This window comes from Lutra lutra, chromosome 3 (genome assembly GCF_902655055.1).
Source record: "Lutra lutra chromosome 3, mLutLut1.2, whole genome shotgun sequence".
Classification (NCBI taxonomy): Eukaryota; Metazoa; Chordata; class Mammalia; order Carnivora; family Mustelidae; genus Lutra; species Lutra lutra.
The window spans coordinates 13,779,937-13,924,115 of NC_062280.1; the positions used below are offsets into that span (position 1 = coordinate 13,779,937).

The 144,179-nt window shown below is 42.8% G+C and overlaps 1 protein-coding gene across 1 annotated transcript; it reads left to right on the plus strand.

The window, feature by feature from the left end:
* Window positions 1–17,718: 17,718 nt before the first annotated feature.
* On the plus strand, window positions 17,719–99,922 carry CDK15 (cyclin dependent kinase 15). The gene is made up of 14 exons (XM_047723283.1): window positions 17,719–17,898; window positions 18,622–18,771; window positions 18,983–19,080; window positions 26,266–26,345; window positions 36,773–36,867; window positions 37,619–37,681; window positions 43,252–43,375; window positions 45,590–45,710; window positions 59,168–59,261; window positions 63,731–63,794; window positions 78,001–78,049; window positions 84,935–85,074; window positions 95,102–95,245; window positions 98,275–99,922. The coding sequence occupies exons 1-13, from the start codon at window positions 17,770–17,772 to the stop codon at window positions 95,209–95,211; spliced, it is 1,317 nt and encodes a 438-aa protein (XP_047579239.1). The 5' UTR covers window positions 17,719–17,769; the 3' UTR covers window positions 95,212–95,245; window positions 98,275–99,922.
* Window positions 99,923–144,179: the final 44,257 nt, after the last annotated feature.

Genomic DNA, 144,179 nt, shown 5'->3' on the forward strand with positions numbered 1-144,179 from the left:
GGGGAGTTTGCTTCTCCCACTGATTTTTCTCCTCTCATGCTCTCGCTCTCTCTCTCTCTCTCAAATAAATAAATAAAATCATTTTAAAAAAAAGAACACCCTAGTCAAGTCCTGTCTGAACTCCTGACCCAATTTCCCAAGAAATGATAAATTGTTGTTTTTAACCACTAAGTTTTGGGATGGTTGGTTATGCAGCAATGCCTGAAACAAGTGGGAAGAGTGAGAGCTACTAAACTAACATGGTGATCACTGGGCTATACAGAGGCAAAAAAGGGAAACAGTCAACAAAACTAAAAGGCAACCTACAGAATGGGAGAGGATATTTGCAAATGTCTTATCATATAAAGGGCTAATATCCAAAAACCTATAAATAACTTATCAGAGGCACCTGAATGGCTCATTGGGTTAAGCCTCTGTCTTTGGCTTGGGTTGTGATCTTAGGGTCCTTGGATTGAGCCCCACATTGGTCTCCTTGCTCATCAGGGAGCTTGCATCTCCTTCTCTCTCTGCCTGCCTTTCTGCCTACTTGTGATCTCTCTCTCTCTCTCTTTCTCTCTGTCAAATAAATAAAAAATAAATCTTTGAAGAAAAAAAAAGAACTTATCAAACTCAACAACCAAAAAACAAAAAAATCCAGTCAAGAAATGGACAGAAGACATGAAAAGACATTTCTTCAAAGACATGCAAATGGCCAACAGACACATGAAAAAAGAAAAAATGCTCAACATCACTCATCATCAAGGAAATACAAGTCAAAACCACAATGAAATACCACCTCACTGCCAGTCAGAATGGCTAAAATTAATGGAAACAACAGATGTTGGCAAGGATGCAGAGAACAGGGAACCCTCTCACGCTATTGGTGGGAATGCAAGCTGGTGTGGCCACTCTGGAAAACAGGATGGAGGTTCTTCAAAACGTTAAAAATAGAGCTATCCTACAACCCAGCAATTGCACTACTAGGTAATTATCCAAAGGACACAAACATAGTGATTCAAAGGTGCACATGCACCCCAATGTTCATAGCACCAATGTCTACAACAACCAAATAATGAGAAGAGCCCAGATGTCCATCAACAGATGAATGGGTAAAGATATATGTATATATACATACATATAGCCCACATCTATATTCATTATATTATATATGATATATATTTATATATATTGGAATTACATATATCCATTACACTATAATATAATACATAATGGAATATTACTCAGCCATCAAAAAGAATGAAATCTTGCCATTTGCAACAATGTGGATGGAACCAGAGGGTACTGTGCTAAGTGAAATAAGTCAGTCAGAGAAAGACAAATATATGATTTCTCTCATATGTGGAATTTAAGAAACAACAGATGAACATGGGGAAGGGAAGGAAAATAGAATAAGATGAAAATGGAGAGGGAGGCAAACTCCAAGAGACACTGAACTCTAGGAAACAAGCATGGTTTCTAGAGGGGAGGGGGGTGCGGGGAAGGGATAATAGGGTGATAGGTATTAAGGAGGGCACTTAATCTAATGAGCGCTGGGTGGTATATGCTACTGATGAGTCTCTAAACTCTACCAGTGGAACTAATAATACAGTCTATGTTAACTAAATTGAACTTAAATAATTTTTTTAAAGATTTTATTTATTTATTTAACAGAGAGAGATCACAAGTAGACGGAGAGGCAGGCAGAGAGAGAGAGAGAGGGAAGCAGGCTTCTCGCTGAGCAGAGAGCCCGATGTGGGACTCGATCCCAGGACCCTGAGATCATGACCCGAGCCGAAGGCAGCGGCTTAACCCACTGAGCCACCCAGGCGCCCCAAATAAAGAATTTTTTAAAAAGAGGCAAAATAATGTAGTAACTAAAAGCACAAGCTTCTAGCCAGATAGTCTGGGTTCAAATCTAAGCCCCAGAACTTACTTTGTGACCTTGGCACAAGTTATTTAACCTGCATACCTCTGTTTCTTCATCTATAAGACAGGGATAGTAAAGTTATCTACTTTATAGGGTGATGTGAGGTTTAAAGGCAAATTGCTTACAATGGTAGCTGGCACATGAGTGCATATTAATGTTGTGGTTGTTGCTGGTTTTTGGTTTTTTTTTTTTTTTAAGATAAGGTAAGCAGAAAAAATCTCTCTTCTAACGGGACAAATTTGGACAGATTATAAGAAGTGAGGACTCGGGGATATTTGGCACTCCAGGCAAAAGGAAACAAGTCACTTGTGATGCTGCAAGCGCTGGATCTGAATGAGAAGAGTCTGAAAAAAAGCTGAATGAGGCTGGAACTGAATGAAAAAAGGTTGAAAGGTAATAAATAAGGTAAGATCAGGTAAATGATTTTTGGTGTGGGAGGCAGGCGGGATCCTTGAATCCTTTCGGCCCTGGAAGGGACTTTGGGCTTACCTGAGTGATATGCACAACTGCAGGGGCACCATCCAGGATTGTTGTAATCTGGCTTCAGTTTTTGTTTTTAAAGATTGATTTATTTATTTGACAGAGAGCGCAAGCCAGTGCACAAACTGGGAGGGCAGCAGGCAGCAGGGAGCAGGAGAAGCAGGCTCCCTGCTATCAGGGAGCCCCTTGTGCGGCTGGACTGGAGTAGAGCCTCAGGCAGATGCTTTAACCAAATGAGCCACCCACACGCCCCTAACTTCTGCTGTTCTGCTCTGTGCAGAGTGATCAGTGTGTAAGAGTTTGAGTCAAAACAGAGAGATCAGAAAGAGACTGTTGCAACAGCTGAGGCCAACAGAATTAAGACTTGACCTGGAGTGGCAATGAAGAAGTAGGCAAAAAAGGAGTTAGATTCCTATTGTGAAAGTGGAACCTAAATATTTACACATGGATTAGGCATGAGCATTGAGAGAAAGAGCAATTCAAGCCTGAGATAATGGTAGAAACGTGCTATCATTTACTGAGATGGGCAAGACTGGGAAAAAGAGGCACGGGGAAATGCAGAGGAGGTACCAATTATTCAAATAGGGAGTATTTCATTAAGTCAGAGGAGAGAGGATGATGCCTTGGACTAGGGTGATTGTAGTACAAATTGAGAATTAGATTTGAGATACCCTCTGGAAGCAGAATTGGCATAATTGAATGATGGATTAAACATGATATTCAATTCAACTGCTGTCCGGGTTTCTTCTTGAACAACTGATTCATGGGAATTCCATTTTCTGAACTAGACGAGACTAAGAGGAAGCAACTCCGCATGGTTCGGGGTCTTTGGGATAAGACTTTGGGATACCTTTTTGGTATCCAAAAGGAAATATCAAATTGCCAGTTGGTGTCTAAGGAGAAACCAGGGCTGGCGATAGAGATTTGAGGACCATTTGCACAAAGGTGCCATTCAAAGCCAAAGGGATTAGATGAAATAATCTGGGAGGAAAGCTGAGATAAAAAAGTGGAGATAAGGACTGAGCCTGGGGTTGCCCAGACTTGGAAGTTCAGTGGAGGGTGAAGTAGGAAAGACAATTGAAGAGGAGTCCCCATAGAAGCAGGGAAAAAACCTAGAAAAGTGCCCACTTCACAGAAACCAAAGAGGCTTTCAAGAAGAGTGACATGTTAAATGGTGTTGAATGTTGCTAAACAGTAGAGATTAGGTCTAATAAGCCTCTGGATTTGATAAGATGGAATCTCTGGCGATTTGGCCGAGCCCGATCGGAGGAGCAGTAGACACAAGAGGCTTTATCCGGGGTGAGTTAGAGAAAGAAGGAAGGAAGCAGAGACATCCACTTCAAGAAGTTTTCCTGTGAAGTGAAATAAAAACTTGGGGCAGTAGCTGAAGGGAGTGTGGAGTCAAGGTATAGAATAGATACCCAAAACCCAAGCATTAAAAAACCCCAATAGTTGATACGAAGGCAAACCTAGATTTCCTACTGCAGAAAATGTGACCTTGCAAAGAAAAGAAGGTATTTAGAAATGTCTTTCTATAGATCGTCATAGACTCAATACTGTCAGCACCCAATCTGAGTAGAATCTATTTATAAGCTCTTTTAGCACGGCATATATTCTACTAATTTGCGAAACTGTACGCCTCTCTTGTTAGATTCAAAGCTCCCAGTCAGTGTTTTCCTCATTTTTTAAATTCCCTAGAGAATAGCACAGCACCTTATACTTTAGTCATTGTTTGATAAAATTATTTATTGAAATCTAGCAGTTTAACAATTTGTTGAGGCACCTGGGTGTCTCAGTAGGTTAGAGAGTCTAACTCTTGATTTCGGCTCCGGTCATGATGATCTCAGGGTCATGAGATTGGGCTCCACGCTGGTCATGGAGCCTGCTTAAGGAAGGCAAGGATGTTCCTGGGCTCAAAGGGAAAAGGATTGAAGGCAATAGTTTACCTGCCCTGGGCAATCAGTGGGTGCCTGTATTAATGTGTATGTGTGTGTGTGTGGAGGGGTGATGTAGCCTCTGGAAAGTAATATTTGGGCTAATTTTAATAATATTGCAATACAATATATTTTATAATATACTATTTGGAAAATGCTTCATGGGTATTTTATCCTCAAAACAACCCCATGATTGGTGTATTTCCTAAAATACAGATGAAGAAACCGGGGCCCACTGACTTTTCCAAGTTAATCCAACTACTCTAAATGGAAGAAGGCCTCAAACCCAGATCTCCAAATCTAGATCTTCAAACTCCAAATCCTGTCTTCCCCCCTACTTCAACTCTGACTGGATTAAGGTGTAGAAGAGGGAGTTTAGGGCCAAGATAAAAAGTGGAGTTAAAAAAAGAGATAATAGAGATGGACAGAAAAGTAACGGGATTAGTACAAGCCAGTACTAGAAACTGAGAATAAGACTCATGGGAGGGCCGTATACAGAGACATGCCTCAGAGTGGGGTCAGAGTGAACAAGGAAACAATGGTTCTAGGCTCCCACCCTGTACACGTGTGTATATGTGTGTGGGGGGAGGCTGTACCCACACATGTACGTAAATGCTATTATTTAATTAACAGCCAATCTGGATGGAGTATAAGATCTAGTTCATGCCCTCAGAGTATGTAGTTACCAACTTGTTAGGAAAACAGTCAAAATAATGATTAGAACACACACTTCAGACAGTGATCCAAAAGTTCAGCCTTGAGAGAGATGAGGGGGGTGGGAGGGTGGAGAAGGATGAAGGAAGCAACCAAAGGTTCAGAGCTGAGCTGTACCAGTCAGGCAGGACTTGAAGGAGGAACAGGTCCAGGGGTGGGAGGAACATGTCAGATGAGAAACACTGGAAAGTTCAGTCACAATAGCAAGGAAGGTTTGTAGGACAGTGAGGTTACTGGTGTGAACACAACAAAGAGGAGGTAGATGACTGGGGGACCGGAGGTAGGTGGGGCAGGTTAGAGTCTGGCCGTTAGAAGCCAGGCTGGGGAATTTAGCCTTGATTCCATAGGTATGCAGGGGGCCATTGTGGATCAGAAGTGACCAAAGAGGAATTTAAAAAATATAACAGAAAGTTTTGGTAGGTGTATCTTATTCTACTTGACCATTAAAATAGAGGCTATGTGTATGTTACACTTTTTATTCTTTTTTTTTACACTTTTTATTCTTTTTTTAAATTTTTTTTAAGATTTTATTTATTCATTTGACAGACAGAGATCACAAGTAGGCAGAGAGGCAGGCAGAGAGAAAGGAGGAAGCAGGCCCCCTAGTGAGCAGAGAGCCCAATGTGGGGCTGGATCCCAGGACCCTGAGATCATGACCTGAGCCGAAGGCAAAGGCTTTAACCCACTGAGCCACCCAGGCGCCCCTACACTTTTTATTCTTAATGAGATTATGTTTCTCTCCAGATAAAAAGGTTAGTTTATAATAATTTAGACTTTGTTTCAAAAATGGATGCTGAGATTGTAAATGGCTGAATTTTAGATAAGGGGCACCCAACTCTCAATGACATCTGGGAACACTTTACTATGTGGCTGAACTTCATGAAAGAAGAGAATGACCCAAATGAGAAGCAAAGACCTGCTGATGACATATTGTAATTTAGGGAAATGATTTAAATAGAAATACTTCTACTCTTCTCATACCAAGAATAATTAGTGGATTGAATGACTAATCACCAGATGTAGGTAAGCAGATGCTAATGTGCTATTTTTAGAATGGAAGCCCATGGCTATATGAGTGTTGCTGAGACACATATTCATAAATTCTATATTATGACATGTAAATAACCATTAAAGCATAATTTGATAAAATGTAAATATCTATAGTTAAATACTCTTCTGTATCTGAGTTACTTTTGTATAATACGTGCCTAACAATGTTACACTTCTGCCTCTTATAGTTTCCTTGTCTCTCTTTTGTTGACAAAAACTGTTCTACTGACATATCTTAGCATTCTGATCTCAAGCTGGGCATTGTCACTTTTTTTCTCCCTCCCAAAAAATCAAGAGCAGTAGTTTGGGCCCAAAGCCCTCTTTTATGTATGTATTGCAATGTATACATAAAAATTGTTAAAAACACTTAAAGAAAACATGCAGGTCCCAACCTACAAAAAAATGCTGTCTGAAAATATTTAATCGCAAGTGAGCTGTTTGAAACTTAGAACATGTTTTCCCGCAGAAACGGCGAGGTAAGTCATAGTTTAGTCCCTGACTAATCCGTAGATGTTCATTTGATTTATGATATTGTTCAAATAATGTGCATTTGCAACGAAAAAATACAGCTGAAAGCAAGAACTGTGCAATACTTCATCATTTTAAACACAAGAAGGAAAACCCCTTTGTATGGAGCGGGTTATTTTTCCTGAACGCGGGTACTTAAAAGCAGGTTTTAAGGGCCGAGGATGGAGAGTCGGTTGGAAGCTGCGGAGCTCCGGAGCGCAGAGGGGAACGGATGGGTGAGCGGGAAGCAGCGTCCGCCCAGCCATACTGGAGCTGGCGCGACGGCGAGAACGTGCCTCCTTCTGCCAACACGGATCAAAATATCCTCCCCTATTTGGAATCAGTCCGGATAAGTTAATAAAAGCCCTACGACTTGGAAAAACATCTATATATAAAACCCTGCTTTGTCAATGCGTTCGCAGGCCCCGGTGAGCCTTCACACCGCGCCCTGCCCGGGCAGGGGGACCAACAGCCACGGGCGGGCGTCGCGGGCTGATTGGAAACCACTGTTCTTGCGCACAGCGATGCGGGATTGGAAAACACATAGGCAGCTTGTCTTTATTAAAAGGTTGATACTGTGCTTTGTTAGGACCGTGGGCTTTTTAAAAAATTTTTTTAAATTAAATTTTATTTAATTTATTCAATAAATTTAATTTATTTAATTTTAAATTTTAATTAATTTTATTTAATTTTTAAAAATACAGCATTAAGGTTATTTGTTATTTTGATTTGTCTTGATTACTGGGTTTTGGGGGGGCGGTCTGATGCTCCCTGATCCCTCCTCTTAATCCAGGTACTTACTGGTGGGGACCAATAAGGAAGGAAGGCCCACAGGCAGCACCGACACGATAGGCTTTTCTACCATCCTTTCTCCCTCTCGCCCTCTTTCCTCCCTCCCTTCCTTTTCTTTTTTATTTTTAAAATCTGCTTTTCTTACTTTGGGTCTCCAGCTTCAGCAACTTCTGGCTGTTACTGAAGGCTTTGACATGGCTAGGAGCCAACTGGCTGTTGGACCCTGGGAGCGGGGGAGGACACAGTATTTCTGAGAGGAAGAGGCCTAATCTATTTCGACAGACTTTAAAATACCTCTTTTTTTTTTAAATGTGGTGAAACCCTCTAAATTTCGGAGCCTTGGGGCCAAGTCTAGTTTACCCATACCTAGTAACTATTAGTCTTAGGTATATGCTAAATGCAGTGGAAGGGGAAAACAAATGAACACACACACAACAACAACAAAACCTTAGGAAGTAATTGGACAAGAAGAAAAAAGGTATTTTAAAAAGGATTGTGTAAATGTGAGGAAGAGATTGCCTGGGGTGGAACCACGTTGGCTGTGAGTGGCAAAATCCAAAGAAAGTTGGGGTGAGTGTGTGGTGGGAGAGATTTGGGGTTTGGGAGTGTCATTCTTTTGAGGAAAAAGAAGTTGAGAGGGAAGAAAAATCGATTTGGTCAGTTCTGCGTCCTGGCCACCGAGTGGTGCTGTGGGTACAAGACCGGCTGCCTTCAGAACTGAGGGACCAAGGAAGTCAGGCTTCTTGGGAAAGAGATAGGGAGACGTTTCAGAGGGTTGGCCACGGAGTTCTTGGGGATCAGAAATTTACACATCAGATTTTTGTAAGCTGTGCTTATTTGTATTTAAGTACCCACAATATATGCATTTTTTAAAAGTCATAGTAACTTGCAGGAGACATCTAAACCCTGCTGCTTTCAGTAGTGCAGAGTGTACAAGAGTTCAGCATGAAAAAGGATGGGTTTCCGGGCAAGACCCCTTTACTCTGACAGAGCAAGAAAGTTTAGGGCAATGTTAACGAAGGTTATGGGAGCATTTTAATGCATTCCACAGAAATTAACCCTGTCAAGTTGTACAAGGTACCATTATTCTTTTTTTTTCTTATTTAATTCTGTCTCTATTTATAAAATCGTACTTTGTTTTTAGTTTCACCTACAACGCCCACGGGTTCCCTTCTTTAGTCACTAGCTTGAGCACTTCTGTAAAGGACTGATTGTTCTGACTATACACGGACTGTGAGGGGCGGCTGGAAAGAAATGCATGGAGCTGAAGACCGCAGATGGAGGACGTTCATCTCCCACTACTTTCAGAAATGTATGCTTCCTATCAGAGAAGAAATTCTTTCATGTGGCTTAGGATATCATCATGTCTATCAAAAAGCAAAATTTCTTTCTGCATGCAGGGGAATAGTGTGCTAAGTTGATGGATCCACTGTGTGTCAGGGGAAAGAGCGTTCATGGTGCTTAGGTGCTCATCGGGTGCGGACATGGTTAAGACCACTGACCCTAGGGTCCATATCGGTGGGTTCAACTTCTGATTCCAACATTTATACTCTGAGAAACTGTGGACCATCCCCAGTTTTCTCAACTAAAGTTTGGAAAAATAATTATCTACACCACAGAAGTCAATGAGATAATATATCATAAGTGCTTGGTGAGAAAGGCTTAAAAAAAAATGGTGCTAGGGAAAGAAAGGAAGACCAGCAGAGGCATGGAGATTTTTTGGTAAGACTGATTATCTCCCTATTTTTAAATTGTGTCAAGAAGGAAATGGTCAAGTAGGTTAAAAGTATGGATTTGGAGCTGCTCTGCCTTGGTTCAAATCTGGTTCTGCCATGTCTTTTACTTATGTGGCCATACGCAAATTATTTAATACTTCTGACCACAGAGTTGTTATGAGTAAATACAAATAAACCGCCCATGTGTTTGCCTTATTATTATTGTCATCTTTTTTCTACCTATAGCCAGAGGACTTGGGCTAAGCATATGACAAGTTGCCATGCTACGGGAACTGACTATGCTATATTTCAAATCTATTTTTGTAAAAAGAACATTAAATTGCTCTTTTTAAATATAATACATTTAGGGACGCCTGGGTGGCTCAGTTGGCTAAGTGACTGCCATGTGGTTCAGGTAGGTCATGATCTTGGAGTCCCAGGATTGAGTCCCACATTGGGTTCCCTGCTCAGTGGAGAATCAGTTTCTCCCTCTGACCCTCCCCCTTCTCGTGCTCTGTCTCTCTCATTCTCTCTCTCTCTCTCTCAAATAAATAAATCTTTATAAATAAATAAATAACATACATTTAATGCCCATTTCAGTGGGCACTAAATCATCAATATAAGTCATTTATGGAATTTGTTTTAACGCATTCAAACTCAAGAAATTAAAACAAATGAACAATCATACAAATGCAAAGAACAACAGAGAGAAAACATCTGATCTGTAGAAGCACCTATGGATTTCCCAAGGATTCCTATAATTTTAGACCATCGGTCCTTCTTAGGTATAGCATTCAGCGTCATTGCATAGTTTGGCAAGCTAAGTCATCCTGTCACAAGAACCCTTGAGATTAGATTTCTGTACCTTTCATGAAATGTCTTTTTTTAACCTATCATTGCTTTCCAGTAGTTTTAGAATGTGGATCTTCACACACGGAATCACTCAGCATTCTCGAGCGTTCCATCTGTAGTTATAGTTTTAATCCACAACAGGTCAACTGCTCTTTCAGAAGCAAAGGCCAGGATGTGGGGAGAGCCCGAATGAGAGGAAGGAATCTAATATCAGAGCCAATAGCACAGAACTTAAGCTAGGAAACTGGTAACTGGGACATTTGACATTTCTGAACAGAAATTCCCAGGGCTCTAGAAATTGTTTTCTAAATCAGTAAGAATCTGTGCTCCGTGGTCATTGTGCTCCGTGTACTTTCTCAGTAACTCATCAGTATTTTGTTTGTTTGTTTGTTTTAAGGTTTTATTTGTTTATTTTACAGAGAGAGATCACAAGTAGACGGAGAGGCAGGCCGTGGTGGGGAGGAGGGGGCGGCGGGGAAGCAGGCTCCCTGCTGGGCAGAGAGCCTGATGCGGGCTCAATCCTAGGACTCTGAGATCATGACCTGAGCCGAAGGCAGAGGCTTAACCCACTGAGCCACCCAGGCACCCCTAACTCATCAGTTTTGAACCTTATTCTTTCTTGAAGGCACTGGAAATAGAAGGTAACGCTAGAATGTATGCCATCACCATCATTGCGGAAACTAAGTGCACGTAAACAAATAGCACACTGATATGCGATAGTAATATGATGTGAATAAAGAGCACAGCTCCAAGTAAAGGAACAAAGGAGACCCAGATTCTGTATGCTTGCAGTTCTGTTTATTGTCAGAAGACAGCACTCTCAGCATGTAAAAGTTTCAAGTCAAGCTACTCCAGCAAGAAGGAAGACATTTGATTTAAGAAACTCACTCTATAGCTTTTTCTCTTTTTAGAAAGAGATCTGGAGAGAGCACATGCGAATCGGGGGTGGGGGTGGGGCATGGAGGGCCAAAGGGAGGGAGAGAGAGAATCCCAAGCAGGCTCCGTGCCCTGGGGGGAGCCTGACATGGGGCTCAATCTCACGACCCTGAGATCATGACCTGAGCCAAAATCAGAAGTCCAGCACTTAACTGACTGAGCCATCCAGATGCCCCTCTACTGCTTTCATTTGAAGCAAATATGATGTCTTTCTCCTCCTGCTTCATGAACTAGAGTCACTTAGCTATTACTCGTTCATCCTGAAAATAACAACTAATTTAAATTTGGGCCTAATAATTAATGAGGAATGCGATGAAACTGAGATTTTGTGCTCTTTGTGCAAATACTATTATCAGTGTGTTCTCATTCAATAAAACTTGGTAAATTTGGTAGTCTGGGGAGCTTTATAAGATTTTCTATTTGCTAGTTTAGTAACCTTGAGAAAGTTATTTAAACTCTCTAAGACTCAGTTATTGTGTGATCAAGTGGGGATAATAATGGTATCTACTCACTGTTGTGGAGTTGGAGGATCAGCATGGGGTCTGGCACAGATGTGGTCGCCATTGCTATTATTATTTACGATTATTATTTCTGTACTTTTATGTAAAGCCTCCCCTGCTTTGTTGGAAGTAGGCAGGAATATAAACATATAAATAATCCAAATGTGTAGCTTTCAAGTGAATGTGGTTTTAAAAATATTGTTCTTTTTCTACTTTCTAGAAAATTCTTAAACACACAAAAATGAACCTTCAGATAGCCATCATCCATCTTAAACAACCATCAGCATTTCACCAATTGTGGTTTTTTTTATCCCCAACACTATTTTTCTGAATATTTAGAACAAGGATATTATGTCATTCTACCCATAAATACTTCAGCAGGCAACTGTAACCGTAGGATTGTTTTAAAAACATATTCACCACACAAAACTAAAAATAAATTCTTCTTAAGATTATCTAATACCATATTTAAATTTCCATATTTGTTTCAGAAGTGTCGTTTCACAATGGTTATCAGGGGCGGGGGGCAAAGGCAATGGGGAAATGTTTATCAAAGGCTGCAAAGTTTCAGATACCCAGGATGGGTAGGTTCTGGAAATCTCGTGTATGGCAGGATGGCTACAGTTAATAAGGCTGTACTGTGTACTTGAGATTTGATAAGAGAGTAGATTGTTTTTAAATTTTTTCCCTCCAGGAGAGATCTTAATTGTTCTTGCTAAAAAAAAAAAGAAAAAAGTTAACTATGGGTGGCGAGAAAGAGATGTTAATTAACTTGATTTTGGTGAACATTTCACAATGTATATACATCTGTACAAGGTGTTGCCTGGTACACCTTCTATATATGCAATTTTTATTTGTCAATTATACCTCAATCAAGCTGGCGAAGAAAGAAATGTCATTTTCTAGCTGATTTGTTCAAGTCAGGATCCAAACAAGGTCTGCACATTGCCTGTTTGTTGTGTCTCTTAAGACTTCATAATTCACTCTTTTGTATGATTTTCTCTAACAAATATTGTTAGAGAAATCAAGGTCTTTGTCCTTTCTGATTTGGCTGTTTGCTTTGTTGTGGTTTATTTAACTTCCCTGTCCCATGTACTTCTTTTTTTTTTTTTTTTAAGATTTTATTTATTTATTTGACAGAGAGAGAGATCACAAGTAGGCAGAGAGGCAGTCAGAGAGAGGAGGAAGCAGGCTCCCTGCTGAGCAGAGAGCCCGATTCGGGCCTCGATCCCAGGACCCTGGGACCATGACCTGAGCTGAAGGCAGAGGCTTTAACCCCTGAGCCACCCAGGCGCCCGTCCCCTGTACTTCTTATAATTTGGTTTTAGATCTTAGACACTTGATGAGATTCAGGTTAAATTTTTTTCTTTAGCCAAAAACACATCACAGATGATGCTGTATGCTTCCTGGTACTAATGTCTGGGTACCCCAAGTTTAGTAAAACTAAGACTGGTCATCGACCTCGGATGGTGTCAACCTGACCTTTCATTAAAAAGTTCCTTATCAGTCTTTCACCTAATGATCTTAGCCTCCATTGGTGATTGCTGCTTAGCTCTACTATTGAATAAGACTGAACTTCCTACTTTTATCATTTCTTCTTTATTAGCTGGAATTCTTCTATAAGAAAGAATTTCCCCCTCACTAATTATCTGATAACCCTGGAAAAACAATATGTATATAAAAGACAAAATATACTTGATTTTTCCCCTTTATTTATCAATATTCAGAGTCATGAACTGGTACACTAAGAAACCTCCAAGTGGCAACTTTGTTTAGATAAATTCATGGATTTTATGTAGTTCGCATGTTTCAATCCCTTGAAGTTATTATTCTTTTTGATACTCACATTGTTCCATCTTAAACCAAATGGGAGTCCCTTCAAGTTGGCTCCTATATCCTTTTGACATGAACCCCTTTGGCATTAGATGAGCCTGGGACAGCTTTCTCTCTCTTTTTTTAAGTTTTTATTTAAGTTCCAGTTAGTTAACATACAGCGTGATATTAGTTTCAGGTGTACAATACAATGATTCAACACTTCCATACGTCACTCAGGGCTCGTCACAAGCGTGCTCCTTATTCCCCATCATGCATTTAACCCAACCCTCTGCCCACCTCTCTTTTGGTGACCATCAGTTTGAGAACATCTTTCTTGATAACTTCTTAGATTTCATGTTCTAGATATCTAGCCACCATTTCTCCATGGATGCTTGGTTCTTTTTAATGGAAACTGGTATATAGGGATCACAAAAATGATCACTACTCATTACTGTCGGGCCATCGTTGTTTCTAGGTCTTTTGGCTGACAGAGCTTTTTTTTAGGAAAAAATCAGAAGTCTGTATCGGTATTTCCAAATCAAATTGAATTTGATTTTGGGCTGCCTGCCTAGCTTGGTCAGTAGAGCATGTGACTCTGAATCTTGAGGTTGTGAGTTCAAGCTCCACATTGGATAGAGGTTACTTAAAAAGAAAAAAAGCACATGACTTCTACCTGATTTGTTTAATATGATACTTATGCCTATTTTTTTCTTATGCTGAAAATTTAGCTCTGATGACATTACCATAATTATTTATTTGTTTAATCCTAAAATACACCAATAACAGTTTCAAAGTAATAGCAGTAATATTAATAAAATTACTGACTACAATTTATTTCTCCTCATTCCTTTGTCTCAAAAACACACAAAAGCTTTCTCCACTTCACAATATATTTGATGATCACTGCCTGTCATTATGTAGAGCTCTCTCTTTTTTATAGCTGCATATTACTCCATTGTGTAGATGTTTATTTTTAATGTTTCTGACAAACATCACATTATTCGTCATGTTATTGTTTGTTGAATGCTTGTGATAATCTACATATTCTAGAACAGTTATAATTAAACCATAATTCCTAATAATCTGGCTAAATTTAGACAGAATGCAAATATTGGGAAAAGGGTAAATTCTCAACTAAATATAGTACTTCGAATTCCCAGCCAGTGAGAAAGCAAAAAGGACTCCAAAAATGTAGGGTAGAAGAATCGAGTCTGAAATTGTCTACAGCCTATAATTTTACTGCCGGTTAAAAAATGGCTACGATTTGTCTTAACACAGATTCCCCGGAAATAGAGCCTGAAGTAAAAGCTTACATGCTAACACTGAATAATTTTGAGGGTGGGGAGTCATGTGCAATCCCAGGGAATTAGAATCGAGGAGCAAGGGTAGCAAAGCAGTGAAGGAGGGAGATGCAAGTGCATGGAGCTGTTTCATCTGGTCTCACCTCCCAATAGTCATTGTTGGCATCATAATGGCGGAAGGCACTCTATGGGACTTCCTCCTTTCTTAATTGCATTACCTGACCCTGGCAGGCGGGTGGCTAGGCATGAAGGTCTCTCCTTGTCAGTCACTCTGTGAGTGAGGGCTCTTTGGTGATGGGGGAGGTAGCAGTAACAGTGGGCACACTTCAAGAGAGCGAATGGGATGCCTGTGTAGCTCAGCCGGTTAAGCATCTGCCTTCAGCTCAGGTCATGATCCCAGAGTTCTGAGATCCAGACCCATGTGCCTCTCCCTCTCTCTCTGCCTGCTCTTCCTGCTTGTGCTCTTTCTCTCTCTCTTAAAAAAAAAAAGAAAAGAAAAAGAAAAAGAAAGACAACAGTGTAATGGGCTTCTCCAGCCATGAAGCTGACCTGGCTGCTGAGATAGGTCGCCCCAGCCCAGAGGGATGCAGAAACTGGGCCTGATTCACAATTCAAAATGAAACCCACTTGTGAAGAGCTCTGCATGTTGTAAGTGATGGATCACTAAATTCTACATCAGAAGCCAATATTACACTACATGTTAACTCACTGGAATGTAAATAAAAATTTGGAGGAAAAATATGAAATCATCTAAATCTTCTGTCCTTACTCAGAAATATTTGATAACAAAATTTGTTTTGGGCAGAGAACTAGAAAACATCTCAAGAAGGCATCTAATATTTTTCCTTGACTTTAAACAAGACCATAAATTATCTTATTTTTGAAAATTCTGAAGCAGGGACACCTGGGTGGCTCAGTCCATTAAGCATCTGCCTTCAGCTCAGGTCAGGATCCCAGTGTCCTGGGATCAAGCCCCTCATCGGGCTCCCTGCTTGGTGCAGAGTCTGCTTCTCCCTCTCCTTCTGCCTCTCCCCCAGACTGTGCTCTCTCTCTCTCTCTCTCAAAGAAATAAAACAAAATTTTTTTAAAAATCTTCAAAAAAGAAAAGAAAAGAAAATTCTGTAGCATATTTCGCAACTTCCTTGAGTAGCCCATCGAGTATCTGAACATAGCATTTTAAGCCTAAACATAATATTTTAAGCCTTAAGCATTAGACTCTTCTCTTTAAGCAATTTGAGTCTTAGGTGAATAACCTCCTAGCAAATAAAAATGCTTGCCATTTAAAAAATCTGAAACCTATGATAATTAGAGAGTAATAAAGAAAAACTGTCTCAAACTTGGCCTGGGTATGATAAAATTCACAACCTCCTTTTAAGCAAAAATCGGCATTTCTCATAAAATGTATTATAATCAAATTATGATAAATTCTAATGGAATTAAGTATTCTGGGAAATTAACTTATTTCACTCTCTGTCAATTGTTGGTCAAAGATTTAAGAGCCTTTAAATAAATAGTTTCTTGGCACGCCTGGCTGGCTCAGTTGGTTGGACGACTGCCTTCGGCTCAGGTCATGATCCTGGAGTCCCAGGATCGAGTCCCGCTTCGGGCTCCCGGCTCCACGGGGAGTCTGCTTCTCTCTCTGACCTTCTCCTCGCTCATGCTCTCTCTCACTGTCTCTCTCTCAAAAAAAAAAAAAAAAAAAAAAAAAAAACTATAAAAAAATAGTTTCTTCTTGTATAATTTAACTCATCACTTTTTTAAAAAATTAAACATCTCTGGGTGCCTGGGTGGCTCAGTTGGTTAAGCGACTGCCTTGGGCTCAGGTCATGATCCCGGACTTCCACGATTGAGTCCCGCATCGGGCTCCCAGCTCCTTTCGGAGTCTGCTTCTCCCTCTGACCTTCTCCTCTCTCATGCTCTCTCTCACTCATTCTCTCTCAAATAAATAAATAAAATCTTAAAAAAAATTAAATGTCTCTAATTTGGGGTGCCTGGGTGGCTCAGTCAGTTAAGCGTCTGCCTTTGGCTCAGGTCATGATCTCAGGGTTGTGGGATCGAGCCCCCATATCAGGTGCCCTGCTCAGTGGGGAGTCTTGCTTCTCCCTCTCCCTCTGCCGCTCCCCCTGTTTGTGCTCTCTCTCTCTGTCAAATAAGTAAATAAAATCTTAAAAAGAAAAATTTATAATTTAAGTGAAACTTTAAGTTGGCTTGTTTTACCGTATCTTCTCTTGTGGCAATTTTGAAATAAATCTTCAATCATACTCATCATTAAATTCTCTGAAAGGGTTTTTTTTTTTTTTAACTATTGAGGTTCAGATATCAAACATACATAAATATTGTTGTAGTACTAGACATGATTAAACTTTTTCCCCCAATGGTCCTGATTATGTGTGTGTGTATATTCTACATTCTGTCTCATTCTAGTTAGTATATTATAGTGATAATATTAGGAGTGTATGAGGAAAAAAATTTCTGCTCAAAGACTACAAAGTAAATCAAGCTAGTTCCTTGACATGTCATGCTATTAATTCGGTAACCATTAATTACATTTATGTGGCAGGAAGGGCCAGGGGAGTAGGAAGAAGAGAGGGAGAGAAGAAGATATTTCATGCAAACTCCCCTCTCCCCACCACTGGGTAACACCATTGTCTGTATAGTAAAAACAGCACAGGTGCTCACCAGATCATTTTCGAATCAATGAATGAATGACTACCCCTGTGGGACTCTTAGATATTGTACACTATTGCTGGAAGCAAAGAGATGAAGATATCTTCCTATTCTGTGATTCTGTGGTTTCTTTGACTACTTAAAGTTGGCTAGGCTGCAAATTTATTTTAGTCTGAGAAGTAAAATGCTTTCAGTTGAAAGGCAGGGAGAAAATACTCTTCACTTTAGCTCCCAGGAAGCCTAATAAATATCATGATCATGTACATGGCTAAGCAACGTAAATTCATCAAAGCTGTGTACGGTAACAGCCCTCACTTGCGCCTGGAAGAAGGACTTGGTGCCAAAATTGATTGCAGCGGTATTAGCTGTCCTGTTTCCAGTTGCGCACAGAAGAATGCAGGCAGCCACCTTTCGGATGTAGCTTCTTGCCCTGATGGGGAAAAACTGCTGAAGTCATGAGGCTCCTCCACTCAGAGCCCTCATGTGAGTCATATGAAAGCTCCAGCCTTGCTGACCTCCAGCAAAAAGGGAGCGAAGGAGGACGGGAGAGGCAGAGGGGAGAGGTTCAAGTGCGGGTTTTCTCCTTGAACCTGGAAGATTATGGGTCAAGAGCTGTGTACAAAGACTCTCCAGCCTGGAGGCAGCTGCCATCGCTGTTGGGAGGGAGGCGATGCGCACAGCTGCCAGAGGACAGCGCCTGTGCCCGAGCCCGCGGAGGCTGCGATCGAGGTATCTGTCTCCCAGCAGCATCTTCCTCTGTTGATAAATGGAGGAGTTCAGAGACTCCCTTTCTGAAGCAGGGTCGGATTTTTCTGCGGTGGGTCTAAACCAATAAAAGGAAAATCCTATTAAAGCCATAGAGAATTTATGGCCATTGTTATCAAATTTGTGGATGTTCTTGTAAACCAACAGGGAAAAACAATCGTGTGCTTTGGGCTGCACAAAACTCAGTTGACTTGAAGTTGAGAAAGTAGTTATTCTCTTGTAATCTCTCAAGTATTAAATTACAGCGCTGAGCCTCAGAAAGCAAGCTGCAGTATTGGTAGGCTATGGATTCAAAATCTTGATGATTAACTTATGGTTATTAGCAATGACACACGAGAAAAATCGTCCCCCCCAAAAAAGATAAATTAAGAGGACTTGATGGGGAAAAAAAGGCTGAGTTAAACAGAGAAAAATTGGAAACCGTCCATCAGAGAGATTTAGGTTAACCAAAGTGTTGAAGACATATTTTTAAGTGAAGAAAGAATGTAGTTTCTGCACTTGATATCATCATGGTCTTTTTTAAGGATCTGGCTTTCAGGAAAAGACTTGCTTTTGGGGGGGTGCAGTGTAGGAGGCTTAGAAAACATCTGAAGAGTGACAATCAGACAAATGAAGAAAAAATAGGTTTTGTCAGCCACTGAGTCTTGACTGCATACATTTTATTCCTGTACTTTCCTTTTTCTCCAGCTGACAGACCTAAAAGAAGCATCATGTTCCATGACTTCATTTCACCCCAGGGGACTTCGGGCTGTCCGTGCCCGGAAGTTCAAGAGTAAAAGGCCACGGAGTAACAGTGATTCTTTTCAGGAAGAGGATCTGAGGCAGGGTTTTCAGTGGGTGAGTCAACAGCTGATGCAGATGAAGAATTAATATGTGTTTGTCTAGGGAGGTCGACCCCCCTCCCCGGGCAGTTACGGAGAGGGTCTTTCCAAGTATACTCTGGCAGTGCTGTCTAATTTCTCGGGGAGGGGGTGGGGAAAGTGAACCTTAAAAAAAAAAGTGCTCTTTCTTTCTCTCCCACCTCTCACCCCTCCCCATTCCGCCCAAGCAGAGGAAGAGCCTCCCTTTTGGGGCAGCATCATCTTACCTGAACTTGGAGAAGCTGGGTGAAGGTTCTTACGCTACAGTTTACAAGGGGATTAGCAGGTGAGTGACTCATGCTGGGATAGACTCTGCAGATGAGCTCCCGCCCCTCTCATTGGAAATTATAGAGCTGGGGGACACAGGGCGGAAGTTCGGGACCCATGTAAGATACCATAGTGAACAGGGAGAGACATGATGACTTAAGGAGACTTGTAAGAAAAATGAACTTCTCTTGCCCTTATTAAAATCAGCCCCCTGAGATGTTTATCAGCTTCTCCTCTCTTTTACTCCATTCGAAGGAGAGTCTTTCTATTATGGACCCAAGGAACAAGCACTGCTCTTCCCAAGGGCAGTCTCTCAAGGGTTTTCTTATCTCTCCGTAAGGCACCATGACAGAGGTTTGCAATGGCAGCCCTGCGTTTGCTCCTTCCTTCTTGCTTTACCTTCCTAGAGGAAACTGAAGTTGGTGTCTACGAAGTATGATATATGCAGAAAAGGATTAGTTCTGGGGTTTGTACACTTGCAAAATACACAAAATGGCTGCAGAATAAAAATGATGCTAATCCAGAAGGCTCAGGCCCATTTTGGTCAGCAAAGTTTGTTAAATATACATGAAAGATTCATGAACTTCATTGCTTTTTTTAGTCAAGGTGGGTAAGTCAGAGGTCTGATTTTTTTTTTAATTTATGTTACTCCAGTGGAGAAAAATAATGACTCAATAATATTTAAACATTCATCTTAAAAATATAATATAAATAGTGCAAGACTATTATTCATTCTAGTAATCAGGTTATTATTTTTACATGCTGAAACAGGATTTTAGGGAAATATTTAAAATATATTGTTTAATTGAATTCCATAGATTATCTTAGAAACTAAGAATATAAAATATTTCTTTCAAGAGACTCGCCTGAGTAATAGGACAAAAAATACATTAGAAATACTTGTTTAGGGGCACTTGGGTGGCTCAGTCAGTGAAGCATCTGCCTTTGGCTCAGGTCGTGATCTCAGGGTCCTGGGATCGAGCCCCAAATTGGGCTATCTGCTCAGCGGGCAGTCTGCTTCTCCCTCTCACTCTCCCTGGTGCTCTCCCTCTCTCCCTCTCTCTCAAACAAATAAATAAAATCTGAAAAAAATAGAAATACTTGTTTAAGTGATAGAGATATAGGTGCAAGTATATTCACTGCAGCAAGATTTATCATAGAAAAAGTAAAACCTGGTCACCTCATTCATGGAGGACAGGCTAAATAATCACCAAGCAGTGAGACAGTGTGCAGCCGTCTAAAGTAAGAGGTACATGTACTACTATGAAAAGTGTCCAATATTCTAAAAGACAAAAGCAAGTTACAGAATAATATATACCCTATACTCTCAATTAGAAAAAAAAAAACACTCTGATGTACTATGCATGTATAAATTTATCTGCGCTTAGAGGAGTCTGGAAAAATGCACAAGAGATTGTGAAATGTAGTTACCTCTAGTGGTTGAAACTGTGGTGGAGAAAGAGATTACTCAGATTTTTCCCTTTATTCCTTACCACAAAAGCATTACATTTATCACTTAAAAATAAGTTTTAAAATATCATAGCGATAGATGCCAAATAAATTCAACATCAGTTACTAGTTTGTTTTTTTAAAAGATTTTATTTATTTATCCGACAGAGAGAGATCACAAGTAGGCAGAGAGGCAGGCAGAGAGAGAGGAGGAAGCAGGCTCCCCACCAAGCAGAGAGCCCGATGCGGGACTCGATCCCAGGACCCTGAGATCATGACCTGAGCCGAAGGCAGAGGCTTTAACTCACTGAGCCACCCAGGTGTCCCCAGTTACTAGTTTTTAAAACTCTGAGCAAAATAGGAATAGAATGATAATTCCTCATTTTGATATAGAATATTTCAAATCATCGATCACATACCTTTTTTGTTAAATGCTAGAGACATCCCCATTAAGTTAGAGAGAGGGTGAGACTGCTCATTATCCTTTACTGTTAAAGATTATCACAAGTATTCTATCCAATGCAATGGCAGAAAAAAGAAGACTGAATATAATTTTTGTAGAATACAGAACTGTCTACCTAAAAAACCCAAGGGAATCACCCAAGAAACCAGTAGAAGCAGTAAGCAAGAACAGTAAGGTGATCAGTTACCAAATCAAAATACACTTATCAAAAGCCATCTTATTTATTAGCAATAACCATTTAATAGAAAATATAGGAAGGGAAGTGACTCTTAAAATATCAACAAAAGGGGAGCCTGGGTGGCTCAGTGGGTTAAGCCTCTGCCTTTAGCTCAGGTCATGGTCTCAGGGTCCTGGGATCGAGCCTCACATCGGGCTTTCTGCTCGGCAGGGAGCCTGCTTCCCCCTTTCTCTCTGCCTGCCTCTCTGCCTGCTTGTGATCTCTCTCTCTGTCAAACAAATAAATAAAATCTTAAAGAAATATATCAACAAAAAAAATCTTTAGTATCCAAAATGGGCAAAGATTTAGTAAGGGACATTAGACCTGAGAAAGAGCCAGATAGGCATTCATTCATTCTACATTTATTAAGCACCTACTATGTGCCAGGCACTGTTTCAGCCAACAAATGGTCATTGGAGAACAAAGGAGACCAAATACTCTTATGGAAGGTACATACTGGTCAGGGTAAGATAGGCAATAAACAAATTAACGAAAGACTGAGTCTGTCAAAGAGTGAAAAGTGCTTTGGAAAAAAATAAAACAGTGAAGGGTTAGGGGTCCCAGAGTGAGGTGGGAGATGATTATTTTAAATAGTAGTATGAGAAGGGAACACTTGAAAACAGACTCTGACAAAGATGAGGCATGAGCCATGTACATGAGCAGTGGGAGAGAGCCTCAGGCAGAGGGAATAGCAAGCAACAAATTCCAGAGGCAGGAACAGGCAGGACATTGGAGGGGAGGGTGGAAAGAGATGAGGACAAGGAACAGGTGCAGTTGTAGTCTACCAGGTGTATAAGGTCTTATGGATTATTCCAGAGACCATAGTAAGTACAGAATATCTGGGTTAGAAAATTTAATACTACAAAGGTATCAGTGATTCTTTAATTTCAAGTTTTAATATAAATATGTTGAAAAGCTACGATAACAGTGGAGTATAAGAAAAGTGTAGTATAAGAAAAGACAGATCAAAGAAATAAGTATTTCTAAAGTCCAGAACAGTCACGGACCCAGTATCAGTGAGATCTAATATATACATGATCATGGTAACTTGTCAAATCATCAGGGAAAAGAAGACAGTCCAATAATGAAGCTGGGATGGTCGTTACTAACTTGGAAAAGGTAAATACACAATATGAATTCCTAGTAAATTGAAGAGATAAATGAAAAAGAAAAGATAAGAACTAGGGGAATAGGTAAAGAAATTCTGTGTAATCTTTGGGCTGGAAAGATCTGTCTACACATCATACTGAAGTCGGAGCCCTTAAGAGAAGAGCGGAAGTGTCCATGGTGCCTCAATTACCCATGTATGTCCTAGGGAGCCCTAGTTCTGAGAGCCCTTAGTAGAGGTTTCATTGAAACACTTACTATTGTCAAATCTTTGCAGGGAAACTTAAAACAAAATAAAAAATGTGATTCTTTATTACAAGTGCTCTCAGCATCTTTAAAATGTTCATGTATGCCATGACTGTCTAAGAAAGATTAAGAAAATTTTTAAAGTATAAAAGCATTTTCTAAACACGTTTGACCAAAAAATTGGTTTGGAGGGGGATGGGAAGAATGTCACAGAGGTAAGCTCTGAGTAAAACATTTTGTAAAATACTGAATTTCACAAAAGTTTTAAAGCTCAAAATTTTATTGACGTGTGAAAGCAGACAAAATAAACTGGTGAAAAATATATGCAAAAAATATCAAAAAAAATATCAATAAAAAATGGGCAAATAGGCAAATCACGAAAGAATAGAAAAGACCAATAAACTTAAGAAAACTCAGGTTCACGATTAGTTAAATAGAAATTAAAATGTGATAATCCTTTTCAGGCAAATTAAATAGACATTAAAAAATGAAGATAGATGTATGACCCTCCAAAAAACAAACCCCATATTTATGGGGATATGTCAAAGGGACACAGGAGCCAACTGAAAGAGCTCCCAAAATATAAAGCTGGAAAAATTTGAGCAACAAAATAAACTAATATTGGATTATAACCCAGGGTGTAAAATAAATATCTATGAGTCTACACTGCTATGAATAAATGACTCAGTAAATTAATAAATGGGAGAGAAGAGAAAATGTCCTGTGCAGAAGAATTTCAAATAATTTATGTAAATAACTGAAGTCAAGTGTGGGTTAGTCATAGTGACATTCTTCCAAAAGTACACTGTGGATAAAGAGTGGGGGAAGAATAACCAGTGAAGAAACCTGACAGACACTACCTCACTGATTAAGGTCACTGTCAAAAGCCATGAATTCGGGACGCCTGGGTGGTTCAGTTGGTTAAGCAGCTGCCTTTGGCTTGGGTCATGATCCCAAAAAAAAGCCATGAATTCTGATGACAGTATGTACCCTTAACCATCTTCATGATAGTTTCCTGTGTCTGTCTCAAATTCTGACATGGTAATATGATGTGATGAAAATGGCACTTTACCTTCTCAAAGTCCATAACCCCAATCTAATCATAAGAAAAACATCAGAAATATCCCAGTAGAGAGGTAGCCTCCAAAATTCTTTACCAGTACTCCTCAAGAACGGTCAAGGTCATCAAAAACAAGGAAAGTCTGGGAATACGTCACAACCAAGAGGCGCCTAAAGAGACATGACAACTATATGTAATGTGGCATCTTAGATGGGATCCTGAAACAGAGAAAGGACATTAGGTAAAAACTAAAGAAATCCTGATGGTCATGCTGCAATATACAAATGTATCAAAACAACACATTGTACACCGTAGACCTCCAAATGCTGTCTGTTGATTATATCTCAACTTCCAAAAAGACTAAGATAAATTAATTGATTTCATAAATGTATACATATTTATTGTGACATCTATTTTAAGAGATAAAAAGAAAACATTTTGAAATCAAGTTGGAAAACCATAGGAAACTTATAACTGCTGTAGAAAAGAAAAAAAGGAATATGTATCAGCAAATTCATTTTAAAAAAAAATTTTTTTAAGATTTCATTTTTGTTTATATGACAGAAAGAGAGATCGCAAGTAGGCATAGAGACAGGCAGAGAGAGAAGGGGAAGCAGGCTCCTCGCTGAGCAGAAAGCCCGATGTGGGGCTCGATCCCAGGACCCTGAGATCATGACCTGAGCCGAAGGCAGAGGCCCAACCCACTGAGCCACCCAGGCGCCCCACAAATTCATTTTTAAAACTTAAAAATCCTCCATAATCCATCACTCTAGTACGGCAATTGCATAGGCACACAAATTATTTAAAGTCATAAACATGGTATGCTTGCTATTTTGTATTCTATTGTTCATTTTATCATGAATATTTTCTCTTTCTACCTGTCTCTCGACTTAAGTTATTGTCATGAATTCAAAGTATTCCATCATGTTGATGTACCACACATTTTTATGTTGTTCTAATGTTGGAAATTTCAGCTACTTCTACTTTGTTCTATTATAACACAGTTGAGAATATCTTACATGCATTTGGAAATTTAAAAATCATTATTAAATAAGTTTATTGGGAAAAATCCTTGAGTCTGGTACTTTTATGACTTTTCCTGTGTTATATCATGTTGCACTACCTCCAAATTTTACCAACGTCCAACGCAACCCACAATAAGAAATACATTTTTACTGCAAAAAACTAAAGAATTCTTAATAAACTATAAGCTTTAGTTAATAATACTGTATCCATATTGGCTCATTAATTATAACAAATGTATCATACTAATATATTAACAGTAGGGTAAACTGGATGAGGGATTTATGAGAGCTCTCTGTGTGATCATCTCAATTTTTCTGTAAATCTAAAACTGCTCTAAAAAATGAAAAGACACAGGAAAATAAAATGCCTGCCCAGTGTTGGCAAGAAAGTGCTGGAATGGCCACTCACATGACCAGTCAGCATTGTAATCATTCTGTGGCATAGTTTGGGAACATGTGTTCAAAACAATAAAAACGTACACGCAGCATACTCTGACTTAGCAATTCCAACTCTACCCTAAGGAAAGAATAGGGGCTGTGTGAAAAGATTGAGCTACAAACATCACTGTGACTGTATATTTTATAATGGCCCAAAGAAACAATTTAAAAGCATTTGGAAGCACCTAAGCATAAACATATTGTAGTAGTATATTTATATGATGAAATATTATCTCATTACATACCACACTTGACAAGAATGAATAAAAGAAAAATTAGATGGAGGAAAAGCAGGTTACTAATAATATGATGTGAATCCCACTGTATTAAAAATCATATATTTAGGGGCGCCTGGGTGGCTCAGTCGGTTGGGCATCTGCCTTCACCTCAGGTCATGATCCCAGGGTCTTGGATTCCAGCCCCACGTTGGGCTGGGAGTCTGCTTCTCCCTCTCCTTCTGTGCTCTCTCTCAAAAAAATAAATAAAATCTTTAAGAAAAACAACATATTTATCCTCGTAGGAAAATCTTGGTTCTCCAAGACTTCACTTACATCAGGGAACAAAATGATGAATAAGAGGAGAAAGAAAGAGAATGAAAGAGAGAACTACTGGTGGGGCTGAGCAGATCAGGTGCACCTAGGAGATGGTTGTAAGAATTTGGCTTTCCTTCAGAGTGAAAAGTGAAGATAACTGTGGGTTTTAAGCAGACAAGTGGTTTGTTCTGACTTTTCCTTAAAAAGGATGCCCTGGGCTCCTCTATTGAGAGTACACAGTAGAGATAGAGACAGACATACAAGTAGGGAAACTGTTAGGAAGTCACTAGAACAATTTAGGTGGAAAATAAGGGTGGCTTAAAGTGCACAAAGAGAAATGAAATGAACAAGATACATGGAAATACTAAGAGGAAGGATTTGGTGGGGGAGAGGGGGCCAGGGTTCTGTGCTTTTCGGTATTTGCCGAAGTTTCTATAATGAGCCTCTACCACTTTGGTAAAAAGAAAAAAAATATTTTGATATACTTACATATGGCTTTTTAAAACTGTTTATTTTGAGAACATTGTGGATGCACATGCTGGAATGTATTTGGAAGGAAAGGTACTTTTGTTACGCTGTCCTTGGTACAAACTGTTGCTACGAACTGCTATGAACCATCTCAATAAATGTGTGCCCTTCCCCCCTCACCCCACCCCACTCTTCTAGGATAAATGGACAACTAGTGGCTCTAAAAGTCATCAGTATGAATGCGGAGGAAGGAGTCCCGTTTACAGCTATTCGGGAAGGTAAGAACCAAGAGATCTGTTTTACAAGTCCTCAATTTGGTTAAAAAAAAAAAAAAAGTCCATTGAGCCTATCCATTCAGCATCTGGCTTTTGATATTTCTAGAAGTAATATTATAATTGCAATTGTATTCTTCCTAATTGTTTTTGGAATATATTTATACTCTCATTTTATTATTTACTCTCGAAGAAATTAAGATTCAAAATGATTATATTAGTTGCCCAAGACTATGAACTCAATGTGTATTCACTAAATACCCTCTACATGTTGGGTCCCATGCTAAAGCACCAAGGCTACGTCTATGTAACCCTGACAAGTCCATGTAGAAGAGAAAAAATAATACAAGCACACAAATTCTCAATAAATAATTAACCTGGAAATCATAAGTTGTTTAGATAGCATTTGAGAAACTCTTCGGGAAGGCGTGAATTTTTATTGTTGTCTCTATATGTTCTCTGTACCCTGGGCAGTACAGCAAGTAGGTGAGGCATCTGGTGTCAGATTGACTTGGGTTTGAATCCTAAATCCACCAGTTACTATGGTGTGAATGTGGGTAGATTGATTAGTTGACCTGTTTTAGACCCCATTTATTGCAGAAAGAGGATAATAGTACCTCTTTTATTGAGTTGTAAGAACATGCATCTGAAAGCCCTTATCACGTTTACAGAGTTCCACAAATAGTGGCTATTACTATTCCATTCTTGTTCCTTTCCTTTAGGGATGTCTTGTTCACTATCAGGATAACTAATAATTTATAATATAAAAATCAAGAAGTGGGCACCTGGGTGGCTCAGTCAGTTAAGCATCTGACTCTTGTTTTCGGCTCGGGTCTTAATCTCAGGGTTGTTTGTTCAAGCCCCATGTTTAAAAAAAAAAAAATCAAGAAGACAATATAGTGAAAATAAATAATTAAAATACAATTTATTAACCTTTTACATGAGCCATTGAAAATAAAATGATGAGGGGTGCCTGGGTGGCTCAGTGGGTTGAAGCCTCTGCCTTCGGCTCAGGTCATGATCCCAGAGTCCTGGGATCGAGCCCCACGTCTGGCTCTCTGCTCAGCGGGGAGCCTACTTACCGACGCCCCCCCCCCGCCCCATCTCTCTCTGCCTGCCTCTCTGCTTATTTGTGATCTCTCTCTGTCAAATAAATAAATGAAATCTTAAAAATTAATTAATTAATTAAATGATGATAGGCTTGCTATCCATTTTAGCAAAAAAAAAAAAAAAGTCAAACAAACAAACCATCAAAGCCAGAAATGGCTCTTCCCTTTCATTTTCTCCTCTTTTAACTACTTTATCTTCCCCTCTTTTTGGATCACACACTATTTGCACAACATATTGCTGGGCCTTGTGAAGGATGAGAAGAAAAAGCCCTGATCTTTGTGTCATTTTCAGTTTTAACAGAACAGATGATTCAAGTTACAAGTGTTGTAATGGAGGTTAAAAAAAGACATAAATGAAGACGAGAACCAGCGAGTCTCGGTGTGGCTAATGGAGTCAGATTCTGAACTGAACGAGGAAGGATGGGTTATGCAAACAGGCATGGAAGAAGCAATTTAGAAAATGAGTTTATAACTGAATTTGATGCCATTTTCAAAAGCCTTTTAGAGCCCCTGGGAAATACATCATCTTGAATTCGAGTAGAGGGACCAAATGACTGTCAGGTTAGACAGAAATTCATCCTGGTAGGATCAGGGGCATTCTGGAGGAAAGCAAGATTTTAAGTGTTTAATGTAATAGAAGCTGCATTTACTAATGTACTTATTAGTGGTCCCCATGAAAGTAGGATCAGATTTAGAAAGAGATGTGTGGCTAGGTTGAATGGTATTTCTGAACATAATAGAAATCCCCAGGTCACCAATATAATAGGAGAGCCTCTGGCCCAGCTTCCCTGCATTTTCATGGTGTTGCCTTTGTGCGTTCAGGTTTGCCTATTACCTCGGGCCTGCCTCACTCAGATTGTACCCACGGCCAAGTTTTTCAGGTTGACATTTGACTCAGCAATGAAAATTTTTTTGCCAGTTTTGCTAACAGATGGCTCTCAGCGTGGTTCAGAAAAGCTGGATCTGTATTGTTCTGCATGGTAGATGTTTCTTTTATCACATATTTACGGAGGAATTGCCTCTCCCTCCCAGGTGTTTGCAATTACATTTAGTATTCAACTGTGGACTTCCTGTGTTTGTTTTACGGACTTACCTTACTGAATGCTTTGCTTGTATAATACGAAAAACCGCAAGAGGATTTTTGACACTTTGGAGGCTGTTAGGCACCCATTTCCCAACAATGAGTGTTTCTTTTTCCGTCACCAAAAAAGCTGGGAGCCCTTATTGGAGAAGCCCTCTCCCCTCCAGAAGAGAGGAGGCCTCATTTGAAAACTTTGGCACCGTCCCATTTTTCCTGTAAGAACTTTAAGGATGTGAGACCAGGGAGACTGGAGGTTAAATGAGAAGGGATGGAAGGCAAAGTAAGAACAGCTGGAGTTCATTAGTTAAAATCCAGGGTCACTAGCTAAAAAGGCAACCGAAAGCCACATGCAGAAAAACTGAACAAGTAATGCAGATTTTTTTTTTTAATTTTTTTTAAGAAAAGCCTTGAAGCAGGAATTACTTTTCCTGAACAGTTTGGCTGCTCTGATGGGATATCAGCCAAAGATTTACTGAGTAGGATTTTAATACATGGATGGTCTCTCTCTAAGTAGGATACATACGGTGGTTCATTAATCTGGTCATTTGGAGAACTATTTGATCTTAACATGCAATATGATGAAATTAGCAAAAGTATGAGCAACACTAAGGAGGATATATCTTAATGCACGTGCAGATTCTTTTCATGTGTTACCTCTTTCACTTTTAATAACCTCTGGACATAGATGCTACTATTATTCCAACGGATTGCCACAATTCAAACCAAACCTCTCCGATTCAAAAATCTATACACTCTCTATGAATAGTCTACAGATAATCTGTGGATATTTATTGAGCACCTACTATGGCTAGGCACTCGATGTCTGCTAGATACACTAAGACATGTTCCCTGCCCTCATTCTTTTGCTAATTAAAAAGATTAACTGCCTTCATAACAACCTGAAAAAAATCTTCCGAAACTGGCTCTAGGACTATATTTTAACTGTTTATTTATTTATTTTTTTTTAAATGACATTTTGCACTTTATTAATTTTTTTTTCAGCATAACAGTATTCATTATTTTTGCACCACACCCAGTGCTCCATGCAATCCGTGCCCTCTACAATACCCACCACCTGGTGCCCCCAACCTCCCACCCCCCACCCCTTCAAAATTCTCAGATCGTTTTTCAGAGTCCATAGTCTCTCAAGGTTCACCTTTAACTGTTTATTTTTACAATTAGGAAAAAATATTTTCATTTGAACAAGTGGATATTTTAAGCTTTTAGATAAGAATACATTCCCTCATTTTCCAAAACTGTGTATCATTACCTTATCTTAATAATGTGCATTATTTTAAATATCTTTCAAAAAAATAGAAACTTTTGGTTCAAAGCCAGGACTTTCAGGCCCTTAGCAGCATTTATTTAGGAAGTAATCATATAACTAAATTTTTTTGAAGACTAGGCATTTGACATAATCTTTTCTCTCCCACCCCCCCATTGTCTTTTTTTTTTTTTTTTAAATACTTACATCAACTCTAGGAGGTAAAGCATGTTATTTTTGCTGTGCAGATGAAGGAATCAGCCTCAGAGAGGTTGGGTAACTTGTCTGAGGCCTCAGAATCAGTAATCAGAATAGTTAGGTATTAGAATCCATTCTGTTCTCATCCTACTTTATTAGGATAAATCTAGAAATCTATAACTCAAGCACTGCTCTTTTAGCAAAAATAAAAATAACAGTAGAAATCTGTTTTTATGATACACTTTGTATAAATGGTGAACAAAATGCAGAAGAAATATTTTAAAGAAAATAATGTTGTAGGTTTGTCAATTCTGACTCTGTCATGTACTTTATAGCCCCAGTAATTGCAGTGTTTAAATTAGAAACAGTCTTAGCTGAGGATCTTTTAAGATCATTCTCTAATAGAAAACATTACAAAGTAATTATTCCCAGTCCATATATGAGAAAACTGAGCCAAAAATAGACCTAGAAACCTCCCCAAGGTCATACAATGAGGTAGAGGATGCGATAAGAATGCTGACTTGCCTGTTACTGCAAATAGACTGCAGGAGGCCTGGTTGACAAGAAGTCCTCCATCGAATGCAGTCAGATCACATCACAGACATAGCACATTTTCGTATGCATTGTTGTATTTTTATAAAACAAACCAATGTCAAGATGACGATATGGGATCTGATGACAATTGTACAGAAATCAGATAACTACTTATCCCCCATTTATCCTAACACTTAACATTATCTAGATTTCTTTTCTTGGAATGAATAACTTGACTTGTTTGCTTGATTTGTGACACCCGGGCCAGAAGAAATGTAACATCAGGAACAACACACTCTTTTTAATTCAAGGCCCAGTGGAGGTTGGGGGTGGAAGTTGCCACCATTTTTAACTGCTACATAAACTCAATTACAACAGTTTGGTCTTCAGTAATTTACAAGCACTGGCTGAGTATCACATGCCAGGTCTATGCTAGCTGCTAGAGATGCAAAGACAGGGACAGGAAGGGTCCAGACTTTCAAAAGCTTACAGCCATTCACTACATGCAGCTGTGCCATAGGCCTTCCAGAGCCATACTTGCTCTTTCTTGTCCTCCTCATCCTTTACATAAACTAAAACAGAACACAGTAGAGTAACATTCAAACATCATGACCCATCGCACTTGGAAAGCATCAGTTTTCCTAAAACTTCACTAAGCCACAAACCCCAGTGAAATTTAACAAAACCAAAAAATGAAATATTCCCAGATCATTGCAAGATGAAAATAATTTTTAAAATTATTAAGTAACTTACATATATGAGAAGCAAATTAAATGCCATTTCATGTTCAACCAGTGGGTCCTGCTACATTGGGACATTTAAGATAAAGAAAGAAATACTTTGCATTTTTAAAATGAGCTGAATAATGTTCTGTTGTGAGCTGAGCTTTGGGATTAAGTTGCTTTCTTCAGATTTTTCTCTTTGGCTTTCTGAGTGTTCTCATTCCAAGTTATTATATGCAGAATTCGTACAACAGTGCCTGGCATGTGGTAAATGCCTAATGAGTTTTGCCATTGCCATAATCACCGCCATGATCACCATAGTATTTTGGAAGCATTCAAAGAAATTCCATTGTGATCCCACTTGTCTGGAGCTTTGGAGACTCCCCAATTTATCTGTGCATCTTTTCTTTGAAGAAAAGCAAAAATAGGTATACTTAGAACATGTGAATTATAAAGACAATAATCTTACAGGAAGCAGAATGTTTTGATTTTGGGGTCTTTCCCCTTCTCAGTCAGCTTTTGTATCATTCAGCTTGTTAGTCTGCAGAACACACTATAGCCTAGTGTTTATGAGGCAGCCTTGAAATGAGAAGAAAGACCTTTTCATCTTGGCATCAAGACCCACACATCTGAGGCTGAAAGCATTTGAGATCCCTTTGGTAGATGGACCTGGTGATAAACCATTACCATGAGATAAATGCTTTAAACACCATCTACTCTTTCATGTAAACTTCCCATTATTACTCATCCCAAGTCACGGTTTCCATATAAGTATTTCGGTAGTTATGGAGTGTTCAAAAAGCACTCATAGGCATGGCCATAACACTCACAACGTTTATAACATAATGAGGAAGACAACGAAAAGAAAGCGTCTCTCACAGAAACACCCTATGCCAACCAGTTATAGGTATAGAAATGATATTAGGTAATTAGTGACACTATGTAAAATTCTACATCCCTAGAGATGTAGCAATAAGCAAAAAAAGGCAGAAATCTCTGCTTCCAGTGGAGTTTATGTTCTTAAGGGTGGAGATAGAATATTAACAAATAAATATATACGATGTTAGAGGTAATAAGTGGTAAGTGCTATGGGGAAGAATAAAAACAGGGCCCAAGGACAGAGACTCATTAGTGTAGCTCAGGGGTGGGGGAGCTTCTATTTCATTGAGAAGGGTCATGGAAGCCCGGACTTCACATGTGTGAGGTTTGAACAGAGACCTGAAGGAAGCGAGGGAGAAAACATGCAGGGAATGAGATAAGAGGGCTATAGGCAGAGACAAAGACAAGTGCAAGACTCAGGGAGGAGTTGTGTTTGGAAGTGTCCAAGGAAGAGCTACAGGGCCCTCGTGCTAGAACCAAGTGAGCAAGGAATGGAGTGTGAGTTGATGAGGGCAAAAGGAGGTAATGTGGACTCGACAGGCGACTGTGAGTCCTTTGGATCTTACTCTGAGTGAGATGAGAGACCACTGGAGAGTTTGGAAGCAAGAGAGACTTCCAGCTGAGGAGATCCCAGTGGCTGGCTGATCTGTGCCCAACAGACCACAGGAAGGGAGGGAGGATGCAGGGAGAGAAACCAGCTGGAAGGGATGTGCACTAATTCAAGTCAAGATAGGATGATGGCTTGGCCCTGGCCGGTAGCAAAGAAATGGCAAGAAAGGAAGGATTCTGGACATGTTTTGAATGTATTGCCAACAGATTTGTTGAATTGGATTAAGTGTGAGAAAAAGAGTTGAGAGAAGTTTAAAAAGGTTTCTGCAAAGAAATTGTGAATTGAAGATAAGACTAATAATACAAATATAAGCGCACAATAGAGGAATGGTAAAACTGATACTTTTCCTCCCCCCATAAAATAGAGATTACCAAGAAAACTATGTAAAATATTTATACCCACTGTTAGCAGAGAGCCTCATCCTAAGGAGATGTTGTTCCTTGAGCTTTTTGGCAAATGATAGTATGAAGCCATCATGGTTAAGAAAACATGCCACCAAGATTTTAAAAATAAGCATCACAAGGGGTGCCTGAGTAGCTCAGTCAGTTAAGGGTCTGACTCAGTTTTGGCTCCCGTCATGATCTCAGGGTGTTGAGATCGAGCCCCACTTCTGGCTATGTGATCAGCAGTGGGGGAGGGTCTGCTTGAGATTCTCTCTCTCTCTCCCTCTCCTTCTGTCCCTACCCCCCTCAACTCTCTCTCAAATACATAAATAAATCTTTAAAAGAAAAAACCTAGGCATCGTGAGTTTTAGTAATATCACATTTAAGTGAGAATAAAATTATATTGGGGTGCCTGGGTGGCTCAGTGGGTTAAAGCCTCTGCCTTCAGCTCAGGTCATGATCCCAGGGTCCTAGGATCAAACCCCACATCGGGCTCTCTGCTCAGCAGGGAGCCTGCTTCCCCCTCTCTCTCTCTGCCTGCCTCTCTGTCTACTTGTGATCTCTGTCTGTCAAATAAATAAATAAAATCTTTTTTTAAAAAGGAATAAAATTATATTAAAAATAAAACATCTTAATATTCTTAGCAATTATAGCTTTACCATATCCTTTAAAATCTAGTTTGGGTGTGTGCTTTGTAATGCATGCATGTGTGTGTGTGCCTGTGTCTCTTTGTACAGGGAGAGAAAATGAATGTAATTCATAAATAAAAATATACACAAAACAGCATTCTCAACTGATGGTCAGACGTCATCATTATAAATATGGAAGATGCTGAAAACTCTAGCAGGAACAAAACATAAACAGAATTTAAAGATATTGGGGCACCTGGGTGGCTCAGTAGGTTAAGCTGCTGCCTTCGGCTCAGGTCATGATCTCGGGGTCCTGGAATCGAGTCCCGCATCGGGCTCTCTGCTCGGCAAGGAGCTGCTTCCCTCTCTCTCTCTCTGCCTGCCTCTCTGCCTACTTGTTATCTCTCACTGTCAAATAAATAAATAAAATCTTTTTAAAAAAAAAGAATTTAAAGATATTAATCTGGGAGTGGGGAGTTAGTGCAGTTCAAGGTTAAAGGGGAGGGCAGGAAGCTGATGGCTGGGGTATTAATTCTTTTTTTTTTTAAGATTTTTATTTATTTATTTATTTGACAGAGAGAAATCACAAGTAGGCAGAGAGGCAAGCAGAGAGAGAGGAGGAAGCAGGCTCCCTGCCAAGCAGAGAGCCTGATACGGGGCTCGATCCCAGGACCCCGGGATCATGACCTGAGCGGAAGGCAGAGGCTTTAACCCACTGAGCCACCCAGGTGCCCCTGGGGTATTAATTCTAATTTGCAACCGTGTGAGGCTTTCCATTTTTCAAGGGTTCGTCGCATAATATCTGATTCCATCCTCTCATTAACCCCATGAAGTCAAGTCAGAAAAGGCATTATCTCCTTTTTAGAAGGAGTGAATGGAGAGGGGTTGAGATACGCTCCTGAGCTCACTCGGATAGAAAGTGGCGGGATCAGGATTCACATTAGGGCCTCTGGCTCCACAGTCCGTTCTCTGTGAAGACATTTAATAAATATATTTGACAAATTAAGTGCTTACTCTTGGCTGAGGATTGTACTAGGTGATGCGGCGGCATCCAGAAGAGAGGGAAAGTCACTCGCTCTATTCCCACGCAGCCTTCAGTCTGGGGCCAGGGACATTAAACAGATGCCTGTGAAGCCGTTGACTACATTTACCAAGTAACGTATTTGTAAAAGTGGAATAATAAATTTAGCTCATAAGGATTCAGAGGGCAAAATGTAAAGTTAGAGTATTAGTCATCAAAGTAGTGTGAGCCGGTATGATAGGGCTCCTTTGATGACTCGTGGCTCCCAGTTCAAACTGATGTTAAGCAAAGAAGGAAATTCACTGGCTGAAAGTTCTGGTAACTCTGGGCTGGCAGGGCGTAGATGACGTCCCCAGGAATCCATGCCTTTCTGTCCTCAGTTTTTCTCTTAGTTTCAGTCCCAGACAGGCTCTCACCAGGTGTTGGTAATGTGGCCAGAGCAGCCCCAGGTGAAATCCTACAAGCTCAACCTTCCTTTCACAATGGAAAAGAAAGCACCTCTTTCTGGATGGCCCCCACAAAATACGGTCTTGTGCCTAGTCTCTGAATGAGATCGCTGTGGTGACACATTCAGTCTGGGATGACGGCGGGGTCAGCCGAACCAGAATAGGTGTGGACTGAGTGAGTAGAGGGTTGGTTCCCCACAGGAAAGCAGAGGTGTCCCCACTAGAAAGGAAAATGGCTCTCAGGAGGGCAAAACAACAGAGGATCCTTACACCAGGGTAAGATTCCTGAAAGAAGTCATTTGTTCCAAAGTTCGAAGGTAGTACTTGAGCTTGGTTTTGATCTTATGGAATTCTGGCAAAGAATTGGTGTAGGTGACTCATGACACACAAGCCTGTCGGACAGAACCCAGATTGGAGGGCTTATACTTAACTTTCCCTTTCCGCTAAGTCTTAAGGACGCTGTTTACTCGTGCAGAGATGTCCTGAGCTGAGACTCGCCATCTCCTTATTATGCCTTTGCTGGCCTCTGCCCTTGTGAAGCTGGGGGAAATTTCTATCCCTGAAACCCCCAATGACAGCCTTTCAGACTCCTTCCCAGCCACTCACTGGCCTTTTGCGGTGACTCCTCCCTTTTAAAGCTGCCTTTAGTGACCTGATAATAATCTGTTAATAAAGATGCATGACGGGTGCCTGGGTGGCTCAGTGGGTTGAAGCCTCTGCCTTCGACTCAGGTCATGATCCCAGGGTCCTGGGATCAAGCCCCTCATCGGGCTCTCTGCTCAGCGGGGAGCCTGCTTCCCTTCCCCTCCCTCTGCCTGCCTCTCCGCCTACTTGTGATCTCTGTCAAATAAATAAATAAAATCTTTAAAAAAAAAAAAAAGATGCAAGAGACAGTCCTCAGACCTCCCCACTCACACTCTTCAGGATTCTCCAATTTTTGGCTCTGTCCTCTTTTCCAGTTTGCATTTTCTCCTTTTCCACAGAGATGTGCAATTCTCCCTCTAAGAAATCCTCTCCACTCTCTATCATCTTTCAACAATTCTGCATGGCATACTCTTATCCCTGCCTTCCACTAATCACATCCACTGGCCCTGCTGACCCTCTGAGACACTTTGAATTTTAGAGAATGGTCACATGTTGCAAAGTCCTACTCTAGAAGGCAGAACACTCCATTTCCTGCTCCTGCAATGGCCTTTATCTCTCTGGACCTCCTCTCCTGTAACTCTAAAGTGGAGATAAGATTCCCAGAGGGAAGCATTTGCAAAGTGCTCTGAGTGCTTTGATGAAATTGATTAGATAAATGGAAACATTTTTTTTTTGCAACTGCTCTAGCCTGTAAGAAAAATAAGTTATGTAAATGCAGTGACTTGCCATTTGACAAATAACGAAGGTCCTTTGCAATTTCAAATATTATTTCACGAAGGTTTTTTTTCTCCCAAGCAACAAAAAACCAGAATGGTTGATTTGAAGCATTTAAAAAATAAATACTGCTTGGTATCTTTAAAGCAGTACTTTCATTATCAATGATTGAATTAACATTTTGTTTAATTTCTCCAGCTTCTCTCTTGAAGGGTTTGAAACATGCCAATATTGTGCTCCTACATGACATCATCCACACGAGAGAGACTCTGACATTCGTATTTGAATACATGGTAAGTTGCCCCAGCATTTTATGAAGCGTAAGGGAAAAGCCTGGTGCTCGTATAATGAATCTGTTAATATTTTATGGCATGATAAAACTTTCATTACAATGTGGAAGGTGTCATGGAAATTTTCATTATTATGATTACTAGGCCCTATTGTTCTTAGACTCCTTTGGCCCTGCTTCTATGCCCACTGAATTTGCTGTCTTTTTCCCCCACTTGCTGGCAATAATAAATAAGCATGGTGAGTTTGCCTCCTAAAGAAAACTTTTGTGCTTATTTTTTATCTATTTTTAATCACCATCTGAGCAGAACCCCGCATTTTTTCATTGACAACGAAGACATAAATCGCAAGGTTTTAAAAAAAAAAAATTGTATACAAGTTTACTAAATAATAACTCACTTTCATATTTTTGAAAGGAAAAAAAAATTCAAAATATTAGCAGGAAGAAATCCTGAGGCATGTGTACTTGACTTGCCTCCAAGGGGAGTGAACAACGCCTGTATCGCTGTGCTCAGTGGCGGTCATTTAAAATGAACATATTGTTGTGATGAGAAACAAGCTTCCTTCCTAGGACAGCCATTTAGAAAGACACACTGTGTTTGACCTTGATAGTGAGGTCTCAGGAAAGCTGGTTATGTATCTTTTGTACCTTATTCTCGAAAATTCTGAAGTTTGTATCTGACAGCCACGTCTGTGGTCTGTGTTAGGACACTGTTTAAGCTCTGCTAACATCATTCTCTCCATCTTCCCGTGTAGCACACAGACCTGGCCCAGTACATGTCTCAGCACCCAGGAGGGCTTCATCCTCACAATGTCAGGGTAAGTACTTTGAGAGGCAGTACTCCTCCCCAGCTTGCCCTCAGCGGAAGAATTTTGAAACAGACTGTCATCACAGAGTAAAATCCCATGATATTAAATAAGATGCCTAGAGAAACGTTTTAGAAAAAAGTTCCCCCTTGGGGCGCCTGGGTGCCTCAGTCAGTTAAGCATCCAACTCTTGATTTCTGCTCAGGTCATGGTCTCACGGTTGTGGTGATGGAGCCCCCTGTCAGGCTCCGGGGTTCCATGGGGAGTCTGCTTGAGGGAGATTCTCTCTCTCTGCCTCTGCCCCTCCCCAACCCACCCCCAGTCATATGTGCATTCTCATGAGCTCTCTCTCTCAAAATAAGTAAATAAAATCTTAAAAAGAAAAAAAAGTCTCCCCTTAAGATATAGAGCAATGTCTAGCCATTTTCTAAGCAGCCTAAACTTGTCAGTCATCGCCATCAATGCAAATGTGTCTTCAGAAGTACAGATCAATTAAAAAGAATTGCATTCAAAGGAAGGAAGTGGAACTAAGTCATCATAAAATAAATACATTCTTCATGGCAGACTACTGTGGTCTGTGATAAAGTTTGTGATATATTTACAGCTCCCCATTAGAATCAGCAAACAAAGTACCCCCGTTAGGTCAAAATCAGTTACCTGTTTTCCTGTTCTATCCACTCGTGTTATAAATGGGACCAAGTTCCATTTTCCAGTCACTGGAATAGAAATAATAATAAACTCTTAACTCTCTATAATTCTATGTCTGCTGTAAATTTTAGAAACCATTTCATTTCATACTTTTCATTCCCTAAGATTTTTATTGGCATTAATTGGTCCTTGATATAATCTATATGAAATTTCTATATGATGTACTCATTCATTTAATTAATATTTATGTTCTTTTATTCATTTATTCATTCAAGAATGATTGAGTACTTGGTATTATATTAAGTTCTGAGGCTTCACTAATGAATAAGTTGTGTTTCTTATTTTCAATAAGCTTAAAGCCCAGTAAGATATATGGACTTAAACAGGTAGTAAGAAGCATGGCTTAGCCTAAATGGCTACAGCCATATTAACTAGAAATACGGTGAGAACTCAGAGTAAGGCGACCTACTCCAGTCTTGGAAGCAAGGGGAAAAAGAAGGTTTGAGGGTTGAGGAAAGTGAAAACATTTAAAAAAAGCTAGTGGATATGGGATAGAGCCCTAACTAGGCCAACCAAGAAAGAATGTCCAGTAGTGGGTTGAAGACTCTTGGTGAGAATGGAAACCATTAAATTATCTGCATGATCCTGGGATTTCCTTTTTAATGACAGTGCTGACCAATTCAGATAGAGGAATCGAAAAAGTAGACAGTTGGATTGATTCAGTGTTGGGATTTTGCCAGACATGTGAAAAAAAAAGACAGTTGGGCAAGAGATTTGAGCAGATTGTCAAGAGAGAGGTTAAAATGATGGTCAGGCTTCTGAGCTGAGTCGAACCTGAAGGAAGGAAGTGAGGCTAAGCAGGTTGCTGGTAGCTAGGGAGAGAGCAGAAGAGTCAAGGAACCAGGGGTATTGATTAAGTTGATGGACACTTGGAGAAAGGATAACCGAGAAAGAACATTTTCAGGCTTGAGTGACTCTCATCCCTGGCACTCTGCTAAAGGCTTAGAAGGATAAAGAGACATAGAAGACATGATTTCTACCCCCTCAAGGGCCTTACAACCAAAATCAAGAGATGGGAAATAGGCACTGATCCTATGACAGGACATTTGTGAATTGTGAATAACACCAAGTAAGAAATGAGACCAAAAGAGAAATAAGACCTAGTGTAGATAGATGTCTTCGCATTTTAAGAGCTTTTATGAAGCCAAATGTTAAAAGATGCATTGCATTTCAAGAGGCTGGGGTAGGGGAAGATGTCGGAGGAGGAAGGAATGTTTTCAGCAAAGGGACAGGGCAGAGACGCGGAAGCGCCGAGCAGAGCAGTATGGGATGTGTTGAAGGATGAGGATCCCGGAGTTGTGGACCATTAGGGTTGGAGGAACCACAGTGCTTTTCAGGCTTCACGTTCTGACCTGTTTGTGGGTTATGAAATCAATTTGGTGATCAGCAACTAGCATTTTAAAAAATTAAATAGAATAGAGGAGAAGAGAATAGAAAATATTAGAGTACATTACACCTAGTAAGAATAAGCACTATTTTGTGTTTCAGCTCCCGCTGAGGCTGTACTTGTACCTCTGTACGAATACAGGATACATATGTGTTTCTTATTGTAAGTTGCAGCAGGAAAAAAAAAAAAAACCTTAAAAACATTGGGCTGGTCTAACTTCCTTATTTTGCAGAATCGGAATCTAAAGGTTAAGAAGACAAATATTTTGCCTGGGGTTACAGAAACAGTTTTTGCCTTTGCTAACCGTGATTCTTGCTGAAGGTCCTTTTCCACTAGTGTCCATACTGCATCTCTGGTGCTGTTGGCCTGACATAGAGAATTTATTAGTGAGATCAGGGTACATAGGCCTGGAAAAATAGATGGGGTAGGTGGCTGAGAGCCTTATTTTCTAAGATGTGGACTCTATTTCTTAGATGGTAGGGTCATTAAAGGGACTTAAAGTTGAGAGAGAATGACATGATCAGAAGGGAATTTATGTAACTGGGGTCCAGGAGTTGACTGATGTGGGCCAGCCCAGGGCTTCTCAAACTTCAGTGAGCAGACGAATGACCTGGGCATCTGATTCAGGAAGTCAAGGGTGAGGCCTCACATTCCAGATCTCTAGCATAATCTCCTTGATTGACCAGAAGAATTATAGATCTAGTAACAGAAATGGAAGAAGTTGATTTGGAGAGGAGGAGGAAGAGTCCTGTTGTAGACAGGGTGAACTTCTAATCGAGGTGGAAATCTAAAGGGAAATGAGCAGTAGACAGTGCCCAGGAGGAAGCTATATGCTGGAGATGTAGACTTGGGGGAAATTGGCGCTTGGAGTTTGGAGTTCAAGACAAGAGAGTAGATAACCCAAAGATCAAATACACCAAGATAAAAGAACTGATTATAGAACTCTTTCCTTTAGGGGTTAAAGGAGGAACAGGACAACAGGAGACAAAAGGAAGCAGCTTTTCAGACTGTAGAAGATCCAAGAAAGTACACTCTCTTGAAAGTCAAGGCGAGAGACAATTTCAGAGAAGGCATGGATGGTCAAGGCGGTCACTAGCTCCAGGAATACGGTTGAAAACCGTACTTGACTGCAGTCAGACTTGACCACTTTGTGGCTTTGTGAGGGCTACGCTACTTAACAGAGGGACTTATCAGGGGTATATGGTTTTCCAATCAAAGCAAGTGGGGCTGCAGATGAGTGTCCCCTAGCAGACACAGCAGAGAAAATGCTCACTCTGGCCCAGATAGCACTAGCCCGGTGAAATGATTTTGTTCCTAAGACCCTCGCTGTGTTGAAAACAGGACTCTCATCCCTGGGGTCTGGGAAGCCGCTCTGGAAAGCATCACCCACAACCTAGCTTGACACTGACTGAGAACTAACACAATTGGGTTGGGTTGGGTTGGGTTGTGTTATCAGAGAAGCTTGGGCCAGCGTGAGGGAAGGATCCAGGTTGCAAAGGATTCAAGAGGGAGGTTAATCAAGGCAGACTTAAAGTTTTAAGAAGCGCAGCTATAAAATCCCATACATTAATGCTGCGCGTTACCGTGTAGGAATGCTGACGGACATCCATGAGGAGCCGGGGAGGAAAGGGGCCGGAGAGCGAGGAGGTGGGAGGTGAGGATGACTCATTAGTGAGAGCAGTCTGCACTCCACCATGAAAAGCATTGCAGGCTGGCCCACGCACAAGTTCTGCCTCTGACTCAGCCTGCTGATGCTCCCTTTCCCTGTCATGTTTTAATTTGCTTTTCTCTGGTTTCTCAGAATGGCGTAGAGGAGTTAGGCAGGTCTGAGTTTGAGTTTTGGCCCTGACTGTTTCTTGACATGTTTTTAAAGTTTCCTTGAGCCCTATTTTTCTTATCTGCAAATCGAGGACCAGCTTATCTCCCTCACGGGGTTACTGTGAGGATTCTAAAAGGTGCTAAGTGCACAATAAATGTTGTTTTCCCTTCCTCCCTTCTGTCTCTGTCCCTTTATTGTCTCAAGCTCTCTCCTTCCTTGGTGTTCTCACATTGAAAGGCATTATCTGTGAGCACACAAGGTAGCATCTTCTCTTTTTCCTGCATTTTTCATTGGTCCTTCATATTGTCTTTTCCAGAAATATTTGTATTTATAGCTGATTGGAAGGTTTAAGTGTTGGCATAGGAATTTCGTATTTTGGTAACTTCGTGGTTTGATGAATGGGAAAACGGATAGTGTATGTGTGCAAAGCACCAATATGGGAAAGCACTGGGGAAACTCATAGAACCAGTGAGCATTTGAAGTAGGAATTGAAAGAAAACTTTCACGTCCTTAAATGGCTCGTGAGCCTGAGGTGAGACCTGCATGGAAGTCCACGGTCCCCAGACTCCTGCTCTGGTCAGACTGCACTCCCTTCAGCTTGGCTACAATATCTCCTACTCATTGTTAGGCCAGTACAGGTCCCAGCGTCCGTGAAGTTCCTAATTTCCAGGATGTGATGGAAAAAGTGGATCTATTTGCACAGCTTTGCATCGGCTACTTTGTCTGCCTCTCCAGGAATGCTGGAGCCAGGCTTTTCTCTTCTAAATTGTCAGAACATGTTCTCAGTTGGCAGAGGTCTTTGTAAACACTAAAGTTGGTGTTTCAATTCTCAGTTGCCAGTGGCACTGGAAAAGAGCAAAAGACATTGGGATCCTAAGCATTCTTTTTTTTCCTTCAGCTTCCATACTGGGGAGAACCTAGAGATGTTTTCGGTTTCTATGCCTTCTTTACCACATGCAACATTTAAAAATTTGGGCCCACATTGTATTTTTCCCTCTTCTTTCTTCTCTCTACTATTTATTCCTTATTATTTTCAGACTTTTTTTTTTTTTTTGGTCTAATTTTGGGGGGTCTCTCTTCCCTCTTAATCAAATGGCTGTATTATAGCTTGTTTTCAACTTTGGACTTCAGACTTTAAAAATAGGTTTAAAAAGATAATGGTTCCTTTATTTCCTACTACCCTCTAAAGATATATTTCCCAGTCTGGTCTCCTTGTGTTATGTTTTTAAAAGGGTTTCATATCAGAGAGCTTGGAAAACTCAAGCAGTTGTAAACCTTAGAATATCATTTCCAGGTCAACTTTGATCTTATATGCCAAGTTCATCGGTGGGAAAAAAAAAAATTAAATCTTTCACATCTAAATCAATAACTAGTGTTCCAAAGGAAACTTCAAAGTTTCCCTTTAGATTTTTAAGGAAGGGTAATTCCTCCAGTATCAAAGAAATGAGATGTCAGGAAAAGGCAGAATCCCTTTGTTTAGGACATGGTCTGCTTACTTGACTTTCCTTGTCTCCGCGCCCCCCCTCCCCTGAATGTAAAATCTTCATATTTTTTTGTTTCTCAAGAGACACTTTTACTATATTCTTTCAGAGGACTGGTTTTGATTTAGAGAGGAAATCAACACATAGTGGCTCAAATCTGCTTAGATAAGGTGTTCATTCCTTCCAGCTTTTCATGTTTCAACTTTTGCGGGGCCTGGCGTACATCCACCACCAACACGTTCTTCACAGGGACCTGAAACCTCAGAACTTACTCATCAGTCACCTGGGAGAGCTCAAACTGGCTGATTTTGGTAAGTCCCCTCGAGTCTCCTTCTGGGCTACGAACAATGATGCTTTTGTGTGCACATGTTTAAAGCATTGACGGGGCCTGGCCCTTGAAAAGTGGAGGCCCATGGAACGTGATGCTTTGGGAGGATGTCAAACTACCCTAGAGGAAGTGTGAGGCAAGAAACAGGACAAGCTGGGTAGCATCTAGAATTCCATCAAGCTCCAGCCTAACCAGATCCAAAAATTTGGGCTCCTCTAGAGCCCCATGGCCATTTTTTATAGAGAGACGTGTGTAAGTGAACTGTTCCTAGAAGGTTTTCCTACATGTGAGCGGAAAGAAAAATTCTGTCAGAATAGATCCAGGTTATCCCATGATGACAGGATAAAGATGTAAACCCCAGATTATAGGATGGCCTCCTGCTGGAATAGAGACCCGAGGGCATTTGCTCCTGCACACCTATCAATAGAGCTGTCTTTGTAGGATTACCTGAGGTTTTTGTCCCATCGGAGTAACATGGATTTCCCTGGAGTATCACTGTATCTTTCCATTCTAGCACTTACCACAGTTTATAATTATACACATGTATATTTGTGTGATGATTTTGTCTCTTCCACTGGACTGTAAGCATTAGGAAGGCAGCTTGAGTCCATCTTGCTTGTCATCGTCTCTCTAGGGCCAGACACCACAGTAGGTGCTCAGGAAATATTTGTTGAAAAATTGGAGCTGAGAAACCACTCTTCTTTGCTTGGCAGATAGCAAATGGTTATGCTATAGCTGCAAGACTTTTTTCTGACATAGTAGCTTTCATCTGGACAAGTAAGCATTTAACAGATCCTCATTTCTCAATTCCCCACAATTGAGAACTCATCTACTGAGGTCTTCCCCCAGCTCTAGATCATGTGATTCTGTGAGATGAGTAGCTAACTGACAAAAGTACTAATAGGGGCTCCTGGGTGGCTCAGTTGGTTAAGCGTCCGACTCTTGATATTGGCTCAGGTCACAATCTCAGCGTCATGAGATCAAGCCCCATGTTGGGCTCCCTGCTGGGCGTGGAACCTGCTTAAAATTCTCTTTCTTGGGACACCTGGGTGGCTCAGTTGGTTAAGCCGATGCCTTCGGCTCAGGTCATGATCCCAAGGTCCTGGGATCGAGTCCCGCATCGGGCTCCTTGCTCGGCAGGGAGCCTGCTTCTCTTGCTGCCTCTGCCTGCCTCTCTGCCTGCTTGTGCGCTCTCTCTATCTCTGGCAAATAAATAAAATCTTTAAAAAAAAAATTCTCTTTCTCCCTCTCTCACTGCCCCTCCCCACCTCTTAAAAAAAAAGAAGTACTCTGATATTGTAGAAGAAAATTTAAGAGTGATATATCCAAGGTCTTACCAAACTAATTTGGAATATAGGAGTCCCCCTTGCAATTTACTAAACTAGGGATTCCCGGACTGCAAAAATGGAGGGCGATCATATTACTTGTGAATTGAGTTCTGTTGCTATGACTGAGACACCAAAGTAGAGGTTGTAAACATGTTAGAAGCTTAATTTCTTGGGACTCCTCTGTGGCTCAATCGGTAGGCATCTGCCTTCCGCTCAGGTCATGATCCCAGGGTCCTTGCTCAGCAGGGTGTCTGCTTCTCCCTCTGCCTGCCGCTACCCCCTGCTTGTGCTCTTTCTCTCTCTATCTCTCACTCTGACAAATAAAATATGTTTTTAAATAAAACTTTTTTAAAAAGCAGCTTAACTTTCAGTAACAGTCTAACCTAAGTAGTCAGAGCTTGTATGGTGGCCCATGGAGTCTTGACCCATGTCCCTTCTGACACAAGGCCCCACCATCCTTAGGGTACTCCCCCAATTACGTATTTAAAGATGGCCACCACCTCCTTCTCATTAAAGCTTGGAGGAAGAGGGAAAGGGTAGAATCCTTAATCCCTCCAAAGGGGGATGATCCAAAAGCTCACACATCCATTCTGTTTATAGCATATAGGGAAGGAGTTGGTCACCTCACTATACTTACCTGCCAGGAAGGCTACATCCTTCCTGTAGGCCAAATTTTGAGAAATTCACTTGATGAGGTCCACAAGGATCAAGATAGTTGAGTGACTCTATTAAAAGCACCCAGAGTTTGTGTATTATTTTTTAAATGTTGATTATTCTGCCAGTTATTAACTCCTTGGTTGCATACATCGATTCCTGGCTCTCCAGGAAGTCCCAGGACAGTGAGTTCTGTGCTTTTCTTCTTTGGTCAGGTCTCGCTCGGGCAAAGTCCATTCCCAGCCAGACATACTCTTCAGAAGTTGTGACCCTCTGGTACCGGCCTCCTGATGCCTTGCTGGGAGCCACTGAATATTCCTCTGAACTGGACATATGGTAAGAGCTAGTGCCAAGAAAATGAAGAAAATGTGAGTCATTTTACCCATGAGGATTCCTTTATCATCTGCATTGCATTTTAAATAATAATACTAATAATGACAATCACATTTATATACAGAAACAGGAAGTGTTTTCAAATACATATCTCATTTACCTTTTGCAATCATTTTGTGAGTTTTTATGGTTAAAAAAACTGAGACTCGGGGGACGCCTGGGTGGCTCAGTCATTAAGAGTCTGCCTTCAGCTCAGGTCATGATCCCGGGGTCTTGGGATCGAGTCTCACATCAGGCTCCCTGCTCTGCGGGAACCCTGCTTCTCCTCCCACTCCCCCTGCTTGTGTTCCCTCTCTCGCTGTGTCTCTCTGTCAAGTAAATAAATAAAATCTTTAAAAAAAAACAAAAAACAAAAAACTGAGACTCGGAGAGATCTGGCCCAAGGCATATTCCGAACCCAATGTTCTTTCTACTGTGCCTCTCTTCCTAGCTCTTCTCTTCAGTCCTTCATCTTTCCCCCTTGTCCTCAGAGAAACACACACCCAACTCTCCGACCACAGATATACACACACATGTCTACACACTAATGCTCACACAAGCTCAGTTCCAAGCTTGGAGAAAAAGGCACCCCGACTATGATTCAATAAACCGATTTTAGTACCAACTCTATTTATAATTAGTTACTCTAGATTATGTTATCTTGAAAAGCATGTATCTTCTTTGTGTCTGTGTTTCTCCATTTTAAAAATGGAGATAAATAATAAACTCTCCATGAGAGGAGCCATAGTGTAAGTATAAGAGTCAGATAGATGTTCCCAAGTAGAACCACATCACTGGGGAGGTTCTTGGATTAATGGGGTGCTACGGTGAGTGTGGGATCACTCATCATCCTAAGCAGCAAATGTTATGCTATCAGATCTTATTTCTGGAAATACCTCAGTTATCTGGGGCCCACAGTGAAATGTGTGGTGACTTTACAATCATAGCCACCCCCTCCAAAGGTAACAAAACATATGGACACCCTTCAGTTCCTTAGGAGGTCTTGTATAAACAAAAGTCCTTGTTTTTAAAAAAAAAATTAATAACGGATTTTTTAAAAAATTAAATAGTGTTCTAAAAGGCTAAACTAAGCTTTGGGATTTGCCAAAGAATTGAGAAAGGTTGCAGAAATATCCCTCCAGTGGATCTGGAGTCCTTGATTTCCCAATACCCTGTACCATTTCTAGAAATATCACCAGCTAGTCAAAATCCTCCAGCAACTGTCAGCCCTCACGGCTCTGCGCTGTCACTTCAAAGGCCTGTGGCGGGCTCTGTTTTTCTCAGAGCTTAATGATGACTTCCTAGTCGTGCTTCACAGACAGAGTGAAACTTCTGCTCATCACTTTTAAACTTTGTTTTATTATGGAGCATTGAAAGCATTCAAAAAATAGACCCTATAGGGGCGCCTGGGTGGCTCAGTCGGCTAAGTGTCTGCCTCTTGATCTCAGCTCTGGTCTTGATCTCCCCGTCATGAGTTCCAGCCCCGCACTGGGCTCCACACCGGGGATGGAGCCTACTTAAAAATAAAACAAAATACACACATGAAAAAATATATACCATATATATATATACATCAGTGATTCTCAACCAGGGCCAATTTTGCTCCCCAGGGACATTTGGCAATGTCTGGAGACATATTTTATTGTCACAGCTAAAAGGGGTGTGTTGCTGGCATCAAGTGGGTAGAGGTCTAGGATGTCTCTATGATGCACAGGACATTCCCCTACAACAAAGATTCATCCGGCCCCAGATGTTAACAGTGTCAAGATTGAGGAAGCTGTTGTAGGTTAAGAAGCATGATAAGTGAACTTCATGAACCTACTACCCAGTGTCACAACTAGAACACACTGTCATATTTCCGTGGGCTCCTCTCCCAAGAACCTGCCCCTCCACCAGACTGGCTTTGAACCTGAATTTTTTTCTTTCTTTCTTTTTTTTTTTTTTTCAGGGAATTTTTTTTTTTTTTGAAGATTTTATTTATTTGAGAGAGAGAGAGATCACAAGTAGGCAGAGAGGCAGGCAGACAGAGAGGAGGAAGCAGGCTCCCTGCTGAGCAGAGAGCCCGATGCAGGGCTCGATCCCAGGACCTTGAGATCATGACCTGAGCGGAAGGCAGAGGCTTTAACCCACTGAGCCACCCAGGTTCCCCTGAATTTTTTTCTTATCATCATTCCTTGACCCTTTCTAAAAATCATATTTTTACATTTTTTCATGTGTTCTAAAGATATTGTATTTGAGTTTTTGTAAAAATGGTATTATATTGTTTTTAGCCTTCTGGGCCTTGCTTTTTTATACTCAAGATGTTTCTAAGATCATTCATGTTGATGTAGCTATGCTTTATTCCCTGTTGATGGACATTTCAGTTACTTAGCTTGGTTTTTTATTTTGTTTGCTTTTGTTCTAATAAATATACTCGGTACTCATATTTAAGGATTTCTCTAGAGTACCTACTTAGTGGATTTGCAGTGTCACAGGGTATGTGAATGTTCAACTGCCTGAAATAGTACCAAGTTGCTTTCCAAAGTAGTTGTAACAGTTTACACACCAGCCGTGAGTTTCAGCCCCTTATCCATTATCTGCAACAACTCTATAATCAAGTGGGTAGGATGGTATCATGTCGTGATCTAAATTCACATTTTCCTAATTACTCATGAGCTTGGACACCTTTTCATGGATTATTTGCCATTTGTGTTTCTCTTCTATGAGGAACGTGTGTCTTTTGCTTATTTTCTTTTGGTCTCTCTGTCTCTGTCTCCCTCCATCCCTCTCTTTCTTGATTGATTGATTGATTGATTGATTGATTAATGTATGTTCTTCCATTCTGAATATGAACCTTTAATCAGTTATGTATGTTGCAAGAAGCCTCCCCAGTTCATGGCTTGTGCTTTCATATCCTTATGTTGTCTTTTTGAACAGAAGTTCTTAATTGTAATATTGTTGACTTTATCAAGTCTTTTCTTTTATGGTTAGTGCTTTTGTTTCTTGTTTTAAAAAGTTCTTCCCTCCTTGAGGTCAGAATGATATTTTCCAATACGTTCTTTTAAAAGTTGTAAAGTTTTTCCTTTCATTTTAAATCTTTAATATACTGGAAATTGATTTTTGTCCGTGCCAACCAATTGTCTCACCCCTGTTTCTTCGGTGATCTGCCATGCCAAATCTCTCATATATCAAGTTTCCAAAACGCAGAGGTCTGTGTCTGGGTTCTCTATTCTATTCTGTTCCACTGGGGGGTCAGTTTCTCTGTCCCTGCCCCAGTGTCCCACTATATTAATTTCTATAGCTTTATAATGATATTTGATATCTGGTAGGACAAGTGTCCCTACCTATTTCATCTCCTTCCCTCAGGAGGGTCTTGGCTACTTTTTCCCTTTGATTTTTCATGTACATTTTATTTGTTTGTTTGTTTTTAAATATTTTATTTTTGTGTAATCTCTACACCCATCGTGGGACTTGAATCATGAGATCAAGATTCGCATACTCTACCAATTGAGCTAAGCTGGGTGTCCCATGATTTTTCATATACATTTTAGATACAGTGTTTCCAGTTTCATGAAAAATCCTAGTGGGATTTTCATTAGAAATTGTAATAGAAATATTACAAAGGTATTGGTTATCCTCAGAGTTCTATAATTTCAATTTCATTGAAATTGAAACTCTGAGGATAACCAATACCTTTGTAATATTGTTTTCCAATTTTTAAACACAGTATATCTCTCATCTGTTTGGTTAGTCCTTAATGTCTTTTAGTAGTTTTATCATTTTCTCTCTAAACTTTTACATGTCTAGAGCAAAAGTCCCTCTAAGTCTATTTCTGTTGTTTATTGTTTCTTTTGGTTCCGCATATAGTATCTTTTTTTTCCATGCATGTTGTTTTTGACAGTTATATGCTAATTTACCTTGAAATTTCATTTGTGGGATTTTTTTTTTTTTTGAGGCCTTGAATGAGGTGGGCCCCCTCAGGGAAGATTTGCATTTGATTTTGCTATGTGCATTATTTCTTTTTAAGATTTTATTTATTTATTTGACAGATAGAGATCACAAGTAGGCAGAAAGGCAGGCAGAGAGACAAGGAAGCAGGCTCCCTGCTGAGCAGAGAGCCCAATGTGGGGCTCCATCCCAGAACCCTGGGATCATGACCTGAGCTGAAGGCAGAGGTTAAACCACTGAACCACCCAGGCGCCCCTATGTGCATTATTTCTAAAGAAATTGATTTTTGTATTTTATATAAGTCTTGGTCTGCCTCTCAGATCTTGATTTCCTGATACCATTCCCCGCTAAAAAGAACTCAGATATTTTGGAAAAATGGCCAATTCTAAGGCTGGGGCAGGGGAAAGTATAACGAGAGTCAAGAACACGTTGGTGGGCCAGAACATTTTTTTTTATAAAGTGGTCCAAAAATGATGGGAATATATCAAAAGGGCAGGGGAAGCAACTTGAAGAAATGTCCAAATGTCAAAGATGTACAATTTGAGTGCAATCTGACTTATAATCAAAGCAAATAATGTGAGTAATGGATTATAACCCACTGAATAAAATAGAAATATATGAGCCCATATTAAGGTTAGCTAACTGGATAAGAAAGGAAACAACTCCTTCCTGTAGCACTCCAATTAATAACAGAAGAAATGATGGACTTAGAAAACCACTCTTTTGCAGCATAGGAGTTGTTGGCTCAAGTAAGAATTAACAATGCCAAACTAGAAAGTTTGAAGAGGAATAAAAAATTTATATAGTCTTGAAATAATTGCCAAGAAATTATTTGTCAATTATAAAGGAAAAAAATAGTAACTTTATAGTAGAGAAACTTGGCAGATACCACATTCACCTAGTAATTAGAGTTAATATTATCAATAATGGGACTGACTGACACTGGGTGCCTCCTAATATGGGGCACTGAGAAGGGTACAATATCACTTATGTGGTTTTCCTGCAAAAAAAAAAAAAAAATCCCAAACATCAGGTAAATTAACTCTGTTTGAGTGACATTCTGCAACATAACTGGCCTGTCCTCTTTTTTTTTTTTAATATTTTATTTATTTATTTGACAGACAAAGATCACAAGTAGCCAGAGAGGCAGGCAGAGCTGGGGGCGGGGGAGCAGGATCCCTGCTGAGCAGGGAGCCCGATGCGAGGTTCGATCCCAGGACTCTGAGATCATGACATGAGCCAAAGCCAGAGGCTTTAACCACTGAGCCACCCAGGTGCCCCTGGCCTGTCCTCATTTAAAGGGTTGTAGGGGAGGGAAAATTTCCCTCTGTCCTCTTAAAGTCTATGGACGAGACTGCAAACTGACAACAGATTAATTGGGGAAATGCATATAAATTTTATTTGATGTTCAGTTTTATGTGACATGGGGGAAGGGGCTTTGTAGAGAGAAGAGAAAACTCCCAAAGAAGAAGCTAGGCTTGGAGGCTTTTGTACCATTCTGACAAAGGATGATAAATTTGTAGGGAAGTGATAAGACAAAAGAAAGCGGTTTCTGGACTCTTCAGTGGCAGTAAATTGTGGGCTGGACATCCTCACAAGGGGAATTTATGCCCTACTTTCAGGCATAGAGGGGGAGGCAGAAAGCTCATCATATGTTTGCTCTTTTTCAATTGCCTTCAGCTCAAAATAGTCTTTATACCAGAGGGGCATATTTTGATACCCTACTGGGTCCAAGTTTTAAAAGGCAAAGAAAGACTGAGGAATTATTTCAGAAGAAAGAAACTAAAGAGATATGCCAACAAATGCAATGTAGGGTCCTAGATTGGATCCTGGGGGAAGTGGAACTAAAGAACAGTACTGGGAAAAAAGGTAAAATTTAAATATGGATTGTGGATCAGAGAGTAGTATTCAATCAATGTTAAATTTCCCGACTTTGATAATTGTGGTGTTGTTATGTAAGAGAATGCTTTTGTTCTTAGAAAACACAAAGTACATAGGGGTAAAGAATTATGATCTGCAACTTACTTACTGCTTCAGGAAAAAGGAAAAAATGAAAGAGGCATAATGTTGGAAATTGGTGAATCAGTTTGAAGAGAGTTCTTTCTACTGTGCTTGCAACTTTTCTTTAAGTTTGAAATTATTTACATATTAAAAGTCATCACCAAAATTGAGAAAAATCTGGTGTTTTGCTAAAGATAGTATAACAAGCATTGACCTAGTACGTGATTGGTGTTTGCAAATATTTCACACACATTTGAGAAGAATTCAGATTTTTGAGTTGTTGGGTACAGGTTTTTACATATATTCAAAAATTCAAGGTTAACTGTGTTATCCAAATCTTCTTTACATCATTTTTGTCTGTTTAACTTACCAAAGGTGTGTTCAAATTGTTTACTACATTGTTGATTTGTCATATTTCTATTCATTTTTGCTTTATATACTTAAAGCTATTTTTATTAAGTGTCAATAAATTTAAAACTGTTTAAAAATTTTAAACTTTAAAACCTCACGCTTTAAATCTTATTTTTGGAATAATTTTCCTTTCTTTTGAAGCTATTCTTTTTTTTTTTTTAAAGATTTTATTCATTTATTTGACAGACAGAGATCACAAGTAGACAGAGAGGCAGGCAGAGAGAGAGAGGGAAGCAGGCTCTCTGCTGAGCAGAAAGCCCGATGCAGGACTTGATCCCAGGACCCTGAGACCATGACATGAGCTGAAGGCAGCAGCTTAACCCACTGAGCCACCCAAGTGCCCCTCTTTTGAAGCTATTCATTTAGAATATTCTTCATTGTAGGCCTGTCGGTGGCAAACTCTGTTTTTGGGTCTTAGACTCTCATTGCTGAAAGGTAGACTTGCTGGGGATGTAATTCAAGATTGATGCTTATTTTTTTCTCAGAACTTAAAAGATCTCATCCCCCTGCTTTATCTTCTGTTGCTGCTGTTGTAAAATTTTCTTTGATCCTTATTGTCTTACTTTTGCAGGTGATCTCTCATTTTAGCTACACGTTTTAAAGAGGGTTTTTTTTTTGTTTTTGGGGTGGTTTTTTTTTGGCTTTTATTATTATAGAGTTTTCACTTAAGGTATCTGGTGTGGGTTTCTTTTCACTTACCCTGCTTGGTATATACTGTGCTTCTTCTGGTTATGAATCATGTCTTTAGTTGGTCATTTCCTCTTTGAATGTTGCCTCTATTCCCGTCTCTCTTTCTGTAGCTCCCATGAAAGACTGTCAGACCGTGTTTTCCTATTACCCACAGATCTTATCCTTTCTTTCGTATTTCCTGTCTTCTTAACTTTCTGTGCTGCATTCTGGGTAATTTCTTTAGCTCGCCTACTAGTTCTTCAAGTCTTCCTTAAGCTACACGTACACTTACATGTACAAAATGTTATTTCATTGGTGTTTCATGAATTTAACCATGAATAATAATAACACAAAATAGAAACCCAATTGTAAGTTAAAATTATTATTACCTTTATTCATTCTATTATTATTACTGTTTTCCCAGTAAAACTCAAAAAGTAATATAAAAATAGAGCAATAGGCACCTTTCATTGAGTTTACTGTTATTTGTTCACTCTCTAGATAATTGTTAAGTGTCAGAGTGTATACACTGCAATTCCTCTTCCCCCATTTTTTTTTCTTTTCAGAGTAGTAAAAGGGCAAGTGAGTAGGGAGAAGATTTCCAATTGACAAAGGAAGGAAAGGGGGGAAATCCTATTGTGCTAGGCCACAAAACCCCATAGGGTACAAGCTGAGTGTTTTTTATCTATCTATCTATCTATCTATCTATCTATCTATCTATTGGGGCAATGCAGAGGGAGAGGGAGAAGAGAATTTTGAGTAGACTCCAAGCCCAGATCTCATGACTCTGAGATCATGACCTGAGCTGAAATCAAGAGTCAGACACAACCAACTGAGCCCCAGGCTGAGTGCATATTAGGAGGCAGTTGACCATGGGGGAACATTAGAGCCTTTGTCTAAAAGAAACTAATGATACCATAGAGTGCCAGAGCTTCTCATGACAGTGAGCCCAGGGGACACCAGCATCAGTGGGAGCCCAGAACGAACAGTTAGATTCTGGAAAACACACAAGTAGGACATACTGGTTATTCCTAGCACTTAAAACCAACCTCTCTCTTCCTGCATCATCATCTCTTCTTTCTTTCTGCCACCTTTTCAGACCTTAGAAGATTCTATTAGTAACTTCAGGGAGAAAACTCAATGTTTTAGGATAACTACACCATTTTGTTATTGTTTTTACTTTTTTGTATTGTGTTAAAATACACATAACATAAAACTTATCATTTTAGCCATTTTTAAAATTAATTTATTTATTTATTTTAGAGAGAGAGTATGAGTGAGGAGAGGGGGAGAGGGAGACAGTCCTCAAGCAGACTCCGCACTGAGCTCAAAGCCCAACACAGGGTTCCATCCCATGAGCCTGAAATCATGACTTGAGCCAAAATCAAGAGTCAGATGCTTAACTAACTGAGACACACACACACACACACACACACACACACACACTTTACCCATTTTATTTATTTTTTAAGATTTTATTTATTTATTTGTCAAAGAGAAAGAAAGAGCAAGCACAGGCAGACAATGTGTCAGGCAGAGGCAGAGGGAGAAGCAGGCTCCCCACTGAACAAGGATCCCAATGTGGGACTTGATCCCAGGACGCTGGGATCATGACCTGAGCCAAGCACAGCCGCTCAATCAACTGAGCCACCCAGGCATCTCACTTTAACCATTTTAAAATGTACAATCCAATGGCATTAAGTACATTCGCATTGTAGTGTAACCATCACTATTATCCATCTCCAAAACTTTTCATCATCCCAAGCTAAAACTCTATACCCATTAAACAAAAACTGCCTCTTACTCTCTTCCCCCAGCCCCTGAGATCCATTATTCTATTTGCTGTCTCCATGAATCTAAGTCTTTTTAGGTACTTCATATACGTACAATCATACAATATTTTTCTTCTGCATCTGGTTTATTTCACTTAGCATAATGTTGTCAAGGTTTATCCACGTTGGGGTAAACTGGGTTTTAAAGAAGGATTTATTTTGGCACACAACGTGCACTATTCAAAACTGACTTCAGGCAGCTGCTGGTTTTAGGACTATGTAAAGTTGTTCCTGCCTGAGAGATTACAAATTTCCTGCTGCAAACTTCCAAATGTAAAGAGTGGCCCAGGGAAAAGCAAATGGAAATGTCATGTCACTGTCATATGTTATGTTGTTCTGAATTAATTTCAAAACTGAAAAATGAAATACTGATTCATTTCTCCCAAAAACATTTTTGTATGTTCTTTACACCTCTCAAAAACCTAACTCCTGAGATGGTTGATTTCCCCAGAGACTGCCTAAGGAATTTGAAGAATCTTCTCCTCTCTTACAGAAGAATTTGTTCATGCTCAGAATAGGGAAAAGGTTAGGAAGAAAGCCAGAAAAAGCAGAAAACATATAAGCTGTTTCTTCTAACTTGACTGAAGAGCCACAGTTGGAGCAATAATGACCCAGCGCATCTCTCCTTTCTGGAAGGATGAGCTGGTTGGCACCATAGGGTCTTTTTACCCTGCAAAGGAAGCTCCCTTTCATTTACATGGATGGCCCCCAGGATATTGCCACAGAGCAGAAGTCCTCTGAGCACCTAAAGATAGGAAGGGTAAGAAGGAGAGGTAAGAAGAGCCACAGGATGAAGATTTAAGCACAAAACAGAGGAGTAAAAGGGAATAGGAGCCGGTTTCCTAATTGGACCTAAATATTCAGAATATTTTAAATGTTTGCTTAAGGCTAGGCTGGGGGTGGACAAAATAGACAATAGCCACTCAACTAGTTTACAAACCAAATTAAAAAATACAATAGCTCTGAAGAACAAATGAAAAAAATAAGAAGATGAGTTGTATAGTTTTTAAAGAACAATGCTTACACCTAGAAAGCATCTTTTGTTCTTCAAACTCAGAGTGCATGGGTTTACTTTCTTACCAATGCATTGATATTTATGGTACTTATGGATATTCCAGGTACTGAAATATGATTGATTTAGGAATTTTGTTTGTCTTGCAAGTGTCCAAGTAAGCACATGGGCACCCATGCGTGCGTGTGCGCTCACACACAGATACACAGAAACACACTTTCTCTATATATATGTATATAAATATGAAAAATATAAACAAGCAGCCTTAGACTCTATATTTGTTAGCTGAGAAAGGTTTGTGTGTTTTTTAGAGATTTTATTTATTTATTTGACAGAGAGAGATCACAAGTAGGCAGAGAGAGAGAGAGAGAGAGAGAGGAAGAAGCAGGCTCCCCACCGAGCATAAAGCCTGATGTGGGACTCGATCCCAGGACACTGAGATCATGACCCGAGCTGAAGGCAGAGGCTTAACCCACTGAGCCACCCAGGTGCCTATCTGAGAAATGTTTTAATCTGCCCTTAGGTGAAACTTAAAAACAAAGACTCAAGAGAATGCCACTAAAGCACCAATCACACAAATGCAAACAAAGAATTTCAACCAAACGTTAGCCTATTATTCTGTACCACAAAGACCTTGTACTACTTGCATAATGGCCTGAATGTCCAGATTTCTCCACTATTTTACCTAATTTTGTACACAGTCCTTAGTGGAGTAGAAGACAAAGGACACTAAGAAGTTGCTAACAAAAGGACTTCCTTCTTGGTCTCCTACAGCCACTAGGATGAAAAAGTAACAAGTTTTTCCCAAGTGATGAAAACAGTTTAAAGAGAGGGGAAAAGTAGACTGCAGGTTTAAACCTGGTCGTGACCTTGGTTTTGAACCTTGTTTACAAATTCCATCAGGCCTCCTAGTGATTTGTGAGCCCCTGGCATTTCTGGTAGGTGTTAGGGTACTGGATGGAGGGTTGCCTCCAGTCTTAGAAAACCAGCACATTTCCATTTTGATTTCATAGCAGTTAATATACAATTGCATGTATGTTTTACACACATGCACCTTTTTTTCATTTCAAAATGAAATGGTTTGATACCTTTCAAGCACAGACAGAGCATCAGGGGCAGTGGGTGGTGGCCACTCAGTGGCATTGACCAAGTCGGTTTCCTAGTTGGCTTATCTCATAATTGACCATTGCTAACAATCAGGATGGTTTTTAACCATTTGACAGTTTTCTATTACTTTTATTCTTCTTCATATTATTGTTTAACTCACACATTTTATATCTGTTGCTTTAAAGACAAGGGGAAGAAATGGATTTTAAAATACAAGCTAATGAGGAGCTTTAATTCTAAAAATTCCCCTCAAGATACCATTTGCCAGGTTCTTAAGTCATATTTGTCTGATCAGAATTCTTGTAGCACATATCAAGATGTCTCTAATACATGAAAAATAATTTAAAAGTAAATATGGTAGCCACTGTATCCAAACTGACTTTTTAAAAATTGTCAATAATGTCTTACCTTTTATTTACATTTGTGCAAAATTCTAAAAATAAGCCAGAGGGTTATTTTAAATGCAAACCAAATATGAGGTCATGAAAACAGTTTTTTATCTTTTTTTTTTTTGATCGGAAAAGATACAATGATATTTCAATGTTCATTTTTTCTCTTTTTTAAAAGATTTTATTTATTTGAGAGAGAGCAAGAGAGCACTCATCATGAGTTGTGGGGAGAGGCAGAGGAAGAGGGAGAAATAGGCCCCCTGCTGAGCAGGAAGCCCAAAGTGGGGCTCAATTCCAGGACCCTGGGATCATGACCTGAGTCAAAGGCAGGCGTTTAACCGACTGAGCCACCCAGGTGCCCCATAATTTTCTTTTTATTATGAATTCTATCCTCAAACCAGACACAAGTAAAAATTACTCTTAAACTTGTTTACCAAGAAATCTGCTTTCTCCTCCACAAGTACTTTAAAGTGAATTATAGAGGCGCCTGGGTGGCTCAGTCGTTAAGCGATCCCAGGGTCCTGGGATCGAACCCCGTGTCAGGCTCCCTGCTCTATGGAAAGCTTGCTTCTCCCTCTCCCACTCCTCCTGCTTGTATTCCCTCTCTCGCTATCTCTGTCTCTGTCAAATAAATAAATAAAATCTTTTAAAAAATAATAAACTGAATTATATAGCCTGTGTCTGTAACCCAAAGGAAAAAAATGAAAAGTTATCATATGCAATAAATGCATATGAATAATATTAAAGACCAGATTTAAAATGAACTTAATAATAAATTTTTAATACCATGATCATCTCTAATAAAATGTTTTATTTAACTATCCTTCTTTATCATGCCACATAAGAAAATGTCAGGATGATTAAGGGAATTTGAGAAATTATGCGTTATAAATGCAAAGCATTTGGAGTCAAAGGATAGGACCATGAGGATAATCACTGTAATCCATCACCTGGAGCATTTTTATCTCTCAAAAGACTTATATGAATAAAAATGTGTATTATTAGCAAAATAAGTCTTACCCCTCACTGTCCCTCAGGAATTACCCTCCAGTTTGACTACACAGGAAATAGATTGTCTATTTCACCCTATTTCATCTATTTTGTGAGGCACACTCTCAGCTAAATCAGGATGTACCTTATAATCAGGAGAGTCTTACCAAGGCCACCACCCAGGCTGCAACTGGGACCACAGCTACCATTGCCACGTGTGAACCTCAAATGCCAGCATCAAAAGTTGCAGAATGGGCATCAGTGACTTGGAAGAAAGTCTTGCAGAAAGGATAGCTTTCTTTGGTTTTTTTCCTTCTTTTTAAACTAGGAACCAAACGGTTGTGGAGAGGGAGTGCGCGAGGCATGTTTAGTAACATTCTATAAGCAGGAATCAAAAGTAGGTTAGCTCTGTGTAATGGCAAGGTCAGCCTAGGAGCCCAGCACCGAGGACTCTTAGTTTTCTTATGGATTATTTTAAGAAATGCTTCATCATCAAACTCCTGATATAGAGGATGATCCCATGGATAAACATAGACATCAAAGAGTCTGAGTCAAATGCTGAATGTGAAAAACTTATAGGAGAACCCAAACCAATTTATTTCACTTAAATGTTCCATTTGCGGCATGTGCAAGTATGATATGTGATAAAATCCTGTCTAATTAAATTCATAATAGCCCTTTCACTAGCTGTAAAAGGAACGTTCTGATTATGTCATGGTTTCACTTGCAGTTTTCCTTCTTAGTCCTTACACTAACAGAGCCTCTTACAACGAGAACATCTTAGATTGCATGCAAGACAGCATTCAATTTGGAGACTCAGTACTTCTAATAAAAAGGATAACGAATTTGAATGAGCTGAAAGGTTTGCTGTCTTTACTGGGTTCCTAAATGCTGGCTGCGTATCATTTTAACTAAGAGCTTCTGGCTGTTCTTACTTTCTTTTTCTTTTTTTTCCCCCAAGACTTTTAATAGCATGTGGCCCCTTTTAACTCCCCCCAAATATTTGCTGGGTGGAGAAATACTAGTAGTTCAGTTGCGCATGTATGGTTTCCTTGCCTGGCTGACTCTTGTTTCCTTTGCTAGGGGTGCAGGCTGCATCTTTATTGAAATGTTCCAGGGTGAACCTTTGTTTCCTGGGGTTTCCAGCATCCTCGAACAGCTGGAGAAGATCTGGGAGGTAAGAGAAGAATTTTCTCTGAGGAAGACGAAATACCTACAATTCAAACTTTGAGCCAACTTTGCTTTAGAGACCATGAACTAGTCCATCTGCTTTGAGATTTTACGCCGTGTATTAAGGCCATGGAAACTGTGGGATTTGCCGCAGGTGTAAACACCTTGGCAATGGAGGCGCAGTCAGGAAACCGAGGTTGTCTTATAGCAGCCCCTGAATGCACCTGCTCCCTGTTGTGATTTTCTCAGTCTCCCAGGGCAATTTCTGCCACTACTGCTCAGGCACATCCCTGCCTCGCCACCCTCAGCTCTGACTCTATCGGATATTTGGCCCTGGGTCCTTGTCAACTGAAGACAAGACACGAAATTTCCGCAAAACTCTGATAAAGGCTTAACTGTGTTAGTGTGAGAGAAGTATTAATCGTGCTCTTCGAAAAGCACGTTCCTAAAGTGTGAAGGTGCTTCTCTGTGTGGTTCCATTTCTTGACTCACTATCCCTACCTCATTTGGAGATTTTATTTATTTATTTATTTGACACAGAGGGAGAGAGAGAGAACAAACAGGAGGGGCAGCAGGCAGAGGGAGAAGCAGGATCCCTGCTGAGCTGGGAGCCTGATGAGGGACTCGATCTCGGGACCTTGGGATCATGACCTGAGCCGAAGGCAGAGGCTTTAATCCACTGAGCCCCCCAGGTGCCCCTATCCCTACCTCTTTTGTACCATGATGTACTTCATTCTTCCTTTCTTGTAGTTTATATGCCACATACTACAGTCACTGTATATTTTTTTTGTTATTTTTTTCATTGTGGTAAAATATACATAAAATTTACCTTCTAATAACCAATTTTAAGATTATGATTCATTAAGTACCTTTACCTTGTTGTGCATCCATCACCACCAACCAGTTCCAAAACATTTTCATGACCCAAAGCAGAAGTTCTATACCCATGAAACACTGACTCCCCATCTTCCTTCCTTCCAGACCCTAGATAAGCTCTCATCAATTTTCTGTCTCTATGAATTTGCCTATTCCGAGTATCTCATATTAGTGGAATCCTATAGGATTTGTCTTCTGTGTCTGGCTTATTTCACTTATATTTTAAAGGTTCATCCATGCTGTAGTGTATGTCAAAGTGTTTTAAACGAACCGTTGTTATCCTGGATCCTGCTCCCTTTCAAGTTTGCTTGCTTCAAGTGGGCATCTGGAATGTTCTCGCTAAGAGCTTCTGATAAGGGGTTTCTTGGGAGATATGGCCAGAGTGGGGTTTTTGTGCATAGGTGAGGAAATTCGGCTTCTCTGGAACTGCTTTGCAGTTGTGATGCAGAGGGGCACCTTGGTGGCTCAGTCATTATGCATCTGCCTTCAGCTCAAGTTATGATCCCAGGGTCCTGGGATTGAGCCCCGTGTTGGGCTCCCCGCTCTGTGGAAAGCCTGCTTCTCCCTCTCCCACTCACCCTGCTTGTATTCCCTCTCTCGCTGTCTCTCTCTCTGTCAAATAAATAAATTAATTAAATCTTTTAAAAAAAATTTTTTTGAGGTGGAGACACAGTTTTGTTAACACAACCATAGTTCCAAGCTCTAAGGACAAAGTGAGAGCCAGTCACATTCAACAGTGTGTTATCTTTTACACTACTACAGTTCGAGCAGGGTAGAAACTTCAACATTACAGACAAATCGTGAATTACTGTTTCATTAAACATGGACTACACAGATGAAAATAGGAAAGCTATTTTGGGTTCCATGAAATTTGATGTAGGAATCGCCTTTTGGAAAGCAATGGGTCCATTCTACTCTCCCAACCTTTAACCACAGCCGTTCTTCACACACCTCCCGAGAGCTCGCTCTTAGCAACGAAGACGTAATGACAAACCCTGAATCTTTATTTTACCATCTTTCTAAAATGCCTCTGTGTGTGTGTGTGTGTGTGTTTTCATCTGAATAACTCTCACCTCTTCCTGATCAAGTTTTTAGAAATCTGATCCTTGTAATAAGTGTTTTTAGCAAATAATCCCAGATGCGGTTCTAAAACCAGAATAAAATAAACTATGCAGACTTTAAATTCATTAATCAAAACGCCTTCAGTTTCTATTCCAACAAAGGCGGAAAACAGTCCTGTGCAACCCGCTATGACTTCAAACACGGCACTCACTCACTGCCTTTTAAAAGCCTTCAGGGAGGGAGTAGATCAACAATTTCTGGTTTTCAGTTTCCCGGACAGTGAATTGGAGATTTGGTAATTTTCTCAAGTGAAAACGAATTCAATATCTTTCAAATAGAAATTGAGCATCAAATTTCCAAATAAAGGATATTGGATTTTTATTTAAATGTGGAAAATCTCCAGCTGAAAGTTTTCAGTATAATATTTTAAAATGTTTGGTACCCATTTTGTTGGCTTTAATTAAACATAATACAAAGTAAACAATAATTCTAGGAACTATCACGTTAGAGAAAATATGGATGTGGTCGCTATTTATTTCCTTTGTTGCTTTTTCTTCATTACCTTTGCTTTCTTTTCATTGTGCTTCGCCAACCCCCAGGAGACATATGGGTGCATGTGAATCACTTGTTTCCGTGCACATCTGTGCAAATACAGAAGATGGTGGGTTCAAAAAGAAGAATCAGCTTCCCATCCTCTGGCCCTCTCCTACAAAAGAAGAATTAATCCAGTTGGTTTTTCCAAATGGATTCCAGGATTCTTAGTGTTCCCTCAGGCTCAGTGTGGTTGATAGGAAAAGCCTATAATCCTCTCAGTAGGTTTTCAGTTTGTTTAGGGAATGGATCAAAGAAAGATTTTCCTGGGTGGCATGATTTTTTTATTGTATGAGAGAAAAATAACACTTCAGTGTCTTTTGTTTGAGGACGATCTTAGTAGGCACCACCAAATGTACCTCTCAATCAGTCCTAGTCAGTAAGCTGGTAGACATTAAGATTCTGGATTCGTCATTGATTATTATTAGTCATGGTTGGGCAATTGACTTCCTGCCATAACAACTGGGCTGGCATCTATTCCCACCATTTTGCAATTGAATTTATTAGATTTTTTTTCTATGAGAGATGCTTCTAGAACGAGTTATGTTGAGATAGGCTTCTAAGAAGAGTTACTTTATATAATGGTATAGTGAAAGCTACCAGTATTTCCCTAAAATTTCACAGAAGCAATGTTATTCTAGCTCCCAGAGATAACTGACATTGGGCTTTTATGGTTATAGGAAAAGAATGGTGAAATGATGCCTACAAAACAACTCATGGAAAAAGCACCATCCCACATCTGAAGTGTTTTGACTTTGTACTCTTAAAGACTTTTATTTCATATTAATTGCAAACTGGAGCTTCCATTTGGTAATACAAAGTATAAGTAAGCTCTTTTCCAAATGATGTTATTTTTACAGTCCACCAGTTAAAAGCCAAATACCATATTCCAAGCTTCTAGGTCACCAAGAGAACAAGATGAGATGAATTTGGTAGGAAGGATTAGGGTTAGGTTTGGGATCATTTTTAACTAACGTTCCACTCTGTAAGGGTCCATAATCTGAATCCTTTTTAATTTGAGCACATTGGGGAATAGCTGAATGTTCATGCTGAGGTATAATTTGGGCTACATTCGTGTGTGTGTGTGTGTGTGTGTGTGTAGTGTGTGTGTTTACTTCATCTAGTGTAAGGCAGAGGGACAGTCACTCCTGCCTCTTTAGATCCCCGACTCCCAAAATAGGACCCTGTTATATGGTGACCATGCCTTTGAGATTTAGTGCTGGGACTGTGACTTTAAGCAAGGCTATATGATCTGCCTCAGAATAACAAGTAAGTTAGTGGAGACACTGGCTTGGGACCTATATTTGGGTCCTTCTGAGAAACAGAACCAGTAGGATGTATAGAGATGCATAAGAGGAGATTTATTATGGGAATTGGTTCTGGTGATTATGGAGGCTGAGATCTGCTGTCTGTAAGACAGAGGACCAATGTAATTCAGTCTCAGGGGAGAATGGTGTAAGTCCCAGAGTCTGAAGGCCAGAGAACCAGCAGCTCCCATGTCAGAGGGCAGGAGAAGATGGATGTCCCAGCTCAAGGAGACAAGGAATTTGCCTTTCTTCCACATTTTTGTCCTATCTGGGCTCTCAATCAATTGGGTGATGTCCACCCACACTGGAGAGGGCATATTTCTCTACTCAGTCTACCAATTCAAATACTAATCTCTTCCAGAAACACCCCCATAGACACACCCCAAAATAATATTTTACTAGCTATCTGGGCATCCCTCTTCCCAGTCAAGTTGGCACATAAAGTTAACCATCACAGGACTTTAAGAATACACTGCAGTTTTGTCCATGAAGTTGTGAATGTAGAAAACACTGAAGTTTCTTTCATATGTGTTTCAGCTGGCATAATGTGATGTATAAAATGAATTCTTCCCTACTCCTCCCAATCTGTCCTTTATGTCTCCCTCCTCATCTTTCGTTGTCTTTCTTTGGCTTTACATAGGTGTTGGGAGTCCCTACAGAGGATACCTGGCCTGGAGTTTCCAAACTACCTAACTATAATCCAGGTAATACCAATTTGAGCTTCTGAGTGCTCTGAAAATTAACAATGTGGGAAGCATTTGCTACACAGACACGGTGCCCTTCTTTTATTGTTAACTCAACAGTAAAGATAGGTAGATGAATTTTTAGATTCATATATTCCCTGCTAATCCTTTTATAAGAAGGACACTGAAATAGTAGTTAAGGTTAGATCAGTTCTCCAACTCTGTACAACATCAGTAGCAAGCTGCATAATAATTTGGAATAACTATCACTGTGGATTCTGCCTTGATTTCCAGATATCCATTGACTCAAAAGAACTCAAAAGATGGTCTCATTTTTGAGTCCCATGACTCTTATTGACTTTATTTGCTAGGTTATTGTACCTCATAAACTCTAAAAAGAAAGCTGATACAACAGAGGGGAAGTCAAGCCTCATTAGACCTAGGACAGGACAGGTAAGATGTCTCTAGATTACTGAAGAGTTCATCCATTGTTTTGGACCTAACACTTGGTCATTCTCATCACCCATTTGATCCTCCAAGACTGGATCCTGGGAATGGACTTGGAAGTGCTAGAAGTGTTGGCCATGGGGAAAGTCTTTGAGGAACGGTCCCAAGGCCATGTCAAAGAGACCAGATTACCCAGTAGTGACTTCAAGGATGTTGAGACAGAAGGAAAGAGATAAGTAGTGAGCTGTAGGATGAAGGACTATATGAGAGGCTGAGGAGGCAAGTGACGACCACACCAAAGATGGAGTCTTGCTGCAGGTTTAAAGGGGAGGTAGATGTGTACAGATAAGGACCAGATTGGGGTGATTATCACTCAAGTCAGATTTTCCAGCCTTTATATTCTCATACTGACCCATCACTAAATATGGACTTTCCCCAAACTGTTGTTATTACTAACTTCGGTATGAGATTATCCTAGAAGGGTCTCATGAGAGCAAGAAGTTATAGGGAGATTAAAAAGGCAGTTAAAGAGGATAACAAAAGAGATAAGAGGCCAAGGATTTTTTTTTTTTTTAATTCTTTCCTCCAGCATGAAATACTTTTGACCTTGGCTCAAAGAGCTATACATTGAACTCACCAGGATTATGAAAACCCTACAGCAAGCTTAGGTCTTTTCAGCTGCCTTATGAATGTTCATACACATTGCTAAAGGGCCTTGGGGTCATTTACAAATAGTTTACCATTTCTAACTATTTTGTTTGAGTGTAGCCCCTGACAAAAATGCCACTCTGGCCACAAGGCTTGGAATAGTGTCTTTGCCTTTTGGTCTGAAGCAGAAAAAAGAATAGACTTCTTGTGGAGACCATGGTCTATCTGTAATAGTTCTATCTCCAGTTGCCATGGTCTCTAAGAGAACCTGGTTCTATTTTCCCACCCTGCCTGTCTATACCTCTCCCTACCCACCCTCCTCTCCAGGTGAAAATGGATCCCCTCAGCTTCCTACCAGGATGCAAGCGGAAGTTTAGGGTCACATATGGGTTGGAAAAAAACAGTTTAGATGTTGTCAATACAAATCTGCCTTGGGGAGCATATGCTTTTCCTCCAGACTTCAAACATTTAGGTTTCAGGTCGGTTCAAGCAAATAAGCAGTGATCCTTAACAGAGAATGCCTTGGTGAGAACAATAATGATAGAAACTTGTTCAAAACACTTCCCTGCCAGATTCTGTGCTAAATAAGATAACTGGGTCCCAATAAAACAGCAAGAAATATGTTGCATTTTTCATTTTGCTGTCATTTCAAAGTAATGTGCAATTTTTTATTTATGAAGAGAATTCTCCAGGCCCAACATCAATAGGGTTCATACTTTGCATTGTTTTTCTAGTAGGGATCCAATTTAATTCAAATAAGTCCAAAAAATTTGAACACCTACTATCTGCCAGGTGCTATATTACATGCTGGGTCTGCGCAGACGGATCTGGTACGTTCTTGGAGCTCTGAGACTTGGGTTTGTACACATTCATCCACACTCTTTCACCAGTTCTCCTAACTGGGGGCAGAGAGGTGATCATTCATGAATCTCACTTCCATGGGTTTGGGGCCAAGCTAAGCATATGAAAGAAAGAGAGTTGTAACCCTTCCTGAACTGCAATGAAGATGTCTAACTCTGTATCTGTAAATCTTAAAATTCCAGCATATCTTCAGCATGGGGTCAGTACCACTGATAAGTCCATGATAAGGACTATGTTTTAAAAAGGGCCGTCATCTGTGTTCTGGGACCATCCCCTTATGTCATTCGCAAAGTCCCTTTGAGCGACTCCCCTCTCACCCCCATCACTGAGCTACCGCTGCCGCTTCCACACAACTTGAATATCAGGGGTTAAGAGAAAAGAAGAGGGGATGGGAGCCAGAAAAATATCACAGAGGAGAACAGTTAACACCATTCTAGATGAGACTTCCATTCCTTTCCTTTTCATTCTGTAGCAGTGAGAATTCCCAAACTTCGAATTGAGCCATATTCTAATTTGAGGGAGCCAAGAGCTCAAAACTTGGGAAAACCATCCAATGTCCATCTAGGCCTATTCTACCCTTTCCCAGACCTTGTCTGTACTATGTCTAGGAGGGGAACACAGTTTCTGTTTGTACAGGCTTAAAAAAAACACCTGGTGCTGACCCACCTGGACAGGTTCCTCTGGCCAATTACCCGTTTTCTTGGGGCACTGAGGAGCAGGGTTGTGGTTTTTCTGGCCATCAATTCAAATTCTTATGCCTGATTAAATCTGGGAACGAGAAAAGAGGTATATAATTTTGGACACTAGACTAATTTCTTTCTTTCTTTCTTCCTTTCTTTCTTCCTTCCTTCCTTTCTCTCTTTCTTTCTTTCTTTCCTTCTTTCCTTCCCTTCTTCCTCCCTCCCCCCCCCATTTTAAGCAAGCTGCCTGAGAACTCTGTGTCCTCTACTTCAAAGGGCCAGTTGTCTTATTTTGATGTGGGCAGATTGAGAAGTAGGCTTTGAAAAGTAGGCTTTTTTTTGTTTAATCTTTTCTCCTGGGATAGCTTTCAGAGCAATATATCCAAGTGTCAGTAAGGGGGTTCTGACGAGCACAGATTCCCAGACTCTCAGCAGGATCATTCTCTAACAGAAATATAAAAGTGAAATATTAAAAACCCTGGAACGTGAACTCCATCTGCATGGTAGCCAGTGGCTTGCCTGCTCGCACCATGGGAAAAAAAGATCTTGAAAAAAGAGGGAGGAGAAAAAAAGTGCTTTGAGTACGAGGTTTACAGGTTTAGTAGAGCATAGTAACATCCCCTCAAAGAAGTGGGTGTTGTTCTGTGACCCCCCAAAATGCTCTGCCTTTGACTCAGCCGCCAGAACACTCACCCTCCCCCCCCAACAAAACACCCCCTTTTCACATGCTAACTGAGGCGCCTGTGATTGGCTGAACAATAAACTGGTCACACTTGCTAAAGGCCTGCCATCTTTCGCACAATTAGCCAAGACACATTAATCAAACTGGAGGTGAACAGGGGCTGCACTGGCCTCCAGCCGGGGGAGGGGTGGCGGCGAGCGTTTGGTGATCCTTAATAGGAGTCCATAAGAAGCAATAATAAACAGCAACATTGCTGGAGCGGATTCTACTACCAGAAAGTCTGGAAAGGGTAAAGTCCCAGTTGATGCCCTATCGGGGATGTACTAGGTTTATGGCAGAGAGGTTCCCAGAAGCTTAAAGCAAACTGGATATTGGTCTTGGCTAAAATCTGCTCACAAAAGACACTAGTGTGAATTTAAAGGGTGAACCCATATAGACATTCTACAAGTTCCCTGGCCCTCTTAGCTTTCTCTCCCCGCCACCCGCACCCCGCAAAATGCACTCAGGAGCCCCTCCCCTTTTGAGCCTCAAGCACTTTGAATCCCACTAAAACCAACAGGAATAACACGTATATAAGAAATGGAGAACCATTTAGAATCCATTAAGAGAAAGTATTAATCCTCATGGGATTGGACCTAACCTAAGTATTTGGAGGACATAGACATCAGTTCATTTGGAAAGAAGAAAAAAAAAAGCTAACCTTCGTACTTTCAGTGGTAGAATCTTCCTTCTTTTCTTTTCCAAATTCTCTTTAAATAGATTTTCCAATGGCAATATAAAGCTAATAAGATCATACCTTAGAGACTAGTTTGCTACAGAATCATGTAAGGCTTTTCGGAGAAACAGCTAAATATTTAGACGTTTCTCGGTGCAAGTTAACAGAGCCCTTATTCCTCTGGAGGTTGTCCAGTCACCATCTCATTAGATGCAGAGATTCTGTGGATAAAGAACTTTTTTTGGGGGGTGCCCCCATGATTGCAGCCCAGTTGTGGTTCTTAACGTGTCATCGGTTGTTTCATCCAACTCCTTCTGCTCCAATGAAAGGGTCTGCCGTGGCTGTTTGCTTCCTTAAACACGGATTTTGAAAGCGCTCATGCTGTGTGAGCTCCAATCCCAGCATTAATGGACTGCTGGGTTCATTTCACTACGCTCAAAAGCACGGAGTTTAAATCCCTCTCAATTCCATTTGAGGCACCAGAAGACTTTATCCTTCTCCACTAATGGTTCCAAGTTTACATCTAGATACTGGGGGTCAAGGACAGGAGAGGATTTAGAAATAACAGTGCATGACACTAGTCAATGCATTTGCCAAATTGGCAATTAGGTCCTGATGTGCGAGCAAAGCATTTCGTTCCTGTCTCTTTGATGCTCGTTCCCATTAAGAAGGGAACAGAATCCGCAGAGGCCTTCAAACTTTTAAAGAAATATCTGCTGAAAATCATGCCTGATTTGTGACGTGAGCTCAGCAGCAGGGAAACATCCGGGATCATTCTGGATCTTTCAGCTCGGGAAAGAACCAGGCACATGGAAAGATTCTCCACTGGAGGAACTTAGTGGAAATCAAAAGGCGGAAAAGCAGCACGAAAAGCTCTGTGGGCCCTGAGAATCAGATATACTAGAAACAGGAGGCAAAGGGCTACTGGGGCCGCCCAGTCATCTTGAGGACGCCTGCTTTTTCAACCTCTGACCACCAGGTGGAAGCAAAAAATAAGAGGCGTGGAATACAGACAGAACATTCTAGCCATCTCCCCTTACACTTGGAATGTTTTATTTTGACCTGAAATCCAGTGCGGGAGCTTCTCTTCATCTGACACCACTGTGGGACAGATGATGACCGCAATCTAAAATGAGGCTTGTCTCTATTGGGAAGGCGAAGAGCTGCCACGCTTTGGGCTCCAAAGGTTGATCCGGGCTTTGTGTGGTTGCAACGAACACAAGGTAAGATGTGTGTCAGTATCCGCTGTGTCCCATGAGAGGTTAGCCAAGGGGGTTATTCAGTGGGCTCAACGGGGGAAACTACTGCTAAGAGAGGTTTTAATTATGGACATCAGCACCTCAGAAAATGGCAAGTCCAAGCCCCACCTTTTACTACCTGGGGCACTTGAAGAAGTTCCCTAATCTGCAAAATGGGAACAATCCTGTCCTTTTCAAAGTGTTCCCACGCACCAGGCACAGAACACACCTTAACTGCTACTTCTCGGTACTGCCTGCCCAGGGCCGTGCCACTGAGGAGTGCTGTGTTAGGCACAAGGAAGCAGGTTTTCTCGCAGGTCCCCAGAGGCATTTCCTAGCTTGCAGAGGAGCCGGTCCTTATCCAGACTGGTTCTCTTCCCATCAGCCATGCCGCATCCCTCTGTCTCATTTTGCAGGGTGGTTCTGAGAAAGAAATGAAATTACTGGACCTTATCTGCCATGGTTCCTAAGTTCTAGTAGGTGCACACAGTAAGTTAGTTCTCATTGTTTTACTCAGTGTGGAAATTCCTTCCCTGCTTCGGTGACCTGCCAGGGTTCAGACTCAGCACAGGTGTGTGAGAACTGAAGTTATACCTTCTTTTTTTTTTTTCTTTAAGATTTATTGATTTATTTGAGAGAGAGCATGAGAAGGGACAGGGGGAGGGTCAGACAGAGAGAATCTTCCAGCAGACTCCCTGCTGAGTGAGGAACTCCATCTCCCCACCCATGAGATCATGACTTGAGCAGAAACCAGTGGGACGTTTAACGGACTGAGCCACCCAGGTGCCCCGTGAAGCTATGCCTGTTTTTAATGTTTAGCTCCCTTGGAATTTTTAACTTCCCTCTAGGTGTTAGGCATACCTCTCTGTGCCAGAACTGACTTCTGTGTTTGTCTGCTTGGGCCTCAACCGTGCCTGAATTCTAAGTCCCTAAGAGCTGACCCTCAGTTTCCCAAATTTCTACCCAAGCCAGTGTGGGCACCTGTTAAGGCTCTCTCTTCTGGTGAAGGCTCCATTCTGTACACCACACACACTTAAAATGCCGTGAGAAGCCTGCCCACTATGACAAGGGCTGTTCCCTGGCAGAATCCTCAGTGTCTACAAGCCACCTAATGGGTGGCCAGTAAAAGCTACCACATCACGGACGGCGTCAGTGTTCCCTTTGTTGACTTCACCCCAAGCCTCATATGGTAGAAAGAGTGTGAAGGATGTCTGCAGAGCAACCCTGACCACTTGTAGGGTTTCTAGTAATTTATACATGCCCCTAAGTGGCATATAGTCATGAGTCAATACATACTTGTTCACTGAAATCAGTGACCAGGAGTTAGAAAACGTGCAAGTCTACTTCTAATCACACCCTCTAGTCTCTAATAATCCTTGTTCTGCCCACTTGGCCAAGAAAGTATATGTAAGTTATTAGCCACCTTATTTCCAGATAATAATAACTACTGTTTATTGAGCTCTAGCTCGAGTTGGGCACCTTACCTACATTATTTTACTTTGACTCCCACAGCCTTATCGGTTAGGGGCAGTATTGTCATTCCCAATTCACAGATGAGAGCACTGAGGCTCAGGAAGGTATGTGTCTGGCCTCGGGTCACCTAGCCAGGAAGGGGGAGCTCAGAATGGCTAGAGCTGGTGGAGTTCAAGGTGATGCGCACAGCTGTATTCCACCTTGCTTTCCAGCCGCTGAAGGGCAAATATGATGCTATAGTAATAAAACAATGCCCTACAGTGGGGGGCAGCTAAAAATGAACACTTCAAGTTCATTTCCAAATGATTCTGTCCTTCTAACTAGACTTGGTTTTAGAGTCTGTAAGCTTGGTGACATGTTTTTGGAATGCAATGTGAGTGGAGTCCCATCCTGGGACCCAGGCAGCCCTGGCTTACCAGAGCTACCGTGTGAACCCTGATTGGGCTCATTACCATTGCACTTCTGCAAGGCTGCGGAAAGCTCCCGGGGAGTTACTATTAACATCTTTATTAACCCATCCCCCTAATCTGTCAGTGAAATTCATTTAGATACACAGCCTACTTTGATCTTCATTAATAGTTTCTTCTAGTTTCTACATTTATTTTTAGTTTTCTCATCTTTAATTTATTTGGTGGCAGTTATTAGTTTTTATTGAGGAGGATGAGATGATCTTAAAGTAGTTAAGATTAGGAAAAATTGCAAATGAGGAAAAGCAGGTAAAAAAAAGAAAAAAAAATTTTTTTAAGTAAAACCCTGCCCTTATTCCTTTTCAGCTAAAGAAAAGGAGCCTTAAGATTCCAAACATCATGGAAATGGCTCTACCTGTAGGCCCCTCCCCCACGTTCATGGCCAGGGTCTTGTTCCACCCATCTCTGTAAGGCATAAAGCAAGACCCACAAGTAGGCTTTCTTGTGGTAGGTTTACCTTTTAAGGATAAAGTTTAGTAAATTTATTTCACTTTTATTTTGTATCCAAGCATCAATCTTTCATTCATTTAACAAATATTTACGAATGCTAGGTGCTAGGGACTAGGAGATTAAAAAATAAATAAGACATCGAGGGGCACCTGGGTGGCTCAGTCATTAAGCAACCAGAGTCTGGGATCGAGCCCCGCATGAGCCTCCCCGCTCAGCAGGAAGCCTGCTTCTCCCTCTCCCATTCCCCCTACTTGTGTGTTCCCTCTCTCACTGTGTCTCTCTCTGTCAAATAAATAAATACAATCTTGAAGACAAATAAATAAATAAGACATTGATACCTGACCTCAAAGAATGTAGTCTGGAGGGGAAAACTATAAATAATACAACTTGTAAAGTATTATTATAGCAGCATCCCTTGGGGATCTCTGGGAACACAAAGGAAAAAAGCCCCCTTAGTTTGGGGAATCTAGGGACTGTTTGAGAGACAGAGCTGGGTCTCAAATATGACTGAGTGGGCCTTCTCCAGGTGAGCAAGAGAGGAAAGACATTCCAGACAAAGGAACTTGACACAAAGAAACAAGAAAGCAGGCTTATTTGACATTATACCAAGCAGGTAAATTGCTCAAGGAAGCTAGAATGTTAGCTTTGTGGTGGTCCATTGCTGGAGATTAACCTGGAAGCATAGATGGGGACCAGATTGGGAAGTGCTTTGTAGTCAGCCAAGGATTTGGACTTTGACCAATAAGCAAAGAGAAGGCATTGGATAATTTTTAACAGGGAAGTGATATGGCAGGATTTAAATTAAAAATTGCTTGAAATACTATATGTAGAATTAAACTGGCGGTGTATCCGAACCCAAGTCCATCTGCCCGATGCACAACACAGTCAATCCCTACACCAGCAGGTACGCAGCAAGGAGATCAGAAGCAATGTGGCCATGATTGAGATTCTAGAAGGCAAATACTAAGTCTCAGCTAGAGCAGTGGTGACGGAGAAGGAACGGAGTGGGTAGCTCTAAAGAACATGTAGATAGTAGAGTCAAGGGGAGGTTGTTAGTAATGGGATTCGAGTTGTGAGGGAGAAACCAATGGATCTCCAGTGGGTGATTGGGAGGTCCATTCACTGGCACAGGAAAGAAAGGGGGAAGGAACTGTGGGGAAAGTGGTGAGTATAGATTGGAACATTTGCGATCACAGTATCTATGGGACAGCTAAATGAACATATCTAAAAAGCAATCAGAAATACAAGCCCATAATTTTAAGAGTCCAGTGTAAAAATGCAAAATTGGAAGTAATCTGATTAAAGAGGTATTTGAAACTCCCGTGTGAATTCAGTTATCCAAGGGAGAATGAGAAGAGAAAGAAGACTAGGCTAGAACCCTGGGGCCTCAGTCCTGAAGGGTCAGGCAGAGGGAAAGGGGGTGTTTGGGGAATGAGAAGGAAGAGCCAGAGGGGCTGGAGAAGACCAGGAGATGACAGTAATCACAATACCATGAAAATCATATGGCCATAAGCTCGTCGGGGACAGGCAATACCATGTCTGCGTCAACGCAGTGCTGAGCACACCGAACGACCCTTAAATAGTGGTGGCAGCCATAGGGAAGTGGTAAACGATGTCACCTGATTCATCATGAAACACCATACACACCAAATGACATGATCAGGCTTTAGCTCGGGGCACCTGGCCCGTTCAGTCTGTAGAGTGCCTGACTCTTGATCTCAGGGTTGTAAGTTCAAGCCCCACGTTGGGTGTAGAGATTACTTAATAAACTCCTCAAAAAAAAAAAAAAAAAAAAAAAAAAAAAAAAAAAAGCTGTAGTTCAACATCATTTGTGGGGGTGGACCGGACGTTAAACATGGTACTCCCCCCACCTCCCGCCCTGGGGAGAGGAGCGAGAGACTTCTGATTATGCTCGTTCCCTTTGCTTTCTCCACCCACCAGGAGCAAGGCTTGGCCTCCCTTCCTTTGCAAAGACTATTACCTTAGCAAGAGGCTGCAGAGGCTGGAATCTTTTCTTAGAATCCACAGGAAGTTTTGAGGCAGGGTTAGAAAAGCGATAAGCTACAAATGGGAGTTGGGGCACCAGGTTCAAATGCTGAGGAGCGTACTTCCTCAGAGCACCAGCTTTCCGCATCCTGATGATGACGGCCAAAAAGTCTACAGCCTAGGAAAGCACCAGAAGGGCCATGCTTAGGCTCCTTGAGTCAAAGACTAAGGGAGTCAGTGGCTGTGAGGGCGTGAATGTGGTTAAGGTGGGGGGGAGGGGTAGTTAGGAGAAGAGCTACAGATTTTTGCAATGAGGTTTTAAAGTTACTGCTTGAGATAGTGAAATAAGGCTAACAACATTATCAACTATTTAAATGTATGGTATCTCAAGAATGCATTGTATTTGGGAAATTCCAGAGGTGTCGTTCAGTAGGCTGCATTATAAGATAACCTTAGGGGACTGTGGTAAGCTTATAGAAACCAGAAAATGTTTTACCTTGAGCTAAGACTCAACAGGGTTCTGGTGATGGTTTATCAGTCAACCAGCAAATCTCTGTTGACTTGGATCTGTTGTAAATGAGCTTTCTTATTTCACTTATGAATTAGGACTTAGGGGAAAAGGTGGTGTTTTAGTATGAGAGCAACATTCTGCCCTCAATTTAATTTTATTCCATTTGGTTCGGAAATTACTATGTTCGGCTTTTTAAGTTTCCTTTTGCAACTTCGCCATTCCTACTTCAAATTCCAATTGAATTCAAATGAGAACTCCTTTAAAAAGAAAGGCAGTAGGAGGAGATGGAGAAAAATTTGGTCTATGGATTCACCATCATTTTTGGAAAGAGGAGGGAAATAAACTACCCAGAGCTCTGTTCTTTCAGTGGTTCCTGAAGCCAGAGAAACAAACACCTCTTGAAATGGTGCTGTGCAAAATGCCTATCTGTCGCTCATTCGCTCATTGATCGCTTGCAGTTTAACTACTGGGAAAAATCAATGGGAGAGAGGCAAGGTCATCCAGCATGAGGTTATCTGCATGTGAGTGGGAGGGTAGACCACAATCACGAACAGCAACCTGACTATGCCCTGGGCCCGTCAACCCCTCCATCTGCTCTAATGTAGCTACAAAACACATGGGGGAAGAGAGTCAGGCACAGTCTGGCAAGACCTGGAACCTCAAGTTCAATGTCATTACATCGTCTCCTGGGACAACTTGTCCAGGTCACCCTTTCGTTGCAGAATTTCTGAGGACTGATCTTTCCCTTATCATGCTTCCTCGTTCACCTCCTTGGAAACATAAGTCTGCATCAGACGCTACGTTCTGCAATTTTGATATATATTGAGTAGCTATATTTTCACAACTAGCTCACTTGAGGCAACGAGCCTAAGAGAAGGGTGGGGGAATCACTGATGAGGGGTCGACCCCACCCTTCTTGCACACCAGCACCTTCAGCCTCATTGGGCGCCACACCAGAAACATCTGGAGATTGTGAAGAACAATAATAACAACCACAACGACAGCAATGCTGGGCTGTCCACAGGCGCACTGGATCAAACTCTGTCGGGTGAAGCCTGGGGTTCCTTTCAGGCCAGAACTTCTTCCAGCTGATGCTAACATGCAGCGTGGCTTGAGAAACACTGAGTTAGACCCTGCTACCTCTCCAGGATGAGAGATGAAAAAAAGGAAAAGGACTAAGACGTACATTTGTTGAGCCCCTCCTCTATTGCCAAGTGCCTCATCTTATCTCATCCTCATCCAAGCAACTGGAAAGTTATTCCCATTTTACAGATTTGGAAATTTCTGTGTTACTAAACTAGAGACGTTAACTTCCCCCAAATCTCAGAGCTCACAAGTGGCAGAAGGGAGACACAGAGCGAAGAAGCACACCTCGACCCACACTGAAGACTCAGGAGAAATCAGGTGGGGCGTGTAAGAACTAGGGCTTGGAGCGCGTTAGAATTTCAGGGCCATGAAACGGCGAGTTATTGAAGGAGAAGCATCAGGCAGAAACACCTGAGAGGAGAGAGGAAAACGTGGTTCATCAGACCAGAGAAGAGGCAGAAAGAAAAGAGGCAAAGGGTGAGGGAATACTAACGTTACCCTTACCATCCTGATTCTAACACGAACTCGAAGGAGCAGGAACTATAATCATCCCTCTTTGTAGACGGGATGTGAGGCACCGAGGCTTCTGGGAGGTCAGACAACACCCCCCAGGTTACACAGCCGGTGAGCGCCATACTACGTTCTCAAAGCCCAGCTCCAGAGTCCTAACCATGCACTTTCCATTGCCCAACATTTCTCAAAGGAAGGAACAGAAGGATAGGAATGATTTTGTTTTGTGCTCAGAGGCAGGCCCTTAACATTCATCATCTGACAAATCCCAATGATTTCAACGAATCACTTTGTCCTTGAGAGGCGAATATGACCTCCAGCGTGGGTTAAGGGAGCGGGCTGGTGATGGTTAAACCACCTTGCTGGAGGGTGCGGAGAAGCAGCTGCTGCAGTTGCAAACCCGAGGTGCTGTGTTTGAGCCCGGACTCAGCCAGTTCCAAATCCACGTTCTCCAAGAACAACGCGAAAGTTGGAAAGAGTTTTAAAATACCAAAGGCCCCCCAAAACACAGAGCAACAGGCTCTAGGAAGGGAAAAACAAAACATGGGAGAGCACGGAAATGGATTTCATTATGTTGACTGGAAATTGGTTTATGACTGAATGAGAAAATATTTTAATTTTGTTTGGCCAGGAAGGAACCGTAAACAGGCAGCAGAATGTCGTTTGGAAATAAACATTCTAAACAGATACCAGATATTCTTACCTATCCTTACTGGTTATTTAAATTTAGGCACAATCCTCTAGAGGGAGGATGAAGAAGCTGTATATGCAAGCTCTTCCCTTCGTGCCCACGTGGGACTAGGAAACCGCCCGCAGAGAGGTTCTCATTTGATTACACCTGACCTTGAAAACTCCCCTGAAATCACTTTCTTTGATCACTCATTTCACGCTACAAGTCTTGGCACTATAAATTCTAGTTTTAATTGAACTTACTTTCAAAGTTACAAAATAATGTGTTTTTTTATTAAAAAAAATAAATTTAAGAAAATAAGCCTAGAAGTAAAGGGGTAAACCAAACCCCAGAACCATTATCACTATCAGATGGATAGTCTTCCAGCTTTTTTTTTTTTTTAATGTATATACAGACAGGAATACACCAGTATTATCAAAATCTTTTTTTTGCCCAACTACGATTACATTCTTGGTTGGATAAACCAGATAAATAAATTAACTATCCTATTCCTATAGGAATAAGAGATCCTGGAAGAAGAGATCTTTTAAAGACAAAACACATACATTTCAGGCCCAAGAAAAGTGTAAAGCATACATATAATTTTATATACATATAATTTTATTTTATTTTATTTTCATGCATGTATTTTAAATGCAAGTTAAAATAATCTCTTCTTGATTTAGAGCAGGAAATAGAGGACTCTGATAAGGAATATCATCTTATAACCCTAGAGCTCCCCTTATCACCCTTACATAGAATAAGCACTCAGTTAGTACTTCTTGAATGAATGAGAAATTGTCCCTTTTTATGGTAGTTTTATTTTGGGTTAAATAGTGTTAATACTAAGAATAATAGAAACAAACACATTCATATGTAAACGTTGTAAAGAGTGTTGCAAAGGAAATGACAAATCTTATCATCATCTATTTTGGATTATTCAAGCCAGAATTCACTTCCATTTTTACTGCAAGTGACATATAAAATTAGCCCCATTCCTTTTTCACCATGTTGAGCCTTTGAGACAGCCCCACCGCTCATCACCTGACTCTTCACGCATGTTGTGTGCGCACATGCGTGCTTTGTTCTCCAATGAATTGTGGCTCTACAGGTGCGGGGGGAGTCTCTGTTGGTTTCTTTCATAGTCTTCCCGGCGCTTGGTACACATTCGGCGCACAGTAGGTGTTCAATAGATGTGTTTTGATTTGAGTGAATCTCGTGACTGTGTGAGTTTGCTAGGGCTGCCATGACAAAGGACCACACAGTCTGAGTGGCTTAAGCCACAGAAATTTGTTGTCTCACGGTGCTGGAGGCTAGATATCTCTGAAGTTGAGGAATTGGCAGGATTGTTCCTTTCTGAGAGGGCCCTGAGGGAAGCATCTGTTCCGGGCCTCTCTCCTTGGCTTGTGGACGACTGTCTTCTCCTCGGGTCCTTTTGTGTCATTTCTCTCATACATGTGTCTCTGTGCTCAAATCTTCCCTTTTTTTAAGAACACACCAGTCACAGTGGTTTAGGGCCCACACCTATGACCTCATCTTAACTAATTACAACTGCAATGACCTATTTCCGTATAAGGTCAGATCCTGAGGTACCTTGATGTATCAGTTTTAGGGGGACACAATTCAACCCATAATAGTGACCTTCCACAGAATCATGAAAATTCAGTGTGTTCACTCTGCCCACCTGAAGCCTGAACTCTTCTTTGCTCAAGCTGAGAAGAACGAGCAGAATTTTGATAATATTTTGGCAGTAGGATTTTAGGGTTGTTTCTGGTTTCTAACGTGTCTGTGTATGCTTTCCAGAATGGTTCCCACTGCCGAAGTCTCGACGCCTTCCGATTGTCTGGGACAGGTAAGCACCACCTGGGAAAGCCTCTTTCAGGCAGGGCCTCAGTCTCCTGACCCTCAGTCCACCAAACACGCAGCCCGTGAGCACCTGATCTCTGGAGGCCGACAGGGCCCGGAAGATGCCCCTGGGAGAGCCAGCCACCTGTGAGTGTGTCCGTTTTTCTCTATGAACCATTTTACTTTCAGTGAGTTTGGTCATTAAAATTGTTTTGTGCCCCTCGACCATGTCCGAGGCCCTGAGAATGAGGGAATGTTGGCCTGCAAGAAAACCTAGTGGGTTTATTATTCTCCGACACAGAGAAACCAAATAACATCATTGAGTGGCTATTGGAGGGGGGGCCAAGTTGATTCATGGAGGTCATGCTTTCCCAGGCCCTCTCCACGCAGTCTCGGCTCAGACCAGGGCAGACTTTTATTACCAGCTTTCAACAAATCCCTAGTTTCTTTTACAAAGTAAAACAGATAATAGAGACATTCCCGGAATAGTTAGCTAACTAAGCCGTGCCAGGCAACCTCAGGGCTAAGAAGAACTCAGTGTTTTCGGACAATGACCAATTACAATAACCAGTATTATTTGATCTGAGAGTAATTAGCCGAGGCTCTGTTCTTTTTGCTTCAGTGAGGAGGCAAAAAGGGCAGTGAGGAAAACGTCAGAGACAGGGGAAACAGCTCAAATGTCAAAGAAAAACACACTCATGCAGGTGGGGAGAGGGGAAGAGATCCTAACTGAATGTTTGAACGTCGTTCTTCGCTGAAAATGTGGTAGGGTTTAACCCAACTGAATTTTATTTGATTTTTTTCATGCTTACTGTTCCTGTGCTAAAAAAAAAAAAAAGCCTCCATGTAGAGAGGTCAGAACACAGAGCTGCAGGCTACCGAGGACCTCTTGTTGGGAGGGACAGGTCTCCTAGGCAGGGCTCTGCTCATGTCTGCGAGCTCACCGTGTCGCCTGAAACCCCTCCTGGTTTCGGAGACAGGTTCCCTGGAACCAGAACCGCTATTTACCCTTTCACGCAAGATGAGCGAACTTTCTCTTGTCGGCACAGTCAGGATCCCCATCCCCCCCGCTAAAGACGTTTGCATTTTAGCACCGCTCTAGGACTTTCTTCCATTTCACTATTGGTTTCCAAAATAAACGGTGACTCCAAACCTGCTAACCACATTACTACCCTGCGCGGCTGCTGTGGACACTGCTGCATGGGCCGAAGAAATGCCAGAGCCTCCTGCCATGGCTACACCAGCCCTTCCTCCTGGGCTGAGCAGGACTTGGATTCCCTGAGTATCCATCCCTCTGCCTTCTCCGACCACACACAAGACCCACCACCTCTGCCCATTGCCTCATCCCGGCTCAACCTTTGCTTTATCTCAAGCTTCTGGTTTCTCTTTGCTCACATCTTCAAACCAAGGAGAATGTCTAGGGACGTGCCACCTGATACAGTGGCCACTAGCTACATGTAGCTCTTTAAATTTAAAGTGATTAAAATTAAATTTTAAACTTAGTTGCTCAGCTGCACTAGTCACATTTCAAGGGTCCAACAGCCAATGTGAGTAGTGGTTAACGTATCAGATGGGGCAGAACCAGCGCATTTGCATCGTCATGGAAGGTTCTGTTGGGCAACACTGGTCTAGATGATCCCGCGAGAAAATTCTTGGCTCTGAGAAGGACTTGGGGGCTCAACCAAGGCTAGATGGAATGTTCGTGATGCATTATTTCATTTATTCCTCGCAAATCAAAGTCCCGGTTCCAAGAGGTGGAAACTGAAGTTCTAAGAAGTGGCACAACCTGGCCATGGTCACCAGACTCAGGAAGGCAGAGCCCAGACCCATCTGGTACACAGGTCTCTGTGACTTTGTCCACCGAGTCGGGTGGCAAGTGTGATGGGTAAAGAGGAGTGGAGGTAGCCCCAGCTTTCCTACAGGATTTCTGCAAGGTGCAGAAGAAGCGTGTGCGGGCCATGACTACAGCCCAGGGCGCTGCCTGGGGTTGGATGGTGACCCTACAGACAAGGGCCTAGGAAGCACACACCCGCTTGTCAGATTGATTAGAAGATAACAGCTTCTTTGATGTTGTTTCTTCCCAGGGTTGGATATAGTTCTCATTGTGGGTGCCTGCTCCACCATGTCCTGAACTGGCAGCATTAAAAAAGGACCCCCTCTCCTGGAACAACAACAGAAAGGTCATTATTGGAAAAAAAAAAAAAAAAAAAAAAACCTCAACAACAACACGATATTTGAATAATGCCTGCAGCTCAGTTAAGAGCATTGTGCCAATATTAATTGCTTGCCTTTGATCATTTGACTACAGTTCTGTAGAATGCTAACACTAGGGAAAGCTGGTAAACACGTAACTCTGGGGACGACTCCTGCAATTCTTCTGCAAACCTGAAATTACTTCCAAATAAAAACCAATTGAAAAATGGAAAAAAAAAATAGTGCCCACTCTATCCCTGCCCTTTTCCTCTCTCTATAGATCCAGGGGAAAACAACAAAGAACCCAGGTGAGCTGACAATGACCGGCCTTGCTCTGTAGATAGATAACACCCTTGCCCTGGAAAGGTGAATGGCGGTTAATGGCGTGGAGAATTTTATACTCAGAGCCAGCCTGGGCTGGGAAATCAAGGTCATTGCCTCGGGCCCTGGAAAATCACCAGATTTTCAATGTGCCCTGTGATGGCCAGTGTATAGAGCGTCACACAACCACAGAGCCTGATCTTCCTTTTGTTTTATTGTTTGTGTTTCTATTCTGGACTTCCAGAAATAAGTGTGGGTGTCCTCACACCCAGCACTTCCTGCCCGATTGATTTACCATTTTAATCCTTTCTGCAACTTTTACAAGCGAGGTCTGTGACAATTCAGGTCTGCTGGAACCAATTTGTTTTCTGCGACACAGAGACAGGAACTCTCCCAGACTGCTGGTGGAAGTGGGAATTGGTACAACTGGCTCGTATTCTTAATCAGAAACTTCAACGTGTTGTACGGTCCTCAACCCGGGGATTTTTGTTTCTCAGGACTCATACCTAGGAAATCATTGCGCAGGCGCACAAAGATTTCCCATTGAGGATGTCACAGCATGATTTTAATGGTAGCCTCTCACCTCTCACCCCCAACAAAAAGGACGCAACTCAGATAAAGGTCTGGCTATGGGGGCGCCTGGGCGGCTCACTGGGTTGGAGCCTCTGCCTTCAGCTCAGGTCATGGTCTCAGGGTTCTGGGATCGAGCCCCGCGACGGGCTCTCTGGTCGGGCTCTCTGCTCAGCGGGGAGCCTGCCTCCTCCTCTCTCTCTCTCTCTGCCTGCTTTGCCTGCTTGTGATCTCTCTCCCTCTCTGTGTGTCAAATAAGTAAAAAATCTTAAAAAAAAAAAAAAAAAGGCCTGGCTATGAAAATTATGGAATGCCCACATAACAGAATGCCAGCCAGCTATTAATATAATATCCTAGAAGGCTATTCAAAGGCCTGGGAAGATGATGGAGATCGTCAAGTGGGAAAAGTAGGTTATAACAGCAGGTAGAGTATGATCTCCCTTTCTTTGTAAAACAAAAAAATATACCCACTTAAAAATAAAGGACTAAAGAAGAAAAACTGAACATCAAAACAATAGTGACCATCTTTGAGTAAAAGGGGTTATCTCAGAGTGATGGGATGGTTTTAATTCTCTTTCTCTGCATTTTCTAAGTATTCTACAATAAATATGTATTATGTTGGGAATGAAGCGCTTCTTGGTTCTAGAAATGTTATTAGAAGGAGGGGTTCCTCAGAGGATATTTTTGTCTTTAATAACAGATGCTCATTAATTGGGTAGGTGGGTTCTCCTAATCCTGCCAAGATGCTCCTGGTGTGTTTGGTATTTAACATCACAAGCCTAACACATAATATTTTTTCATCTTTTTTTTTTCAAAATTTTATTTAAATTCTAGTTAGTCAGCATATAGCGTAATATTGGTTTCAGGAGTAGAATTCAGTGTTTCATCACTTATATACAACACCCAGTGCTCATCATAACCAGTGCCCTCCTTAATACCCATCACTTATCTGTCCCATCCCCCACCCACCTCCCTCCATCAACCCTCAGTTTGTCCTCTACCATTAAGAATCTCTTATGGTTTCTTTCCCTCTAACACATAATATTGATTAACATGTAGCCTATGTGAAAAGGCACTGGTGGGCAAATTAACATTTGTTAATGTCACCTTTCATGCCAATTTTCATTTCCAAAGTAATTATAACGAGTGAAGAATCGCCCTAACAAGAGTTAGAGGAGGTGGCAAATTATAGAAATGTGATGATAAAGGCAGTGGGCTGTAAGCAAGAGTGTAGATGGCAGAAAGAAGCAGAACTATACAAACATGGAAGTCAATTAGCATCTGTGCTTAAAGAAGCAACATTTGTATTCCCAGGGCTCTTGTCTCAGCTCCCAAATGAGAATGCAATGTGCCAGTCACAAGGTAGAGATCATCAGGACTCTTGGCCAGAATGGGTGGTCCCACTGTAAGTGCTGCTGGTAAAGGCTCGTATTCAAGAGGGCACAGACTTGGTTTATACAGGGAAGACCAACATGCACTTGGCCCACGGGAGGAAGGAGCTGGAGAAATGGGTGGTAGCCATCATAGCATAAGGGCCATGAGCCTGGAACAGAATGCGGGCACCACTAAAAACCTTGACACACTCTTGAGGGAAGGGTTGGGTTAGTTGAAAAGGAAAGTCCTAAAAAACAAGCCTTCATATTGCTGATCAGTATCTGTTCGCCTTTCTTTCGTTTGGTGGTGATGGCCAGTTCTTTATATATGAGTCCCCACTACCCGTGTAAGAAGTTCCATCAGCCCTTCCTGGCTTCTCCAGCCACCAAACACAACCACAGTCTAAATACAAAGAGTATGCATGCCATGCTAACTCAAGTTCAAAATAGGCTCCCTGGCCTTCCTTGTCCAATGAGATTGCAGCTCCTAAGCCCTGCCTACAGAGCAATTCTGTAACGATTCCATTATTATGGGCCAATGGATAGGAGTATGTGGAGAGAACCAACCACTGATTGGGGTGGGATTGTGGAGGCGAAAGCTGCTGGATGCATCACTACCCCCCACCATCAACACCTACCCACCCATCCACCCCCTGGAGTTTCATGGAGCAGGTTCAGGGCATGATTTTGGCACACATTTCACCTCACCCCCTATAGCGATGGTGCACTAGATAAAATTTTTTTTTGCAAGATTTTCCTCGAATGTCCCTCCAGACTGGTACTAGACCCTAGTGATCTATACCACCTTCCCCATTCCAAAGCCCCCTTCATTGGCCCTGAAAACCTGCGTCTGGGGAGGGCACCCTGGAGGGACCAAATGCCTTCTGGCCTTTTCTCAGGCCGCAAGCTAATGAGCAGGCCTCCACCCCATGTTCCCTTCTCTTTTAACTAGCCTGGAAATTGGCAAGGACTGGGCATTTGCAAATTTTCCTCCATCTTAAGTCTATGAAGCAATGACTACTGAGTTTGAAGGTAAAGTTATCTGTTTGTACAAAGAGTTGTATGTCGTGGGAATCAAATATCCGAAATTCTCTTAGGTAAATCTTACGCAAATATTAGGCCACTTACATCTCTGGGCCAGGATTTGCAGCATCACCATGTCATGGCACCCGGGAAGGGAAAGGGTATCAGTTCTTTGTCCATTTAAGTTGGTATGAGCATTCGACATTAAATAAGCCCATTTATTTTTGCTTAATTGGAGATTTGCCTGGCCAGGCAACCTAATTCTGAATGTCAGACATCAGTCTTGCGGTTAATTGCCTCCTGCACAGTTTTGGTCTCGTGGATCAGCAAAGACTTTCAAACATTATAAGTAAATAGGAAAATTAAGGCTCACAAGTCCTGCAGGATCAGCCCTGCCACCCTCCCAGCTTCATACCTGTCCCCTTTCTCCCTTGGTCCCAGGCCAGCCAACTGGCCTTTCTTCATCTTCTTAAACTCACTCTTCTCCCCTCATCCCCTGGGTCTCTACCAGGCTCATACATGCCTCTCCCCTGCCCTAATTCCTCAGCTCTCAGCTCAAATGCTTCTTCCTCAGGGAAGCCTTCCCTGACCAGCTTTTCCCAGTCTAAGTCAGATATCTGGGCCTTTTCTGCACAGGTGTTTATGTATCTCTATGATAACTTGCTTAGTGTCCAACTCCTCCCCTAGACTAAGCTGCCAGAAGACAGAATCTTTCCTGTATCTTCCAGAGCCAGCCACCTACTAGCACATAGTAGATGCTCAACTAATAGATTTGCTCGTCTCCAAATTGACAATGCAACACAGGTCCACTTGAGGGATTTGTCCTTACTGTAATCTGGACACTTGAAGAGTTATCTCTCTGGGCATAAAAAGAGTTATCTCTTCCTATGCTCCATCTCAGGGGGAACCAAGAGAGCGTCTTAGATAATACCCTGGGGGCTGAGCTTCAGAAACACTGGGAGTAAGTGTGGTTTACACCCAAGATTCACCCTCCAAAATTACCTCTAATCTTCCCTCCCCTCCGGGAAGCTATGCTTGCAGTCCTTACAATATACCCAACTGGGCTTTTCTGCTTGGGGGGCACCATCCCACAAAGCAGCATCCTTAATTACACATTTCTGCTTCTATAATTCTATTTCTGGGTCCTTTATGTATATATACATGGTACCCGGACCCCATGGCAGGGGCAGGGGGGCAGAGGTGGAGGCTGAATGAGAGAGAGCACACCGAGGATGGGTAAACTTTCCAGTGGGTCGGTATTTTTCCACGTGCCATCAACTTGGCTGATCTCAGGAAAGCGCTACTTGAAATGTTCTCTTAGCCATCTCCTTTTCTCTCCTTGTCTTCTTTCTCCCTTTGTTTTTCAGAAGGGAGGCCTTTGGAGAAACTCTTTTTCTCTTCCACTTTTCCAGGTTGGGCAGGGTTCCAGAAGCTGAGGACCTGGCCTCCCAAATGCTGAGAGGCTTTCCTAGAGACCGCGTCTCGGCCCAGGAGGCCCTGGTTCATGAGTATTTCAGTTCCCTGCCATCTCAGCTGCACCGGCTTCCCGATGGTGAGTGACGGAGCTGCCATGTGCCTCTTGTGTGCGTGTGTGTGTGTGTGTGTGTGTGTGTGTGTGTGTGTATGTACACGCATGCATGTAAGTCTCAGTGTCTAAATGTTTTCTCCAAGTACTGGGGAATCACAGTATTTGCAACCGGAAATGAGCTTAGGGATCGAGTTACCAGGGAGAGAAGCAACAGGGGACCCAATCTTGCCTGGGTTTTCTACGAGAGTCTCTAAAACTCAAAAGCCCTGGTGGGTTGAGGTGACACAGACCTCCTTGTGATGATCCGAACATTTCACATAGACGCTCTTAGAAACTGGATGAGATGAAAGTTGCCACTGACTTGTTTCTTTTCCCTAGCATCTGCCTGGAGAAGCAAAACCAAAGTTTGCCACTACCCCCTTCTCTCCGTAGAGAGTAAGATGATAGGTGACATAGAGATGTCACAAAAGGAGAGCTGGCCTGTCTTGATTGGTAATTTGATGCTGCTGAAGGAAGTGCCCTGTGGGGCGCTGGTGGGGAAGGGTGCTGGGAGGAGGGGCACATCCTCCCAGGCCAGACGGCTCACGGGGGAAACACAAGTTACCCTGAAATCTGCCTTGCTGCCCGGGCCTGAAGTCATCCTCTAAATCTGAAATCTGCTGAGGGATCATGTGGCTGGAGCTCTCCTCATGTTTCTCGGAATGTGGCCAGGAAGGGCAAGGCAAAGGATGTGGGCAGTGTGGTCATGGTCTGGCTGTTTTGGGGGAGACCATCTTTAGGTGGGGTTTCTTTGGAAATAATCATCATGCAACTGAAAACAATCTTTAGAAGCCCTAGGCAGAAGGGGGAAAAAGCTAATAAGGAAGGTGTAGGGGCTCGGCCTGGGAAGAGGGACCTGGCGTGGTGTGTGGGGTGACAATGAGGACAGAGGACAGAGCTGCAGCCCCAGAGGCGTAGACATTCAGTCTAGCCAAAGCCTCCAGGGTCTGTGAATGTGGCTCTGCTGTATCTAGGACATTGTCCTGCCCCAGCCCAAAGCTCTGAGTTTGGGACTTCTTAAGGCATTTTATTATTAAAATGAGTTATTTCGGATCTCCAAAAATAACCATAATCATACAACGGGGGTTAATGTCTTACTTAACCCTGTAGGAAGAGTGAGTCATCAGGATTTATGAAGTTGCCATTAAGTGTCAAGAACATATTAAGTGCTATAAAGATTGAGGGAAAAAAGAGGCTTGTCCTTGACCTCAAGGATCCTATGGCGTGGGAGGAAAAGGGGGTGAGGAAGAGGAAACAGGGCACCCTTGTATACATATTAGCACAAATCATATCTAAACAGCTGAAGTCTGTGCATAATCAGCTACAGATGCTAAGAGAATATGTGTGTGCTAAAGGCAGTTCCTTGGAGGAACTAGAATCACGCAAATGAGAGAGTTTGGACTGGAGGTGAATCTGGAGTGGAATTTGGAAGGAGGGGAGGAGCACTGTGTGGCATATGGTGGAACAGAAAACACTCCAGGCCACCTCCACTACTTACTCCCTTTCCAATACCCAACTCCCTCTGTACCCCCCATCCTCTCCCCTGTTCCCACTCTAAGCCCCCAGATCCCCCTTCAGCTTTCTTCTCTTGGGCCTGAGACTTCGAACTAGCCCTTCAGGCAAAAACACATTCAGGAGCGTGCATGTGCGCACACACTCATGCTCTCGCACTCTTACGCTCCCTTCTCTCCACTTAATGAAACTTCCGTCATGGGCCCTCCTCTGGCATCTCTTTTTCTACGTACTGAGAACCCCCGGGGCCCTTCAAAATGTCCAAGGCTCGAGCTTTTACCTGATAGAAAGAGATTAGCCAGAAACAGCCACTGTCCAAACTGATGTGTTGTTAGAAACTTGGGTTTTGATTCTTCCTGGCCATCTGAAGCAGAGCCACCAACAGAGGGGCTCTGCAGTGCCTGAGTGTGTGTGTGTGTGTGTGTGTGTGTGTGTGTGTGTGTGTGTGTGTGTGTGAGAGAGAGAGAGAGAGAGAGAGAGAGAGAACACACACGTGCGGGGCTAAGAGAGAGACCCATCTGTATTTCTTCTCTGTTCACCCAGCCACAGAGCCCAAATCTACTTTGACACTTTTAGAAAAATGAAAAGATGGAATCTTGCAGGAGCCTGCCTGCGCTGGGGGGGAGCTGAGGAGTGCTCACAGCAGGAGGGAAGTTGACTTTTCTTTATACATATAGGGGTTTTTCCATGCAGAGTTTAAATTATGCCTGATAAAAGGGGTTTCGTGGATGTTTCAGTTCTTTCAAATTCTCCTGGCTTCCTCCCAATTAAATGAGGTTTGTCAAAGCCACGGGGCTCTGCCGCTGCTGCCTCCGCCGACAAGCACTTCCTGCAGCGACATCTCCAGTCCCCGAGGGAGAAGATGAAAGGGCCGGCGCCAAGAGACCGGGAAGGGGGTGGCGGGACTGGGTGTGTGCGGGTGTGTGCGCCTGTGTATGTGTGTGCCTGCAGGAGGGGGGCCCAAAACAGGCTCAGAGACAGACCTACAGACAGGACGTGGGACAAGCAGACAGGGAAAGCAAAGCTATCAGGAAAATCGGAGAGAGAGACAGGGGAGCACTGCGGGGGCTGGATGGCACCTTGCACCTTGACAACAGTGGGCTCTGGGCTCTCACCGAGGACCATCTACTGAGGGTCGCACTGCCTTGGCCCAGCAGTGCCAGCCTGCTCTGTCATTGCCCGCGGCAATTAGCCTTTATGAAGAGCCTCCTTTGCAGACAGAGAGCACCAGACAGTTATCATGGTTCCCAGCCTGCAGGGACCCAGAATCCCCGTCTCGGTGGTAGGCTGCCCTGGGCGTAAGAATCACACAAAAATAAGACCCGCTCTTGTGCGTGGTTTGTAAAGAGAGTCTCCCTGCCACAATTATGCAGGAAATTTTGCTCTCTGGTGGCGTTTCAGTATGGAAGCATTTAGGGGCTTCTATCTATATCATTTCATTATTCTGGTTTTATTAGGTTGCAGGAGAACAGAGTTGTCACTTTAAAATATATTCTGTTTCCCCTTTGATCTGGGAGATGCCAGCTCTTATTGTCTACCCTCTGAAGAAGACAATCTAAGCATGCAACCTGTGGCTGCGAAATATGTGTGGATTGGAGGGACGGCCTCCTTCCCAGTGGAAGAGTGGCAGAAAGATTCCCCACAACGTGCAAGAACCAATCCCATCGACCCGTGTCTGTTTCGCCAAAGCTGAGACTTTCCCCCAGATTGTGTCCCTAAGCGCATGGCCAGAGGAAAGCTGGGGGTTACTCGCCACGAAAATTCAAAATTCGGGGTTTCCAAGATTGGTTCCCTTTTGGAGCATGCTCTTAAGTGGAGAAGCATGAGTATTAGAACAGCAAGCATGTGGGAACTTCCGCCAAGCGCTGACATGTTCCCTTACTGACTCTCTTCGAACACCTGAAGAAACATTTGTCTATGGAGAAATTATTGGTCGTCTCTCTCAAAACACACCCAACAGCAAGCTAATTGCTTCCGCAGATGGCCAGGGGGATGGTCTCCACTCTCGGTCACCGGCTCGCAGTCACACTTCTGGTCCTCGTGGCTGAACCAGCAGCGCAGAATGTCAGCTGGGGCAGCAAGGACCTAAAATTAGGTCCTTGGCGGCCTCTAATCTTAGCTGCAGGTTCAGCTTCTTCGTTTAATTCCCTTTGCCCTCAGCATGAACTTGGGCCCTGGGAAAGGAACACCATTTAATGATTTGGGGGCGGGGGGAGTAGAAAATTATTAAGCTGCCCTTTCTAGAAACTGGCTCCACTCTGTTCCTGCAAGGAGACTTCCAAATGTTACCCTTGGAAAGTTAAGACTGATTTTGGAAGCTAGCCAGTTTGAACCACAGACACTGATCCACAAAAGTATTTTTTTTTTTTTTTAAATCTGGGATAGTAAATGCCACGTGATTTAAGAGTCTGGTCCTTAAGCCCTGGTCCTTGATCGTCAGGACATCAAAGGCTGTCTCTCTCTGTGGGTTGGTCCCATTTTGCTTTCCAAATCCCAGACTTGAGTCTTTCCCATTCATTCCTGGACTAAATCCCCCTTCTCCTTTAAAACAGGTTTCAGCATCTTAGGGGGAAAAAAAAAATCCTAAGACTTGAAAGCTTACAATTGTTTCACAAGTAATTTTGCAAAAACAACTTACCAGAGTCTTTCTCATCATCAAATGCTTTCTTTTACTGCAGGCATGGAAGGCATGGCAATGACCTCTCCCACATCTCACACCACCCTAGTGTCTATACTCTGGAAGTTCTTCAGCACGCCTTGTCCATATTGCCCCATTAACATCTGAGTAATTTTTTGTTTTGCTCCAATAAAAGAATTTCAGGTCTTCTTTTAATTATCTCTTTACTATATTTGAGGTTCCCTTGATATCACTTTCCAAAGCTCACTTCTCAAGGCTGAATTCCTTTGACTTTGCTTCCCCCCAATATAGATTCCGTTTCTCTCACTCTTTAATCCTGTTTGTTTCATTATTCTATTCTGAACCTGTTCCAATTATTTTACTTACCTCTGAGGCTCTGGACCCACATAGACTCAGATGTCTAGCATAGTGGGAGAATTCTGTTCCAGTTCATTCATTAAATACTTACTGAGGGTCATTAGTATGATATTGAGTGATACAAAAATGAATTAGTCATAGAGTCTGTCCTCAAAGAGCTTATAGTCCTTAAGGAAATGAGGCAAGTATATAAAGAGCCACAGTTCAAGTGTGAAGTGCTTTGGGCATTCAAGGGAGGTGAGATTAAATTCAGCTCTGGGGAACCAGATGGCCTTGTGAGTGGGCCTTCAAAGATTATGGGGTCTGGATGGTTAGGGAGGAAGGACATTCAGGGAGAGGAATGTCATCTTCTTCTTAATACCATCTAACATCATAGTGAAGTTGTCCTCTTTTTAATAATAGTGGCACAACCCTGACTCATATCATGGTTTTTACTCCTTATTGTACAGCTTCTTGAATAATTTAGACATTCTTTTTTTTTTTTAAAGTAAACTTTACCCCTGACATGGGGCTCAAACACACAACCCCAAGATCAAGAGTCATGCTCCACAGACTAAGCCAGCCATGTGATGCAATTTAAACATTCTTTACCATATATTAGTGAATTTAGTTTCATTCTTTGTATGCTAATGATTTCAAATCTATCCTGTTCTCGCCTTTATTGTCTATTCAAAATTTAACCAGAATATTTTGTCATTCTAGAGGCCAAGTTTCAGGGGATAGGAGGGAAGGGAGATTCTGAGGCAGGCCTCTCTATTCTGCCGTTAGGCATTTGTAACCTAATTCAGACCACCGTCTCTAACCTTTTAAATCCCCCATTATTCAGTAGTTAAGCAGCACAGTAAGAAACAAGAAGTTGGGATGAGTCCTCCATAACACAATTCCTTACCTTCCAAGAAGATATCCTCAAGGGATTCCGGGACTTTAGCGAAGATCCTGCAAAGTGTTAGAGGGAAAAGTTAGAAACCCTTTGAGTGGGAGAGGATCTCAGAGACTTGCTATTCCATACCTTCGTTATATAGTTTGTGTCCCTGCAACCCCGGGAAAAGTAGTGGCTGCCATTTATGGGGCATCTATGTGATTTACACAAATTCTCATTCCCTTTGTAGGCTAACTGGTAAGGCTGGAGTCATTATCCTCACATTACATATTAGAAAACCGGGACTGAGAGAGGCTACGGAAATTGCTCAGAATCACACAACTAGTAAGTGAGGGAGCCCGGGTTTGATTTCAAGTCAGACTCCTAAGCCACTCTTCCCACTCCTCATTACCACTTACTAAGGATCGCATGGGAACTTAGTAGCAAAACAAGGATTAGAACCAAGGTCTAGACCCCCAGTCTGACCCTTCTACTGTCTTCTGCTCTAGGTTTATAGGGTAATTTCAGGAATCCAACAGAAAATTGGACGAAGGCATAAAATAGCAATTTACATAAGGAACACAAAAAAAGTGTACCAACACATGGAATAAAAAGATAGCCTTACCAGTGATTAAATAAATACAAGTAACTGATAAGTAGTTATTTTTCCCCTCAACCTAATAGCTCCCAGTGTTAATGAGATTGTGGTAAAATGATTTTCCGCCAATGGTGGTGTAAGATGGAGGAACCTTTGCAAAGCCTTGTGACATGCATATCAGGGGCCCTAAAAATGGTCACAACCTTCAACCCTATACTTTGGTTTCTGGAAATTATTCAAAGAAGCAATCGAATGGAAAGAAGAAAAAAAGGACCCTAGATGCACAAACATGTTCATTGCAGTGTTGTCTATAATTGTATTTAAAAATTATAAAAATAAAAATAAACAATATAAATATTCTTTATTTTGAGCCATAGAGAACCAATTAGATATGATTTTGATTATTTTGAACCATAGAGAAGCAATTAGATAATGTTATATGGACTCAGCATATGGTATTGTGGAACCATTTAGAAGAATTCCTGGGAGTGTGAGGTAGTATGGAAATATTTATGCTATTATGATGTGAGCTAGAAGATAGTAGGATACAGGCATATTATAATCGATCTGTGATAATGTATTTTGCATATCGACAAAACTGAAAGGTAGCATACAAAAAAAATGCTCTTTCCATTTAGGGGCATTATAAGTAACTTTTTTTCTTTTTCAAAGGTTTTTTGTTTTTTTGGTTTTTGTTTTTAATGTTGATGTCATATTCCTTCTATTGTTTAGAAGAATGAGGTACAGCAACCCGTACAGGGAGTCCAGGCTCTGGACTGAGCGGTAAAGGACCTGAGTTTGCTTCTTTTTTTCCCAACCTGGCATGCATTATTGGCCTTCAAAAACCTCAACCTCTCAGTCTACACAATGGGTTATCGTTAGTTTCCTTTATGCCAGATGGACGGAATGTTTATTTTACAAATCTCTGGACACACTGAATGCAAGGGCTCCCATAAATATGTAGGAGGGAGAGGAAGAGAGATATAGGCACTAATTTTAAAAGGAAAGATCACCAGCTTTAATCGGAAACGCGGATGGGCTGTGCCCCCAGCCGGAGTTTTAGGTGCGCTCCATGCTAGTTAGCAACTTCAGCTGAAAGTGGTACCGTGGGATCCTCCAGGTCTTGAAGATACGAAGCCTACATACGCATGCACACACGCATGCACGCACGCACGCACGCTAAAATTACCACGTAGTCACGAGGCTGTGTGCGCTGCGAATCATTAAATGCACGAAGCAACCCCAGCTGATGGGTTGACGATGCGTAAGGGTAGCGCGGAAACCACGTGACGGGGAAATGACAGGACGTTTGGAAATGATGGTTTCATTTCCCAGCTTTCTTTTCAGCTGGCGCTTTCTCTTTCAGCCATTACAGGCGGGCAAAAGAGGTTTGATTATCTTGTTTCCCGTGAAAGGTTATTTAGCTCCTCAATCCCATTAAGTCACTTTCTGCCCTCCAGTGCACCCAGCCTTCAGCAGGTTATCAGCCCAGGAAGAGTAAATGGAGACACCAGGATCAGATTTCTAAGGGAAGGAAAGTTAAAGCAAAGTTTGAAAGGGGTGACAGCCAACAGCCAGGAGCTTAGGAACTCAATTAGACTGAAAGACAACTATCTCATTATCTCGTTCCGAAATGATCTAAATACATAAGAATCTAAAAGTTTTAAATAAACTTGTCCTCTTGACTGTCTAGATGACTGAATTTCCCTTCTCAAAAAAATTTTAAACACCCACTTTCGTATTTATTTATTCTAAGTGCGGAGCAGCTGTGATAATTATGCTGTCAGATTCAGTAAGCTAATGAGGAGTCAGTCGAATGGAAGGTTTTGCATCTGTGAGATTGCTGCGGGAGAAAAGCTCTGCTGCCTTTTCCCTTCTCTCTTTTTCTTTCTTTCTTCTTCTTCTTTTTTTTTTTCCTTATTTTTGTTTCTTTTTCTATGAGTCGGAAGGAGAGTCAGGCCTTCCAGGCCAAACTGGAATCCCTTTGATTAACTGGTTGCTTTCCCAACACTGTTCCACCAGAGAATTTCTCCCTTTTTTCCCTCTCCCTCTCTCTCTATCTCCCCCACTCCTTCTCTCTCCTGTTCTCCCACTCCCTCTCTCTCTCCCTCTTTCCCCCTCTTTCTCTCCCTCCCTCTCTGTCTCTCATTCTGTCCCCACCACCCAAATTCCCTTCTTTCTCTCTTTTCTTTCTTCCCCTTCTCTCTTCTCTTTTTCTCTGCCTTCAGTTCCTCCTCCTCCTCCTTCCTCTTCCTCTCCCCTTCTTCCCCACGCCCCCCCACACACACCCTTTTCCCCTCCTTCCTTCTCCCTCTCTCCCTCCTCCCTGGCTTTTGAGGTGCTGCTGCTTTTGAGGGACAAGGAGGCCTGAGGGAAATCTTCCTGCCACTGTCCCCCAAGGCAAGAGGACCCCTCTCCCTGAGGGAAATTCCCAAACTGGTTTGGGTTTGAGTTGATCTGAGAGTGGTCTGTGAAGTTTACACACTATTTACTTTAGCTGTTTATTTATGCTATGACATGAGCGAGAAAAAAGTAGAATACAAAATTATAATGTACCTGTGAAAATGTGTTATGCACACCAACAAAACTCGATGCCTCCCCTTTAAAGCCCAGCAAATGTGTAATTCCAAACCCAAGGACTCTAGGCCCCAGACTCCTCATGGCGTCCAAGGCAGGTGTCCAGGTCAAGGAAGACAGAGATGGCCCTGCTCGTTTGTTTCTTCTTTTCGGGTGTGAGCAGCCTCCAGCTAACAATATTATGAAGGCATCTTGTGCTTTTGGTATGCCAAAGCTGGACGCTTCTCTTCCTGTCCCGTTGTGCGATTTGTAGAGCGCTCCCGGTCCGTGCAGACTGTGAGCCTTGGAAAAGCAATGCCCAAATGAAAAGAAGTCCTCAGTAGGTTTGCAGACGAGCTTTGGTGACAATGTGGCTGTTTTTCCCAGATGGCATCAATGCAGATGGCTTGGAACAAAGGCTACGAGTTGCTAAAATATATTGTGTGTCAAGAGCAACCCAAGATGTTTTGAATATATTATCTTCTTTAAACTTACAGCAATCTGCGGGAAATTCTACTATCCCCATTTTGCAGATGAGCTCCTTAAAACATTAACTTTGGGAGAGCTTGACCTATAATTTTAGTGTAAGCACCCAGGAACAACACACACTTAAACACAGGCATCTGTAAAAATACAAACTGCCAACATACTGAGCTAAATACATAATTCAGAGGGCAAAGGTAGTGTGTTATGTATGTGTGTGTGTGTGTATTTAAAAAATGTTTTTTAATTTACAAAAGTTGCACTATAGTGTCTATTTAGATAGATTGCCTAATGTAAATAATGCACCAGGATTTAACATTTTCCAAAACACATCTAGCCCCAGAATAATGCTCAGTGTCTGCCCTCACTGGGACTCATGTCCAGACTCCTGGGCTTGACATTTACTCCCTTCACCATCTGGCTCCAACTCATTTTTCCAGCTGCATCTACTAGTCTGTCTTGCTCTAACTGTGCAAGATGACTTTCCAGTTCCCTCAGACACTTTTCTTCCCCCTTGCCTTTGCTCAAGCCGACCCCACCCCCAACCTGCCAGCAATATCCTCCCTGGAATTTCTGGACCGTTGAAGGTACAGTCTTCCTTCCCAGCTGAAATGGCACTTGTCCATGCTCTTCTGGCGCTCCATGGAAACGCTGGGACAGAGTCTGTCATAAGTCTTTACTTGTACCTCACTTTCAGCCCTCGTTTGTTCGTGTGCATGTCCCCAAACCTATTCCTGTTTTTGGATCCTCAACACCTAGCGTAACACTCTACCAAAGTGCTCGTTTGGTAAATATGTGTTGAGTTGAATTGAGTAAGAGGCACTTGAGAAGTATTAGTAGATTCAGTAAAGCGAATTATCCATGAGTCAGTATAAATTGTTGGTGGGTAAGTCTGCTTCATGTTATGATGTCTCTTCAGGTGACAAATATCACAACAGACAGAAAAAAACACGACACAAAACGTTCCAGGAAATAATATGTTGGTGCTTTTCTCTTTTCCTCCCTACAGAGGAGTCTTTGTTTACAGTTTCGGGAGTGAGGCTAAAGCCAGAAATGTGTGACCTTTTGGTCTCCTACCAGAAAGGTCACCACCCAGCCCAGTTTAGCAAATGCTGGTGAAGAGAGGGAGTGACATCACCGACATCCTTTTCAGGTAAGTGGTCCCAACAGTGAGTCTTCTTACAGACAGAACTGAAAATCCATTACGGCCGGATGGAGAGAACATGGCTCATAGATTGTGAGCGCCTCTGTTCTGTGTCTGGCCCTTTATTCCCCCTCTAGGGACAGGTGGCCTCTCCTCTTTGTGCTGCAAAGGGGGAATGGTAATGTGCCTCACCTGTCTCTCTCACTCCCAGAGGCCTATTAAGGTTCCTAAGACAAAACTTAGTACATGTGCAATAAAGTACCACAAGGCATGTTGCATTCCCTTAACTCTGTAGCTCTCTCCAGCAGCTGATGGGACAAATCAGAAGTCAAACCCATCCCCATTTGCTCAAGACAGAGGAATGTCCTGTGATATGGGACATTCAGGGCTAAAATTGGCACAGCCTGGGGTAAACCAGGATACTTGGTCACCACAGTGGTGCAGATGACTACCCAGTCTCCCTCAAATGCCAGAAAAGGCCTGCTTCAGGGCCTGGCCCCGTTCAGGAGATGGCTTTTGATGCCTGTGAGCATCTAGTCATCGCTGCTCCAGGCTTCTTAGGCTACCCCTGCACAGCTGGTCACAGGGAGTTCTCTCATTCCGGGTGAGTTCGGAGAACAACAAGGACCCAATGGGGAGCCATCTGCAATGTCTCAGACACAGCTACTCTCCTCGGTCAGCCCAAGATGACCCAGCCTTCCAAGGTAGTCTTAAGGAGGAAGGGTGCTATGGAGAATTTTTCTGAAACTAGCATACCCTAAAAGAAGTTCTGGTTGGCCCCGGAAGCCAGGTGGGACAACCCCAAAAGCCATTGTAAGTATAGACACCCCCAGATATTTTAAGAGCACTTCCCAAACTTGGCCTTCCCAGTGGGGAGAGGGGACAGTAATCCAGACAGAGGAATCACGGTGGTTCCCACACACAAAGCCAGCCAGCCAGTGGGCCCTGTAAGTGGCCCAGGCTCTATCCCGAGCCATGAAATTTGACCACCCCTTAGGCAACCACAGCCACGCTTCCTGACAGAACTTTTGAGGCCTGGATGGTAACCAGGGACACCCCACACCTGCCCCCTCGTAACCTTATTTACATGGCAGGATTCAGCTCTTTGCCTGGAGCTCTCTTTGACTGTTGATATTTCAAGGTGTGTACCTATCAGAGATGTTCGTCTTCTGGATTTCCTAAGATCATTTTACTTAGAAATCTGGAGAGGTCCGGGAAGTTTAGAATTTTATAGCTGCTCCTTGGGGCATTGTATGCAATACCCCGGTTTGTATTTTGATAATACACCATTGGAATCACAACATGCGACACAATAATGTGGTATTTCCCAAGCACTGTATTTTCTTTTTTTTTTTTTTAAAGATTTATTTATTTATTTATTTGACAGAGAGAGAGATCACAAGTAGACGGAGAGGCAGGCAGAGAGAGAGAGAGAGGGAAGCAGGCTCCCCGATGAGCAGAGAGCCCGATGCGGGACTCGATCCCAGGACCCTGAGATCATGACCTGAGCCGAAGGCAGCGGCTTAAACCACTGAGCCACCCAGCGCCCTTAAGCACTGTATTTTCTAAAGCAGAGATTTTACTGGGTAATGATGTCATTTTAAACCATCTAGTTATGAGACTACGATGTGCCTTCACCACATACTATAAAGGGAGGATTTGCCCTTCGTAAAATTATCGAAAGGGCGCCTGGGTGGCTCAGTGGGTTAAAGCCTCTGCCTTTGGCTCAGGTCATGATCCCAGGGAGCCCCGAATCAGGTTCTCTGCTCAGCGGGGAACCTGCTTCCCCCACTCTCTCTGCTTGCCTCTCTGCCTACTTGTGATCTCTGTCTCTCTGTCAAATAAATAAATAAAATCTTTAAAAAAATTTATTGAAGACATTGATGGAAGTGGCCTCAGTTGGTGGTGTTCCATTAGCATTACTATTATTACTTCTAGTATTGTTATTACTTTATTTTACTAAGCAATCAGGAGATAGGGAGATAACCCTGCCTCTCTGATCTTCAGTGACTTTCCACAAAGAATTATTACCTGTAGATATAAAATGGTCCCCATAGAAGGTCAATTAAATGCAGCATGTCAAACTCGGCTCCTCTGCCAGCAACTGAGAAAGGGAGGAGGCAGATTTTGCCTCTATTGGAGTCACTTCATGATGTCCCTGGGCCCTTGGTATTAAGGTAAGGAGATAAACCCCGTAGGAGAGGAACCACAATAGGGAAAATCTAGAGCAATTAAACTGTTTAATAAATGGCTTGGGATCAGCCAAATCTGGGTGTGCTGGAGTTAAGCAGACTAAAGGTAATCACATGGACACTTGGGGCCTGTAAATCTTTTCCACTAAATTGAATTTATGTTAAAATATTCACTTTCCAGGAGATTCAAAATGTAAATTGGGATATTAGGACTTGTAACTGACAGCAGTGCCTCAAAACTAAAACTCTTATAAGATCCTCAAAATGTCAGTTTCAGGAATAGAAAAAGAAAGGTATACTGATGTCCATTATGGAGAAACAGAGGGGAACTAAACTTTACTGGGCACATATTGGGCGCCGGGCACTTTACACATGTTATTTCAAAGTTTGGCATGTTTTGAACAATGGGGAATGGTACGGTACAAATGCAGTTTGTATATGTGGAGATTGCTTTTTATTATTTTTTTTTAAAGATTTTATTTATTTATTTGACAGAGAGATCACAAGCAGGCAGAGAGGCAGGCAGAGAGAGAGGAGGAAGCAGACTCCCTGCTGAGCAGAGAGCCCGATGCGGGGCTCGATCCCAGGACTCCGAGATCATGACCTGAGCCGAAGGCAGCGGCTTAACCCACTGAGCCACCCAGGCGCCCCGCTTTTTATTATTTTTTTAAAGCCCTTTTGGTTCTTGTTGCTGGGACAAGATGCAGTCTCTGTTATAATTTATTATTACCTTTTCCATCTCTCTATGTAATCCCATCAATAACTTTGCATTAAATGTATAGCAGGTTTTCCTTACTCAGTCTGACTCATATATTTTGATTTTATTTGTTCTTCATTTGCTTTCAGGGCTACAATACTGCTGTTTTCGTTTTAATTTGCTCTGACTTACTAAGAAGCTTCAAATCTAACTGCAGACTGGACCAGGGTTTTCATACCATCACCTGTGACCTGGAATATTGTGAATATGAAGTCTAAGGCCATGGACATGATACTTGAAGAAAAAGCAATGAATGATTATTGCTCTTGTCATTTGCCAAAATTGGCCATTGATTGGCTCAGAAATTAGACAACAGACTGAAATAGTCTGAGAAGAGGATTTCTGAATGATTTCATCTATTTTGTGATTTGAATGAGAGATCCCTGGGCCAGAAGGACCGCAGGCCAGATGAAAGGCTAATTGATTAAAAGAATCTGGAGACAGAGCTGGGGCTTACAGGGGCCTGTCCCTCCTGTGTTCACTTACAATTTCCCCCAACAAAAGGACTTCTGTAGCGAGGAGAGGATTAGTCTAAAGTTCAGAAAAGTCTCAGGGAAGATGGTTTCTTGGATAAAGTTGTCGACAAAAGGACCTGCTGAAAACTCTTTGTTAAGATTTCCTAGAGGGCGTTTCTGGATTATCAAACTGGATTATCAAACCACATTACTACCCCAGTCTTGCGAGATTTTAGGAGTTTGGATTGAACCCCTGGTTAGATTTCAATTTTTGGCTCCTTCTACTGAATCCCAGTTATCGGTGATGATAGCAGAAGCGAGGAGGAACCTAAGCTCTGATTCGATGGTGGAGAGACACTGAATAGATAGATCCGAACAAAGAGTTCCAAAGATGTAATTCAAGCCCCGCTGCACCATCAGACACACATGCGTGTGCGCACATACAACCCTCAAATAAAATGAGAGATCCGTCTCAGCTAACACATGGATCGTTTTCCGCAACGACTCCTTCTAAAAGGAGCCAGGGAAACTCAAATTACTCACCTAGGGATCGGATCATCCACTTAGGAAATGTAGTAGCCTAGAAACCAGACATTTCTCTATATCCTTTAGAAGAACAAGGGAGAGCTAATTAAGAAAGAATTAAAAAGTAATACCAACGTACCCAAAGTCTGAGATGGGAAGAGGAAAATGCATACAAATAGCCCAAAGGAATCTACCTTAGTATTGGATTTTAGTAAGGTATTTGACTAAACTTTTCTAAACACACCTGAAAGATGGAACTGTGTGGGCTGGATTATGGAGCAAAGATACGTGTGCAGTGAATGTGCTTTTTCAACCTAGAGAAAAGCCAATTGTGGTAAAGTCTTAAGCCCCATTCTACAAAGATTAATACATATTTGTATTAATCACTTGAGTAAAATCAGAGAAAGTACACAGTTTATTCATACAATTCTTTGAAGTATTATTTATTTATTACTTCCATTTTATAAAAGAGGAAGCTGAGACTCAAAGAAGTTACATAACTCGTCCATGGTGGTAAATCTGAGTTGAGGTACAGACCTCTTGTCTGACTGTCTCCAATGTGTGTGATCTTTCCAGAAATCACATACCTATCAGATCTGTAGAATACACGGTTCTTGAAGATGCAGCTGATATTTAACATTGGATCATGATTTGGAAGTTTGAGACCTTGTTAAAACCTAACACCTAAAGGCACCTGGGTGGCTCAGTTGGAGCTTGCTCTCTCCCTCTGCCCCTCCCCCTGCTCATGCTGTGTGTCTCTCTCAAATAAATGAATAAAGTCTCTTTTTTTAAAGATTTTTAAATTTTATTTTATTTATTTATTTGACAGAGAGAGAGATCACAAGTAGGAAGAGAGGCAGGCAGAGAGAGAGATGGAAGCAGGCTCCCCGGTGAGCAGAGAGCCCGATGCGGGACTTGATCCCAGGACCCTGAGATCATGACCCGAGCCGAAGGCAGTGGCTTAACCCACTGAGCCACCCAGGCACACAATAAAATCTTTTTTAAAATTAAATTTTTTTTAAAAAGCTAATGCATATGTATCACTCTATACCTATTATGATGGCCAAGTTCCAGAACACTGACAAAACCAAATGCTGACAGGGATGTGGAGCAATAGGAACTCTCACTCATTGCTGGTAAGAAGGCAAAATGTTACAGCCACATTGGAAGATAGGTTGGCAGTTTCTTACAAAACTAAACATACTCTATCCATATGATCCTGCCATCATGCTCCTTGGTATTTACACAAAGGAATTGAAAACATGTCCGCACAGAAACACACACACAGGTGTTTATTCATAATTGCCAAAACTGGGACACAACCACAATGTTCTCCAGTGACAGAGTAGATAAATAAACTGTGATACATCCACACAACAGATTATTCAGGAAAAAAAAAAAAAAAAAGAAAGCTATCAAGCTATGAAAAGACATGAAGGAGACTTAAATAAATATTACTAAGTGAAAGAAGCCAATTGAAAAGATTACATATTACATATTAGAGGCACCTGGGGTGGCTTAGTCAGTTAAGCATCTGCCTTCAGCTCAGATCATGATCTCAGGGTCCTGGAATGAAGCCCCACATCAGGCTCCCTGCTCAGTGGAGAGTCTGTTTCTCCCTCTCCTTCTGCCCCTCCAACCACTTGTGCTCTATTTCTCTCAAATAAAATCTTCCAAAAAAAAAAAAAAAGAGAGAGAGAGAGAGAGAAAGAAAGGAAAAGAAAAGACAACATACAATACAATTACAACTATATGACATTCTGGAAAAGTCAAAACTATGAATATAGTAAAAACATCACGGGTTAAGGAGTCCAAGATGGCAGAGGAGTAGGTGACCTTAATTTTGTTCGGTTCCAGGAATCCAGCTAGATAAAGATGTCAAATCATTCTGAACACCTGCCAACAGAACCCTAGATCTGAGAAAAGAATCACTACAATTCTACATAGAAAAGTGACCACTTTCTGGAAGGTAGGATATGTGGAGAAGTGAATCCAAGGCAATATTTGGGAAGATAGACTGCAGGAGGAGGGAGCCTCCATCAGCCAGCTTCCAACAAGTGATAGAGCAGCAGAACACAAAATTGGAACTTACAGAAGTCTGGTCTAATAAGAGACATCACTCAGGTGGCTAAGCAGGGGTGGAGCCCTCCCTGGGACAGTGTGGTCTCAGGACCCTCGGGGTCACAGGAAGACCGAGGGTGCCTGACTGCAGCAGAGCTCCCAGGTATCAGAGCAGGGAAGCCAGTGGCAAAGAGTGAGCCAGGGAGTGGCCTCTCAGCTCTGGGTTGCCATAAACTGTGATCTACTACACATTTGGGCCACTACACTTCAAGCAGGGACCCAACAAGTGGCAGATCCGGGGAGACTCCCCTTCCTCCCCAGGGAGGAGTGGCACAGTAGTGCACCACAGGGATCTGCTGGGTTTGAAGATTCAAGAATTATAAGAACATATTATAAGAAACTATATGCCAAAAAAAATTAGGCAATCTAGAAGAAATGGATGCATTCCTAGAGATGTATAAACTACCAAAACTGAACCAGGAAGAAATAGAAAACCTGAACAGACCCATAGCCAGAAAGGAAATTTAAGCAGTCATCAAAAATCTCCCAACAAACACGAGCCCAGGGCCAGATGGCTTCCCAGGGGAATTCTACCAAACGTTTAAAGAATTAATACCTATTTTTCTGAAGCTATTTCCAAAAAATATAAATGGAAGGAAAACTTCCAAACTCTTTCTCTGAGGCCAGCATTACCTTGATCTCAAAACCTGAAAAAGACCCCACCAAAAAGGAGAACTAAAGACCAATAGCCCTGATGAACATGGATTTAAAAATTCTCACCAAGATACTAACCAATAGAATCCAATGATATAGTAAAAGGATTATTCACCATGACCAACTGGGATTTATTCCTGGGCTCCAAAGTTGGTTCAACATTCACAAATCAATCAATGTGATATATCATGTAAATAAAAGAAAGGACAAGAACAATATGATACTCTCAATAGATGCAGAAAAAACATTTGAGAAAGTACAGCATGCTTTCTTGATTAAAACTCTTCAAAATATAGGGATAGAGGGAACATACCTCTATATCATAAAAGACATCTATGGAAAGCACACAGGAAATATCATTCTCAATGGGGAAAAACCAAAAGCTTTTCCTCTAAGGTCAAGAACACTGCAGGGATGTCCACTATCACCACTGCTGTTCAACATAGTACTACAAGTTGCTACTTTCAGCAATCAGGCAACAAAAATAAATAAATAGCATTGGAGTTGCAAAGAAGAAGTCAAACTCTCACTCTTGGCAGATGACAGGATACTCTATGTGGAAAACCCAAAAGACTCCACTCTAAAACTGCTAGAACTCATACATGAATTCAGTAAAGTGGCAGGATATAAAATCAATGCACAGAAATCAATTGCATTTCTCTACACCAACAACAAGAGAGAAGAAAGAGAAATTAAGGAGTCAATCCCATTTACAATTAACCAAAGAGGCAAAGAATCTGTACTCAGAAAACTATAAAGTACTGATGAAAAAATTAAAGAAGACACAAAGAAATGGAAAAATGTTCCATGCTCATGGATTGGAAGAACAAATATTGTGAAAATGTCTATGCTACCTAAAGCAATTTACGCATTTAATGCAATCCCTATCAAAATACCATTAATTTTTTTCAAAGAAATGGAACAAATAATCCTAAAATTTATATGGAACTGGAAAAGACCCCGAATAGCCAGAGAATATTGAAAAAGAAAATCAAAGTTTGTGGCATCACAATTCCAGACTTCAAGCACTTTTACAAACCTGTAATCATCGAGACAGTATGGTACTGACACAATAACAGACACATAGATCAATGAACAGAATAGAGAGCCCAGAAATGGACCCTCAACTCTATGGTCAACTAATCTTCGACAAAGCAGGAAAGAATGCCCAATGGAAAAAAATTAATCTCTTGAACAAATGGTGTTGGGAAAATTGGACACCCACATGCAGAAGAATGAAATTGGATTATTTCTTTACACGACACATGAAAATAGACTCAAAATGGATGAAAGACCTCATTGTGAGACAGGAATCCATCTAAATCCTTGAGGGGAACACAGGCAACAACCTCTTCGACCTCGGCCACAGCAACTTCTTTCTAGGAATATCACCAAAGGCAAGGGAAGCAAGGGCAAAAATGAACTATTGGGACTTCATCAAGATCAAAAGCTTTGGCACAGCCAAGGAAACAGTCAACAAAACCAAAAGACAACTAACAGAATGGGAGAAGATATTCGCAAATGACATATCAGATAAAGGGCTAGTATCCAAAATCTATAAAGAACTTATCAAAGTCAACACCCAAAGAATAAATAATCCAATCAAGAAATGGGCTGAAGACATGAACAGACATTTCTGCAAAGAAGACATCCAGATGGCCAACAGACACATGAAAAGTGCTCAACATCCCTCGGCATCAGGGAAATACAAATCAAAACCACAGTGAGACACCACCTCATACCAGTCAGAATGGCTAAAATTAACAACTCAGGAAATGACAGGTGTTGGCAAGGATCAGAGAAAGGGAGCCCTCGTACGCTGTTGGTGGGAATGCAAGCGGTACAGACACTCTAGGATCCAGTATGGAGGTTCCTCAAAAAGTTGAAAAGAGAGCTACCCTACAACCCAGCAATCACACTACTGGGTTTTTAAGATACAAATCTAGTGATCCAAAGGGGCACGTGCACTTGAATGTTTATAGCAGCATTGTCCACAATAGCCAAATTATGGAAAGAACCTAGATGTCCATCAACACATGAAAGGACAAAGAAGATGTTGTATACATATATACAATGGAATACTATGCAGACATCAAAAAATGAAATCTTGCCATTTGCAACGCAGTGGATGGAATTAGAGAGAATTATGCTAAGCAAAATAAGTCTGATAATCAGAGAAAGACAATTATCATATGATCTGTTTGATATGAGGAATTTGAGAGGCAGGGCAGGGAGTTGTGGGGGTTAGAGAGGGAAAAAAATAAAACAAGATGGGATCGGAAGGGAGACAAACCGTAAGATACTCTTAATCTCATGCAACAAACTGAGGGTTGCTGAGGGGTGGGGGGGTAGGGATAGGGTGGCTGGAGTATGGACACTGGGGAGGGTATGTGCTATGGTGAGTGCTATGAAATGTGTAAGCCTGATGATTCACAGACCTGTACCCCTGGGGCAAATAATGCATTATATGTTAATTTTAAAAAGAAAAGAAAAGAAAACCCAGCAAAACATCATTCCAGTCTTCCTCCTTGATTTTGTTAAAGGAGCATTCTTGGTATTTATGCATATATTTTCTTCCCGTGTTTTTGTTGATTCTTTTGTATAGACATACACCTGACTTTTAAGTACGTAATTTAAATTCATTTGGTGTATTAGTTATTTTAAGGATGCTTACTCAGTCATTAGTGCTACTCACCTAATATTTCTGTCTCCCAAGCTCCATAACTGGATGGCACTTCCTGGCCATCTGGTAAGTGGATAAGGCTGTCTGATTAGTGCTGGCCAACGAATTATGAGTGGAAGGGATATGTGTCACTTCCAAACCAGACATTCATTTAACTGCCAGTGCAAGACCCTCCAGGTCTCTTTTTTTTCCTTCTGTTATAGTGACGAGCAGTATTCAGGGTGGTCCCAGAATGGGGAGATGTAGAACAGAGTCCCCAGATGACATATGATGAATATACAATGGGAAAGAAAAATAAAATTTTGTTTTAAGCCACTAATATTTGGGGGTTATTTGTTATTACAGTATAACCTAGCCTAACCTGACTAGTACTGGGTCACTATCCAACATGGTAGTTACTGGCCATATGTGACTGTTTATGTATACGTTTAATTAAGTTAAAAATTCAGTCCTTCACTCCTAACCCCATTTCAAGAGGTCAAGAGCCACATGTGGCTAGCAGCTACCATGATGCACAATGCAGATGTAGGATATATCCATCATTGCAGAAAGCTTTGTTGAACAGTGATGTCATACAGTAGTAGGGTTTTTATGAGAGTTGGTTCTTACTTTTCTTGATACTTTATGCATCTAATACCATCTCAGAGTTACTCTCAAAAGTGTCCCCTTTCTAAAAATCTCTGGCAATGTCCAGTGTAGATTACCTTCTGGAAGAAAAGAAATCACTCTGAGCAGTTACAATCCTAGAACCAGAGGGCTCAGAGGTCTTTTCCTATAGGTACATTAGCAAGGAATTGACACCTTTTTGTTACTCTTGATACCTTTCATAAATGAATTCTCACAGTAGTTTTTAGTCCATCCTCTCTGGACATTTGCTATTTTTTTTTTAATTTGTTAGCGAGAGAGAGAGAGAGAGAGAGAGACAGAGCACGAGCACAGGCAGACAGAGTGGCAGGCTAGAGGCAGAGGGAGAAGCAGGCTCCCTGCCGAGCAAGGAGCCTGATGTGGGACTCCATCCCAGGATGCTGGGATCATGACCTGAGCCGAAGGCAGCCGCTTAACCAACTGAGCCACCCAGGCGACCCCTACTACTTTTTTTTTTAAGATTTTATTTATTTATTTGACAGACAGAGATCACAAGTAGGCAGAGAGGCAGGCAGAGAGAGAGAGAGAAGCAGGCTCTCTGCTGAGCAGAGAGCCTGATGCGGGACTCAATCCTGGGACCCTGAGATCATGACCTGAGCTGAAGGCAAGGTCTCAACCCACTGAGCCACCCAGGCACCCCAACATTTGCTACTTTTAAGTCCTCTGTATCCCTAAGTAGGTTGATAACCTGGTGGAAGAGCTGAGGTCTCAGTAATGATTCATCCAAGTTAATGAACATCCTTATAATCAATTGCTTCAACCATAAGAACTGCCATTGGATATTAGAAGAAAATCTTGTAGAACCCCCCAAACTGAACCAAGATATAAATAATTCTCCCCATCTATTCATTAATTCATTCAAGAATTAATCTAGACACTAGAAATCTAGACACTGGAAATACGAAAAGTAAAGTTCCCCCAAGGATCTTATACTCTAATGGAGAATTAGATGAAAATAAATATAAGATCCAGTGACAACATATCCTTCTGTCCTATCACGGAGGAGATGGCCGTCAGCCTCTGTCTTGAAGTAAGATTTGCTGAGCATACAATCAAGGGGATGAAAACAAGATAACCCAAATATAACACTGCATGTTAATTATACTTCAATTAAAAACAAACAAATAAATAAATAAGATAGCCCTGTGTGAGGGAAATACAGAAGGAATAGGATATTTTTGAAATTGAAAAGGAAGGGATTGAAAGGACAAATCAACTAATAAACCTATTATTGTTATTATAATCAATTCAATGGTTAAATCCATGAGGCTATTATTTCATATAAGGCCAGACATATGTGGTTCCAGGATTGATTAATTTAATGGGTCAATCACATCAACAATCCAGGCTCTTTCCATCTTTCTTCCCTGTATCTTCAGTGTCCTTCATTGCCCTCTTCTCAGACTGTTCCAGTCATTGTCACCAGATGTTGCCACAGTTTCAGGCATCACATGAAGTACAAGAATGTCCAGTTGAAGAAGAGGATATTTCTCCCTGTGTGCTTCCTTTTTTTTCTTTCTTTTTTTTTTTTTTTTTTAGATTTCATTTATTTGAGAGAGAGACAGAGAGAGCACAGCAGAGGGAAGGGGCAGAGGGAAAGGGAGAAGCAGGCTCCCCGCTAAGCAGGGAGCCAAATGCTATGGGCTCTGTCCCAGGACCCTGGGATCATGACCTGAGCCAAGGGCAGACGCTTAACTGACTGAGCCACCCAGGTGAAGAAAGCACGATTGTCTTCACATCCTAGTGATCAGACTGTCACATCTCCATTCTTAAATTGCTAGCAAGGGTAATGAGATGACTGCTTTAAAACGGTCAGGAATGACTCCTGATCTGAGGTTAGGATCACCTTTCCTGAGAGACGAATTCCTGAATAGTCATGACTTTCTTATAACTGAGGAAGAAGTGGGAATGATTGTTGAACAGACAAACAACAATTGATTGTGGGGTCTAAGAGTGCAGGGAGCAGGAGGTAGGGGGTGGGGGTGGCTATTAGCTTTCCAGTCTGGGGCCAGGATAACTTATTATATAATTTATAGTCAGGTAATTAGTTTGAGAGAGAAGGCTAGGAGCTCATTTTGGACATCTTGAGTTTGAGATATGCATCAGACAATTATAACTGCTGACCTGAGACCAGGAACTTCAAACTGTGGGCATCACCTACATGATGATGTCCTTGAAGTCTCAAAGATGCAATGGCCCAAGAGAACAAATATAAAGAGAAGAAGTGCAGGGGTGAGAGAAGAAGCACCAAAGGAGACAAAGCATTAGTAGCTAGATGTTGGTGGGTTGAAGGGATGAAACAAGAAATGAGAATCATTCTGGGTAACAAAAGTTAAGAAGAATGTTCTAAGACTGCATGGCCTACAAAGAAGAATGTCAGGGTGCTATAAACCAAGGCAGGCCATAGATCATGGTGCGTATTGGTCCTCAGTGACCTATAAGGGAGCAGTTTCTATGGTATGGTGGTCATGGAAAAATACAGTGGGTTAAAGAGTGAGCGGCAAGAAAGTAGAAACAGAGAATATCTTTCAGAGACTGTCATGGAAGGATGGAAAAGATGGAGTGCTAGCTAAAGTGTCAAAGGGCTGAAGGAAAAAGAAGTTGGAAGCATCCGTGGATAGTCTAGACACACGAGGCATGCTCCTTCCTTGGACTTCTGCCTCGCTCCCCCTCTTCTCCCAAACATCCACACAACCACCTCCCTTGCTTGTGTCAAAACTATGCTCCATTGTTGCCTATCTCCTAGGCAAATGGGGATAATAATAGTATCTGCCTCATAGAGTTACTTGTGAGGATTAAGTGAGTGAATACACTTTTAAAGTATTTTAAACAGTGCCTGGCAAATAGCAAGCACTATAAAAATTAGCTAGAGTAGTACTGGTGGTGGCAGCAATGGTTAACAGAAGTAGTGGTGGTGACCATGGCAGTGGCGGTCATGGTGATGGTGATCATGGCGGTGGTAGACATGGTGATGGTGATCACGGCGGTAGTGGTCATGGTGATGGTGATCACGGCGGTGGTGGTCATGGCGATGGTGATCATGGTGGTGGTAGTCATGGTGATGGTAGTAATGGCAGTAGGAGTCATAGCAAAATGGAAGGAAAAGGCACCATGGAAATTAAAAGTGCCAAGACCCTGGAATTCTAGTTAGCAAGGCAAGGCAGGAGTCTAGGAGGGCAAAAAGAAATCAAGTTAAAGAATAAAAGAGTTAATTGGGGTTTAGAGAGATGTTGGGGGGTGGGGCGAAGGTGACCACAGCTGGTTCTGGTTGGTTGTGACTGTGGTTCACTGTGGTGAGCCTGGCTAGTTAGAGTTGCAGGCACTTTTATAATGAAGCATACTTGGGTTTTTATTAGCCCCCTGCTCTGATAAACATTCAAAAATAAAGATAGGTGTTTTAAAATATAAATATTTTTCTTTCCAGACAATTCAAGTCCTGCAAACTTGTGTGAAATAATGGCACTGATTTTTCTTTTCTTGTCCTCTGAGATTTTTTTTTATCTTTTTTTAGTTTAGTAGGCATTTTGTAATTTATTATGTTTAAACAATATTTGAGGAGACATCTAGGGGATTTAAGGCAGGAAATGCAAAAGGCCAGGCTAATTGTACTAACGGAGCCCACTACAATGGCCGCAAAGGGCCACACGTTGCTAGAAAAGACAATTCCCCAAAAGGGTGGCTGGGGAAGGCAGATAAAAGACCGAAGTTGGGTCATGTGACAGGTGTCACTTGAGTAACAGTACTGGGCCAGAGATAAAAGCCCACTCCTTTTGGTCACATGACACAGCTTCATTACGCTCCCAGTGGGGGGTTAGAGAGTCTGGATGCCATTTTTACTTATTTATTTATTTGTGGTTTTTTTTCCCTTATTCTGTGATAATGAGAAAATGTTTAAACTCCCATCTCTGTGTTTAAACATTTCTCCCTGCTGACAGCAGCGGGATACCCCTTGATCAACTGTCAGATTGGAAAGTGCAATTTTTCTGGAAAGTAAACAGCATGTTAGCTGGTTGGAAATAATTTTCTGTTTATTGGTAGCTGTTAGTCCAGGAGTGATGGAGCCCTGTGACAGCACTTGTCAAGTGAGGAATAAGAAACAAGTTTGGAAATACCATTAAGACAGAGTTTTGACAATAGGGCCTTACTACTTTTTGATAGAAATGTACTCTAAAAAAGTGAAGTTAAAATGGCAAAAAAAACTTTCCAAGTGTTAGCAGCTCCTGGAGATCCTTCTGGCAAAACTGACAGAGTCAAAGGCAAACTCATGGAACGCCAAGGGTCGTGGCAGGACTAAATCCCACCCCCCTTGCTACCACTGGGGAAACTGAGGCTCAGCCAGACTTTGGCTGAATTGGATTCACCTGGAGAAGTGTTTCTGTTTGTTTGTTTCTTTGTTTGTTTTGGGTTTTGTCTTGTTTTTTTTTGTTTTTTGTTTTTTTTTAATACCAATGCCTGTGTCCCATTGCCGGGAATTCTTGTTTAATCTGGTGTGTAGCATTAGGCATCCGGATTTTTGAAAGCTCCCCGTGTTATTCCAATGTGCGGCCAGGGCTGACAGTCACCGCTCCACATGGAGCCAGGGTTCTCCCATTATGGTATCACTATCCCCCTGGAGAAATCTCCATCAGTCACAGGACAGTTCTTAACGGGACGCTTCACTCTCTAGCTGGTTCCATCATCCTCCAGTGTCTACACTCAGCCACCCAGAATCTCTCATCACTCCTCAAAGACAGTGTTCTATTCAGAGCCCTAGGCTTTTGCACATTCTGTTCCCTCTGCTTGGAACATCCCTCTTCCTTCTGCTTGGTGGATTCCTAGTTGTCCTCAAGACTCAGCTCAAAAGTCATCCTCCCTGACTTCTCCAGCCCACAGATAGTTGCTCTCCCCCTGGGATCCCAGAGCACCCCTTTGCTGTTACATCTGAGTATTGGTCCCATAAGATTGTAATTATGAGTTGACACTTCTTCCTCCCTTACTAAAACTGACTGCAGCAGGAGTAGGTCAGAAGAATGCTTCGCTTTCCAATTTTATCCCCAGTGTCTTGCGTAGACATTGAGAAGATGTTCAGTAAATGATGGTTAAATGCACAAATTGAAAACATCATCAACAACACTTGCTATCTTTCTTTGAGATCAAATCATAACGTCATTCTGCTTTTCATTCCAGAGACAGTAAAGCTCGTGTAGCTTGATTTACATATAAGACAGGGCATCAACCACACCTAGGCTCTGTCACTTGCTGGCCTTCATTTGTTCATCAATAATCCTGCTTTGGGGGCGCCTGCTTAGCTCAGATGGTTCAGTGTCTGCCTTTGGCTCCGGTCCTGATCCCAGCGTCCTAGGATGGAGCCCCGAGTCAGGCTCTCTGCTGAGCAGAGAGCCTGCTTCTCCCTCTCCCTCTGCGTGCTGTTCCCCCTGCTTGTGTGCTCTCTCTCCCCACCCCTCTCTCTGTCCAATAAATAAATAAAAATCTAAGGAAGTAAAAAATTAAAAAATAATCATACCTGCTTTGCAGAATGAGCTGAGGATTCATCACGTGACACCCAGCAGCACGCTTGACACCAAGTAGGCGCTAAATAAATTAGAATTTTTATTATCATAATAAGTAAAACTAGCTGAAAACAAAGTTGAACTAAGCAGCCCATGTGTTTATTCATCTGTGTCCACCTTCAGAGCGTGAGCCCCTGAGAGGCAGGAACTCTCGTATTCATCTGTGTGCTTTCTGGGGCTGGGGCACAGTAGGCATTCATTCATTAATTCAGTCACTTTCTCAACTGCATTTATGAAGCTAATGAATAAAATAAATAGGATTTGGGTGAGAAGGAAGGGGGTGTACGGGGGAGCACAGACTCACATATTTGCCCAGCTTATCAAACAGAACCCACAATTTTGGCAGTTGCAAGATATTTACAGATCTTCTATAAAATTGCTTATTTACCAGTGAGGAAATGGAGATACCCAACTAGGAAAGCTATTTTAATTTCAGCATTTATTACAGAATTTCTGGGTTAGGAGTCGATGATGACCAAGTAGGAATTCAAGTCCACGTTTGTAGAAGTTGGTCCTTCACCAAGGTGACTTGCTGAGTGAACAATAACTAAGACAGCACCTGATTTTCTACACAATGAGAAACTGGAAGGTTAAGAAAAATTTCAGGGGAAAAATAAAATCACAGGTGACATCTTTGAGTGTTATTGATTCCAGACTATATATAAAATAAATGAAATAAAATAAAATAAAGCATCTCTTACCCAAAATGTATTTAAATTTATGTTAGTCTGTCCTTTCAAAAGGCAGACAGAAAACACAATTTGGGTCATTTAACAAGTGTTTATTTAAGCAACAACCAAGCAGGTAAAAGTGCTAAGCAGATATAATTGCAGGAATAGGCTTCTTTTTAAAAATCACCTCAATAGATGTGTCCCCCAAATCTGAGTCATTCCTAAGCCGTCTGAAAGCTACTTCCAGCTTCCAGGGCAATCTAGCATGAAGTTTCCCGGGTGAGCCAGAGGCACTGGCCTTGGAAGTCAAGAAGGTTGCTCCAGGGGTACAATGGTGACAGCCAGAAGCATTGGTCACGGATGTGTGGCAGGAAAATCCAGGGAGCTCTTTGGGACAAATGTCTCATACCACTCGACCTCGGTGCCCTTATCTGTAGGAAGCATCTCCGTTAACACCCACCTCTCCCCTAAACCTTGTGCACAAGCCCAGAAATGAAACTCGGGCCCTATATCAGGTTGTTAGGGTTGCCATAACAAAATACCACACACTGGTTGGCTTTATTTATTTTCTCATGGTTCTGGGGGCAGTCAGTCCAAGATCAAGTTGTGTGCAGGGCTGATTTCTTCCGAGGCCACTCCTTGGCTTACCGTGTCCTCCCATGGTCATCTCTTGCTATATGTGATCTGTGCTCTCATATCCTCTTATTAAAAGGACTCTAGGGTCTACCCTCATTTAACTTAATCATCTATTTAAAAACCTTATCTCCAAACACAGTCACATTCTAAAGTATGGGAATAGGACTTTAATATATATGAATTTCGTAGGGGACACAATTCAGCCCATAACAGTTCTCTTAGCTGTCAGACTGGCTGCTGACTTCTCTCATGAGGAAGACAGGGGAAGGAAGGAAGGAAGGAAGGAAAGAAGGGAGAGAGGATGAATGATGAATGAATGAATGGATGGACCATGAATGAATGAATGAATGAATGATGAATGAATGAATGTTGAGTGAATGATGAATGAATGCTCTAAACTACTACCAGATACTACTACCAGATACTACGCTACAAACAATGTTACGTTTTTTCCTGGCTACTCTGGTTTTCCTTAATGTGGTTATGTATAAAAACACTATTGGAGGGTGGCCCCAGGCGGGACTGGGGGTCAGCAGGCAGCCCCCAGCCCCAGATAACAGGGCTGCTCTCCAGGAACACGTGTTAGAAAGAGTGCTTGATCAGAGTGTCAATTTATGGGCCGTGTAGAATACTAAGTGGTTTTGTCTGTCACCTCCTCCACCCCCACTGGAATTTGGCCGTAATCTGATGGAAACACTTTGCCTATTTTCAGGAGGATTTTCCACTATCAGTAAAGCTGTTTTTCGTACTTAGGTTATCACCACAGGCTTTCAGAACAGCACTACCGCTCTCCCCCTGGGAGGCGTGTGTATCTCAAGGGTCGTGGGATGTGGGACCAAAAGCCACTCTGTGCAGAATGTTCTAGTAATTGAGCATTTCCTTCACATTGAATTACAGCCTGTTTCCCCAGCAGCGACTCTGGGCTAGGCGCTCCTCCTGTAGCATTTCTTCATTAGCCCTACTTTATAGCATTGGGGGGGACGGCGGGGAGGGGGGGGCAGCAGGGGGAGGGGGAAACTTGTGGGGGGCAGCGTGACAGATAAGGGATAAGCAGGCAAGCTGTTTGCAAACTCAAATCCAGCCCATGTGGTTGCAGAGTCCATGCCTGAACTCCTACTCATGCTGTCCTCATGGCCCTGTGAAGCGGTCCGACTTGACCTTCATAAGCGGCTATGTGAGAAGGGGTTACACGGGCCGGTATGAGAGTCCAAATGCCTGACTTCACAGCACCGTGCCCAAATAGTTTTGGATCAGTCCTTTAACCTCATTAGGCTTCAATTTCCTCACCTGTAAAAACAGGTAGTACTTACCTCTAAGGGGGTTATAGTGAGGCTTGACGGGGTCTGACCCATGAAGGGCAACTCAGTAAAGGAGGGTTACTAGTATTATTACCTCACCCTAAACAGAAACAATTTACAGATTGGTTCCCACCTAGGGGTGAAGAAGCATGTGCATTTGTATGCATACCGTGTGTCCACGAAAAACTACAATAACCACTATTTATTTATTTTTTTTAAGATTATTTATTTATTTGACAGAGAGAGAGACAGCAAGAGAGGGAAAACAAGTAGAGGGAGTAAGAGAGGGAGAAGCAGGCTTCCTGCCAAGCAGGGAGCCCGATGCGGCGCTCGATCCCAAGACCCTGGGACCATGACCTGAGCTGAAGGCAGATGCTTAACGACTGAGCCACCCGGGTGCCCCATAACCACTATTTATTGAGCACGTCTATGTCTATGACTATGTCTGTCTATGTCTTTATATATATATCACTTGGTGTTTTTTATATATGACCTTATCTATTCCCTGTAGCCATCCTCTGAAGTGGTTAATACTATGATCGTCCTACACAGATGAAGAAAATGAAGCTCAAAGAGGCCGAGGGTCTTGCCTAAGATCACACAGCTCAAAAATGATGGAGCTGAACTTCGATTCTAAGACAGTCTCCAGAACCTATGCTTCTGGTCACTAAGATACACAATGACTCTCTGAAGTAATAAACTTAAAAAAAAAAAAAAATCCCCAAAGTTGCTGCCCTCAACTATAATCTTTTAAAGAAATTGCTTTGAAAGGTGCCAGTTTGTCCCACCAATGCTGCCATTCACGGTTCCTACTCTCTGGCCCTTGGAAGCATCCACAGCCCTCACGAGAAAACTAGGCTTCTTCGATTATATAAGCTTCATCTTTTAATCGAACATTGTATTACTTAACTCAATTATTCACCTTATTCCCCAGACTTTGATCTAAATGAATTTTGGCTGTTGTTAAAAATCAAATTCACCTTTAAAGCATAAATATTTGCCCCCATCTAGACACTCCGAAGAATGCACTTAAGTGTTTAAAAATGAAATGAACCGAAGTGTTTTTAACAGTATTTTTGGAATCAGTGATTCGTCTTCCAAGGAGACTGCTTTGAAGGGGAGACTCATGTGGGATGCATAAGCTCTGGTATGTTTATTTAAAACATACCTTAAATTTCCTCATATACATTCACAAGTAACTTGCCTAGAAGCCCCAGACACTCGAAGCTGCTAAGGCAGGGGACGTTCGTCAGGTCCCGGAGTCCTTTTCAGTCATGTCTCTCCTGGACTTCTAAACATTTATTCAGTGGGTTATAAACATAAGTGAAAGAGTTTATTGAGGAAAGCCCCCCGCCCCCGCCCAAACAGGGGTTCTCCCGCACATACACCTGGGAACCAGGACTCTGTTCTGCGAAGCTGAGCCCTAAGCCAGAAATGGCAGTTGGTAACTAGAGAGAGAGAGTCTTGGGCTGTGAAGGGACAAATGAAAGTATCGGTACAGTTGTTTTCTGTTGGGGGTAGGAAGTCAGCAATTCTGTCATTCATGGGGCTACCCCGAACTTAAATGCCTGTCAGGTGCTAGAAACCAGGTGTGGCCTCCAAGTCGGGCAGTGCTGGGTCACTTCTGACAAAATTTCTCCACATGATTTTCACATGGCCTCCCATGTGAGAGTCAATCCGATGTCAGACGTGTGGGACGGTTCTTCCACAGCCTTTCTCAGGCGTCAACCCTTGATGAGTCAGTGGTGACCCCAGCCCAGACATCCCACTGGGTTTAGTCATTTTATCAGACCCTACTTCAATCCCTACTTTCAACTTGACTCAAAGCACAGACCTTCTACTTTCTGCACTAATCTGGCTTTGGTTTCTGTAAACTCGTGTCATTTTCGTTTGGCTTACACTGTTGCCTGGTTCCTACAAAGCTTCCTCCCCCCGCCATACTGTGCTTCCCAGAGGCTCACAACCCTGAACTATCCCAGATGACAAACTGTATACACCTTGTACTCGTCCAAGTAAATCATCTTCCCTCGCTTTGGTCTAGCCCCCATTTGTCTTACCAGTTAGATGGTAAAACTGATTCATGTATCAGGCAAAACAGTATGTCCCCTGCAAAGATGTCCACATCCTAATCTGGGAATCTGTGACGATGTCACATTATAGGGCAAAGGGGAATTAAAGTTATGGGTGGAACTAAGGTTGCTGATTAGCTGACCTTAAAACAGGGAGATGATCTGGGATTATCCAGGTGGACTTAATGTGATCTCAGGGTCTTCAAAAGTGTGCAACAGAAGAGCTTAGAGCAATGTGACATAGAGCTGGAGGCTTTAGAGGAAGTCAGAGCACCGTGACAGAGAGCCCGACACACTCTTGCTGGCTCCGAAGACAGAGAAGTGGGCCGTGAGCCAAGGAGAATGGGAAGCTTCTTTGAAGCCGGAAAGAGCAAGGAGCTAGCTTCTTCCCTAAAGCCTCCAGAATGGAATCCCATTCTGCTGAAACCTTGATTTTAGCGCACTGAGACCCATTTTAGACTTACAAACTACAGAACTTAAGATAACATATTTGTGTTGTCTTGAGCTATTCCATTTAGGATCGTGTGATTTGCTACAGCAGCGACAGAAAATGCAGTTAGCTAGGACCTAAATACCCGGAAAATACAATTCACTGACGGGGCTTCTGCTGATCGCTGCCAAGAGAAGAATCGAAATCTCAAGAAAATTAAAGTAACAATTTACTTTTAAGCAAGATCCTAGATGGGGTTCTCTTGAAACAGACCCTGACGTGGAAAGCTGGGGGCCACTGGGTTCTTAGGAAGAGTTCTCAGGGGGTGGGCCTGGAAAGGGTGAGGACCGTGGAGGGAGCTGCTGGCCCCCAGGACAGCTGGATCTGAGCGCTCAGTAGATCCCACAGGCAACTCTGGGGCTGGGGCAGCCCTTCAGAACTGTCCCCAGATGGAGGCAATGGAGCTGAACTTGTGTGTCTGCATTATCCAGTCTGGGAGGGATCATGACCTTGGGCCAGGGCGTTCCTAGTGGCTGAGGGCAATGCCCCACTGAGAACACAATTGAGTCCTCCAGTGCTGATCCTCCCAGCGGCTGGGGGACTGGGAGATCAGCCCCAAGGAAGGGATCTGCGTAGGCGCCCTGGATTCACGGCACGCAAGCAGTATTTCCAGGATCTGTGAGATCTGAGATCTGAGATCCATCTATACTCCATCTTGTCTTGATACGACGGGTAAGAAGAAGAGCTATTATTTGTTTACTGCTTCTTTCGTGACAGATACTATGCATAAGGAACTTACACTCCCCCTCTCCAGTCCTAGCAAAGTAACCACTATTCGTTGCATTTTACAGATGAGAACACTGAGGCTCAGGAACTCATTCTGGTGAAGCAGCGGGTCCCAGACCACCCAGCTCATCAAGGGGCAGAGCCGGGACTGGACATCAAAGCCCAGCCACTTCATCTCCAGCCCACCACGGACCACATGGAGCAAGGTCTCAGGAAGCGAATTCACATTTACAAACAGTGATCTGACACCGCAAAGATTCTTGGCCCTCAGAGAAAGATAAGATTATGTTCTGTAAACGCTGCTTCCTAAATAGGAAAAGGGGCCTGCGACCAAATGATAAGCTGTTAAACAAGGGTTTATGAAATGAGAAAGGACTTCTGGTGGCCCAGAGGGTTGACCAGATCAAGGTTTGTACTACACCCTGTAAATCAAAGTTAATTACATGTTTGTTGCACATTGTACATGGTGAATTGGGTGATCATTCTGACAGAGGCCTTAGTGCTCTCTTTCCGAATGGAAGCTCCTAGGGGAAAAGCATTAGGTCAGTCTACTTTCCCTCGTCCAGCCCCTAGCACCGCATCAACACGGGACAGCACGTCATAAACACCATCCGATGACTTTCTTCCCTCGCCGTCGTGAGCCAGACCCCGTCCAACAGCCGATAAGGCGGTATCAGTCACGACAGCACTCTCCCTGCAGGCTGGATCCAGAAAATTGGGTCCTCTGAAAAACGCCATAAAAGCGCTCCTCTTTAGTAAGAATCCTCGTGTCCCGTGATGGCTGCTATAAGGTCAAGGGCTGGCTGGGGTGTTCCCAGCCGCATGGGCCCATTAACAACGTCTGGGTCAGTGGTAACATACTGCATATCCTGGAAAGGAGAAGGTGGTCACCGGAGTGCAAAAGCGAAAGCATTTATTATAAATGACACTAGGTGACCCCAGAGTAAACACAGCTGTGCCCCCATGGTGTCTTGTCAGGGGCACTCCCTCAGTAGATTAAAGAAATCCATGTTTTATGGGTCCATTACTTATTCTTTATACATACCACGGAAGGCTGCTTTTCCATCAAACCTTGCTGCCTGAGTATAAAGTTTCAGGCCCTGGGGTTATGGGAAGTGGAGATGATTTGCTAGAACACTGGCACTAGCATCTTCTAATATTTTTCAAAGGGGGAATGGGCATCGGTTCTTATTCGTTGGTAAATGATTCACACAACGTTCCTGGCTCTGCACAACTTGTAGCCGTCCTACTGATTTCCTAAGGACTCTTCTCACCCACCCCTGACACCCTCCCCTGCAGCCGGAGTGGACGGGATGAGCATGAGACGTCATTTAGGAAGGTTGGGGGGCCCGGTTCTGTCGTCTATTAGCTGTGGGGACTTGGGGCTGTTCCTTTAAACCATTGAACCTTATTTTTGTCATCCGTTAGTGGTGAGAGCGAGCTCTGCTTCTTGGAATCGTGCTAAGTTATACTGATGGTCCCCAAATTAGGGGGCAGCCTGGGAGACTCTTTCAGTTGCTGGGAAAATATTAGAATATATATGAATATCATCATATTTACCTGATATTATAATACCATCATATACATGTTAGTAAATAGAAATATTTATTAAATATATACATATTAGATAACACAATTATAGATATCATATATGTGTATGTGTGTATGTATATATAAAACCTTTGTGGGACTGTTTCTGCTTTGATGAACAATGCTAATATAAATATTCATGTATAAGTTTTATGTGGACATGTGTTTCTATTTCTCTTGGGTATATGCTTAGGAGAATTGCTGGCTCGTATGGTATTTCTGTGTTTAACACTTTGAGAAACTGCCTGACTGTTTTCCAAAGCAGTGGCACCATTTCCCAGTCCCACCAGCAGTGTACGAGGGGGATCTATTCATTTTAACTCCAGATTCTCATTAACTCCTATAGGAATTCCCCTTTGGATGGAAGGACTGGCTCCCGGCCCTTCCTCCTGAGGGAAGGAGTAGGAAGCGTTTGTTGTGGCTGCCTTTGCTTTCAGCCCTGCTTGGAGCTCGTCTTCGGGGATCCAGGCCAGCCCCTTTGTTTCAGGCTGATTCAGTCTCTGGGATGGTTGGAATCGAATGTTTATTTTCCTGTTTCTTTGGCGTGTTTTGAGGAGGGAAGTTGTGTGTGATCCTTGGAATGGAATAGCACAATTTTATGGAGTCTGTTGGCGGTGGTTGCCCCAACAAAATGAATAGCTGTAATTCTTAAAATTATTGTACTTGCCTTGGAAGGGTCGGTAAAGCGACCTTCTTGTCCCAGAGTCTTGTCCCTGGGTGGTAAGTGAGCTGTGGCTCCCAAGGCAGCCTAATCAATTATAGGTGTGTCAGATTAGGGAGCTCTGTCAGGGCTCAGGATGGGAGCTGGGATTGATTAGTAATGTCTGCCCTGGTGACAGGGTGGCATCCATGAGGGCACTTAACGCTACTGCTTGCTTTCCCTGATTAAAGCCAGCCATGCTACAGCTGAGACTATGGCCAGGGTCACATAGCTGGTTAATGATAGAGTTGGAACAAGAATCGGTTCAATGTTTTTTCCTCTGCACCATACTGTCCCCAGTTCTGTAAAGGGCCTCATAAATCGTTGGTTTAGAGACCAGAATAGGGTGACAAGTCAGCAGGTCAGTTTCTAGCCTGCTATGTTCAGACAATTCCCATCAATGCCTGTGGGAATTACTTCATCAGGGTTAACTAGTTAATGATTATAAAGTCTTGGTAAATGCTAGCTAATAAAGAGGGGGCCATTCCCACCTCCTGAACCCCCATATCTGCAGCTATCATGTGGAACGCCCTTTGAAGTCCACAAACTTCATGCATTTGTACACAGGGAGTGTAGAGGGGGATGGGTTGGGACCAAAGAAAAGAAGTTAAGCTCCTTCTGATTTGAAGGGAATGACTGTGGGTGTGCTTTCCACTTAAAGAGAAAAGGAGCTCCATATTCAGTCCTCAGATCAGTCAAAGCCCAAAGTCATTCTGGGGGAGAAATATGATTTTTCTATAGGTGAGAAATGAATATTGACTGTGAAAGAGAACCATTTCTTACATTCTCAAATCTATTTGAATTTCATTAGAATGTAAAATAGGCCTGAATTTCTCCTTTTCTACTTCAGTAATGAATTAAATTATATACCAGCAAAAAATTGCACTGAAGAACTCAGAGACCTTTTGCAATTAATTCCTTTTCCTTCTTTTTAAGTGTTCTTGTCTAAAAAAGAAGGAACATGAAAACAATTTTCTTTTCCTTCTGTCCCTCTACTTTCTTTTTCCTTTTTTCTTCCCATAATCACTCGAACACCTAGTCAATGGCCTGCATTATGTCAGGTCATTCCAGTGAGTGACCCAGTCCCTGTGCCCGAGGAACTCCATCCAGCAGGCTTAAGATCACAAGCTGCGGGACGCCTGGGTGGCTCAGTTGGTTAAGCAGCTGCCTTCGGCTCAGGTCGTGATCCCAGCGTCCTGGGATCGAGTCCCACATCGGGCTCCTTGCTCGTCAGGGAGCCTGCTTCTCCCTCTGCCTCTGCCTGCCATTCTGTCTGCCTGTGCTCGCTCTCTCTCCTCTCTCTGACAAATAAATAAAATCTTAAAAAAAAAAAAAAAAAATCACAAGCTGCCCTACTCTGCAAGAGGGAGGCAGGAGATCAACTACCTCTGGGGAAGGGAAAGGTCAGGAAGGCTCTGGAAGGCAGGTGGGTAGTCAATGGGAGTAGAAACAGGAGAGAAGCGGTCCATGGTCAGGACGCACAAAGGCAAAGAAGTCTTCCAGAACTGCAAAGTTGGTGCCGAAGCACGAGCTGGGTAGGGAGGAGGGTCATCAGAGGAACAGCTGGAAGTGAAGCCGGGAGAAGGGACCTCTCTTTCCAGGCGCCCAGAGGGAGCCTCACTCTAGACCCCTTCTGTGGAGAGGACTCCTGGGTTTTTTCATCAAACTACTAAAACTAGCCCGTGAATGCAGGCAGGGATGTTTATATGTTTTATTTATCCATTTATTCTTTGAGAGACATTTGGGTTGTTTTCACGTTTTAGCTCTTATGAATAATGTTGCTATGAACATTTATATACAAGCTTTTATGTGGCCCTATGTTTCCATTTCTTCAGGGTATGGACATAGAGGTAGAATTACTGGGTTATATGCTCACTCTGTTTAACATTTTGAGGAACTGCCAAACAGTTTTTCCAGATCCCTTTTAAAATCTGAGTTTAAAGGTAACTTTAAACCTTCAAAACATATGACATTCCTCTAACAACTGCACACAGGGATCTGTGCTCCTCGAGGATTAGGTGTTTATCATTGTCAAACAGCAAAACCAAAACAATTTAGTAATGAGTCTGATGTCCTTTATTGAAGGGAAAAGAATCCGTGGGTTGGGGGAGCACAGCACCTCACAAGCAGCGGGGTGCTCTTCCCAAGGGATTCTGGGAGAAAGTGAGCTTTACCACATGCTTGTTACAGGCCACAGAGGCATCGTGGAATTAGGGCATGATTGCGGAGGAGGTCAGGAATTTCCTTCTAAGGCTAGCAGGTCCTATTTGCTAGGGTAAGGTAAGTTAGCTGAAGATGAGTTGGAGGCTGTGGTTGGTGTTGGTTTCCTTGACAGGGAAACGTTCTCTGTAAGAGCAGGCTGATTCAGGGTTAGATTCGTGAGGTGGGCTGAACCCTGGGCAGGCCTCCTTTTTGAAGATTCCGATATATAAATGAGCTTTATCTTCACAGTAGCAGGACATCTTTCATTCCTGCAGTCCAAGGTGGGAGCATCGTGGAAGTCGGTGGGACTGAGATTAAAGGGATCTCCATCCTCCCAGGGGAAATCCCAGGTCAGCGGCTCAGACTCATGGAGAAGTCGTTTCCTTCCTGCCTGGCCGAAATCTTTTCTTGGTTTTATGTAGAGGTACTGGCTTCAATCAACACACACATCCCTGTGTCCTCCCTCCCTCTAACACCAGGCCAGTGTCTATGGGATCAGTTAGGTTGAAGGCAAAGGCGTACATAATTTGGGGGGCTTCTGAATTCCCAAAGCAGTACAGGAAAGGAAACACCAAGGGAGACCTTCATCATGAGCAAAAGACCCAGGCAGTCCTCCCTTGATGGCTGGGTCCCAGAAGCCCATGTTGGGGTGGGCAATGGGAAAAAGAAAGGTGTCGTCAAACCAGCCAGCAAGTCTGGAGTGGGAAGGGAGCCTGCAGAGCTGACTGCCCACTGCCCATATGCCCACTGCTCTAGGTCCAGTACCCTCTTTATCCCCATTTTTACCAAGGAGGAAACCAAGAGCTCAGTGAGAGGAAATCAAGAGGCTGACCCCCCACAGCGGAAGGCAGAACCGAACTGGAGAGAGAGGAGGTCTCAGTCTCCAGACTGGCCTCAGAACTGAGCCACCGCCCCTGCCATCTGGAACACAGCGGCTGGAACGGGCATCCAGTCCACACCATTCGGTGGCCCTCCAGCACTAGCACCTGGCCCTGCCCGGCACAGCCTCTGTCACACTGCTATTTTGGAGCCAATCATATATTTTTAATGACCTGCAAAATCTCCCTGTGAGAAGGGAGGGAAGAGTTGAAATTAGGGCCAAGCAATTTGCATTGCGAATCAAGTTATCCTCCCTCCTGCTCTCCAAGAATATGCAGAAATAAATGCCTCCTAATGAACCCTGGGGGGCTGAGGCTTTGATATGAATTCTGCTGGAGGGGTAAAGAGTTCTAGCCAGACTGAGCCCCAGCGTGAAGCTGAAGCAGGAGGGCCCCAGCAGTCCCATTCAGAGTGAGGGGGGAAGGAAATTGGATTATCTAGCTGGCAGTTGGTGTTTTTCTATCTCTTAGAACCACAGACAGAGAGCTCCTCACCTTCGGATGGAGGGAATTCGATTTAGCCCTATTTAACCTGCCAGCTCTGCACACCACAGCAGCCTCCCCACCCCGGCTGCACTCACCCTTAAGCTCTTTCCATACTTCCATACTTCCTGGGCCTGCAGGGACGGGAAGCTCCCAAGCCTTTTCGTTTTCCAAAACTAAAGACTTAATGAAGATGATGGGTAGAGGGGGCACCTGGTTGGCTCAGTTGGAAGATCTTGATCTTGGGGTTGTGAGTTCAAGCTTCACACTGGGGCTAGAGATTACTAAATAAATAAATAAGTAAACTTTAAAAAATTAAGATAGATGGATAGATAATGGATAGACAACCTTTCTATCTAAAGTCAGGTAGCCTTTTGGTTCTGGCTGCCTCTCAGAAAGCACCAGCCCTCCTCCCCTCCCCCACCACCCCCTCTGGGCCTGTGTTTACTCAGCAAAAGGAGGTGTGTGCGAAGGCAAGTGTGTGCTTGTAGGAATGAGCCGTGGGGGCTGGCCTGGGAGGTGAGCGGTGTGGGTCTGAGGGCATGTGGATGTGGTATTTGTGTGGGCTTGAGAGTGTGTGGTCATGAGGGTTTGTGTGGACTTGTGAAAGAGAAGAGGAGGGGAGACCTGTTCAGAGCCTCTCTCTGGGAATTTAGGGCGATGAGCAAAGCCCAGCTTGGACAAAGAGAGCCCACAGAGGATCCTGAGCTCTGCGTTGGCTCTGCCTCTCCCTCTCCGTTGCCTCCTTGCCCCAATGCCTTTCCCAGAACTGCAGGCACATCTTACCAATACTCTCATCTTTCACAGCTGGCCCTGCCCAGAGGAGCCTGAAAGCCCCCACCACAGCCCCTGGGGGGTTGGGGGGGAATAAAACCCTGCACCTCCGCACAAGGGCTCTCCATGGTCAGACAAGTGGCTGCATCCTTCAGACAGACTCATCAAAGCCCAAACCATGTATCAGAAAGAATAAACAGATTCTTCCATCCCTTTATCTCCTTATTTGGGAAAGAGGGAGAGTAAAGGACCAATCCTAGTGGGCTGTAGTCAATAATTACGTGAGTTATTATCGGGGTGAATGGGTTGGTAACCACTGGGCACTGGGGATCCCATTATTGCAAGCAAGATTGGGATAAGATGATTAACCTTTTTAAGATGTTCTGGGGACAGTGAGCAGAGGCCTGGGGGTTAGGGTCATACCCAGGGGAATGAATAACTTACCCCAGGGTCTAAGGAAGGTCTCTGCTTTCAGGATTTCCTTACTGGGGATGGCACAGTGGGCACAGATTTGGGGAACTTGTCTACTGCAGGATGCCTCAAGAAAAAAAAAAGAGAGAGAGAGGGGAGAGGAACTGTTACAGATCCGAAAGAAACATGACAGTCACGTTAATCAATGCAACTGGGAACGTTAATGAGACCCTGACTTAAATGATCAAATATTTAAAAATTATGGGCCAATCAAAGAAAATGTGAAGGCAGAATGGCTATTAGATAATACTAAGGGCTTATTGTTAATATTTTTAGATAGGACTATGGTATTGCAGTTTCCTAAAAAGAGCAGATCATCTTTATCTCTTAAAAAATATACAGAGATGGGTGAAATGATAAAATGTGTTGGGTTTAATTTAAAAGAATCTAGCTGGTAGGGGTAGTTGCGGAAACAGAGAGGAGATACAACAAGCTTGGCAAGGGGAGGGCTCAACGGACTCCATTATACAATTTTCTCAAATTTTTATGTTCGAACATTTCCAAAGTTAAATATTCAGAAAGAAAAAAGAAGCCTCTATTGGAGCTGTCCTTTGGAGAGTGGCCTCTGCCTTCCCACGGTGTCCCCAGGACAAGCCGGGCCCTTGGACCCACGGGGAGGGGCACCATGGAGCAGTGCTTTCTGAGCCTATAAATCAACAAGCACAGCTGAAGCCATTTAGTAGGAAGCTTGTTAATAAGAAAAATCTGGTTTAAATGGGTCATTTTATTAGGGAGTGGGAGCAGGGAATGATGGAGAACAGGGCTGCCCTGGCAAGGAGGGGGTTTATAGCTAGTGCCAAGCTCTCCCTCACAGGCAAGGATTGGATCGCATTAACTCCATCGCCCCCTCAAACTTTTTTCAGGAAGGTGGTGAACCCAAGGTGCCAGCAACGGGAGTAGGGGACAGGCCAGAGCGTGTGCAGGAGAGAATGCCATTGGCTTTGTGACGTCCCCCGAGGGGCGGGTCTTCACAGGGGTGGGGTGCATGGGTTGGGGGAGCTTCTGTGGTGTAGGGGGGCCATACCCAGGGTGCAGCACAGACTCTTGTGCAGGACTGAGGGCAGAAAAGTGAAGGGGGAAACAGCCAATTCGGTAAGACGGTTTCAAGTAGAGGAATCTGAGCTAGAGAGAAAGAAGGTCTCCAGGAGGAGTGGGACGTTAAAGGGGAATCTTAATGGAGAAGGACCGAAGAGAGACCCTAAAAAATAAATAACAGAGCCAAACCCAGGTTAATGCTTGTGATGAAATCACACTAGCAAGTGGGTTTTGAGGATAGGTGCCTTTGAGGATCATGTGACTTCGCTTGCCCAGCTGAGGACTAAGAAGGCCCAGGTGTCTGAGTTCAGGGCATAAGTAGTGACAGGCCAAGGCAAGGGTCTCTGCAGAATTACAAACTCCCCCTTCTCTCCTTTTTCACTTTGCCAGTGACCCAGGGCTGCTGCAAGGGTCAGTGGGAGAGCACTGAATTTGGAGTAAAAAAAACCCAAGTTCCAGTTCCAGCTCTGCCCTTTCCTAGTGGTCAAACTTTGGACAATCAATCCTTTAGACTCTCTCAGCCTCAGTTTCCCCATTGGCTAACAGGATGAACAATACTCGTTTCACCAAGTTGCTCAAGACGGGGATTTGCACAGTGAAAAGTGCGTAGGATTTGGAGAACAGGTGCCGTGGAGGAGCGAGCCCGGGTTCCCCCAACCTACGAGCCTTCAAGTCAGTCAGCTGGTGCCTCTGAGCCTCTCTTTCCTCATCTGAAAAATGGGAGAGGCGTACTAGTTTCACATGACAACGTAAAGAGAAAATGTAAGCAATCGGTTTAGTGTGGTGCCTAGCACAGGTGAACAAACACTCGATAATGTTAGCAATGAGCATTAATGTTATAAAACATAAGAACCTAAATGAGGCTGAAGGTGGGGAGTCACTAAGGATGCCACAGAGAAAGCACCTGAGGGGCAGAGAAGAGAGCTTAGATCTTGCCGGACTTTGGGTCATCTCCGCATTTACCTCCGCATTTACCTCGTATACTTTGCTTTTATCTCATCTCTTGGAGCACCCGCATTGCTTGGTTTTAGGGCAGGAATCCTCTGCTTTGACATGCAAAAGGCTTGGAGGTGTCTGTTAGACCCATAAAGACTGTTGCATGACTGAGGTCTTCACTTGGGGAAAACGTACAGACACTAGAGCATCGGCATGATCCGAGCTTTAGGAGAAGAGAAAGGGAGCGCAGAAGCTGGGAAAATAAAGGCAGAATATTACTGTTTTTCATCTTGAGTTCAACTGGGTAGCTTCAGAAAGATCTTGAACCTGAAAGTGATTTTTAGGCCAAAGATCTTGGCACCAAAATAAACAAGCAAATAAGTGCTGTCTGCATTATTAATACTTTAATACTCCCAGGTACACAGAGATCTTTAAATAAGGGCCTGCACACAGTTGTCTTTCCCAGAGTTTGTACCTTGTGGTTACTAAAGAGACGGTTATGGCACTTCCTTTACTAAATTAAACCTCATCCAATTCACCCACACTTGTTCTTGGCTCTTGCCACACAGTGACAGCCCTCCCTGCCCTGGCTGGCCCCCAACCCTCCCACGAGCAGGAGGCGACCCCAGCCGGAGAGCGGGATGTTTTCCTTCCGGTCTGCCCCATCCGTCCCCTGACAGTAGACGCCCGGCGTGTGAAAGTGCACACCTTCAAAGCTGGCCTTCTGGTTCAGGGGGCCCCAAGAGAAAACCAACAGTCCCTTCATTTCCTGTGAATGAAGAATTACATGATTGAAACAAATCCTACCCTCCTTCCTCTTCCCAGGTGACACGGCCCAGCCCAGCAGCTGAGAGTTAAGGAAGCAGTGGCAGCAAATCAAGGCTGGGCTGAGACCCCACGATGTGCAAATAGGGGTGTGGGCTCCCAGACGTTCGTCTCCACTCCTCACCCCCCCTCCGTGCTTACACCTTCTCCGTAAGGGAAGTCGTGAGCTGGAGTCACACCAGCTGAGACCTGCATGCATAAGGGTTAATTCCCTCTGTAGGGGGTGGGGGGGGGTGGTCTGCCACCACCACCACCACCCCCCCCTTGCGGGCTGATGCCAAACGCTGTGGGTTTGAAGGGGTTTGTGTCACAGCACCTCTGCATCCACTTGGGCTCCAGGCAGGGAATATGCACCCTGTTGACAGGAGACAGCACCCCCCGGGGCTGCCCCAATGTCCCCCAGTAGCCCCTAGCACTCTCTACATGGGTGTGAGCAGCCACTTGGCTCCTTCCATAACCGATCACCCCTGCTGTGGAAATATTACTACTTCTGTTACAACCACTCATGCCCCCAATGCGGAACCGGTGTTTTGGGGTAACTTCAAACACGGGCTGGCTCCTTCTCATTTGCAATCCCCCAGCCCTGCCCGGGAACATCTGGGGAAGACCAGTCTGATGGCGGCGTCAGGCTGCTGCCTCTGTTGGCAGGGCTGGGACGGAGCTGGGATCTGCCCCCTCCTGTCTGTTTTTGAGGGTTTCAACTGTACTTTGTCTTCAAGCACACCGCATTTTAATGGGTACCCAGGGCTTACACTTGGCATCCGTTACCAGTCGGTTTTGAAGCAATTCAGCGTTACACCAGCGGGGACGTTAGTGAGCTCTCCATTGTTCCTGGGGGGACTCCAGTCAGGGGACAGTTTCCATTTTATTCCAAGTCCTGTCACTATCTCTGTCCGTTCAGCAACACAGAAAGTGCTCCCCTAGCTACTAGGACATTCTGCTACTTGTGGAAATCAGATGTCCAGGTCTGTGACTCTGACCTGCCTTTGTTTGCTGAATGCTTTGAGTTTGGAGGTGATTTCGTGCATTTTTGGCCAGAGGAAACCCCATCACGCTAAAGCCATGCAGCTAAAGCTGGTTTGAGGCAACTTCACATCAAGCACACTGGCAAAGAGCCCTTAAAAACTATCTCCTGTTTTGGGGTGCCTGGGTGCTCAGTGGGTTAAAGCCTCTGCCTTCGGCTTGGGTCATGATCTCGGGGTCTTAGTATCAAGCCCCATGTCCGGGCTCTCTGCTGGGGGGGAGGGGGAGCCTGTTTCCTCCTCTCTCTCTCTCACTCTCTCTCTCTGCCTGCCTCTCTGTCTACTTGTGATCTCTGTCAAATAAATAAATAAAATCGTTTTAAAAAACCAAAAAGCTGTCTCCTGTTTAAATCCGGGCTGCTTCCCTGACGGAGGTTTTGGGGTACAGGATCTGAAAAGACATGCAGGGGAATAAGTACAAAGAGCACGGGCCTTGGAATCACCCAGCCCCGGTTTGAGTCTTATTGTCACACCTCACTAGCTGAGTGAACTTGGACCATGGCTTGCCCTCTCTGAGCTACTTTCCTCATCAAAAAGACACAAATACTATGGGGCACCTGGGTGGCTCAGTGGGTTAAAGCCTCTGCCTTCGGCTCAGGTCATGATCCCAGAGTCCTGGGATCGAGCCCCGCATCGGACTCTCTGTTCAGCAGGGAGCCTGCTTCCTCCTCTCTCTCTCTGCCTGCCTCTCTGCCTACTTGTGATCTCTGTCTGTCAAATAAAATAAATAAAAATCTTTAAAAAAAAAAAAAAGACACAAATACTAATAATATCCGATAGTTAGGAGGGCTCAAAGAAATGTGGATAGTGGCTAGCACCGGGCTCGGCAAACCAGTGGGGGCTCCGTAATGAAAGCTATTGCAGTCCTGTTGATCTTGGTGTCTGGCGCCCTTCACAGACCCCTTCTCCTGTGCACACACACACCATGCCCCCCACACCTAGCATCGCTCATCAAAGTAACTAGCTTACGATTTACACTTGTATCTCATTGGCCCTGGATCCCGTGAAACCAGGTGGAGGTCATAGTAATGACAACAACCAACGTTTGCATTTCCCTTGCTGGTTTACAAAGCACAAACACCCACACCCTATTTAATCCTCAGAACCACCTTGTGGGGTCTAGGTGTATCTCTGTTTTTGTTTTGTTTGTTTGTTTGTTTGTTTTCAGAAGAGAAAGCTAAGGCCCTTAAGGTTTAAGCGAGGTACCCCAAGGTCACAAAATTTCCAAATGACAGATCTGGGACTGAAGTTCAATGTTCATTCTCCCACTCCAAACTTCCAGCCACCCAGCACTGCCCATGCAGAGAGATAAACACTCTTCCTCCCTCTAAACATTTACCATGCCCCATGTCCCAGAGCTATCTGCTAGGGAATTAGCTTACTTACCCTGGACAATGTAGAAACAGCTGTCAGTGGGTTACCTGTCCCAGATAAAATACTTGTATTTGAACGGGGAAGTCTTCTGTTGACTAGCCTTGACCCAAAGGAGTTACTATAATGGGTACTTGTAGGTCTTGTGTGGTGAATTACATTAACACCTGGATGACTGCCTTTCCCTCCTTAGCAGAGGACTTGTCACACACACTGGGCTGTGTCCTCATGAAATAAAGGGGAGGCATCACAGAGTAGTAAAGTCATCCGCAATCTTTATCTCATTAGACCATAGCCCAATGGTTGAGCCCAATGGTAACGCCATCTTCTTCTCCAGCTAGCTCAGCCACTGAGATCTGGCCACAGTGAGCCAGTTTAACCTTTCTGGGCTGAGTTAAAGGAACCATAAGCTTTTCAATAACAACAATATCATGTCTCCTTTGTTCCTAATGACACCCTGTGAGGCTATATGTTGTAGGTGCTGTCTTCCCTTACACAGGTGAGGATGCTGAGTGATCCAAAAGGCTTACCTAAGTTGTCCAGGATCCCAGGCCAGCATGCAGTGGTATCTGGACCAGTTTTTTCCTTTTAGAATGGTGGCTCTTCTGCTCTTTCCTGCAGACCCTGACTTCCTGGGTGTGTATGGAATGAAACAACCACAAGTTCATCCTCACATGAGGCGAGGCACTGGCCAACCCTTGACTCTGCAGATGGAACAGTAAATCATGGAGACTGCTGGAACCCACAGAGACCACCCTGTCCACCACCACGTTGCATTCGGGTGTGGACCCAGGAACTCCACTATGATGTGGGTTTGGAGAGAACCCAGAGACAACTCCTTCCCAAATGGAAGCCAGGAGAAGCAAGCTCTTCTCAAAGAAGCTGTAGCTGTCTTAGTAGGTGGAGGGAGAGGTCAGGGATTGACCTAGTTATACTCTGAAAGGATGTGAAGGGTTAACTGTGTCTGTCATTTCCCCTAGGACTAGCAAGAAATTGTGTGTTTAAATCATAGCCGGAAAACTCAGGATTAGTATTAGAAGGAACTTTCTGACCACGAAGGTCATGAGCAGCTGAAGCAGACTCATATGAAGGAGGAGAGGAAGTTACTTCTTTGGAGGAGAGCTGGAGGAAATAAGTTAGCTGCTGAGTAGTGTAGCATACCCATCATGGAGGTGAGAAGATCGAGGAGTAGGATTACTAGATTTCCCTTTGAGCCTAGTGGCTAAAAAGTGCTAGAAGACACCATATAAACAGAAAGTGTAAATACACTTATTTTTAATTAAATAATCATTGCTTCCAATTTGGGATGATTTCAACAATGCTACTTCTTGTACTTCTTGTACTTCTTCTATTTTAGCTCTCTAGGGGAAATTTGCAGTTTCCTGGTAATTTATAATTTTAACCACAGTTTCCCCGAGGCAGTAAGTTTATATGGGAAAACAGTTCACTTCGAATCTTAAAATTTTTTCTATGTTATAATTTGCCATCACACTAAACACACATGTCATTATCTCATAAGCTCATAATTGCTGACTCCTCTAACGCTGACATCTCCAGAACAGGTTGTTCTTCTTCAAAGAACTTCTTCTTCACTGCAATATCAGTACAAAATTCAGGTGCTTCTATGTGACAAGAGGAGAAGTTAAAAAAAAAAAATAGAAATGACACTGGAGAAATAGAGCACTAAGGGCATTCTGTGACCCTCAACTTTGAACCTTTCTCCTCCTTGGATGGGAAGATCCTGTCCCGCCGTGGGTGCCAATGAGGGTGCTGACTTGTACCCAGAGGGCATGTGTTCCCCAGCCTTTCTGGGAGGCGATGGGTTGACACATTTCCAGACTTACTCTTTCTTGGGTTCATACTGTCTCCCTTGTGTTCATGAGATGAACACAAGGTCTTTTGGCTGGAGGGACTGATCGCCAGCCGCACAGCTAACCCTGTGACCTTATTTCATCCTGAACTAGCCAGACAGCATGAGCAATAAGTGATTAAATCATCCGAGACTGTATTACAGAACAGAGCAGCACCTCCCAACATGTCACCCTGTGGCACACAGATAACGATACAATATAATGATAACATGAAGATAATGATCTATAGTAAACAGATGAGGTTATTTGCAACCAGCCACTCCAGACCTTCTCTAGACACCCAGTGACTGAAGGGCCAATATGTTGTACCACAGATTGGGAGACTCTAGAATAGAATAAAATGGTTAGGGTAGAACATTGCCAGGTGGATGGGAGAGGGCTCTGAAGTCAGATGGCTTAGATTGGAGTCCTGGCTTAGTCACTTATGACTTTGACTGAGTTATTTAATCTCTTGGTGCCTTGGTTCGCTCATAGATGTAATGGGGCTAATGATAGTACTTCATGGGACTGTTTTTTGTTTGTTTTTTTTTTAAGATTTTATTTATCTGTTTGTCAGAGAGAGAGAGAGAGCATGCACAAGCAGGGGGAGAAGCAGAGGGAATGGGAGAAACAGACCTCCCCAGCCTCCGCCAAGCAGGGAGCCGGATGCGGGACTCGATCCCAAGTCCCTGGGATCATGACCTGAGCTGAAGGAAGACACTTTGCCAACTGAGCCACCCAGGCATTTCTGTTCTTTTTTTTTCTCTTCTTTTCTTTTTTTAAGATTTTATTTTTTAGGTAATCTCTACACCCAACCTGGGGCTCAAACTCACAACCCTGAAATCAAGAGTCACACACTCCACCAACCCAGCCAGCCAGGCATCCTTTTGTGGGGCTATTCTAAGGATCTAATGAGTTAATCCATGTAAAGTGTTTAGAAATGTCCGGCACAGAGCAAGCACCAAACAAATGGCAACCACTGCTGCTCGGGTTGTATTAGCTCCAGAGGCCCAGGGCCTGCTTCCCAGCGGAGAGAAGCAGACGTAAACGGCACTATGGTCCAAATCCAGTTAGAATTTACAGTCAGAGGATCCATCATCTTATCAGAATCTGTGCCTCTTCTCTTCTCTCTCACCCCTTCCTTTCCCCCCTTCCCTAATGTGGGTGTGGATGCGTATGAGGGAGCAGTCAGAGAGGAAAAAGAACTGACCTGGGAGCAGGAAATGGACATCCTACTTCTGGTTCTTCCACCCACTCCAGGAGGACTCCTGCTGGATAGGTGACCTCACCTCTCTGGCCTTCAAGCTCCTCACGGACGGAGAGATGAAGGTTGACCAGGTGACCGCAGAGGTCATTTCTGCTCTAGTATGTCATGGCAGTTCCGCGGTACAGAATCAAATGGTATGGTACGTGTGTGCCCGGTGCCTAGGGCCTCAATATGCAGCACCAGTGTCTAGGGTGCTTAACACAAAACAAGTTCATGTTTACTGTGAATCAAAACACACCAACACATTCCCACCTGCAGTAAGGACTTCAATTTGCCCATGTTGTCCTCCCAACAGCTGAATTTTAAATTGGAGCCTTTTTTACCTCAAGAATAAATCTGTAAATATGTCTCCTAGGTAACATCTTGTTAGCTTCGTTACTCAAAGCTCTTGAAAATAATAAAACTGCATCTCTGTTTAAAAACAGTCGGTAATTCAGACATCTCACTTATCCTCCCACCCAATTAATCTGAATTAGTAAAGCATGTTCATTTCTGCTCAGATGAGGACATTGGATAAAACACATAGGCTTATATTCATCCATGAGAAATACAATTTTTTTTAAAAAATGCCATTTTCCAGCATCTGGCGTTATTCTTTCCTAAGTCTGTTTTATTTCGATGTGATTACAACAGTGCATCCTTCTTGCTATTAAAAATTAATATTTTAACCCAGATAGTTTATGCAGAAAGAAGAGCCAGAGCAACATCTCAATTTAATCCTGATGGTGACAAGAACTATCTCCCACCTTCAGGGTTGAGGAGAACTGGCTCTCCATTTACCCTGTCCTCTAGAGCACCTGGTCCTCTGGAGCCATTCCTCACACCTCCTGGAAACCAGCTGTATTGTTCCTGCAAAGCCACACCAGAATGTCCTAGCAGAGGGGAGTTAGGGCAGAGACGTGTGGCTTGAAGGATTTGGCAGGACAGAGTCCCACCAAGGAGGGCCTGCGGCTTCACTTTGTTTTCATTGACATATATGCCCTTCCTCCATGAAGCCCAGCCCAGGCCTGTGTGAGAAAGACTTTCCTAGAGTCTGGATACCTACCACAGGCTCAAAACACTGCCAGTCCCACCCAATGAGAAGAACAGTGTTCTCGAAGGCTTGGCGAGACTGCTGACCTGCCCCTCAGGAGCAGATGGGCAGGCAGCCTGGAGCATCCAACAACTGGTTATCCTCAGAGGCATCTTGCGGGGCTGTCGGGGGACAGTGGCATTCGTGGACCTGCATCCTGGAGGGGGGAGAGGAGGGGCAAGATGAATGCGCCCAAGAGACTTTTATTGCCTGTTGCCTGTGACAAATGACGATGGTTAGCAGAATGAGTTCACCAGCAAAGAAAACACAAGAAAGCAGCCGTAGATCCCTTTGAGAAGTGTGTTTTGTCTCTCCCAGTAGCACAGCCATCAACACCAAAGCAGAAAGAAGCAAGCCCCAGAGTGTGGCCTGGACCAACCAGGCTCTCCCAGAGCTTGGTTCTGGTGGGAGGCTGAATAATGGCCCCCACAGATATCCAGATCCTAATCCCGGGAGCCTGTGAATGGTACCTCCTACGGCAAGAAGGACTTGGCAGGTGTGAGTCAATCAAGGATCTTGAGATGGAGAGATTATCCTGGATTATCTGGGTGGGCCCCCAAATGTAATCACAGGTGTCCTTATCAGAGGGAGGTGGGGGAAGATTTGACTACAGAAGAGGAGAAGGTGATACGAGGACCAAACAGATTGGAGGAAGGGGCCACAGGCCAAACGACGAGGCAGCCAAGGGAAACTGAAAAAGGGAAAGAAACAGATTCTCCTCTAGAGTCTCCTAAAGGAACAGGTCCTGCTAGCACCTTGACTTCTGCCTAGTGAAACTGATCTCAGATTTCTGGCCTCCAGGAAGTGCCATAAGAATATAAATATTGCTGTTTTAAGCCACTAAGTGTGGAGTTATTTGTGTCAGTAGTAATAGAAACTCGAAAAGTTCCTGTGGAGGTGGTGGGGTCGGGGTGGGGGGAAAAAACTCCAGGTGCAAGGTTACCCTTTAAAGCAGAGGGACTCCTGAATGACAAAAAGGAGCATCAGTGCACATCTGTGCAGATGTTCTCACAGACCGAGCACTGAATCTTTGGCCAACACTGGGAGTGTTCAGGGCAGGGATGGTGGAAGGAAACTGTCATCTACTGACCATCTGTATGTTTCATTGTTCATGTATTTATTTAACCCTCATAGCAAGGATGCCAGCACTTCATTTTCTGGTGAAGACACTGAGCTCAGAGACTTCAGGTCACTTGCCCAAGATCACACAGTTGGTCAGTAGTTCCCAAGGGATTTTAGTTGCACACCCTGCCTTGTGTACCCCTTCCTTAGGAATCCTCCAAAGTAAGAGACTGGATGAGGCATTTGCTATGGCTGTAGTTCCAAGGAGTTCATTCATTCATTCACCCATTCATTCATTTACCAGTGTTAGGTCCTATGCGGTAGGAAAAGAGTGACCTTCGGCCTTGGGTCACTTACAAGCCAGGAACAGACATTCACAAGACAAGCTGTGTGGGCATTTCCGTCTAAAAAATCCACTACCCATGTCAGACAAGGACAATTGGCACAGAGGATCATGCAGAGCCACATGAGAATTATTTTATTTTACCAAGGAGGAACTAAAGCTTGGCCTTGCTGGTGACTTGTCAGAACAGAGGGAAGAGGAACCAGGATTCTTCATGCCGAGGGGAAACCACTGTTTTCCAATCTGAGAATTTTCCTGGGGGTGTAAATAAGTTCGCATTGGGTCCCAACACATCCTGCGCACCAAGGTGGGTGTTGGTTAATGTTTGGCCGGTTTAGGGATACAGGCTATGGCTGGGAACGGTTCCAACAAACCTGATCCAAAGTTTAGCGTGGATGGACCTCTGTCACATCAGGCTCTGTGAGAGGCAAGGAAGGACAGGACCTAAAACTTGCACCTGCATCAGCGGCTCGGTACCTGGGGTATAAGACACAAGCACCAATGAGTTCTTAATGGGTGTTCCTGTCTTCACCTCCTTGCCCAGCAATGATGCCGACTTCATGTCCCATTTGGTCTGCCATTGTTTCAGATAGGACGGTTTCAGTTGCAAACAACAGAAAATCCAATCCAAATCAGCTCAAATAAGCAAGGAACTTTATTGGCTCCATTGAACTGAAAAGTCTAGGAAAAGGGCTGGATTCTAGGGAGGCTCATTCTAGTACCTCCAACAAGGCAACCAGACCTTTTTTTCACCTCTCATTTCTCAGCTTCATTTCCTCATCAGACTCTCCCCACATGAGGTTTTCATCTCATCTCCTGCCAGTTTGCCAAACTGAGTCTTGCTGGCCTCAAGGTGCTAACTAGGATGATGTTCCCAACTGAGCGCCAATCAAGAAGACCAGGAGAAACGTAGTGCCCTGAGGGTTGAAGGCAGATCACAGGCTCCCTACTTAGGACTGGGGGTAGAGTCACCTATGGTGCACACAGCTGAGAAGGGGAGGAAGGGTGATTCCCCACAAGAAGCTGGGGATGTTATTAAGAAGGGAAGGGGAGAATGGACAGATCCTGGGGAGCCAGGTAATATGTCTATGAAATGTCTATAAAATGGATAGACTTTTGTTGTTGTTTTTATCTTAAATGAGCAAATTTTCTACCCTTCTTAATACTTCCTTGAAATGAATAATCTTACCAGAGCTTCCTTAATTGGGTACTTAGGATATCACATACTCCTTAACACTCCAATGAACAGATTTCTTCTTCATTAAGACAACGAGGCTCTTAAATGTCAGCTCTTCCCTCTGTTCCCTCTCCATGCTTCCCCTAAAAGCCGCAGTGTTGAAATATTGCCCTTGATTAATCACAGGCCAATTATCTAGTTTGCGGATTATCAGGACTCCTCCTTTTTCTTCCCTGCCTTTTAGCCACCCCCCTGCTCATTAACAAGCCTGCCTGAAAAGATAAGGTAAAAAAAAAAAAAAAAAGAAAGAAAGAAAGAAAAGAGAAAACAGAACTCCAAATCAGCCATTTTAACAATTTACCAACCCTGGAAAAATTTTTGAGGAAGAAATTGAAAAGAAATGATGGCAGGAGATTATCTTGAATTTCTATGATCTGTGATAATTTTATTGACCTTCCCGAAGCCCCTTCCACCTCTACCCCCATCCTCCTTAGACATAGTGAAAACAGCTGAATTCTCCAGAAAAGACACATTCCTTAGACACCCAAACTTCTCAAATAGCTCTACTCCTATTCTCTCATTTTCCCAGTAACTCAGTAACTTTAAATAAACTTTATTTTTTAAAGATTATATTTATTTATTTATTTGAGAGAGAGAGAGAATGAGAGGGGGAAAGTCAAAGGGAGAAGCAGACTCCCCGCTGTGAGGGGAGCCCCATAGAGGACTAGATCGCTTGACTCCAAGATCATGACCTGAGCAGAAGGCAATCACTGAACCAACTGAGCCACCCAGGCTCCCTAAATAAACTTCTTCTTTTTTTTTTTAATCAAGACAATTGCTTTTGAGATCCATTGGAAGGATAACACTCAATCCTACTGCCCAAATTGAGAATTCAGACCCCATGTCTGTTTTCTAGTGAATAGGAATCAGATAAACAAAGCAGCCCTTGCTAAATCAGGTGAACAAAGTGAAGGGGGTGGCGGGCGAGATGGGGCCACTGGGCACCCCTCCCAGCAAGCCAGAGCACCTCCATCATCTTCACCAAGCACCTGGCCACCATTTGCACTCACCACTCACATCCAATTAACCCCTTCTAACTCTGGTAGGCTGGACTAGAATGGAATGACCTCCTAGGGCTTCAACCTCCTCAACAGAACTTAAACAAAAAGGAAAAGGATATAATTTCTATTTTTCAAAAAAACATTTTCCCAGCATCTAAAAACACTCCATTTCCCTTTGGGATTTGTCTTTCTCCTAACCACACCTGGTGGAACAGAGACTTCGGATTTGGCTACTGGATGAGAATAGTTATTAGAAGGTTCCATCTCTGGGGCACCAGGGTGGCTTAGTTGGTTAAGCATCCAAATCTTGGTTTCTGCTCAGGTCATGACCTCATGGGTTCTATCCTCAGTTGGGCTCCCTGCTCAGCAGGGAGTCGGCTTGAGGACTGTCTCCTTCCACCCCTCCCACTGTGTGCACACACACACTCACACTCTCTCTCTCTCCCCCTCTGTCTATATAAAGTCAATAAATAAATCTTAAAAAACAAAAACAGGTTATTTTTTTAAAAAGAGGAGGATCCAGCTCCTTCAGGCCATTATGGGAGGGTAACCCAAAGTAGGTTCAGTAATGAAACCGGGGGGAAGTATTTTCAAATCCAAACTGCTAGTCCCACAGTCAGCCTGTAAGTCTTGGTGGAAGGTCAGAGACTTGCCTTAGTCAGTTCCAGCTGCTGTAACAAAATAGGCTGGTGGCTTGTAAACACCAGAGATTTATTTCTCATAATTCTGGAGGTTTGGAAGTGCAAGAGCAAGGCACCAGCGGATCTGGTGTTTAGCAAGGGCCCATTTCCTGGTTCATAGAGGGTCTTCTGTTTGGCTTTTCATTATGTCCTCAGGGGGTAGAGGAACGAGGGCGCTCTCTGGGGTCTCTTTTATGAGGCCACTAATCCCATCATGAGAACTCCACCCCCGTGACCTAATCATCTCCCAAGGGCCCCACCTCCAAACAGCATCACACTGGGAAGAGTCACCACAGTGTGGCTTGGCCCCAGTGAGTGACACCTTCACAGGCAGAGTTAAGTCACACATTGACGAGCTCTCCCAGCAGCCCATGCCCTTGGGAAGGTTGTGGTGACTATTATCATGGCAGCAGAATGCCGTGCTGGGCTCAGAAACAGAAAAAAACTGGACCCCAGATCCACTTTGCACCCAGCCCTGTGGCCGACTGAGGCAAGGGAAAAACTCCCTGAGCCTTAGTTTTCTCATGTGGAAATGTGAACCTCCATAAACCTCACAGGGTTGATCAGAGGATCAAATGCATTACCGGACAGAAACGTGTGCCAGCTGCACTCCGCATGTGGAGAACGGTGACAACAGTCCACGCCTGCCTTCTGATGGCCACACACAGGAGGTGAGCTAGCGTGGGAGGAGGGCGTATCCCTCCCTGGGGCACCCGTGGATGCCTTCCCTCACATGGGTGATTGGCCCCATAAAAATCCAAGTTCCAGCTCTGCTTGGACTCGGTTGACTTTCCAGCAGCCTCTGGTCCCCACTGTGGGCCCTGTCATCTTCCTGTTGCCCAGCGTTTCTGGCTCCCTCTGCCAGCTGAGGATTGAGAACATCTGTCCCAGGCTGTATGATTTCATCTGCTTCTCCAGTCTCATCACCGCCCTCATGATCAGCACCGGGCACTGTGCTGAACACTTTACATCGACAACGTTATGTAATCCTTATTTGTGAGCGGTAGTAGAACAGCCGTTGTCATTATCCCATTTTTGCATGGAAAGACTCCGAGGCCCAGGAAAGAGTAGCAACTATAACTTTCCCAAGATCCCATGGCTAATAAGAGAGCCGGGTTTCCAATGGATGGCGCCTTCTCTAACTGCTGGACTTTACTGCCTCTCTGTCCCCTTTGCCCAGATTGCATGGAGGTCCCCAGCAGGCTAAGAGGGACAGTCAGGCCTGCCTTTTCTGGGCCCTAAAGAAAGGCTAGAGCTTCCGTCGTGGGTCCTGGCACCTCCTGAGCTGACTGGGCCTCTGGACCCCCCTAAGTTTCATGCAGGACCTCTGGATGAGAACCTGCTCCCCTCCCCCCGCCCAACAAGTTCACAGACAAATGGATGCCCAGGAAGGCAATGGCTCCTTACATCACCGGGTCTCGGGAACCCGAGGATTAATTGCCCTGCGAGCAAGCTAGTTAGAGGCTGTGTTGGCAGATGAGGAGAGCAGCAATTGAACCAGCCAATTAAGCAGCCAATGGTGCTGAACTAAATGTGACCTCGTACTTAATTGTGGATGTTGTTTCTCAGCAGTTTCTCACCAGTCTGGGTTTGGGAGAAAGAATGGGACGGTGAGGGGAGGGTGAGTGGCAGGAGACTCCCATCTCTTTCTTTCCTAAGGCGACAGCAGCATGGAGGATTCGGTGATTTCTAGCACAGGACAGTTGGGGAGGGGGAGTCTGTCTCTTGGCCATAGCCCAGGGGCAGCAGGGAGACGACGAAGGGGACAAGGCCATGTCAGTCAAATGCAACACTTCCAAACAGGCCTGAGTCCTAGACTCGCGGCCATGTCTCTCACAGGGGACATGGGAGATGGTGCAGGAGGCAGGAGCCCGCTGGACAGGGCGGGCGCCTGCCTACACTTCACAGACTGCTCACACACGATTTGAAAACCTCTTCCCTCTCTACTCAAGCCACCAGCATAGTGATGTGGGAGCCCCTGGGTCCCCTCCACACTTTCTTCATGAAGTACCAGGAGCACCATATTCAGAAGACATGGGAGCCTAGAAAACAGTGGAAGAGGGAGGTCGGGTGGCAGAGGAGATGAAAAGGCCCTCCTCATTGGGACCGGCCAGTCTGACTACCTCGCCAACGAGGTAGTTAGGGCGTTAGGGCGCCTTCCAGATTTCCCCCTCAAGAAACAACTTGCCTTTGAGCTGCAAGGAATGCAGTGAGCTGACCGCCTCCCCATGCTAGAGCCCTCAGGCCCCACCTCAGCTCTGAGGCCAGCTCTTCCTTGGGAGGCCCCAGGCCGTGAATGAACATCCAAGAGTATCAGGCTTGGCTGCCTCTGCTAGGGTGGGACTCCTCTCATGGGCAGCCTTGGCTCCAGAGCTCCCTGTTTGGCTGGCTGAGACTCCGTCAGATCTACGTCAGATCTACGGTATGTTCTGAGACTCTCCCTACCCAACTCTGCTTACTCACTGTCTTCTCTCTCATAGGGATTACCCCCTGAGTTAGTCTGTCCAGTCCGGGCCGTCACTGAAAAAAAAAAAAAAAACACCACAGACTGGGTGCTTAGGCCACAGATATATCTGGAAGCTAGAAATTCGAGATCAAGGTGCCACTACAGTTGGTTTTTGGTAAGGACCCTCGTCCTGGTTGGTAGATGGTCACCTTCTTACTTGGTGCTCACATGGCCTTTCCTCGTGTAAGTAGAGAGAGAGAGAGGCTGTCTTTCTCTTCTTGTCAGGACACTAGTCCTGTTGGATCAAGGTCCCACCTGTGTGATCTCACTTGACCTTAATTACTTCCTTAAAGTCTCTACCTTCAAACAGAGTTAAAGTGGGGTCTTGGGCTTCAAGATATGAATTTGGAAGGGGACACAATGCGGTGCACAACACTTCACTATAAATTTAGATTCTGGTTCTGTCTTAGCATCTGTTTCCCAGAACTAACCAACACAACCTTCTACCTAGGAGCATGTCTCACACCTAAAGGGCTATTCCTTTCTCCCCATTTCCTCCTAGCCCTATTCTGATTCTCCAACAGATGTCTCCTCCCTGCTTGCTCTTGTCCCAGTCCCATAGGATATTGGCAAACCAGTGCTTTCCCAACTAGTGCCTACACTGGCTTCTCCCAAATCCCAGGATCCCAGAAAAGCAAATCTTCTCTCCAAACTTGAGATGTTCTAATCAACAAGGGAAGGCTGAAGAAAGATTTTACCTCTTAAATGTAGATTCTAAGCTTGTAGGGGTTTCTGACAAAGCCTACCATAGACAGAATGCCTCCACAAGGTGTGAGGTGCCAAAGGAGGAGCCTGCTTTGAGAGGTCGGTTAAAGGTGGGTTTGGTGGTGGAGAAACGTAGACAATAGAAGCACCAGAGATACAACTGGACAAGGGAACCCAGAAGAGGGAGAGAGTAACTCAGCTTGGGAGGACCCCAGAGTACTTTTTAGTACAGGCAGCACCGGGTTTTGGTCTTGGATGATAGGAAGATGGTGTTATAAGCAGAGGGAGGGGCAAAGGGATTCAAGGCACAGTGCCCAGACCACCAGCGTGAAGTGTATGGTGCTTTAAGATAAGGTTGGAATGATAGGGTGTATTTAAATAATGGAGAACTTTGAATGCTAAGATATTTGGATTTTATTTTGTTGGTATTGGAAAGCCATAAAGGGATGCCTCCATAGGAGTGATCTGATCAGAGTTTTAGAAATACAGGTTCTTGGCAGGACAAAAATGTAGGGATAAGAGGTGAGTAGGATAGTTAAAGGCAGTTCTAATAGTGAAAGCAGGAATGATAAAGGCCTGACTAGGTCAGAGAAGTGGGTATGGAAAAGAAGGGTAAGATTGGAAATTTACTGCAGAGGAGAATGTCCAACAAGATTTGACACAGGGCCAGAAGATACAGACAAGAATTTGGGGTCATGAGTCCGAATGATCTACAAACTGACCTTAGAATGGGATTGAGTCAAAGAGGAAGACTATGGGCTGAGATGAAGGCAGTTGGACATGGAATTCTTAGAGTCTGGGAGAACGGGAAGATTAAACATACAATTCTGGAAGTTGTTCCCACCACTACCATCTTCACACTTCTGGCTCAGGGGTTGAAAAAGAAGAGACAGAAAGGGAAAAGAGAAACAAAACCCAAAACCGAATCTTGGGACAGCCTCCATTTACTGAAACTGGGTCCAGGGAACGTCCAGGGACGTCCTCAGAGCATGGTGGGGCAGAAGTTCTGGAAAGAGTTCTAAGTAGATAGGGATGGTAGGCAATGACAGTGCTGTGGAGAGGTCTCTTGACAAAGCATAAGGATCTGTATTATTGAGAGACTATCGGGTGGAGAACACTGGGGGCTGTGGAACTGGGGTACAACAGTGAAGCGAGACGTTGTGGGCAGAGCACAGTCCTGCTGGGTTGCGGTAGGAAGCGAAGGCAGGGAAATGAGGTAGCGAGTGTTGACCCCTCTTTCAACATGTTTGTTGAAGATCGAAAGGAGAGAAGACAGCCTAGGTTTATGTAACAAGACCCCAAGAGTTGTTCATCTAAAAGCATAAAATTTTTTTAAAAAATGTATTTGAAAATAATTTCAATACACAGGAAAGTTGCAAGAATCTGAGCTGGACACAGAATACCTACTTTTTGCCCAGATCCGCCCATTGTTAGCATTTTGCCCATTTGTTTCATCACGTGTTTTCTCTCCCTCTCTTTTTTAAATTTTTAAATTTTTTTTTAATTTAATTTATTTTTTTAACTTATTTTATAATTTTAATTTTTATTTATTTTATTATTTTTAATCCCTCTTTTATAAATATTACACATATGTGTAAATCTATGTGTTTACATAAATGTACATATGTTATGTAAAACATTTTTCTGAATCTTTTGATTCAGATCTTTTGATTGATGTACATCATGGCCCTTTACCCCTAAATACATCAGTGTGTATGTACTAAGAACAAAAATATTCCCCTACATAACCACAGGATATGATCAAACTTCAGTGAATTTAGTATTGATACAATCCTTTCTTCAGTTGACCTAATAATGTTCTTTATCACCTTCCCCCCTAAACTGAGGTGAGTGTGTACGCTGGCCTTTCTTCAGAGATTCTCAGCGGCCGTAGCCCCTGAGGTGGGGGTAAGGTCTGGGTCGAGAGGGGTGGTCTCCTCCATCAGTAGGCATGTAAGCTATATATCAATGGCCAGTGGCCGTGGTTCCTGAGAACATGGGCATGATACAGGTCTACCTGGGAGCTGAGCAGAGGTCGAAAGACAGAATTGTGTAGAGGTGAGTCCTGCAGACCTCCAGATCTGCTACACTCCCAGCTGTGTGTTAGAAGAATTCCTTTTGATGTCCCTTCTCAGTTTAATGAAAGAAAAACATGTGTCGGCCTTCTAAGACTTGTTCAGCTGAGTGAACAAGTACTTTACACTGGCTCTGTGTTCCCTTTGGGCAAAGGATGCATTTCTGAGCAACCTTTCTCTCATCCATGCCAAGATATCCATGCCATTGGAAATGGATCCCTCTTGGAATCCAAAGCCCATCTCCAGGACTTTATTATTTGCTTAAATTAGTAAATTGTTGAAGCTGTTCTCGGATGATGCTATATTTCTGCTCATTTCTCCAGTCTTCGGCCTATGAGGTTGCCTTCATGTTTTTATCCTTCTTAAGGCTGTTTGCTTCCTGTGTTGGCCACTTCTAACTCTGAGACAGAATATACCTGGGACTTTGTCAGCTCTAAACACGAAAACCAGCTTGACAAGGAGGCACAAACAGAGGTGTTTCTGACCTGAATACTTTTAGTAGGACTATTCGGCAACACAGAAAATTTGTTCTCCTTAACACCTCTGTGTGGATCTTGGCAATGCCATTATTTCACACATACTCTTCTTTTTCCCAGATGAAAATTACATATCCCTATTGTATTTCCTACTTTGTGTTGGCTGCCAGAAATTCCAGAGCCATATTTTAGTACTCAGTCACAACAAATGTACTAGTATAGTTCTTTTGTTTTATCTCCATTTACCATGTATATGTGTATATTTGACTTTTCTTCTATTTACATATATCCCCATTCCCTATATCTCTATAGATATCTGTGTATAACTATCTTTCTAGTATGATTTTATAGTATGTGTGTTTTTAACACTAAACATCCTAAAGTTATTTTTGGAAGCAAATGGGAGCCTCATAAAATATCACTCCTTACAGGACACTCGTCTTATTTTGGTCACTTATTCTACTCCTTCCGCATATAAAAGCAAGTCCAAGACATTTTCTTTCATGCCTGTTAACTACCCGTCCTGGTCCCAACTATAAATGGCCTTGCCACAGAAGGCAATTTAGTTGGGGGCAGGAGCTCTTGGTTAAAATAGAAACTTCTTGGGGCGCCTGGGAGGCTCAGTGGGTTGACCCGCTGCCTTCGGCTCAGGTCATGATCTCAGAGTCCTGGGATCGAGCCCCGCATCGGGCTCTCTGCTCAGCGGGGAGCCTGCTTCCTCCTCTCTCTCTGCCTGCCTCTCTGCCTGCTTGTGATCTCTCTGTCAAATAAATAAATAAAATCTTTAAAAAAAATTAAAAAAAAAAAAGAAAAGAAACTTCTTCTCCTTGGATTACATCCTGGGTCCCTGTGTTTATTTAATTTCCTCCGGGGAATTCGAGTCTGATGCTGACATAAACCAAAGGGAATGC

Coding starts and splice junctions, on each gene's coding strand:
- CDK15 (XM_047723283.1), top strand. CDS start 17,770: ATGGGTCAAGAGCTGTGTACAAAGACTCTCCAGCCTGGAGGCAGCTGC. Junction 19,081..26,265: donor GTTTACAAGGGGATTAGCAG/GTGAGTGACTCA, acceptor CCACTCTTCTAG/GATAAATGGACAACTAGTGG. Junction 26,346..36,772: donor GTTTACAGCTATTCGGGAAG/GTAAGAACCAAG, acceptor TAATTTCTCCAG/CTTCTCTCTTGAAGGGTTTG.